Raw genomic sequence first — 114251 nt, forward strand, 5'->3', positions numbered from 1 at the left:
CAACTTACCAAGGTAATAGGACCTCTGTGCATGTCAACCATAGTTTTTCTTAATGTAATTCCAATAATCATATATCTGCCATGTAAGATTTATAGAAGAAATAGAAAAGCAATAGAGGAAGAAGCTATTTGGAACTGTTGGATCTTTCTACTGATCTTGGATTGTGTATGAGGGAACTCCCATGGATAATAAATGGTCAGCGTCCACAATGCTTTTGCACAGCTCTATCTCATTCTTCTCTCCACAAAACTCCATTTTTAATTCCTTCAAAGAGTGGACGAATTTCAGATTTCAAGACTCCCAATACTGTGCATTATAACATATCTCCTTCCCCTGTGATGATGTTGATGTTGATCAGGAAGTTAGAGAGAAAACCACATGACAGATAATGACAAATGTGCAGATTTAGCAACTATGAATATGGGTTGTATGTGTACCCATTCATTTGAAGGTAAATTTCAGCCAAGAATGAGTTGTTTAATGAAGCACCAAAATTTCTATATATATATATATATATATAATCTAACGTCGCTAGTCCAGCTTGATCTTCTGTACTACGATTCAACTGCCACTTCTTCTGCGTGTCAGATTTCAACTGAATCGCCTATTCTCTTCTATTCAAAATTTTAAGAATAACACAGAGAATTGGTTCTCGGATATACGGCGGCTTTGGACATGGAGTTGCCTGCTGCTCCGCTTGCCGCGAGGAAGAAGAAGAAGACGAAGAACGAGCCCAACCCCCCAAACCCCACTTCCTGAAAGCGATTCGTTTTGCAGCGTTGGGTTGGGCCGATTCGATCAATCGTGGCCTGGCCTATCGAAACTTCGGCCCACTTCGTTTTTGTATTTTTGATCTTGGGCTATCAGAAAGGAATGTGTGTGTGTGTGTGTGTGTGTTTTTTTAATAAAAATTTGTTGATGGCATGGAAATTATCATAGTTTGGACCCAAACTTTCTCTTTCTCATGTAAAATAATTAGAAAATAAAGGATATATTTAAAAAAATTAAAAATTGGAAGGGTAAACGTTTGTGTAATTTAAAGTATTATTGATAATCGATAATAGAGAATGTCATTCTTTTCTTGCTACTAATCTCCTTGTAAATATTGGAGTTATATATCTAGCTTGTATGTAAGTAACTGGTTTATGTTGGAAGCAAAAAAAGGAAAACCAAAAAAAAAAAAAAAAAAAAAAAAACAGTGATGGTTTATGTCATTTTCACCAACTAAAAAATTGTTTTCTTAGAAGAATATTTTTGTGAACACTTTGTTCACAGTTAATTGAGCTTGCCTCCATCGTTTGAAGTATATAATCAACCTAACACATCTTCTAATACTTGATATAAGTTGGATTCTTTCACACACACACACACACACTAACACATCTTCTAATACTTGATATAAGTTGGATTCTTTCACACACACACACACACACACGCGCGCACACTTTGTTGGTGTGGTTTTGTTTTTGTCAATGTTCTTTCATTTGCAGCTTACCTGCTTCATTGACTCTTAGGATAAAATGTCTTATATTCAAGGGGATTTAAGTCATGGTGGCAATCATATGAATGCAATGCCTGAAATTTCACTTGGTGTTATTTTATGTTACTAGAGATTGCAACGGTAGTCTAGTACCAGTGTGTGTGTGTGTGTGTGTATTAAATTCTACTGATAGTGTATAGGATCACATTATAACAGCATCAACTAAGGCCTATCATAAGATCAGTTTCCATTTGACTGAGCAATAACAGCTACCCAAATCTGGGGGCCAAAATTAACAAGATGCTGATAATATTGATGGGAACTCAATATTTACAAGGTTTTCTTTTCTTTCTTTTTTTAAAATTTTTTTTCAAACATTTGCCAAGGTATTGGACATACCAGGCCCACCAAAGAATCAAAAGCCATAGAAAGGAGACTTTGGGCTTGTTTGTTTCACCGGATTGGATGGGATTGTGTCCCAATCAGGTGTTTGGTAGCAAAAATAAACAAGTGGATAACTTAACCGCTACAGTGAAATAATCCCTCTAGAAGAGGATTAAACTGACCCGTCTCTCCCCCTGGGTCAGCTTTTTATCCGAAGCTCATCGAAGGCTGGTCTCTTTCGCTGGTCTCTTCCGCTGGTATCTCTGGCCAGATCAACCCCAACGAGGGTCATCCTCTTCCCGATTCCCACAAGCTCACACTCCGGGTATGCTTAAATTCTGAATTTTATTATTTTTTTATTTCGAAAAAAATTTTCCCATTTTTTTTTCAATGAAATTTCATCAACTGGGTGTTAGATAATTTGTTGGATAATTTGTTTGGTTGATTGAAATTTATAGGTAACTTCGCAATATGGGAATACCCTTCACTCTGCGGACCACCAGGATTCAGGGCAGTTCTCATTTGCCGCTGCGGAGGCCGGAAGTTACATGACTTGCTTCTTTGCCCCAGATCACAAGCCCGAGACCTTGTTGACTGTTGATTTTGATTGGAGGACTGGGGTTTCTGCTCAAGATTGGTCCAATGTTGCTAAGAAAGGCTCTGTTGAGGTAAAGTTTTTCTTTTCTGATTTTTCTTTTCCGCAATTGGGTTTGGTTTATTGATAGAATTTAAGTTTGCCAAAAGGTAAATGCTTTTTATATGTGGGAGCATAAGTTCAAGGCAAAAGAACGGGTTTCCTTGGCATTTTATATTTCCTAAAGTTATTGGTTTTGTTGTGGGGTTATCAAATTTATTCATGGTTAATAACTGAGGTTTTTGATAAACCCATTTTGTGGTATTCTCATATGATAATTGGGACTGAAAGAGAAAAAGAAAGGTAAAAAGAAAGATTGGAACTTGGCTGTTCTATGTGAAAAATCTTGATTCCGATGTTATTGTAAGCATTAAGAAATGGTGCAAGTTATCGACATCATGTTTGTCAGTTAGCTGAAGCACTCTACTATGCTTATTGGTAGAGTGGTAGGTTGGCGATCAACCTTATCCATCTTTCCAAATCAGAATGGACAAATACGACCATGGCAAATCACTGTACTAAACTAGATTTCTAAGGTCTAAAGACAAAAAACATAAGCTTTGCTACTTGGTCAGAGATAACTGTATATCTCCAGCTAAGGAAATGTGCTATTACCATACCTTTTAAGAGATATGTTTAGTGTCATTAGACAATCTTTACTGTGAAAATCTTCAGAGTACAAAAAGAGCATCCTGCAAATTTTTTTTTTCTTTTCTTTTTTTCAACTATGCTTTGGTTAGTGTTAAAACGGTTGAGTGTATGATAACTTGTGAGCTAAGAACAAACCATCCTTTCTGTTGCCTTTATTAAGAGTTGTTGTGACTGAGTATGATTTTTAACGTAGTTGATATGTGTATGATTAATCCTATATGCATTAAATCATTATGTTAGGTAAAGAATAAGGAAAATTAGTTCTCAACTTCCCTAAATTCAATAGCTTTGAGAGTTTGAGGTATATCATTTCTCCTCAAGTTGCGTCATTGAATTAAATACTTCACAAATTTTGCAACTGGCAAGAATGGGATGTTGAAACATTCTTATGATTTTATTTTATTTTTTTTGAATGTCAGCTAATGGAATTGGGGCTGAAGAAAATGTTGGATACTGTTACTACCATTCATGGGGAAATGTTCCATCTTCATTTAAAGTAAGCTATTATTTTTCTGCAGCAATTTTAAAAACAAAAAATGAGAATTCATTTGAAACTGTTCTTGATGCACAACATCTCTTTTCAGAGAGGAAGAAATGCAGGAGCTCAACAAATCAACTAGCACCAAAATGACCGTGTTTACTCTTCTCTCAATTGTTATTTGCTTGTTGGTGGCAGGAATGCAGTTATGGCACTTGAAGACCTTTTTTGAGAAAAAGAAGCTCATTTAAATTTGAGTGGGTTTCAAGTTTCATGTCATTTATCTTGTGCTCTTGTAAATTATTTGCATGTATATATAAATATATAAATTTACAAATTTAATTAGATGTAATAATCTTTTTTTAATATAAATATAACTTCTAAAATTTTCATTTTAAAAAAATAAAAAATATAATTACAAAATAGTTCAATCCAGTCCAATCATGCACCAAACATGGGATAATTAGTCCATCATTCAATTTGAAACTATGTCAAATATAGTACTGTACCATTCTATCCTATCCAATCCTGTCCGATCCTATCCGATTCGGATCTATCCGGCGTACCAAACGCCCCCTTTAGGGCCAGACTTAAGGACTCCCAAACCTCGATCCGCTCAGGCATTGTATGGACGTTTAAGACCAAACCAAACCCAGCATGGCAAAGCCTCAATCCATTAGACAATTTAGACATAGAACTCAGAAAACAACATAAAAATTCCATTATCTACGATTGAAAATTACTGGCTCTTCCAACTTCGTCTTACAACTATCTAAACACAGACCACGAACTTTATCAAAGATCAGAGGAGAAGACCAGAGACCAATTTCAGAGAGAGAAAAAAAAAAAAATACTTCTATCTTTCACAAAAAAGAAACCAATAAAAATTCAATCTTTTTGCAGTGCATTGATAATGGCTGTAGCTATATCTGAAAGATCATGCACTATACTGTTCATATCAGTGAGTGGCGACTTGGTTGATCCAGAAAATGCCTTCTCGCAAGCATCAGCTTCCTTGGCAGCATCAGAAATGCCAAAGTTTGCAAACCCAAAATGGCCTCGGATCAGTGCTTCAATGGCTTGCGGGAGGCTGTATTTCACTACTGGGATGTACAATTCCGCGCAGTTTGCCAAGGCTCTCTGCAACTGTGGCTCTGGGGCTTGCTTCAGTAGAGCTTGGATGTAATCCAATGTGCTTGTTGTGTTTGAGAGCACGATGTTGACCATTATCATGGCCAGTCCATTGAGATCAGCATTTGAGCTTTGTGGATTTGATTCTAGAGATGAGATGCAGAGATCATAATGGGGTGTTTTCTTGCATGTTTTCTTAATCAGATCGTTGGGCTCTTCCTGTGGTAAAATTGAGCTTTGGGCTAAGAATGGAAGTAGAATGAAAATGTGGAAGAGGAAAATATACGCTGTAGAGAATTTGTGGCTCATTTTTTGTGTAAAGTGAAAGATTGGGAAAGTAAAAATGCCCCTGCTCTGTAGTGGGTTTTGGTTTTCTTTTGGATTGTCAAATTTATACGCAAAGTAAGTACCGGTTTTTTGGTGCTTTGTATGGTAGAGCCTCTGGTTTTTGTAATTGGTCAAATCAAATATGCATCACATATTCCAATTTGATTATTCTGTATTCATTCATATAACTTTAGTACTGATTAGGGCCTTTTTGGTCTCGAAATTTGGCAGCAATTTTGGGTCTCAAGAGCCATGTGAAAGTAAAGGGGAAATATATGCTTAAATACCTTTGTTAGTTTTTGGCAATGGGAAAGAGACAACCAATGCAAAACAACAAACAGAAGAAGCCATCTTAAGAAGACAATGACAAAACTTTAAATACAAAAAAAATTAAGAAAGTGTGTGTAGACTGTGTAAGCCATGACGATGGATGTCAAGATATTTTTCTCTTTTTATTTTTAAATTTTTTGAACTTTGTCTTCTTGCTTTCACCTCCCTCCTTTTTCCTTTTGTTTTTGGTGAGATCCAATCGATACCTAACAGCTATACTCTGTCAATGTATAAAATGTTGGTGAATGAGTTGTATCTTGTGATTTAGCCTTCTTTTTATCTGTTTTCTCTTTGACATCCATGGAACTTCTAATTAGCCTCCTGATATATATATATATATATATTATATAATATACACACACATACATATGTGTATATATTTAGATATATAAATATATATGGTCATTGACTTCTCTATTTCTAATGCGATAACACCATACCCCACCATACCCAGTTTCACTCACGAGTCCACGACTGTTTAAAATCTAATTCTTTACAGATTTGTTTGTTTAATTCTTCTTGACCAGGATTAAGTTGGGCTTCATATAAGTCCTTAACTAAGCATTGGTTATATAGCACACACTTAGAATTTGGTTACACCCAAATTTTTGTAGATTGAAATGGTATCCTTGGCAAATTACCCCAGCTTCTGAGATTTGCACAGCATAAGTTAAAAGTGGTTCATTTTGATAAATCCTACCCGTTTATAATTTGTCATTATATATGTAACATTGATTATCTCAGTGTATTTGTAAATAATCAAGTTTTTATATGTTGGTTAGGCAAAATGAGATCAAGACCAAATCACTGGATGCAAAGTTGAAAACCATTTTAACATACAAATATAGAGAGAACAATACCCTTGTCTGCAGTGTTTTATGTCATAAACTTAATGCTGTTTATTGATTATTAAGGAAACATCACTACCACAAGGCAAAGATGATCGAAAAACGCAAGATTATTCAATGTATCATACATTAAATTAGTAGCCTCACTATGGCCCTAGCATCATCGGATGCGTCATGAACATATTTGTTCATATCAGTCAGAGGAGAACTCCCTGATGAGAAACCATCTTCACAAAAATTAGCTTGAAGTACAGCATCGAAGAAGCCATCTTCTGCAATATCATAGGCACCATTGGTTAAAGCTTTAATGGCTTGAGGGAGATCAACCACTAAAATGGCCTTGTAGTTTTCAACACAAGAAATCAATGCATCCCTGTCACCTGAACTTTCCTGGAGCAAATCTTTGATGCGGTTTAGAGTATTCGCCGCCTTGATGTTTATTACATTGGCCATTATGAGGGCCAATTCAGGATTATCTGCACTGGAGCTTTTAGGATCTGAGTTAAGGGAAGAGACACAGATATCAAAATTGGGTGTTTGTTCGCATATGTCTTGTATGAGTTTTTCGTCCATTGTTCGGTCCCTGCATTGGGTTATTGGTAGAGAAATGATTAGGAGAAAAGTAGGAACAAGAAATGTGGCTGCAATAACGCTCTTCATATTAGCAGGGTATTTGAGAAAAGTGATAATTTGGTTGATGCTTCTATGAAAGATGAGAAACCAGAGAAAGGGAAGTTGGTGCAACTTATGCTTGAGTTGCACTGGATTTATAGGATCGAAGTTTGAAAAGGCCTTGTCACAAAGGAAGAAATAAATATTCATGGAAAGATGACATTTGTTCCACTACATTTTCGTGTTGTAGCTTCTTTTTCCTTTCCTTCCTTTCCTTTCATTTCCTTTCCCTTCCTTTTTATTAAAAAACATTTAGTCCTATATATACAGATTAGCTAAAGGATATCTGAATTTTTAGCTACACCGTAGATGGTTATCACTTTTCATGGCATGTACGAGATATAGATATACTGACTGTTAATGTGTTATGGTCAAGTTTTGGATAAATCGTATAGAAACGTTTATAGACTATCCCCCACTTCAGCAATAAACCATCAGATTGGTTCATGTCCAAGTTTATTCAGCTTGCATATCCAAGGAATTAACATCCTATAAAGCTCATAAATAACTGAGATAAGAGAGAACAATCTACAAAGTTTCACGACAGAAAAGCTGATAGTGTTATTCCATTTTATATAAATCAGAGACTGATTAAAAACAAAATTAGTATCATCCATCAAAGCAGTGTCCTCAAAATGGCTCTAGCAACAGCAGACACATCATGCATATCCTTGTTCAGATCAGTCAGAGTAGAGCTGCCTGATGAAAAACTTTCTCCGGAACTATCAGCCACAATAGCAGCGTCGTTGAAGCTATCTTCTGCAAATATATAGGCACCTTTAGTTAAAGCTTCAGTGGCTTCAGGGACATCATAATCTAGAATGAAAATATGGTAGTCACCAAAAGAACTCAATCCCAGCGATTTCCCTGGCTTCTCGACCTTCCTTAAGCATATCGTTGATGTGATTCAGAGTTTTTGTTGCCTTGTCCTTTACTATATCAACCATTATGAGGGCCAAAGCAGAAACATCTGCATTAGAACTTCTATGATCTGATATGAGAGACAAAACACAAAGATTAATTGGGTGTCATTTTGCAGGTGCTTTTAATGAGTTTTCCATCCATTGGAAAAACCATGCATTTGTTTTAAGGTAGAGAAACAATTTGGAGAAAAGCATGAACTAGAATTTTTCTGCTATCAAACTCTTCATCTTTGTATGATCTAAGAAAGTTGATAATTTGGTTGATCTTTAATTGACTTAGCTTATTATGGGAAGATAAGAAATTTGACAAATAGATATGGTGCATATACTTGAGTTCTAGTACCTTTATTAGGTAGCTTAAGAGATCAGCCACAAAGAAGAAGCATTTATTACAAGGTGACGTTTGTAAGTTTTGATTTATTATATTTCTAGGCACAAATCCTCCCTGGTTTTGTCCTTTCATATGGAGGACATTAATTTCTGCCTTTTCTTTTTTTTCACAGGGAAATCCCTAAAAAGAGTTATAATTTATGCATTATCTTCTGTATTTTTTGCTATCTGCAGAGATGAAGAGCATTCATATGTCTTTTTGGTAATTCCAGAGCATTCATTTTCAGTACCATTGAAAAAAGAAACTTTACTATTACACTAGCATTGTATCCAAACAAAGTAATCAGAAAAAGTGGATTGCCTTTTTCTGATTCTTTAAACTATTAATTACAATTTGTTTACTTTCCCTCTTTTCAATTTTCCTTTTCTAATATATTTGGAATCTAAATTATGTTAGAATAATAGCCACAAGAAAAAGTTCATGAACAAATTTGTTGTTTTTCTCAGGTTTGAGAATTTCTTTTCTTCTCACAACTTATAAATTGTAGATGTTTTGGATATCAAAGCATTCATTTTTACAATAAATTGAATATTAATGGTGTTTAAAGTTTCTTCCATGCAAATTTTGAGAAGGGAAAGAAGTTTATTCGGTTTTTTTGTGTTAAGTCATAACATGGATGGAAAGTATGGAATTTTTGGAAAGAAGACAAAAAAAAAAAAACAAAAAAAAAAAGATAAAAAAAAAAAAGGGAAATCAGTTTCAAATGAGGTCACTTATATTTGTTACCATTCAAAAATTAAAAGAACCAGAACCATCGGTATTCTGCTACACCTACAATAAATCATGGAAGGTGAAGCCAGCTGCCAACAACCTATTACCTTGTATTTGCCCTTATTCTATTTGACTGTTTAGATAAATTAGGCAAACTTACTTGGAAAAAAAGAAAAAAAAAAAAATTCCCCTTTAGAATTGAGTATGAAGAAGAAATAAAAAAAAGAAAAAAAGAAAAAGAAAAAACAATAGGATTGAATAATAAGAGGAATAAAGAGATATTAGAATTTAAGGAAAGTATTGGATATTGAGAAAAACCATGTTTGGTAACTAAAAAGTAAATAACACTAAGCAAATGCCATAGATTGCCAGTTTTATATTGATGAATAATCTCCATAGGTCTTTATTTCTTCAAAAAAAAGGAAAAAAACAAAAATGAAAGACAGAACTCATCTTTAGAAAACTTTCATAAAACGGTCCGCAAAGACCAGAATTGCAATCCAATTTCTAAATAAGAACATTATAATGTTTCAAATTTGAACAAAAGCATATATCTGTATTTTACAGGGATATATTCCATTAATTTCTTCTCAAAATATACTACAAACTAAAACAGTGTACAATGCATATTATCAATCAAGGAAACATCTATAACCTGTAAGAAAAGACACTAAGTATCATCATCCATTAAAGCAGTGTCCTAACAAGGGCAGCAGCAATAGCAGACACATCGTGGATGTATTTGTTCATAGCAGTCAGAGGTGAACTTCCTGATGAGAAACCTCGTTCACAACTATTAGCCTCATTGGCTGCATCATTAGCACCATCTTCTGCAAATTTATAGTCTCCTTTGGTTAAAGCTTCAATGGCTTCAGGAACATCACCTTTCAATATGGCATCATACTTGCTATAACAAGAATCCAGTGCCCGCCTTTTGCCGGCTCCTGGACTTCTCTTAAGCAAGCTATTGATGTGGTTTAGAGTTTTGGTTGCCTGGGATTTTATTTTATTAACCAATATGAGGGCTAAGCCAGGAACATCTGCAGTGGAGCTTTTTGGATCTGATTTGAGAGAAGAGACACAAAGATCATAGTTGGGTGTCTGTTTGCAGGTGCTTTCAATGAATTTTTCATCCATTGGAAATATTCTGCATCGGCTTATTGGTAAAGAAAGTAGGAAGAAAGCATGAACAAGAAATATGGATACTGTAAACTTCTTCATCTCCTGCAGGGTTTTGAGAAAGTGTGAAACTTTATTGATATATGAGTAAATCTGTGAAAGGGAAATGGGTGTAACTAGCTTTTATAGGCAGCTTAAAAGACCTTTAATAATTGAGAAACAAAAGTTTTTTTTGCTTTTTAAAAAGGAGACCTCATGATTAGATGTATATACGTTATCTATAAAAATAAAAAAATAAAAAAAGGAGAGAGATTTTGGATTTATTAACTTTCCTCACAATTCAACTTGCAGAAGAGGCAAATATCCTCCCTGGTTTTTCCTTTTCATATGGGGGCAATGATTTCTTCAATTTTTTCTTTTTTTTCCATAAGCATTTATATTTCTAATACCAAACGGAGAGGTTATTGCAAATTCCAATATTTGATTAAATTTATATAAAAACAAGGTAGTCTGCTGATTCTAAGTTTTAATTGCATTACCTTTCTAGTTCTTTATCCATATTGTTCACAATTTGTTTACTCGCCCTCTAATCTACCATTTCTACATATTTCAACATTTGGAACCCAAATAATATTGGAATAACAGCACCATTTAATTCCATGTGACATAAAATATGTTTTCCACCACAATGAATATTTATTTGCAAGCATTCCATGCCATATTTACAAGTGACTATCAAAGTATGCAGGGAATATCATATTACTAACCACAAATGAGCTACTTATAAATTTGTAAGAAATAATCATAAAAGACTAACAATATACAAAAATAGTTCCATATATACGGAAAATATACAGTAAGGAGTGTATAAAAAAAAGAGCAAAATCGCAATACTTTAATTTTCACTTGGTGTTATTTGATGCTACCAGGGATTGGAACAATAGATTCTAGTATTAGTGTATGTATATATATATATATTTATTTATTTATTTATTTTCTAAATTCTACTGTTAGTTTATAGGAGCATATTATTACCAAAACATATAACAGCATAAACTAAGGCCTATTATAAGATCAGGGTTTGTAATTTTTAATTTATTATATTTCTAGGCACATATCCTCCCTGGTTTTGTCCTTTCCATATGGAGGACATTATTTCTGCCCTTTCTTTTTGTCAATAAAGAAATCCCTCAAAAGAATTATAATTTATGCATCATCTTTTGTATTTTCTGCTATCTGCAGAGATGTAGAGCACTCATACATCTTTCAATAATTCTAGAGTATTTATATTTCAGTACCAATGAAAAAAGAAAATTTACCATTTACCTTAACGTTGTATCCAAACAAAGTACTCAGAAAAAGTGGAGTGCTTTTTTCAGGGGATATATTGCATTAATTTCTTGTCAAAGTACACTGCATATTATTAATTAAGGAAACATCTACATAACTTGTTAGAAAAGAAACAAAGTTATCATCATCTATCAAAGCAGTGTACTAACAACAGTTGCAGCAATAGCAGACACATCATGGACGTATTTGTTCATATCAGTCAGAGGTGAACTTCCTGATGGGAAATCACTTTCACAACTATTAGCCTCATTGGCTGCATCATTAGCACCATCTTCTGCAAATTTATAGTTTCCTTTGGTTAAAGCTTCAATGGCTTGAGGAACATCACCTTCCAATATGGCATGATACTTGCTATGACAAGAATCCAGGGCCTGCTTTTCACCAGCTCCTGGACCTCTCTTAAGCAAACTATCGATTTGGTTCAGAGTTTCAGTTGCCTTGGATTTTATTAAATTAACCAATATGAGGGCTAAACCAGGAACATCTGCAGTGGAGCTTTTTGGATCTGATTTGAGAGAAGAGACACAGAGATCATAGTTGGGTGTCTGTCTGCAGGTGCTTTCAATGAGTTTTTCATCCATTGGAAGTACCCTGCACTGGCTTGTTGGTAAAGAAAGCAGGAAGAAAGCATGGACAAGAAATATGGACGCTGTAAACCTCTTCATCTCCTACAGGATTTTGAGAAGGTGAGAAATTTTGTTGATATATGAGTAAATCTGTGAAAGCGAAACGAGTGTAACTAGCTTTTATTGGCAGCTGAAAAGACCTTTCATAATGGAGAAAGAAAGTTTTTTTTCTTTCTAAAGAGGACACCTTAAGATTAGATGTGTATACATGATCCAAACACAAAAAGAAAGGAAAGGAAAACGAAAGAGATTTTGGATTTATTAGTTTTCCTCACAATTCAACTTGAAGAGAAGGCAAATATCTTCCCTGGTTTTTCCTTTGCATATGGGGGCATTGATTTCTTCCATTTTTCATTTTTTCCATAAAGAAAGCCCACAAAGAATGTCAGAGCATTTATATTTCAACACCAAATGGAGAGGTTATTGCAAAATCCAAAATTTCATTAAATTTATATCCAAACAAGGTAATCTGCTCATTCCAAGTTTTAATTGCATTGCGTTTCTAATTCTTTATCTAAATTGTTTTCAATTTTGTTTACTTGCCGTTAATCTAGTCTACGCTCGGACCCAGCAATTAATAATTGAAAAACGATGTTTCCTTGTCAATATAAAACTTGTCGTAAAAAACAGAAAAAGATAAAAGGCAATCAATCAAAATCAAAAAAAACAAAAAACAAAAAATGGAAATAGTGAATCAAGATCTAGATAGATCCATATCTTTATCTCTATCCACGGAGCTGATAATATTGGAATAACAGCACCATTTAATTCCATTTGGCATAAAATATGTTTTCCACCACAATGAAGACTTTATTTGCACGCATTCCATGCCAAATTTACAAGTAAATATGAAAGTATGCAGGGAATATCATATTGCTAACTACAGATGAGCTACTTATAAATTTGTAAGAAATAATCATAAAAGACTAAAAATATAAAAAAACAGTTCAATATACATTGAAAATATACAGTAAGGTGTGTATAAAAAAGACTAAAAATGCAGTTTCATATATTTCAATAATGAAAAGCTTCTCTTTTTTGCTTTCCTGTTTGTCCAAAATGTGGTCAGTCATCGATCAAAACTAGCTAAAGAACAACTGAAATTGAACTAGCTAGTAAGTAGTTATATCATGAAACACCTATGAGATCAACCTAGCTCAAGAGTGTTTGAATAATGGACAAAACCACCTCAGAAAGTTCATTAACATATTTGTTGCTTTCACTTAATGTTGAGCTTCTGAGGTTTTTCGAAATAGTTTTCACATTTCTGGGCCTCCCTACCTGTATTTGTAATACCATCAGTAGCAAATTTATAATTTCCTTTGGTTAATTCTTCATTGGCTTCTGGTATGAGAATATTCACAACAGTATTGTACACTTCATTGCAACCATGTAAGGCGGTTTTCACTGCCAAATCTCTGGTTTCTATGTACACAGCCTTGATGTAATGCAGAATAGAAGTTGCATTTTCGCTAATCTTATTAACAGCTATAAGGGCTAGCCCTGGAGCATCTGCTTTGGAGCTATGAGGGTCAGAAGATAGTGAATTATAGCAGACTTGGAAGTATGGTGTATTTTTGCATGTTTGCTTTATCAAATTTCCATCGTTTATAGCAGATAATTGCATTGATGGAAGGAGGATGAGGCAGAAGAAAGCAATATGGAGAAGAATTGAAGATGATAGAGAGATCAAAGTATTCATCTTGGCCAATAATTGAGGATGAAAAATGGGGTGGAGGGAAGATTAGTTTCAATATTGTGAAGGGGAGGGAAATTTAAATGGTGCCTAAAACAAGGTAAGGGCATTTGTAGCCCCATGGAAACAAAAAAAAAAAATCAGAGAAAACAAAGTAGAATTCTCTAGACTTTCTTCATATTTGTGTAGGAAATCCTTTCATGTAAACAATAGTAAGTTTAGCATGAAAAATTGACACTTTTCTTCTTTTATTTATTTTTATTTTTTATATATAATTAAATGGGAGCCTTGTTCTAGTGACTAATTTGGCATTGAAAATTCAGCAGGAGGCTTTAATAGTTGCCATTCAAAAAATGTCAATTGAAGTGCATTGCATCCATGAGTTTAGAGAAAGTGCTATATCTAGTACTGTTAGTTTGCTCTCCATGTTCTCTCTTTTTTTGGCTACAAATTGCTCTCCTCTCAGTACTTTGGCTAAATATAGTGACAAACGCCTCTCAAATGTCTGTTCCCCACACCATTGACATAATGTGAAAGCAATGACCAATCATCACAAAATACATTTATTTTTTCCCCTTTCTTTCTTTTTGCACTTTTGATGGTGGGTTATTATGTTAAGAAAAGCTAGGCAAAATAGTAAAGCTTTTCTTGGAACAGAAACAAATATAATACTCTAATCTAACAAACTTACAGAAACTGGAATCCTCAAAAAACAAAACCAACATATATCCAAGGTTTTAGAGAACTGAAAGGCCGGAAAATTGGATTGTACAAACGGTGTTATGAATTAATATCAACAACACATGCAGATTAGTTCTTAGAAAATGATAATGATCTGATATTTGATAAAAAAAGACAATCTAAAAGCAGATTTTTAGCAGGACAAAAAACAAGAAAATGCCTCACCTTTTGTTAGACAACCAAAATTAAAAAAATAATAATAATAATAATAAAAAATGAATGTAGAAACAAATAAAACTAGCTCTCTGTAACATTAACATAAAATTAATTAAACCCATTGCCCTTTCAAAGGTAAAACAACTACTATCCGATATGGCAGTATCTACGCAAGGAGTTTCTTCTGGGAAAGTAGTTCTCCAGTCTTGATGAACAATTTCTGTTCTTTTCAGTCCAAAAGACAAGCAAAAGAGTTGAATAATGTTGATGCCTGGACACCAAAATACAGAACTGCTATAATTCATAGATAGAAGAAGAGGAATTTATGTATAGGACTTCGAATCCAATCAAGTTAGTGTCTTTTGCAATTGGATTTGAAGTAGACAACTCAATTACAAATGTTTGAATCACAGATTATGGACAAGAAAGAATTCATGGATTCTGCAATGAACCATGGATTTTTTATTTTTTTTAACTGTGTGAATGTGATGAACCATGCTATATATCCTTAACTAATCCAACAAGATGATAAAATAAAATAAAATAAAAAATTGTCATATTTCCAACAAATTATGCAAACAGCAGATAAAATCTGTAGTCTACCCCAATAATAATAATAATAATAACAACAACGATTCCAAGTGAAGAGTGCAAATAAAAAAGAATCAGATTGTACAACCACAGAATAGAAAGAAGAAGCAAAGCATGGCTAACAAAGCTAAGGACTCCACAACTGTCACAAAAGTCCAGAAAACACTCTCAATTATTGAGAGCCCAAAGAAGCTGAAGCTCTGGAAGTTCCACCAAGCTGTGAAGTTTGTGAGGTCGAATTCCGGCCACCGGAATATTGATGCTGGAAGAGAAAAATCGAATTCCAGCCACCGGAAAGCTGAGGTGTACCACCTGGTTGGGCACATATCTTAGTCTAATTAATATCTGATCCTCTGCTGCTGATTTTTTGTTATGTAATTTTGCTCTCTTTTGGGTCGGGAACTAGAGGGTACTGTGGCAGACCAAAGGGTTGGATTTTGAGGCATTATTAGTGGGATATTTTGGTAGATATCGTCGTTTTGTGTGGGTTTCTTTATCAACTACACGTGTTTTATAAAGGATTGACCAACTCATTCATTGGATAGTTATCTAATCTAAACGCTTCTAAAGATGACGATGATTAGGAATGCAATTTGTCCTGTACGACATGAGCTTCCACCGTGCATCCTCTTTAATGGGATAGTTTTTTTCTAAAAAATTGGGATTATGGGAGGAATTTAGAGTAAAGGTTTAAAACTCGAATGGGGATGGAGAATAAACATTCCGTTTCAAATTCGGTCAAGTATATGTATTTATTTTTTAAATTTTTTTTTTTACTTTCATTTATATAAAATATTAATTTTTTCTTTTCTTATAAGTTCCAACATTAAATTTTTAATTTTAACTGCCGATATTGATGTATTTTATTATATTTTTATTGTATTTTGATCAATTTATTTATATTTTATTCATAAAAAAAATGATATAAATTTTTCAAAAAAAATTATATAAATGAAAAAAAAAAACAAAGGGGAAAATCGACCCGTCCTATCTCCGATTGGTGAATCTCTATTTCCACCCTGCCTAACATGAAAAACCACGATGACAGAATAGAAAATTCTCCTCGAAGATGGAGATGAAATTTTAAAAACCGATCTCATCCCATCTTGATGACATTCCTAACGATGATGTATGGCATTCTGCGTGGCTAAACACTCATATCTTATATACAACTACTGTATGTACATATATTATACTATATTTTTGTACCAAAAAAAAAAATACATATATATATAGATATTAGATTATATTATTGTATTTGCTTAAGGTTTAAGCATTTTCCATTCATAGGAGAAAAAAATAAAATAAGAGGAAAAATAAAAGGCCCCTAAATTATTGCATATTTTGCACACTAATAAAATGCCTTTTTGTTACCAAATATAACATATGAAAAAAGTGCAAAATTAAGTCTGTGGTGATTGGAAAAGAAGAGTGAATAGTGGTTGAGATTTCTTGGAAGATGATAGCATTAGATAGCAGCGGTCAGAGTATAACTGGTTACTGTATGTGAATTGCTATGATAATTTACACAGCAATTGGTTGAAGGGTTGGCGAAGGTTTTTTGAGTTAATTTGGTGAAAAACTGGGTTTGGTATATGAAATTTTCAACGATTATTGGATATACACCTTCCAAGAGTTGACTTTTAGGTGAGTCTTCCTCCATATTCCATATATATATATATATATATATAGAATGCTAAAATACACAAAAAAAATATAAAAAAAAAATGGAAATTTACATGATGAAGTTGGTGTCGTGTTGGACTGTATTTATTTTATATATATTTTTATTTTTTTAATAATATCTAATAATCTAAACCTTGCAGGCTAAGTTTTGAACCATTGAGAGTGTCAAAACCCTGTTGTTTTCCACGTGTTTAAGACATTCCATGGTCTCTTACGCACAGAGAGATAGAGAGTTGAAAGAGATTGAAATTCATAATAAATAATTTTGATGGATAAATGCGTTTCAACCTTGTGCTTTTATTATGTTTCCAGTGTTTATTTGTGAGACAAAAGGGTTAGGATATGTGACGCACATTTAACCACCGTAGAGATAGATGTGGTAGATAAAGTATTGTACATGATTTTGTAAAAGATTTTTATTTTTTTGTTTTATTATTTATTTTGCCAAGAGCATGGAAAAGGACATGACCATGCATTTACCTCCTTATGCCATTATACATGAATAATATTACAAGACTCGATGCTGACGTGTTTTGGCATGAGCATGCGTCTCCTACATGCACAATAACTCATTTAAAAAAAAAAAAATTGATTTTAAATCAGAGAGTATTCAAATTCACTATTATTTATGAACGGAAATTATTATGAGTGTCTTTTCAAATTGTATTATTTTATATTGTTACATTTTAATTAACTTTTAAGAAAAGATTAATAAAACAAAACCGAAGGTAAAAAAAAAATCCAAAAAAACGAAAGAAAAAAAAAACTTAAAATAATATTGGGCCATCAATGAAAATAAATATCATGTAAGTAAGGCCCAACTTACGAAAAAACCCAAAAAAAAAAAAAAAAAAAACTTGAAAGGTGAATGGGCTGGCTTACGAATACCAGCCCAGAGAAATGAAGAGGAGACAGAACCCTAACCCTAGATCGGAGTACTTCACTGCACGTGAGAAGCAGCTGACGAGGAAATGCAGAATAGGGCGCCGCAATGACTCTTTTAGCACGAAAATACAATTTCTCTTACCAGGACCGTCCGATCTCATGACACGTCATCAATCCGCGTGAACCAGCGTTTCAACGGTTCAGATCAATGGTTGCAGAGCTACTGGTAGAGGGAACGAAGAAGCTCCTCTCTTCTCTCTCTCTCTCTCCCAATCTCTCCCTCTCTCTCTCCTTGCTTGGTATTCCAATTTCTTCTAGTTTGTTTTCCCTGTAAAATCCAATTTTCTTTGGAAACTTTAGCTGAGTTGTGAAGATGAAGGTTATGGATGAAGTAGTGGAGGAAAACGAAGTAAAGAAATTGAATGAAGAAGAAAACGATGAGACAGAGGACAGCCTTGAATATGAGGAGGAAGAGGACGGTGATGATGATGAAGAAGAGGACGATGATGATGGGGATGAAGATGATGATGATGACGACGACGACGATGAGGACCAAGAGGATGATGATGTGCAGGAGGTTGTACAGTCCTCCGGTGGTCCCCCTGTTCAGTCGGTAGACGACGACGACGATGAGGACGACAACGAGGATGAAGATGACGAAGAAGGCGATGGTGATGACGATGACGACGACGACGATGGAGACGACGACGATGACGAAGACGGAGAAGCTGAAGAGGTAAAATAGCCACAACCTATTTTTCCTTTTTCAATTTTACGGTTATTTTCTACTTAGGAGATTTTCTTACAAGTTTTCTTTACCTTGTTAAAAAGATTTCAGATCTGGAGCATGGTAACCGGTTCTTAAAATTTAAGGTTTACAGAAATAATAGTAGATTTGCTTTGTAATAAATTCATTTATTTTTCTCCATATGTTATTTTTGTGCGTATGATTTAGATTCTATGTATTCTCAGATCTGTTTCACAAATTTTTATTTTTATTTATTTTTTAAAAAATTCCCCTCAAGCGGTATCAATTTCTTTATAGATTCGTTGACTGAGGTTATGTGTTTTTGCTGTTTTACATTCTTAATATGTAGAATGGTGGTAGGTTTTACAGATCTGGAGCTCTCTATCATGGTTCAGTGAATTTTAATTTAGTTTGAAATTTGTCTTGTGCATATGGTCTTACTGTTATCTTACCCCATGTGATTCATTTAGTAGAATTATGAGTCAATTTTTAGGTGTAGTTTATGGATAATTATGGTTAAATGTTTTAAGATTGTTCCCCTTGTTGTTATAGAATGATGTTAGTCGTGATGTGGAAATATTTCGCCCTTCATGATGTCCCTAAGTTTATAGTTGACTTGTCTAAAGGATACTGTATTGGTTGTAGGTATTCTATCTGTGTGTATTCAACTAAGTTTTTAATTCGAGTATAGGCTAAGTTTTCATAGTTTGTGAGTTTTTAGTTCGAGTATAGGCTATCTCTAAGTTTTCATACTTTGCCCTTCATTTTTCTTTTAAACTAATCAATACTAAAAATATTGATTGAACGAGAAAGACATGAATATATCGGCAATATTGAGGCTTCTCTACTATGGTGTTTCCATACAAGTCCCCCATTTTAATTGGTACGTACCATGAAATATTTTTTATTCTTACTTCTCCACTGTAGGCCTTATTTATATATGACCCCTTTCGATAAAGTAAATCAGACTTTTACTTTGCTTCTGGTTGCTCATGGCGCCAGTGTTACTCTTATTTAATGCATGCTGGATTCCATGGTCTAATTTGTTCTTTTTTTGATGATGATTCATATCATCAGAAAGTTCACCGATCATGTGCAGAGGGTACAAAATTTAGTTGAGTTGAATATGTATCTTTTAAGTTTTCATTATTGAGAAATCAAGATAATTTTGGAGCTTCTGTAGCTGTTTTGATTTAATTAACATATTTGAATAACTAGAACAGTTTATTAGTTGTTTCTTTCCAGTTTTTCTCTTTGAATTACATCTTTTGTTCTATACTCGCTATGATGGATATTCATGCAGTGAGATTGTAAATCATCTTCTCAGTTGATATAGATCTTACTCTGTTTTGAGTCTGCCAGTCTAAGCTGATGTTGATAATTTCTTTTTACAAAATTATAGGAGGATATGGGTACCGAGTACCTTGTCCGGCCGGTGGGCCGTGCTGAGGACGAGGAAGATGCCAGTGATTTTGAACCAGAAGAGAATGGAGAGGATGAAGAAATTGACGAGGAGGATGAAGATGAAGGTGATGATGGTGGGAAGATTGAGGCACCACCAAAGAGAAAGAGGTCAGATAAAGATGATTCTGATGGCGATGATGGTGGAGAGGATGATGAGAGACCATCCAAAAGATAGGGCTTGACCCCTTTTTGGTATGAGGAGTGACCATTGATAAAATAGGTCAATCTTTCTTGCTCTCTTTTAATCTCATCTCCTCTATGTAGAAAAAGAAGGGTAGGATGCTTCCTGAATTCTATTTTTTTTTTAATTCCTGTTGCTGTATTATCATGGTGCAGTATAATTAGGGCTATAAGTTACAAATTTTATCTGCTAATGCTTTAGTAATTTGGGGGTATGGAAAAGCTATTGAAAAAAAGCTGGTTTAGGGTTTATTGTAAGTTTCAGAACTCTTAGATAAGTCTTTATGTAGACTTTTGATGTTCTCATTTAATAGGTTGGTTGCAGGCTTTGTAGGTAGATTCCTTTGTGCTTCTAATATTTGGTTGGTTGGATGTTTGGTGGTTGTTATGGTTCCATATAATGAGTCATGGTAATTATTATTATTATTATTAATAACTCTCTTATTATGTCTGTCTGTATGAACTGAATGAGATCATTATCTTTGGAGGATTGGTTGGTGGAAAATTGAAAATCTTGTCTGCCTTATCCTTTGTTGTGTTGTGGGTGTGGATCGAATTATTTTTTTATTGTTCCTTTAGAACGATAGCAATGCTTGTTTTCATGTTTGTGGGGAATCTGTCCCAAATATGATTACAGAAATGCCCATCATATAAGTATCGATGATTTCTTTCATTATATATAAATATATATATATATATATATATATATATTTTTTTTTTTAACTTTATTATTTTTAGGTGATAAGAGGGTCGTGGGGATGGGGTGGAGAGGTGAGAGACCTGGGCCCTGATTTGTGGTTGTGTTTTTTGAATAGGGTGGGATGGCAAATTTTGGAACCGAACCGGACTCAATAGACTATTCTAACAATGACGGTGTCTGTGGCCTAGGGGGACTCGAGCCGTTGGTGGCTTTTGCAACACCCAAAACAAAAGGAAAAAAATAAAAAATAAAATAAAAAATAAAAAAAGTAGGGATTTAAAGAACTGAAAATGAGATATGTCCAATGAGCCGAGAGAGATGCGTTAATAAAATTATTAATTAACAGAGGGGGCATATTTTGTAATACCCTTTTGGGTAAATTTTAAAAGTAGCCTGGCCATCTAATGCTATTCCATACAAGTTTGCCTACTTGCAAAGGAGTGGAGGAGTGGGGTCCTTTATATTCACATGCCTTGTCTCTTTCTTGTCGACGTGTGCCTTACCAATTTGCCATCGACACTCTTTAGCCTTTCGAAAGACCCACAACAACACTCCCCAAACTTAAAAGGGGTCTTCTGGTCGATAAATATTGCTCCGGTCCTCCGGATAGATACTCTTTATTTTTTTTTTTCTCTATATATTCATATTTTTTGTTGTCTTTTTTTTTTTTTTTTAAATTTAATAAATTGTTATGAATGGAATAATCGCTTGCTGACAAAGATATTATTTGTTTATTGTGCGTGGAAGCAGATATGAGTGGGGGTGGGCGACAGTCATGGCCTGAGATCTGTCCAGTATGATGAAGAAGCGAAGATGATGCGGGACGTTGCGCAGAAGACGACGACGAAGATAAAAAGAAAGAAGAAAATGATGCACCACGTCAGCTGGTGATAGAGCGTGTAATGCAGATGAGCGCGTGGCTACCACTACTCCACCGTCTGCTGAGCTGCTACCTAACCTCAACCCCACACTATCGAAATCCTTTATTTAGCAAAAGAACAGGCTTATATTAAGAACCACAAAGATAATACAACAATAATAAAAACTACCACATAACAACCTATAAATTCACCCCCGTGCCCCTCCAAAATAATAATAATAATAATAATAATACAAACTCAAATGTCAAAGTTTGGAAACTATGAATTCAAAGGACACAAACTCAAATGTCAAGGTTTGGAAACTATGAATTCAAAGGACGGAACAAACAAAATAAAGTTTAAAGATGGCAAATAATTTGGCAAAAAGTCCATAGATAAGAAACGAAACCAATGTGATTGTCATTAAAGAAGAATGGGAAGCAATAACATGGTAACATGTAGTGGTAGTGTTAGAAATATTATAGGAGACCCAGCAATCGTCCGTTATAAGTACTTCTTCATCCGTCGAGTATACAAGTTTCTTAAGGACTTAAAAACGAGGGCTTAACCTGAAGAAAGTGTAGGCCCGCGACACTTAATACAACATAATTATCGTCTTCAACATAACTATTTTTCCTGTATGAACTTGAGGAAGATAATTATGTTGTAAAAGTATAGTTGGCCTTTCCTCGTCTTCAGGTTAAGACTCCGTCAACAGTCCTTGAGAAACTTAATAAGGTAAAAGATAATCAATAAATGAAGCTGCTGGTTAATATTTCCTCTACCATCTTTTCCATCCTCTTTCTATGTCTTATTCACCGTGCAGTGACATTCAATCGTTTTGCCGGAACGGCAAGTCGTTTGTTTATAATGGGTAAACCCATATTTTATAGTAGGGCATTCGGCCCACATTTGATGTTGGACTTGTATGGACCTAATTGTGTTGGGCTTAAACCCACACCTATAAAGACCTTGGGCTTGGGAAAACTGTTAAATGGAGGATGAGTAATGTCAAAAGTTATGGTCGGGCTGCTAAATTTCATTGCTAATGAAATGGATTTGCGGCACAATCTACATCATGTCAACGTTTTTCTTTTTTTGAAAAATTGATAATAATTTGTGGATAGAAACTTCCATGCTTAATTTCGTAGGGTCTTGCTTCCGTTCTATAAATGGTGATCATCAATATTATTAATTAACAAATGTGGATATATGAAAATATTTTCAAATTTTGCCGACACAAAATTGATTATGATATTTGAACAACATAACATTTAGCCAATGGAAAGTTAACAGATCAACCATATCATATTCAAACACCCTTTTGATAGATATAAACAAATGCTTGCGTTACATATTGTTTGTTTTTGCTTTGGCCCATTTTATTTATCGAACAAATTATATATTGGTTGGATTTTTTTATATATAATATATGTTTATATATAGTTTCATTATAATTACAAAATTTCGTATTTGGTAGATGATTTTAAGTAAGATAATTAACCATTTTCTGCGTCAAATAATTAATCTGTTCTTTTACAATACTTTGTATATGAAGTGTCATTTTCAAACTAGTTTTTTTTTTAATTATTTTTTTATATATAAATAAAAAAAAAAAATTTGTGGGTGCTCAAGCACAAGTTTAGAAAGTGACACATAAGGTGTTTTACCTTCATTTGACCTTCACTCCAAGCAAATCAGATAGGAAAATTTATAGATAGGACTTTGAATCTAGTCTTTTTATGAATAGTCTTGTTAGACAATAGTTTTTTGTTGTGTAAATTGTTTTCAAAATCTTCAAGCTTAGCTCTAACCTTAAAAATTGCGGATAGAAATGTTTCCTAACAATAAACCAAGAAAACACAAGTAAAAATAGAGTCAAACAGAAAAAAAGAAAAAAAGAAAAAAAAAAGAAGGTTGGTGAGTCATTATCCAGAGCCTTTTGATATTTATCAAATTTAAATAAATAAAAAGCTCATCCATAAAACCGTACGATCAAGATCAAAACGCAAAACAAGGCATGGGACCACCTCCATCCTCAAAATAGCAGAATAAGTTAATATATATATATATATATATATAATTATTTAAATAATAATTTTTTTTTTGAAAAGTATTTAAATAATAGTTAGAACGGATGTCAGCATCACCGAAATTTAAGTAAATAAAAATAAAAAATAAAAACACGGAAATTCTCTCTCTCAACCAACCGTTCTCACAAACCATGAAGAGTTCACGGTTGGCCTGGAACCATTAAGCTTCTGCCACATGGCGTTTAAGGGTTCGTGCTGACATGTGGCAGATGTTAAAGCGTGCCAGCCCAACGGGGAAATAAACGAATGCACGAGTTGGGCAGAGTAGCATATTTTTTCCTTTTTGTGCAATTGAACCGTCAGTCATTACTCTTTTGCGTCAGCGTCATTCTCTGCTTCGCACTCGTTTTTCATCTTCTTTCTTCCGACACTTTCTCGTATATACGAACACTTCCAGAATTTTTTCTCATTCTCAGCAAATCTAGGTTCCGAGATCTTTGTCCTCGAAAACAAAAAGTCCAGAATTTTCTCGGATCCGAGGAATGCTCGTTGATCTTTGTGTCTCTGCTTGGTGTCAGACTGAGTGACGGCTTTTGCCTTTTTCCATCTCTCTCTCTCTCTCTCTCTATATATATATATATATTTTTTTTTTTCTGAAAATGGTGATATTTGGACCGATAACTCCTGGCCAGGTACTTTGGCTTTTGAATTTTTAGGCGCTTTGGTTCAGATCCCACCGCTGGCTGGTATTGAATTGGATTGTTTTTTTTTTTTTTGCCATTGCAGGTTTCGTTTCTGCTTGGGATTGTTCCTGTGATTGTGTGTTGGATTTACTCAGAGTTTTTGGAGTACAAGAGGAATTCAGTTGCTTCAAAAGTGTGAGTTGGACTATATGGTTTTGGAACTCAATGGTTCATGATGCTTCTATATATTTTGAAAAAAAAAAAAAATTGTTGTTTAATTTGGTCCTAATCGAGGTTGTTTGTACTCTCTAGTAGGCATTCAGATGTCAATTTGGTTGAGTTAGTAAATGAGACTGTTAAAGAAGATGATAAAGCTGTTCTGCTTGAAGGTGGAGGCCTTCAATCCGCCTCTCCTAATGCTCGAACATCATCATCCTATGCATCTTCATCCCCTGTTATCAGGTTTCTAATCAACACCTCTTGAAATGCTTTTTAAGTTTCGAAAGTTTTTATTTTTAGCTGATAGATGTTTCAAAGTTTCAAATTTTTAATATATTATATACATTAATCGATGGAATGTATCCTTGTTAGGTTCCTATTAATGGATGAGGCTTTCTTGGTTGAAAACCGGCTGACCCTTCGAGCTATGTAAGCATTTTGCTTGTATGGTAAAGTTGGGAATTGGGTCTTTTTACGAGTTTATTAGAATTTAGAATGTGATCTTCACATATCTTATTGGTTAACAGATCAGAATTTGGCATCCTTTTAGCATACTTCTACTTATGTGATCGAACAGATTTCTTCGACTCTTCAAAAAAGGTGATTTGTAAATTTTAATCATGTTATGTTTGGATGTTTCTTTCATTGTTTTCGGTGTTTCAATGAAGTGTGTTTCTAAATAAATTATAGTAGTTTCTGGTACGTAAACTTTTTCTCCTAAATATGGGGAGCTCAACTCTTATATATATATATATGCTGTCATCAATTTTAACTTCAACGTTTTGCAGTGAACTTCTGTTTAGTAGAAGCTTTTTTTATTTTATTTGCTCATGCTGCTTACATTGATTGTCATCTGTTTATGCAGAATTACAATCGAGATCTTTTCTTGTTTCTCTATTTCCTTCTCATCATAGTTTCAGCAATGACTTCTTTCAAAATCCATAATGAGAAGTCATCGTTAACTGGAAAATCTATACAGTATTTGAATAGGCATCAGACTGAGGAGTGGAAAGGCTGGATGCAGGTTAGTTGCTCCTTTATCTTTTCTCTCTTTCTTTCCATCCTTTTCTTTTAAAAGATTTGCTTTTTTTTTTTTTTTTTTTTTTTTTTTTTAAAAGTATGCTTATTTATTTAATGCATAAGGGTTCTGCCTGCAAGACTTTGCAAGTATAATTGGGTTAGTGCACCTTAATCAATCACAAGGCATCAAACTTTCTGTGTCTGATCTTCTCATTCTTAAATCAATAGATGATATGTTATTTCGTTTTATTAATATGCTGTTTCGGCATTGTATAATACAAACTCTGGCTTGTCAAAACTTAATTGCAGTCTCACCTGTTTTTATGTTTTCCTGCCCTTACAGGTGTTATTTTTGATGTACCACTATTTTGCTGCAGCTGAAATTTATAATGCAATCCGAATATTCATCGCTGCATATGTGTGGATGACTGGATTTGGAAACTTTTCATATTACTATGTCCGCAAGGATTTTAGCCTAGCTAGATTTGCACAAGTATGCAGTTCCTAGATGTCTAAGATTGTTCTTTGATTTTTCTCCTCTTTTGTACTTCCAGCTAATATTTTATGCTTTGTGTTGGGCAGATGATGTGGCGGCTTAATTTCCTGGTCCTATTTTGTTGTGTTGTACTTGATAACAGTTACATGCTTTACTATATTTGCCCCATGCACACTCTGTTCACTCTTATGGTTTATGGGGCTCTTGGTATTTTGAACAAGTATAACGAGATTGGTTTGGTCATGGCTGTAAAAATCATTTCCTGCTTCTTGGTGGTTATCCTAATATGGGAAATACCTGGAGTATTTGAGCTGCTCTGGAGCCCATTTACTTTCCTTGTTGGTTAGTACCTTGCTGATCTCTCTTTCATTTCAGTATATTTCAAGGAACTAACCCCATTACCTCAAACTTCAGGCTACACAGATCCAGATCCAAGAAAATCACATTTACCACTCTTGCATGAATGGCATTTTCGATCCGGTCTTGATAGATACATATGGATAATTGGAATGATATATGCATACTATCATCCAACTGTAAGACTTGGTCACTTCTGTGTTTTATTTTCAAATTTTGCAATTAGGATTATTTTTGTTTTTGTTTCTATTTGGTAACTTCTGTGGGTCTGTTTGCAAACATCTCTGTTGGTTTTAGTTTTGTTGTTTTGTTGAATTCACATATTGCTAATTATTACTGGTTATTTTAGGTTGAAAGGTGGATGGAGAAACTGGAGGAAGCCGAACCAAAGCGAAGAATATCAATCAAAACAGCTGTTACACTTGTATCTTTAACGGTATTACATTTTCAGATTTGGCAATTTTACTTATTAGAAATTTGTTTCTGATGTCATTGGTTTGTGAAATTGTAGGTTGGGTATTTGTGGTTTGAGCATATCTACAAGCTAGACAAAATTTCTTACAATAAATATCATCCATATACGTCATGGATTCCAATAACGTATGTTTTCTATCTTAAATGGTTTAACAATTTGAATTTAAAAACTTATCTTGCTATTTATGTATCTTACCTATTATGATCAGGGTCTACATATCTTTGCGAAATGTCACCCAACAGTTCCGGAGCTGCTCTTTAGCCCTTTTTGCGTGAGTATCATTTAATGTAATCCATCTGTTTGTTACTGCATTCTTTCTCATATATCAGTCATATCGTATGCTGTTCAAAGTGTCAGATGTAGTTTTCCTAGAGTTCTGGCTCCTATATATTTTTTAAGTTCAAATTATCTATCATTACTCTTTTTTATTTTAACGTCATATATGATTTTATCAGATGGCTTGGAAAGATAACACTCGAGACCTACATTTCACAAATTCATATTTGGTTAAGGTAAGCTGACACTCATAATTCATAAATGCCAGAAAAATGTTTAAAGGTTGAGAAATATCACAGGATCATCTTGTGCTGCAATCATTTGCTGCTAAAGATAGTTCATTCATAAAGAGGCTAGACAAATAAATTTTTTTGAGGCTCTGTTTTGAGTCTTTAAAATTGATTAATAGCAGGTTTATTTTTTGACAATGGAATATAACATTGGGATTCATGTGTACATAATGAATTTACATACATCTTACATGTACTTGCAGATCAGGTGTCCCTGATGGTCAGCCTAAATTGTTGCTTTCACTGATCCCAGAATTCCCATTATTGAACTTCATGCTTACTACTTCTATATACATTGCAGTAAGTAACAAATATTAATACTGTGAATTCTTGAAATTTCTAGTGGTGAGCTGTGCTTTAAATGTTTCCTTTCCTGCAGATTTCTTACAGGCTTTTTGAGCTGACAAATACATTGAAAATAGCATTTGTGCCTAGTAAAGATGACAAGCGGCTCGTCAACAACATCGTTACGGCTATAGCTATTTCATGTGTCTTGTACTCCTTGTCTTTTGTATTTTTAAATATACCACGGTTGCTGGTAAGATTTTATTTCCATTAATTGAGACATGTGTTAATGGTTATTTCTTTGCCTTAAAAATGAAGACAAAAGTTGAAGGCACAAATCACCAATGGTAAGCATGACCCTCTTTCTATTTAATGGCTTTAACATCCTTCAAATTTCTTTGAGGTAAGAAAAGTGGATGGTGAGTGACAAACTCTAAATTTTTGCTGCCAAAAAGTTCAATGGCCAAAGAATGAGTTATCCTAATTGAATAACATCCACCATGCATTACTATTAACGGTGGTTTGTGCCTTTTAAGTCAGTAAAGCTTGAACTAAATTTAAAGTTTTCGTTTTTAAATACACACTATACTGTAAAAGTTGCAAGTACTATTACATGGTTCGTGAAATATTTGTTCCAAAATCCACAGGTTTGAGAATTGAAGGTGAAACGTAAAGTTTGTAGAGAATTGCCACTTGCTTTATCCAACATCAGTTAAAGACACTTGATTCAACATCTGTTAAAGACACTTATCCAACTCTGTTAAGGCACGCAAGGAATACCATTCATCAGTTAAAGAGTTGCCTTCTTGACCAGAGCCGGCACAGGCCAGTAAAGGCCCTAAAGAGTTGTCTCCATGACCGCTTAACATATATATGTTTATATTTCTAATTTTACAATGAGTTTTGCAAATGAATTTTAGTTACTTTAGTATTTTTTTTTTTTAAATTATAATTTTGTATTCATTTTAGAGTTGATATCATTTTTCTATAAAATAATAACCTCAGTTTGGCTCTATTATTATTATTATTATTATTTTTTTATTATTTTTTTTTTGGCTAGGAAATTTGGCTCTATTACTCTATGCCATATAAATACAATAAATTACAATTGTTAATCTATAATATATATACAAAAACATGGACTTTAAATTTGAAAATATTTTAATAACATTAAATTGGTGCCAATTTGCTTTTAAGTAAACTAAGTTGTGCCTTATATATATATATATATATATATTATGATATTGAAAGGTTAAATTATGGGCAACGAATTCTTTAACCTTTAGAATTTTGTAATTTAATTTTTCTAGCCATTTATTATATAATAATTTAGAGAATATTCTTCAAGTAAATCTATCATCTATTAATCAAATTTAGAGTTTAAGTATCATAATAATAAAATGAAATTCTTGTGTAGTTTTGGTTTTTGTTTGTGGCTTTAGCTCCCCATTTCACCAAAGATGAAAATGTACTTCGACTAAAAATCTATTTAGAAAATGTACTTCAACTAAAATTAATTTATTAATCAAATTTGTAGTTTAAATATAATAATAATAATAATAATAATAATGAAAAATGTCATCTGAAAAAATAAATTTTAGGACGAATTTTACTATCTATCTATTACCATCATTGAATTTCGGTTGACACGGAAATGAAGCACCTCGCTTGCCAAACGTTTGAACCCCTTGTAGATATTAGCATCCTAATTCAACTTAGATTAATAGTTCTGATATAGAATATTAGAATCCTAGTTTCCTAATCCAGTTTAGATTAATATTTGGTTATAAGCTACTCTGCTTTCATTACTTGGTACAGAAACTCAAGCTTTTGACAATGGGAAAGAGGTGCATACCAAAAGCAAAAGCTTTACAATTGTAATCGCCTATGGACACGGTGGATCACTTGCATTCTACATGCATGGAAATAATAATAATTCATGGACTCTCCTTAGCAAGGGATTTCACTCTGATGTAGTATATACCACAATAATATGCTCTATGTGTTGCTGCATTTCAATTTCTTTAGAATTCCCGTAGAAGGCTTAGTTGAAGTTTGGGATTATAATTATCACCATGATTTTCCTGAGAAAGTTACAACAATTAAAGGGCCTATGACTTGGCCAAAGGTAGCCAGATTGTACTTGGTGGAATCATTGGGCGACATTTTCTGTGTTTTGGATTTCTAGTGTTCATCAATACAATGATGATCATGCAGATTACAAAGATGAATTTGATGTGTACGAGCTATAGATTATTCTGCCAACAGATGATAAAAAGTGGAAACTTTTGAGGGGTCAAACTTTATTTTTGGGTAGCAAAGCACCAATCCGTATCGGGGTCAAAAGCTCTATTTTTAGGTAGCAAAACACCAATCCATATCACTTTATGTGCTCGAGATTATATTCCAGAATGGAAACAAAAGTCATTGTACATAAAAAGTCATTGGTATCCAGTTGATTTTTGAATGAAACTCGATATCTTCGTCATGTTGGTGAAGTAGGAGTTTATTTACGACTTGGAAGAAAAATCTCTAAAGCCTTACATTGAACTCAATATTGACCATTTAAGCCACAGATATGGTTGCAGACCTAACTGGGTTCTTCCTAATGCACCTTTGGTCCTCGCATCAGAATCAATGGGCAACTATTCCACGAATCGAATTCAATTTGGTTTATTTTATTTATTCTTTTTTGGTTGGTAATTGTGTCATGCTTGTAACTTATAGCTTTAACCTCTTTTAATTGAATTAATTCTTTTATAAATCTTTTTATTAGAGATACACGAATTGGCATCTGAGATTACATATCAAACGGGCTGTTTTCTATTATGTCATTTTTATTAATTATTTTCTCCAGATATTTGGCAAGAAGTTAATTTTTTTGTTTAATTATTAACAGTGCATAAAGTAAGGGAAAGTCTTATCCATAAATATAGGTATGTATGTATGTGTGTTCATTAAGCATGTAAAACACATATTATGTTGTATTTATGCGGGTGAGATATAAAAATCTTTGGCTTAATTATTTTGATTTTTGTGAAGTAAAATGCTATTTTCCAGTGATCATCAATCATCAATCAATTCTACATGCTAACGCTATAAGATTTTTTTTCCTTTTTCCATAAAGGAAATTAACCAAATATATAATTCCAACATTTACCAAATATGTGTATATGTAAATTATATATATAATTCCAGCATAATAAAAATGGATTTTTTTTGCTAGAAAAAGAGAAAGAAATTAGTCTTATCTATATTTTCCCAACCTAGCCAAGTGGCAATAAATCTCACATTCTACTTACATATCTCTTCATGAAACGAATGCTAACATTAAGAGGAAATATAAAGTATTGTAAAGAACACTCATCGAAACAGTATTAATTAATGGAAAATAGTTTGTCAAGTGGAATTAGCTCAGTTGGTAAGCTATTCACTTTTATGATTGAAAATTCATGAATTCACGAATTCGGATGAAAGGGGCAATTACTGTAAAAAATAATAACAATAATAATTTTCATATATTTTTCTTTGGGATATTGACAGATATCCGTAAACTATATCAAAATTGCAATTCGACCCCTTCTAATCATCTCATATCCACTACACACGACAAATTAACGTGGAACAAATCAACAAATTTTCAGAGAATGTGTAAAATAACAAGTTGCATTCGCAGTTCATGTAAAGGGCTATAGTAGAAGGAAGTTCTTATATAAGTTGATAGTGTTACTCTCAACTCTGCCTCAAAGGAGGTAAACAAGATTCAAAAAAGATTCTCATAAATTTTTAACCTGATTGATAAAATACTTCGTCAATGGAGGGAAAAGCAAAACATCAAACCAACTTCATGAAAATTCAACTAAATGAAAGTTCCCTAAGAGTGTTAATAAGCATAAAGTTTCCTCCAAACAAACTTGTATCTATGGATCCGTAATGGTACAAAAGCAATTCCCAGAGTCTGGTTAAAAAGACAAAACACTTACATTCCAGCAAGCAGTGTGACAGATTTGATTCCATTCCTGATACACCAGATCGCCACTTGATCTTTCCTTCCATCCATAAGCAGATAACATCTCAGAATATATGTACGATGTCGTAAGCAAATCTATTTTTATGTTAAAGAACATCGAACCAAAATGTAAGATAAAATATATATCTCAATTTAGAAAGGATCAGTTGAGCATGCTTTCAGTAAATAACTGAGGAGAAAATTATAGACAAAACAGAGTAAAGGCTCCTAAGGAAGATACTGAGAAGAAAATCAGAAATTCTATACTCTATATCAGACTAAATAATCTGTTATAACTGCTGTGAATACAAATTAATGAAAAGGATACGTCCAGAACAGCACGAATGACTGCAAAAAGGAAAATACTTTATTAGTCCATATAAAAAAAATTTAAAAAAAAAAATGAAAGAAAAATTAAGCAAAAGGGATATCAAGAAAGAGAAGTATTGATAGTGTTATGATGAGCAAGTACTTTAGAGGTTTTGATCTCTTCAACCATAAATGAAACTGACGAGAAAGAACCATTGAATAACATAACATACCATAAGCCCACCCAGAAAACCATCAAGCACGATCTGGTTCCAGGAACTGAAGTATGAATGGATGGAAAACCCTGCCTTGGCTGTGAGTCCAACCGAAGTAATCGCCATAACAAGAAAATAAAAGATGAATCCAGTCAAGCTTGTGAATCCCAAAATCCCAGCAATGACCCCACCAATAATGGACATGAATGTTCGGCTGCACAAGAAAAAGAAAATCCTCATGTTTAATATTTCCTCTTTATGAGGACATGACCAAAAGCACCTCAAAATCAATTTTTGTTATGGGTTTAGAGGTAAGTCGCTCTAGGTTCGTATCACATCTAACCTCAAAAATGATTAGTAGTGTAGTTCAAGGCATATAAGGGTGTCAAAAACAAACCTGTAATATATGATCTTCATGTTACTTTGCATATTCTCAGCATTGAAGGTGGGTAAATCATTTGTAGCTTCATTTGATTTCTTCTCAGATGCATTTGAGTCATTATGTCCAGCCATACTTTCAGTGTTTCTTTGCTGGAAGGAAGACATAACAAATGAATGACCCATTTGGATTTTTGTACAGTCAATTCTTTATAGGAAAATTCTAAACTATATTATAAACTAAAAGTTCAACAGGGCACATGATCCGATACCTTGACAAAATAAAAGGAAAAAGTAAAGTCAAATGAACGAATGCATTGATCAACAAATTTACAGAAAACTTCAACAACACAATGCATGGAACTCCTAGTCCTAGTTATCCTAAATCCCGTACTGTTTCTGGACCTGAAAGTTCTACCAGAGGATAATTCTACTAATCTTGAATAATCCCAACTCCGAAAAGAAGCTCGTTTTGAACATTATTATTCTCATATAACTGAACCCCCAAGATTTTACTACCAAAGCAGCAATTATCAACTAAATTACGTATGCCTAAGACAAGCTATTTGAATGGAGCATATGAAAACTTCAATGCCCATCCATGGCCACTAATGAAGTGGGAAGGCCAATTGGGGAACAAAGCGCCTTTAAGTGGGTCATTCATCAATTAAGCATTGAAGTAATCGCCAAAGCCACATCCAAAAAGAAAGAAATTAACCGGGATTTATACTAAACTAATCTTAATGTTTCTATAACATCAATAAAAAAGCCAAACTAGCTTCAAAATCCAAGCTTCAAAACGAGCCGGCAAAACCAAAGTCATCAAATTTAGAATCCCACATCGGGAAAAAACCATACAACACATAAACAGAAACTCTGAAAAACGAAGATATAAATTCTTAATTCAATGTCAAATTCGAACTGGGACTGGTCGTTTAGATCTATAAGCGGGTACCGATCCAACACAAAAGTGACAAAATTCATGGGAAAAAAACATACACAACGAACAACGAAAAGGCATAATTCATGGTGCTATGGAAACGAAAAACCTACAGAGAACAGGTTCCGTACGATGAATAACGAGCCGGAGACGAAGAACCGCGACTCTGCTCTCCCACTGAAATTGGCTGTCTTTGTTTCGGTTTGTAGAAGCCTACAAACTACAAAGCCTTTCTTCTCTGCATTTATTTCCAAATTCCTCCCACAAGGTTTCACATATTTTCATAATTATCCCCAATTTCTTGAAAATAACAATAATCACCAGAATTTACGAAAAGACAATTATGCCCTCAGTCGAATATGAGTGCCCATGTATGTCGCCTTCTTCTTCGTTCCTTGTCACAAATTTGAAATTTCTTGAATATAAAGATCGAATTTTTAATGCCGTTTTAGCTGGAAAAAAATAGGGTTTTAGCTCTTTATGTTCTGAACTTTGAGCTTTGGAATGCATAATGTATTTGAAAGAAGGATGTTCGTTGCTGCTCAAAGTACAAAAACCTTCAGTTCCCTTCGTGCTCAGCACAAACCCAATTCCCAATTTCACTGATAAACCATCAAAATCAGAACCCCATCAAGCCCTCTTTAAAGAATCCGACGTTGTCAGGAGATTAAAGCAAGAGCGCAATATCACTTCCGCATTGGAATTCTTCAAGTCCATTGCCAATTCCAAAGCTTTCAAGCACACCCCTTTAACGTACAAAACCATGATCGAGAAGCTTGGTTGGGAATGTGAAATCGATGGAATGCAATATCTAATGCAGCAAATGAAGTTGGAAGGAATCAGCTGCTCCGAAGATTTGTTTATCAGCTTGATCAATTCCTATAGGCGATTTGGGTCGGCCGAGCAAGCGCTGAAAATGTTTTATAGAATTGGAGAATTTGGTTGCAATCCAACGGTGAAGATTTACAATCACCTCCTGGATGCTTTACTTAGTGAGTACAAATTTCAGATGATTAATCCGTTGTATGTTAATATGAAGAAAGATGGGTTGGAACCGAATTTGTTCACCTATAATATTCTTCTGAATGCGCTATGTAAGAATAACAGAGTAGATGGTGCCCACAAATTGCTTCAGGAAATGTCTAAGAAGGGTTGCTCGCCTGATGAGGTGAGCTACACGACTATTATATCTTCTATGTGCAAGCTTGGTAGAGTAGAGGAAGCTAGAGAGCTTGCTATTAGATTTGAACCCATCGTGCCAGTTTATAACGCTTTGATAAATGGGTTGTGTAAAGAATATAAGGTTAAGGAGGCTTTTGAATTGTGCGTTGCAATGATGGATAAGGGAATTGATCCTAATGTTATTACTTATTCGGCGATTATAAGTTCTCTTTCTGATATGGGCTATGTCAACATGTCTCTTGCAGTTTTGGCACAAATGTTTAAGAGAGGATGCAGTCCTAATGTTCACACCTTTAGTTCATTGATAAAGGGTTGTTTTCGTGAAGGGAGTTTGCATGAAGCTGTTTATTTGTGGAACCAAATGGTTCATGAAGGAATCAAGCCGAATATAGTTGTGTATAGCACTCTAATACACGGTCTTTGCTCTAATGGGAATATGGATGAAGCTTTATCTGTTTACTATCAAATGGAGAAAAATGGATGCTCTCCAAATGTAGCTATTTACAGCACTCTAATTGATGGCTTTGCAAAAGCTGGTAACCTTTTTGGTGCATCTGAGACATGGAACAATATGATGACCAATGGTTGTCGTCCTAATGTTGTCGCATATACTTGCATGGTGGATGTTCTTTGTAGGAATACCCTGTTTAACCAAGCTTACCGTCTAATCGAGAAAATGTCCACCGAAGGCTGTCCTCCAAATACAGTTACATTCAACACCTTTATCAAAGGATTATGCAGCAATGGAAAAGTAGACTCAGCACTAAAGGTACTTGATGAGATGGGGAGATTTGGGTGTTTGCCTAACACCACATCATATAACGAGTTATTGTATGGTCTCTTTAAGGTGAACAGGTACAGAGAAGCTTTTGGGCTTGTTAGGGAGATAAATAATAAAGAGATGGAATTAAATTTGGTGACTTATAATACAATTTTACATGGACTCTGTCATGCTGGTTTACCTGAGAAGGCTATGCAGCTAGTTGGGAAAATGCTTATAGGAGGAGCAAATCCTGATGCCATCACATATAACTTGGTTATTTATGCCTACTGTAAACTGGGAAGGATAGAAACTGCAATTGAATTTTCAGAAAGAATTGGGGCATCAAAGAACTGGCATCCAGATATAATAACTTATACCAGTCTTTTGTGGGGACTCTGTAATTGGAAAGGTTTAGATGAAGCCGTTGTTTATCTACATAAGATGATTAGTGAAGGAATCTGGCCCAACACTGCCACGTGGAATGTGTTAGTCCGGTGTTTCTTTAACACTTTAGGTCATATGGGGCCAATCTATATTGTGGATGATATCATTGGCAACGGATAATTTTCATATTTGGTTGTTCTTGTGGAAGATCAACTTGTTGCTTGATGCTCACTTGACCAAATATGTTTGCTGAGATGTCCTTCTTGCTTCTTAGTTAGGAGAGGGAGGCAGGCAGGAACTGCTTTCACTTTCTTTCTCCAGATGCATGGCTAGGAATTTATATACCTGTTTACATACAAATATATATATATATATATCTGGATTCCGTCAATTTTTAATTTGAAACAGAGCTGCTGTATTGGCACATATTCTTGGGATAAATAATAGGAGATGCTACAGCATTACAGTCCTGTCATCTGTTGTGACCTTACAATTTTTCAGACGGGAACTTGGGACCCCTGAAGATGGTAATTCTTTTTATGGTCAACCTGAAGATGGTATTTTGCTTGACCCAAAAACAATGATTATACCCTCTTTAGTAGTGCTTGGTTTTCCTTGGATGTTGGTTAAGATCATGAATCAGATCAGAGCTGATATGAAATGATTTCCAGAGATGCTGTCTGAGATAATACACGACATTGCAACTAAAGGGATCCTTGTATTTTTGTTGTTGTAATATTTCTCCTATAACTAGCTTTTTGGCATGTTCATTGGTTGTATGATAACATTTTTTGAAATGAATACAATGACAATATTATACTGCTTCATTCCATTTTTGTGTTCCTTGTCATTTTATTTGAAAAGTTAATACTTCTACCATAGTGCAATTTTTACTTTATATTTGACGTACTTATTTCATGATACTGGTTGAGCCTTTTTTATTCGAGCAATAACTTTTATACTTGTTAACTATTCATTTAGACACGACCACAAAATCAATCTGTCATTTAGAGATTTCTTATTAATACATATAGGCTAGGACATGCAGTTTAAACATGCATGGTACACTGAAATGCCACAACACCCAAAGAGCCATACAAAAAGAATTCAGCTTCAAGATACTCTAAATTGAGAGGGAATTCTAAAAGAACAATATCAGATTTTGAGACTTGAGAATAAGATTAAGGAGGATGATCAGTAAAGCAACAATGGTTGTGGTGCTAGTGGTAAAACAATTCAACTTTATTTCGGTTTTCTTTGATGGTGATGCAGTTCCCTTTGGCCTTTAATGATTAACCGCTTAAATACATATACTGTCTGACTCATTAAATTGTAGATAAGTATTATTTAATGACTAAAAATTAAAAAAAAATCATCCAACAACATTCTGTTGGAATGTATACATGAAGGAAATCCAGAAGGGAGAATCCTCATCCAAACTGTTGGTTTGAACCAAGACAGTATTTGGGTGGCAGAGAAATAAGAGAATTGGTAAGTTAATCATCAATGTTATGTGGCATTTTATGTGGCATTCTTATTCCATCATAAATAGATGCAAAATGGGATATTGAAATATGAAATTCATCTACGAACATACCTAATTAATAGAGATGTCAAATTGAGAATACAGATAAAGTAGAATTATACGTTTCTACTTTGGAAACTTATAATTCTTATGATGTTCTAAGAATTTCATAATCATAACTCTATTTTTGGAATAAGGTGCCTAATCCACCTCTCCCATCCTAGCCATTAAAACACGACACTAAGTATTACAGTAAGTTTACAGTAAACAAAGAGTCTCAATTCAATGTATCATGATGGGTAGAGATAGGCTACAACTCAGGAAAGCTGGATTTGGTTGGATTTCAATACCTCTAATTCTTATACTCTAATACAAAGACAATCAAATCCATGTTTCAAGGCACATTTTCCAAGTGCAACTTCTCAATTTTATGATCTTATATTGGTTTAAGCCGGTAGCTAACTTTCCTAAGTCTGTTATTATTTGGAAAGTCCTAATGTTGGGGTAAATGGACAAATGAAATGCCCGAAAATGTGTGTTACAACTAATCTTAAGCCGGAGCATATTACAAACTATAATTGATTTCAAAGTTTTCTATTTAGAATATCAAAATATTTAACATGTAAAACCTACAGGAAATATAATTCAAGTGTAATTTTTTCTTTTTTATATATAAAAACGTAAAAGTTAAATACAAACGCATGTAATATTGCATTATAAGGTGTTACGTCTGATAAGGAAATCAAATTCTACAATTTTGAACTTAAACAAAACATCCATATATACTTACATACATACATATATATATAAAATATATTATGAAAATGAGGAAGTCCTTGGTTAAGGAATCCATTGGTATAAGGTATAAAGTCTAATAAGGACATCAAACTTTATTATTTTAAACTTAAAACACAGAATATACGTCCAATTAGCTCATGTAAGAGAAGGTTTTAACTGTCATACAATAAAATTTTCGTCACAGAATTTTGGTCCAACATCATTTACAATGACCACAATGACCTTGTCACAAATTTTTGTAACCAAAGCTTATTGGAGCTATAGCTTGGATGTTTCATGACTGGTTTGTTTGTTTTATCCGTTATCCACCTTCTAGTCTTTAATTTGTTTTGCTGGAACAACAGCTTGTTTATATATATATATATATATATATATCTAGATAAACTCACAATTAAGATACGTTCAATCTCATTTGGACTCAGATAATCAACATTGCCACTTGGGATAACACATACCAGTGTTTCTTTTAACACTGAAGACCAGTTTACATTTTGAATCTGTGATAATATCTTTGAAAATGAGACTCATGGAGAACTTGGTTGTTCTTGGAGAATATCAACTAGTTGGCTGATGCTCATATTTGACAGAATATGTTCAACTTTTTACAGGGATAGTAATTTATAGAGGGGTTTTACATTTAAATAAATTCAAACTAAATTCTTTTTGTTTTTCAATTTATATGTGTTGGAGATTGGGCATTTAGTCCAAGAAGATGGAGATTTTCTTAATCACAAATCAGCAGATATTATGCCCTCTCTACTACAATAGTACTGCTTGCATTGCATGTAGCTTAAGAGCTTGAGTTGGATTGTATTTGGTATACTTGGATTTATTTTCTTTCATGCCACAATATTGCTCAGACCTTTTGATAATTAATGAGAATATACTTCTTAGAAATTCATTTAGCCATAACCAAGAAAATAAAAATATCGTTTAGAGAATTCTTATTGATAAGTATAGGCTAGGAGATACACTCTTAAACATGCATGGTATAATATAAAACCGCAACAGCTCAAGTACTCAATTGGAGCACTCATTTATGCAGATAAGATTTAGCAATATTGCCATCACCTCCATTAGGATGAAAACCTCCAGGGACTTTTTCACTTCCACTTCCATATACAATTCTAAGTATCTCCTCTGGGGTCCTTTCATAAGCAACTGAGTTCGGATCTCCGGCGAGCACATTGCCTGTGATACTTCCCTCAGCACCTTCAGCAGGAGGAATCAAAAGGCCTTCATCTTTCACACCTTCACCTCCAAGCTTATTTCTTAGAGCTGAAATCTTATTTGTGAACTCAAACACTGCAGTTCCATATGGCTCTACTATCTGGTGAGCACGCTCATACAGCAAAGCTCGAATGACTGCATCTTGGCCTGATTCAACTCCCAGAAGACCTGCAACGAGCTATAAACATAGCAAAGACATAATGGAAAAGTTGAATAGCAGATTTTATAGAGTTGTTCAATTCAATACTGAAATAGTTGGTTTTCAAAAATTTGAAGCTTACCCGCCTGGAAGTGGCACCTTCGAGTTTCGCATTTGCTCCTACGTAGCCAGTGAGTCCAACATAAGGAACCAGGTAAGATGCAATAAGGTAGTTGATAGTACTGGAATAAGGATTAAAAGGTGGATCCAACTTTATCCCAAATGCAGAATCTATGACACTTGCAAATGTTGCTGCACTGAGATTCAACAATGGCCTTGGGAATCCTTCAACCACACTTTGAATAGCCCTGCATGTATTTAATAATAAACATACTAGTTAGGATAAAAAAATTTATATGAACCAATATATATTTGAAAGAAAATTATTAATAAAAGACAAAGACCTTAAATGTCCAACTTCCTGCAATGCAAATTGCAAGATAACATCCCTGGTAACGGAGTCGAGAGTGGCCAATTGACCACCAATGGGTGTTGGACCTCCTTTGGTTAGATTTGGTGCAACGTGATCCAAGCCAACACCCAAAGAGCCATACAGAAAGAATTCAGCTTCAAGATACTCTAAATTCAAAGGGAATTCTAAAAGATCATGATCAGATTTTGCAATTTGAGAATAAGATTTTGGAAGAAGGATAATTAGTAAAGCAACAATGGTGGTGCTAGTGGTAAAATAACTCGACTTTGCCATGGTACTGATGAAGTTCTCCTCGATGGTTGTCCAATTATATACACAGTGTTTGAGTCATGAAAATGTGTACTGGGTATTATTTAATGACAAAAAATAAAAGGTCAACCAACGATTTTATTTTGAATTTGTCTATATTAAAGGAAAGCCAGAAAGGAAGATCCGTATCCACAATGAGGAATTAGCAATGGCATTGAATTTTCTGTTAAACCAAGACGGTAATTGGATGGCAAAAAATGAGAATTAGTAATGGCATTAAATTTGCTAAATAAGGAATTTTAATCCACCATGTTTCCTAATATTGCTTACAGCAGCAAGCTCAAATCTTAATCATAGGTGGCATTCTTATTCCTAAGAAATGCAAAATAGGATATAAAAATATTGGAATTTATGTAACACCATACCTAAATAGAGATCTAAAATGAAGAATTAAAATAAAATACAATTATAATTTCTATTTTGACCTTGTGCATGCTTAATAAGTCTTAATAATCTGTAATATTGATTTCTTGCATTCTAGTCATAAACATTACAGTGTAAAAACTCGTGAATTTTATCATTAAAACTCTTCTTTTTGGAGTAAGATACAAATCATCTAAAATGAAGAATTAAAATAAAGTACAATTATAAGTTTCTATTTTGACCTTGTGCTTAATAAGCCTTAATAATCTGTAATATTGATTTCTTGCATTCTAGTCATAAAAAATTACAGTGTAAAAACTCGGGAATTTTATCATTAAAACTCTTCTCTTTGGAGTAAAATACAAATCCCAATCTTTCATTCTAGTCACAGAGTTTCCATATCTAAGTGGAAATTCTACTTATTTTGACCTTGTATTGGTTCAAGCCAGTGGTTAATTTCATATATTTTAAGTTTGATAGTACTAATATTAAGTCAAAACATATATCAATATTTCAGTTATTATTAGTTTTCTATTTATCAAATCATATATCATAAAAAAAAGGAATAAATCCTCCAAAAAAGATAATTCAAGCATAAAATCAAAGACAGACAAAAACTTATATAACTTATAAAAGCTATTAAGGAAATCAAAGTTAAGCAATTTATGCTTAAACCAGATAATCCACATTCAATTACCATTAGAAAATGTCCTGATGAGTCAGTGCATGATGTGATAAAAAGAGCCCAATTCAGAGTATGAATAGAGGAAGGACATAAAGTCATGGCAGCTTTATTATTATTCAGGATTTTGCGCAAAATTTGAATTAGAATTGTTACGTATATTTTGCTTTAAATTCAGAGTAGCAACATGAATATGCCACGACATAGGTTTTCCAACTAAAAAATGCATATATCATGAGGAAGAATCCTTGTCCAATGGATCATTCATTTATTAATACATTACTCTCACTTTCCTCAAATGACTAACACAACCAATAATTTTCCAATATTATAGATCTTAATTTCTTTTTTTCCCATATTAATGATTTTAAGATTTAACAATGGCACAGATATTGCATTTATAGGTAAGCAGGATTACAAATTTATCAATGGGGATATTTCAGAAATTACAAGGAAAGGAAGGGAAAGGAAAGGTAGTGATTTAAAAAGAAAGTGAGAGCAATTTGGAGAAAAAAAAAAAGAAAGGAATATCTATAACCTTAGACCAGTTTATAAAAATATTTAGTAATTAGTTTGCTGTAACTGAGACAGAAATTAAGGTTATTTTTCTTTTATTTTCAATTTATTTTGGTTAACTCCTAACAAAACCAAAATATTTTCTTTTGTCTTAAGGAGCTTTAAATAATTTGTAATGAATTTGTTGCGAATACAAAATCATATTTGCTAATGTATTAAAATCATAATTTTCTCCATTTTTTTTTTAATCAATGTTGTATGTGATTTATGAGAGTAAAAGATGAAAGTGAATTGTAAGGGAAAAAATGGTATATGTATAACTATGCTTAAATGATTGGTATTGATAAATTTTAATTAGTTAATTTTTTTCTTATGTGTCAAGTTGCTAAATGAATAAATTTGTTTTGAGTATCATTTTAAATTAAATATCATTTTAAATTTGTTAAGATATTTAAAAGATATAATGAATGAAAAAAAGATCTAAAAGATTTTAAAAGCCTCTATAAATACTATACATTTTTTTTTTTTTTTGGGAAAACGTAAAAACCTAACCATGTATATTGAGCATTTAATGTTAAAAAATAAAAAATAAAAAATAAAAAACCACAAGAGACCGTTCCTTTCTTTAAGAATTTTTATTAGCGGCATTGGTCAGTTTCTAACATAATTTATATGAGAGTTTAATAACATTGTCACATTTTCAGTCTCTATTTTCATGTTCTTTTGTCATCTTTGGGTATCATAAACTTGGAATTTAGATCATGATAATTATTTGGATTGAAATACAGAAACTTTTTGGCATATATCTACTACTAGGATATATAAGCTTTTAGGCATTGTGTAAATGGGATCTGGCAATGCGACCATTAGCTCCCTTTGGATAGAAACCTCCAGGAATATGTTCATTACCACTTCCATACACAATTCTAAGTATCTGCTCAGGAGTCCTATCAAAAGCTAATGAGTTCTTGTCTCCTGCAAGCACATTTCCAGAGATTTTCCCCTCAGCTCCTCTTACAGGTGGAACCACAAGCCCTTCATCTTTGACACCATCACGTCCAAGCTTATCTCTCAGCTTTGAAATTTGATCTGTAAACTCAGCCACTGTTATTCCATAAGGCTCTACTCTCTCCAATGCATGCTCATATAGCAGTGCTCTGATAACAGCATCTTGGCCTGATTCTACTCCTAAAAGTCCTGCTACCAGCTGAAGTTTGCAAAGAAGAATAAATGCAAAACATCAGACTTATTTTGTCCATGATCCTTTTTTTTTTTTTTTTTTTTTTTTAACAAACGGGTGAAATTGTAAAAATAGTAAAGTTTAGAAGTGTTTCTGTAATTTCCACAAAAGTTTTGGGGTTTATATGAAAAAACATATAAAACAAAGAGATGTTATATTATATTTTTCCTATCTTTTTTTGTTCATTAATAATGCGTGATTTTTGAAGCTGATATGATTTACCCTTTTGGAAGCAGAACCTCGGAGTTTAGGATTTGCTCCAACATAGCCGGTGAGTCCTACGTATGGAACTAAATAGGAAGCAAGGAGGTAGTTGAGGCTATTAGAGTAAGGATCAAAAGGAGGATTCAGTTTTCTTCCTAATGCAGAATCTATCACTTTTGCAAATGATGTTGCACTTATATCCAACAGTGGCCTTGGGAATCCTTTCACTGTGCTTTGAATAGCCCTGTATTATACATACATACATCCATATGAAAAATCTCAGACTGTGTCATAAAAATTCAAATAAATGAAAAGTAGAAGATAGAATTAGAAAACCTCAAGTGCCCAACTTCTTGCAAAGCAAATTGAAGGATGATATCCCTGGTGAAATGATCAAGATTGGCAAATTTTCCACCAATGGGTGGTGGACCTCCTTTGGTTAGATTTGGAGCAACTTTGTCCAAACCATAACCCAAAGAGCCATACAAGAAGAATTCAGCTTCCAGGAACTCCAAATTCAGAGGGAATTCTAGAAGATCAACATCTGATTCTGGAACTTTTATGGCGAAATCTCTGAGTATATTGAAGGAATAAGAGTTTGGAAGGAAGAGGAGGATAATTAGGAGAGCAAAAATGGCGGTGGTGCCTGTGGACTTGACCATCATTTTCTATGCTGCTGAGGTAATTAAGGTGTTTCTCATAGGATGCTTAGTAGTGCTTGTCTCTTTATATGATATTTGGATCCTGCTATTTTGCATGAGCAGTTCCACGTGGCAAATGGGAAGGTGCTCTGTCAAACTCAGACTGCCACTTGTGTCTTCACCAACTCAATACTTCCCTATTCAAGAGGTGAATTAGGAGGGCAGCTACACATAATTAAAGAGGACGTTTTCCTTTTTTATGTTGCAAAAAAATTATATGCATATATATATATATATATATATATATATAGACTGATAGACATATATTTGTCTGTTATGATCTGAAAGACTTTGAGCTGCAAACGTAAACTAGAAACCGTAAGCCATAAGTAATCAAGAAATAAAGCACAATTAAGGTGCTACAACTTTTTTATTTTAACATAATTTGTGTACCAAGCTCACTTCAATGTGAAGTGGTTATCTGTCACACTTCAATGCATATAACGTTCTTTATCAAAGCCAGTTCTGAAAAACTGAAAAACCTTTTTAATCTGTAAGCAGGCCTGGCTCCAAATCATTAAGCCCCCTAATTATATATATATATATATATATATATATATATATATATATATATATATATATATGTATCAAACCAATGCCCCTAATTGAAAGGTTCATAAATGACCATCAGAATTATTTTAAAATAAAAAAATTAAAAATATAATATTTATGTGAGTTTGCCTAATATCAATTTATTTTGATATTTTTTAATATTTATTGATAGGATCAATATTTATATGAATTGAAATAGATTTATAGGTGATAAATCGGCAAATCCATTTCAACAAGTCTTGAAAAAATAAAATCGCAACAAATGCATTAATGGTTTGACCAACCTAATTTAGGCAAATAGTTGTTAATTACCTTTAATGAATTTTTCAATTTTTCCTTCCATAATTAAGAATATATATTTTCTTCTAAAAAAAAAAAATTGGCGTCTCTTTCACTTTTGATGTAACACTCACAAATACTCAAAAATCCAAAAAACTTCATTATACTCAAAAGTTTTTTTTTTTTCTTTTCTTTTAAAAAACATTATATTCAAAGTAAATTTAGAAATTTAGTGTATTACATTAAAGTCTTTTATTTCTTCACTCAACTTTTGAAATGGGATTTTCATTTTTACTTACATATTTTATAATATCTTGAGTGTATGATTGTTTTTATAAATATTAGTGTTAAACATTGAAACATCATTGAGTATAAAAATAAACTTTATAAAAAAATTTAAAAAAAATTCCTGTAAGGTCCTATCTTCCTTTCTTGCCTAAGGCCTCATGTAACCTTGAGCCAGCCATGTCTATAAGCTTCGAGTATAATTGTGTAAGTCATAAATATTCAAGAAACGAATCAAAATTCGAAAAAGCATCGTTTTTTGTTTTCTATTACTTCTATTACAATCTTTCTGTCACACTTTTTTGGTTTGGGCAAATCAGGAATCACTTTGGGATGATCATGAGCCAAGGGGTTAAATAAATAGCCTGAAAGAGACTATCTTTCGATTCTTTTGATAATTTGTGTATGCAAAACAGAAAGTTTTAGTGGATTGGCGTTTTCAAAAATTCCAATCTCCTTTTTAAAAGGTATGGATCTCTTCACGTTTTGTTCTTTTCCCCTACCTAGAGTTGCTGATAAAGCTATTACCAAAAATTTTTCTGAATGAATCCATTTCATAATTCTGTCTACTTTGAGCGACTCCTAGTTTTATATGCCGTTTATCACCCAAAACTCGTGGGCCCCAAGAAACCTTACTTCTAAGCTTATAAGCTTTTAAGATTTCCACATAAAACAACTCCTCTCAACTTTGGCCCCTTTAAGAAACCATGGCTCTCTCATCAATTTTCCTATGAAAGTTTCTCACCTCCATTTTCCTAGTGCAATCTCTGAAATAACCACAGGCAAAATAACATTACCATGGATTCTCAGATAGGACATCATATTTGATGGTTTATAGGAATAGTCCATTTCCCTTTTGGCTTAGGATGATATTGGGAGCTAGACTATGCAATAATATTACTTTAAACAACTAAAACAAACTTCTATAAGCTATTACATACCTATTGACCCAAAAAAATTTTAAAAAAAAATAGAAAAGAAAAGAAAAGCTATTACATACCAGTTTTCAATATCTTGTAAGACCAACAAAAAACTATCTACCTACTTTCTCAACTCTCAATTTTCTGTCTCCTGTCTTACTTAGCTTCGTTATGTTATTATTCTTATCTTCATCTTCCTCACTTTTGAGAATAATACTATCATCTTCAGTACCATCTTCATAGCCATCCAAATCACCATCGCCATCTTCATCTTCATCCCAATCTTCAATATCATATTCATCATCATAATCGTCTTCCTCTTCATCATCATCATCATCATCCATACCTGAGCGCAGGGTGTGAAACTCAGGAGGAGGAGGGCAATCCTCTGTAATAGCCTCATCCCTCTTTATTACAAGATGCCGGATTACTCTTTCATCTTTATCCAACATGCTTTTAAAATCATTAATCCATTTTGCTTCTATCTCAAAGTTCATCAATATATAGTGCGCATTCTTTGCTTTCTGTATCTTGTATGCTAGTCTACGCATGCCCCAGTCACTCATTCTCCATATCTTGCCCCGTTTCTCCCTTAGAAAATCTGCAACACATAATAATTATCAGCAAAAATTATATGTATTAATTAAAAGTAATAAGCATATATTCATCAACACTATCTGGAAATCCAACGTAAACCACAGAACTTTTCTAACACCACTTCAGATTCAGATTTGACTAAGAACTCAGTTTAATGAATATTCATAACATTCTTCAATGTGGAATACACAGTCCATTGATAATAGTAAAAGATAGTATCATTGATCAAAAAAGATACAAAGTGAGGATTTTAAGCAACGCCAAAATTCTGGCATACTTTATACCATAATATGGTACCAAGATACAACAAATAGAATTGGAAAGAATGGTAACCTTGAACTTTCTCATTCACACTCCCAACTTCCTCTGCGTGCTTCTCGTGAATTAAATACACCACCTCATAATGACGCACTGTAGCAAGATGGAAATTAACAAATCAAAAGATGAATGACCAAGCTTCTACCTAAGAAAAGGTTAAGAACTTATAACTTTTTTACTACAAACTTTCACATTTTCTGCAAATCACAAAAGACAATTGCTTTACCATTTAAAACAAAGGAGGCTAGTTTGCATAAGTTTAATCCAAACTATTAATAAGTAATAACGAGTATGAAGCATATACTTACTTCGTTCCACGTTCAAATCGCTTTGCAGCTGAAGCTTCAGAAATTCATAGACATTTTCTGTACAATTACAAACACCAATGATTTAGCACAGCTCCTATATCAAAACAATAAAAACTAGAACAAATTTGAACCACAATCACTGACCTTCTTCTGCATCAGCAAACTCAGGAAGAAGCTTACCATCTTCCTGAACTTTCTTCTGGAAAAAGCAATACAAAATCACATTTTAAGTCGACCTCAATTAGATTCCTCAAAGTAACATATTATATATGAAAAAAACAAGCATCCCAAATCTTAGTTTGCCCAACTTTGTTTTATTTTTCAAATTAAAAAAAAAAAAAAAACATAATAACATGATAATTACAGCCAAAACATAACAGAATCAAAGAGTAAACAACTAAGAAGAAAGCAAAGAGAGAGACGATTCCAATCCTCAAAACCCAAAATTTCCACATATACGAAGCTCCAATTTCCTAACTTTCAATCATGGTTAATCTGAAACACTAAAAGATAGTAATTTCTTGTCTTTAAGAAGCTAAAAAGTAACGCAGAAATAGACAAAAAAAAAAAAAAATCCATAATAATAATAAAAAAAAAAAAGTGAGAAAAGCCATTGAAGCAGAAAATAAAGAAGATGGGACATTCATATAAAAAGCTTATAAATCACCTCTTTCAGCAGCACAGCTTCAGGAAAAGGCCCAGTAGCTTCATCTGGCTTTGCAACGAAACTATGAGTGTCTTCCTTCTTATTGTTCTTCTTTGCCCCCACAATCACCGACTTTCTGCTTCCAACAGAGAGCTTCTGAGTGGTCAACGGCCATGTAGAAGAATACCCATTTGCTAATACCAAGCATGGGTTTCGATTTCCAGAAGAACTATTGCTACTCTCCAATTTTGAGGCTTTTGCAGTTAAATGAGCTGCAGAGCAAGAGTGTAGGAGTGCCTCCATTTTCACAAAGCTTTCGAAGACAGCAAGATATGATATCTAATATCTGCTGACGAGGTGTTGGAATTGTAATATTTTGGTATATTGGGGTAATATTTTAATAAGAGGTAACAATTGGGTGCATTGCCGCTGTTTGAGTGAGATAATTTTGGACCAATCAGATGTTCCCTTTTGGGTTTGTCGTACATCAAATATAGGATCTTGATGGCTCTTCATTTATTTTATTTTATCTTGGGGGTTTCTTGTTACTCTATTTATTTATTTATTTTTTGATGGAGGGTTTCTTGTTATTTGCTGTGTTATTTTTTATTTGTTCATCGAGTATTTTGGGTGGGGATGCAGAATGCTTGTCGATCCACCTGCATTAGGAAGACAAAAATTGCAAATGCCAATTTCTATGTCCTTTTTTTTTTGGGCCTTTAAGGGAGGGAAAGTCATCAAATCTCATCAATCGTTTTAAGAACCGGCCTGATTAAAATTTATACAATCCATCTATCAAATGATTTGAACAAATGTTTGTAATACCATCTTGGACATTATATTTTTATTTTTTCTTTGCCCATTTTCTTGGATATTATAGGAGAGGATTTTCGTTGGATATTCCAACCAACCAAGAAAAATGCGTGCCATAACTTGCCTTCAATCTATATTAAGTCGGTATATAATGGTCTAACTTTAAACTTGAATGAGAAACAAAATCTAAAGAGAAGCAGAAGAAGATGATGATTATGATGGTTAAGGATGACGAAATGCTATACAAACTCTGTAGAATGCAGGCTGAAGGGGATTATACCATTCATTCCAGCAAACAATCTTGATGTGGTCAAACTAACTTTCCTCGGGCCTTACTTTTGGAAAGAAACCAGGCCACTATAGAAGTTTATCGACTCCCACTAACACTTTAAATGTTCACCATGCTTTCTTTCCCTTCTTCTTTCTTTTGCTGCCACTGTTATTATTGCTGCTTCCTCCGCTCTTTGTAGTGTTTCCGGGTTTTGCAGATGGGCTTGCAGTGGAGGCGCCACTATTGTCAAACATGCCTGCTTGCACCGCATTCTGTAACCACTCAAAGAATTCTTCCTCTGTCATGCACTCTTCCATATTGGATGCTGGCATCCGACTCCCTCTTTGTCCTGAACTTGACCCCTTTCCAGTGTTATGCTTTGATGTCATACTCGTATTCACATGAAAACTTGGCTTGTGAGTGTTGGGTGGACATCTCATTCCCTGCAACAAGAATTCAGCATTACAACACTCGATTCCTAGAACCAGACGTTACCTCTGATAAATGGAACTCTTTAATCTCATGATCAACAGGCAAAAAAGATTCCTTATCATCTTACAGAGGAAGAAGTAGATAAAGAAATTAGGAGGACTATACAATACTGAGTTACCTGACATATATACCATTCAGTAGCATCATATATCTTGCTATCTGCACAAACAAACACACGGGGAGCTTCCACCTGCATGTAAAATATTACAAGAAAGAAGCATAATCATATCTTGCTCGTAAAAAAAAAAAAAAAAAAAAAAAACTTTTGCACAGTATAGTCATAATGGATCATTGTCTTTCTGACAATTTTGCTCTTTTACCCCCCTCATATAGAAAAAGAATATTAGCTCAAGCCTGAAGAGAACAAACTAATGGGAGCAGATGACTACCAATAAAGTAAATAAACAGGCTCTTTAACTTTTTATCATCCTATATACCTTCTGCAATAATCCAAATAAGAAGGGTTGAGAAGATTGTTCGACCCATCCATCACCATCTTTTGCTTGATGAAAATCTTTGCAATCCTTAAGAAAGGGAAATTCCAAAAACAAACTATGAATGCAGGCTAAATAATCTTCTCTTTACAAAAAGCAGAGAAATAATTATAGAAAGCTGAAAATAAATTATAATAACTTCTGCCAACTTCCATATAATGCAACCAAAGTGAAAACTTGGAAAAAATGCATAGGTGTAGGGTTGAAATGGAAAACCTGGCACCATCTCGCTCGAGATTTTGATTTCCTGGTGAGTACCCACATATGAAAATTGCCGCACTTCTTGCAAGCTATTCTCCTTGAATCCCCAAATGGATCCTCACCATCAGCCTCTGAGCGTGCAAATCCAGAGGCAAAGATTCCATGTGCTCCATTCTAGATTATTTACATATAAAGCTTAAGAGGGCATCCAATACTGAAGGAGAATTGCTAGAAGTAAGCATCTTGATTTCTACGTAGGAGAAGACATCAGTTATAGAAGATTTTGTAGGCTTAGGTGGAATGTGTATCAGTTTTACTGTTTGAACATACTAGCTCCTTTTTCTGTCCATCAATTACATACTCATTTCAGAAGCATCGCCTCTAATTTTGTGGCATGTGCATCAGTGTTGTACCATGCAAAGTAAGGACAAGTTCATTCATTTACTTATTTGCAAGCATAAGAACCATATATTAACTTGGAACCAAGATTCATTTTCAATGGTAATAATTTCCTGTAATTAATTTCTCCTAAATATTAGCAAGATTCTCATAAGTTCCAAGTTCCAATGTTCTGTGCTCAATTCAATACATCAAAGGTGCCTCAAAAGAAGGGGTATAAAATCACAATCATACCTGTTGTGAAGAACTTTGGAACCTACGGAATATATTAAGTAGTTCCTCTCTCCTCAATTCATCATCATATGCTTTCCGCTTCAATGAATCAAGTAAAACCTAGAATGAATAAAACAAAAGGTTAACAAACATTCAGAATGGAAGCAGTTAAAAGGAAAGATATGTATCCAAAAGGAAATTAAAGAATTACCTCATATGCATTTTGAAGTTTCTTAAAAGCTTCTGCAGCCTTTTCATTTCCCATATTTTTATCAGGATGAACCAACATTGCCTGAAACAAACTAAATAGTTTAGCACTTCATAAACTGTAAGTTATCAAATAAAATACCTTATTGTAAATTTGTAAAGCAATCTCTTAGAAGCTCCAGGAAATCACTAGACATTACATATATAAATTTCAAAATAGATCACACCACATAAAGGCAGTTTGAGATTAACAGTTAAACTTCAAAGTGAGTAACATAACATATTAGAGAAATTCACACCTTTTTCCTATATTCCCGCTTCAGTAAAGTAACATCCACATCCTCATACCGAGACAATCCCAACACCGAATAGTGATCAGTACAGTTTAACAAACGAACAACTTCATCTTCAGAAGTTATCTCAGAATCAACCCCAGTGGTTGAAGGTATTCCAGGGCTACGATCAACAGAAATGCCAGAGCCAGTTTCAGTGGATGAAGCATGCACCTGCTCACTGTAGAAGAACCCTTGTTGACCTTGCATTCCAGTTGCTTGCTGAGGAGATCCGTTGGGTCTTCTGTTCTGATTTATGTTATTCTTTAGGAAGTATATCAGAATATCACTTGAGATAAACGATAGATTGAAACCAACGAGCAAACCAAGCCATCCAACATATGTCCAAGCACAGTAGACAGAGTATATGGTAGTGATAAAAAGTGCAACACGTTCGTGACTGGATGCAAATGCCGACCCTGAAATAACGAATGTTAAGCCTCAGTAAGCGCTGATGAAGAACTATGCATAAACAAACTGTTGATTAGCATTCGTAAAAGGTAAAACTAACACCTCCAAGGAAGATGACAAGCAATGTTGTCCAAAAACTTCCATAAAGCCACAAGAAAAGACTTCCAGAAATGGCAACTACCAGAATTGCAAGAGTGAACCCAACAAAAGCTCCAATTATAGCAGCTAAGGCCTGGTCATTAAAACTGGTATGAGAACATATAATTGACAATATTTGGAATCAGCAATTTCACACTAAACGCAAACTCCTCATGAATAAAGAGACCTACAAAATTGTGTATCTGATTTTCAAAAATTATACGAAAACATAGGTGTAATAATAGTAAATGTGTTCACAGTTCAAGTATCAAAGCGTTCTGATATGTATAATTTACAGGCAATATGAAATGGAAAAGCAAGGCATACCAAAACAATAAGAAGTTTGAACACCCCAACCATTGCAATTACAGAAAGAGTGCTGCACCATATAACTGAGAAGAATGACGTTGTCCCCATGCGTAGAAAGGAATCAATGCCCCTAACACTACAGTCTAACCAAACCATCAATAGAAGAAGCACAAGACTGCCAAACTGCATAAGCCATTTCAAAACAACGGGATATGCCTGCTCAATCTTTGTTTTAAAATAAACATGAGCATTCTGCACATTTGTTCTTATAGAAATGAAAAAGGGTCTATGCCTCTCCAGCCATTCATTAGCTGCTTTCAAGATGGATAGCGTCGATGTCTTCAGATTTCTCACAACTACATTATCTGAGAACTCCAATCTTTCCATCATATTTTGAATATCCAGTTTATTCAATGAGCGATGTACTCTGCTTTTACTATTCTTCCGGCTTTGATCACTCTGAGGTGATGTTCCAGTATCTTCTCTTACACTTGAAGCTTCAGAAATGCCATTGAGATCTCCTGAATCACTTTCTAAAGGCATTGGCTGCTCTGGTTCTTCTATTCCATCCATCCCTTGCTTTTCTTTCTTCACAAACTTTGCAGAGTCTTGCTTGCTTTTGTTGTCATCTCCTGCATAATTTGTTTTACTTGCACTCCTTGCAAGAGGACTGCTTGGCTGGTTACCATTGGGAAGTTCCTCTCCAGGAAAAACCTTCACCTCACTATCTTTTTCATGCTGCCTTACATTGGGCTGTGCACATCCTGAATCTGAGCTCCTCTTTTTGTGGTTTGATGTATGGCGGTCTATTCCATTCTTTTGTTGACTACCCTTCCGGGCCATTAATTTTATAAATATAGAGCTAAAGGTTGGAGGGGAAATCAAATTAAATTATCTCCAAGTTAAACAAGGCAGTCATACCATCTGCAGACAAAAAATATAGATGGTCACATGCTTTGGTATCACTAAACAATCATCAACATGCAAGACCATTTTTTTTGTAAGACCCCGGGCACAACTTCACAGCTCCATATAATTGAGTGGTATAAATGCAATAGAAGTACCTAGAACTAGTTATAGAAGTGAAAACTACCGTTAGGAAGGATCATGTTGTTATGGCAGTGAAACTCTTATCAATATTGGGTAATCTATAGAACCCAAACCCGATAATCCCAAGACAACAAAAACTGAAAAACCCATGTTCATGAAATCCATAAACCATCATTTAATCTTTACATTGTCATTTCTAACACAAAACAAACATCACAGAGCAATATGTCTTACAGTGTGTTACGAAGACCATATTATAAAAACCCCAAATTTCGTAACGGGGAGAAAAAAAATAAAAATAAAAAAATCCAACAATCGAAAGCAATGGCATAAAAATATGAAATGTGTTGAACAAGAAAGCGAAACTAGTTGACCCCAAAAAGAAAGTCAATAAATTGAATAAGACCCACATAACAGAATCTACCATGGATGAAGATTTCAGCACAAGCAGAGGCATACCAGGAGTTCTGCGGCTAGTGAAGGAGGAAAACCCTAAAACCAGAAGCGAAAAATGAACATCAAAGTAACATTTAGTTTGCCATGGACATTCGGACATGCGGATTAATATTATATAAGAAGGGGGTGGCCGGTGAGCATACTATCTATCATCCATGTCAGAATTTTGGGTCTGCAAAAAGACGGTGAACACGAAGCTCTAAACCAATGAGTTTGTTTCTCTTCTCGTCAGTCTCATCCAGGATTTTTGATTAGGGGGTGTGTTTGGCTGACTGGAATTTCTTGCTCCAAACACTATGTGGGTTTGCGGAGTCCATCCACGGCATCTCTGGGTCCCTCCTCTTGAATAATTTCTAGGCTACAAAATGAGAATTTTAATCAAATATGATATCAGAATTCACAATTTACATTATTACTAAGATACATATTTACTTGGTCTAAGTCAGAGTTATAACACCAACCCTCTTTGGTCATGATGGTTAAGTGTGGTTAGTTCCACATCATCAAGATCAAAGGTTCAAGTGTTGGTAGAGAAGGAGAATAATTGAGAGAACAGTTATAACTTGGACTTAAAATATACGCTAATATAATAATATACTGACAATCGTGTTTTTGGAGGTGTCTTAGCAAAAAATTAATAACAATAAAAGGTATGTTTTTGGAGGCCAAGTAACAAAATTTTCGTTTTTTTTTTTTTTTTTTTTTTTTGGTATATTATGTATATAGATAGGGAAAGAACTTCTAAATTTCAAACAACCATAGGCATTAATTTCATTACTATGTGGATATAATTGATGAGGTTACTTTTCTTTGTTTTTTGGCCGAATAACTGATAATGGATTTGTTACAATTTGTTTAATGAAATTTCCTTATTTGATTCCAAAAAAAAAAAAAAAAAAAAAAACTGATAAGGTTACACCTTTGAGGTTGTGGTGGTTCTTTCTCCTCCATATTATTGGTTTTTTACTTTTTTTTTTTTTTTGTTTATGTGTTATGCTTTATTATCTTATGGACATTTAATAATCAATACACAGTCATGTAAGTTGATAAGATATGAATTAGTCCTTGTGAATTTTTTTTTTTTTTTTTTTAAATAACGGACCGTCATGTTAATTTATACGAATAGAAATTATTATAATATTTTAAAAAAGAATCAACATTAACATAGGTTGTTTTTTTCCATTATTTATTTATTTATTTATTCCTAACGAAAGGGAATTTGCTATAAAATGACGTGTTGATTGTCACAACAATAATTTTGGCTTGAAATTCAGAATGTGACCCATTCATTTTGGCATAATTACATTTTATGGTGAACATTTTGACATTCACATTTCACAAAATCACAAAATATGCCCATCGTGAAACTCAACTCTCTATATCCCCTTTGCCCACCTTATCTAAGCGTGCCCTTTTTTCGTTACTCTGAGAGTGTGAGGGCAACAAAGATAGATAGCAGCTAGCCATGGCGTCTTTGGCTCAGCAATTCATAGGCCTGAGATGCCCACCTCTCTCAACCTCGCGTCTCTCAAAGCCTTCCTCAACAAAGCATACCCACAAGCCCACTCTGCTGCCTATTGTCTCAGCTGTAGCCATCTCAAACGCACAGACCAGAGAACGCCTTAAGCTCAAGGAACTCTTTGAAGAAGCCTACGAACGCTGTCGTACTGCCCCCACGGAAGGTGTTGCTTTTACCCTTGAAGATTTCCATGCTGCTCTTGATAACTACGACTTCAATTTTGAAATTGGAACAAAGGTATGCTTTCTTTCTTTTTTCTCTTACTCTAAGTGGGTATTCTTTATGTTGTTTATGGTGTTCAATTTTAAGTAAGAATCGCGAAAATAAAGTTTCATTTCTTCTTTTTTTCTGGGTAAACAATAAACTTGAAAATAAAGTTGCATTTTTTTTGCTGGGTAAGCAATGAACTTGAAAATAAAGTTGCATTTTTAGCTGGCAGTACTCAAGGAACTACTTCTTTTTTTTTTTTTTTTTTTTTTTTTCCTTTTTTCCATAACTATTTGTTGAATAGGAGCTTGCATAAGTTGCATATACTTCTGGGTTTACAATGGAGCGAAGAAGGGATTTTTATGGGCACTTAGTTGGTGGTGGGTTTAGAATTACAAGGTTGAATGGGAATTTATTTATTTTTTTTTTTTTCTGGAGATATATGTTTATGTGCGTTTCCCTGAGAACCAAACTCACACTATTAGAACAAGAATTGAATCAATTACATAATTTTTCGGTTTGAGCTGAATAAATTTGGTTTGCATATTTTACTTTTACTCGTGATTACCATAATTTTTTCCTCCTTCTTTGATTCTTAGTTAGATATTGCTGACCTCTAGATTCACATGGAAAACTATTTTGATGATCTTTTGTGCATGTATATCAGATCAAGGGAACTGTTTTCTATACAGATAACAATGGAGCACTAATTGATATTAATGCAAAGTCTTCAGCATACTTGCCTTTGCATGAGGCATCAATACACAAGATAAAACATGTAGAAGAAGCAGGCATAGTTGCTGGTTTGAAAGAGGAGTTTGTGATTACTCGTGAAAATGAAGCTGATGATAGCTTGGAGTTGAGTTTAAAGTACATCCAATATGAACTTGCGTGGGAACGATGTAGACAGTTGCAAGCAGAGGATGTCGTTGTCAAGGGTAAGGTGGGTATTTGTTTATTTTGGTTCTCTTGTCTAGAATGAAGCTAGAGCTCCTTATCTAGCAATTTCAGCAAAGTTGATATTTACTAAACATTAGGAGGAGTATTATTCTTGTTGGTCTTAAGTCTTAACAAAAGTTGCATTTCTCTTTCGTTGGGTTGCGGTTTGGGTGGAGTTGGGGCAGGCTAGTTAATCTTTTAGTGGAATCCCTCTTTTGGATTCTTTTTTCTCTGATTGCTTACCCTTGAATACTTAAAACTTGGTTTTTTTTGCATTGCATATTTGCCCATGTTATTCAATTATTTTCCTTTGTAAATTCTTGAGTATTTGTATATATTTTTATGCAGGTTGTTGATGCAAACAAAGGTGGAGTGGTGGCTGTGGTGGAAGGCCTTAGAGGTTTTGTTCCTTTCTCTCAGATATCGTCGGTTAGTTCTCTGATCTGGCATCTGCAATTTTGATGTTATTTTTAGCTTGAGTCTTTAAATATCTTTTCAAGAGTTTTGACGTTAACAGTGCATGCATAATACAGTCATAACTTATACTCAAAATAGTGAAAAAGATGAACTATCTGAGATATTGATGGCCAAGCATCTTTAGGCTGCAAAAGCATAAGTATCAAATGGGGAAGTGATAAACATTATTTGTTTCTCATAATTGACAACTTTCTTGTGACATCTTTTTATTGTTCATACTAGAAATCAACAGCAGAGGAGCTTCTTGAAAAGGAGATTCCTCTAAAGTTTGTGGAGGTGGATGAGGAAACCTCTAGGCTTGTTCTCAGTAACCGCAAGGCCATGGCTGACAGCCAGGCACAGTTAGGAATTGGATCAGTGGTCGTTGGTACTGTTCAGAGCCTGAAGCCATATGGTGCCTTCATCGATATTGGTGGAATCAATGGCCTTCTTCATGTCAGTCAGATCAGTCATGACCGTGTCTCTGATATTGGAACAGTTCTTCAACCTGGTGATACTCTTAAGGTATAAATACAGTTTCTGTGTTAGTTATCAGCTGAGAGTTTCTGCTACTGTAAAATTTAGAATTCTGAAACTAACTCTCATGGTTTAGGTCATGATACTGAGCCATGACCGAGAGAGAGGCCGTGTAAGTCTATCAACCAAGAAGTTAGAACCTACTCCTGGTGACATGATTCGCAATCCAAAGCTTGTTTTCGAGAAGGTATTTTCTGGATAAGAAACCCCATAATTTACTTTCATGATGGCTTATTTTAGTTATTGAAACCCTTATAGTAACTAATACTTTAATAGCTTTGGAGGACTATATAGATGAAACTATAATCTCCTTATATAGCCAGAAATTGGACCGTTATTGTATTTTGTGAATGTGTTCCAACAGGCAGAGGAGATGGCTCAGACATTCAGGCAAAGAATAGCTCAAGCAGAAGCTATGGCTCGTGCAGATATGCTTCGGTTTCAGCCCGAGGTATATTTCCATTTATTAGACATTTTAGATATGGAAAAAAGACGAAGGACTTGCCATGTGGAAGCTAACCATTCTTATTTTGTTGTTTGGAAATTGCAGAGTGGATTAACTCTGAGCTCTGATGGTATATTGGGTCCTCTTACTTCAGACTTGCCAGCAGAGGGTCTTGATCTGAGTGATATCCCCTCAGCCGAACAGTCTGATTAAGACTGGATAGTTATTGTTTTTTAGAGCTTTCCTGTATCAATTTCATTGTAAAAATGGCACCAAAAAATCCGTAACTTTGCCTCTAAGCTAATTTTTTAAAAAAAAGAAAAGAAAAAAAAACATTTTTTAATTGATCTCAAATCATCATTTACACTGATTCATGCAATTCTATTTGTCATTTATATCATATGAAGGTATAGTATACATATTTATGCGTTTATCAATTAGAAAAACTGCCAAAGTTTGGAATGCTATTTTTTCACCAAAAAAGTTTGAAATGTTATTTGCTAAGCCTGGACAACATTATGAACAATTGAGATATGATATGCAATGTCACAAGCACCATGTTGATCGTCAATTCGATACCAGAAAGTATTAAGATTACGATGATGAAGCCCACAAATCGTGGAAAGCAATAATACTATTACAACAAAACAAAATTTAGAAATGTCAACCTTTACTTACTACCCCAACAAATGGTTTTTCCTACAGCTGCTCAAGTGATGGCAAAAGAAAAAGAAAAAATAAATAATAATAATAAAATAATAATTTTTGTTATTTACTTCGACAGAAATCAAATCGGTGACGTGCGCGGTTAGCTTTTACTTTTGCTGCTCTTGTTGCCTTTCTTTTGCTTCTGCTTCAACTGAGTAAGGCCTGCAGCTGTTATCTTCACATTGCCAATAATGGAAGCGACCAATTCAGGATCTGTACATGCTTTCATCAGTTCCTTCTCTCTGTTTGTGGCTTCCGGCATGTGGCTGAACAAATTCATTGCAGTTTTTGCAGCTACAACAAGATGGGAAAAATCATAAAAACCAAGAATGAATGAGAAACGAAGAACAACTGAAAAATGATAGATTGTTAAATACCTTTCCCTTTCTTTGCAGTGCCAGGAATTATCTTCACATGGTATTTGTAAGATTGCACTGCACTATAAGGACCACACACAGGCACAGCATATAAGAGAATATCAGTCGGCAGTGGATTCCCAGTCAAGTAATCCACATCATTTAGTTTCCCTTTCTCTTCTTCACCAATCTCATGGATGTCCTCCTCCTCCATGACAACCTTGTCCATCTCAGTAGTTTTTTTATCCAAACCCACATGAGGATCATCTTCAAACGCAGCAGTCCCATGATCATGTGACTTATCATCTGGATGCTCTTGACAATCCCGGGATAAATGACCTGCCTTTTTACATTTATAACATATTTTAGGAGCATCTTCAGGACCTGCCAGATAAAAAGGACAAGATAGTATGACTAATCTCTCATTATAAACGGCACCATACATACTTATAAATCATGAACATTTACCCAGAAAATGGGATTCCCTTGGAACAAGTAATGGCTTTGATGGGTTGAAAAATAATAAGGTTTACAACATTTACAGAGAACTTTACAAGACATACCTCCACCGGGTTTCTTCCCTTTGGCTTGAGCTGCATTTCCATTTTCTAATTCTCTTTCCTTCTTTTGTACCTTTCCAGCAGACTGAAAATTCATAGGTTTTCATTAAGAGTGATTAATTGGCTACTATGACTCAAGAAATGGAACTTCAACTAAAAAATAATGGCCAGAATCCCAGATACCATTCCCTATGATATACTTGACCATTCACATCCAACAAGGGCATAAACATATTTTGATTTCGGAGGTAAATATGGTTGTGAACTTGCAATGAAACCATAAACATATTTAATAAAGCTTCAAAAGTGTGTTGCAGAAGTTATGCCCACAGAGAAAGAGGAAACTCTTAATAAAAGTTGGCAAGAGAAATAGCATAAATGCATAAGAAAACTCTGAATAAAAATGAAATAAATGGGGTGAAAGAGTGTTTGCTTTGATGCTAACAATCAACACAAGATAAATCAAGTTGTTATACTCACAGCCAGTAAAGCCATGCGGATGCTTCTTTCTTCCTCATCTTGATCAGCATACTTCTCTTTCATCTTCTTGAGTTTACCCCTTTGTCCACGACTTATTTTTCCACTGCCTGGCTTTGCATCTTGAACATTCTTTTCACATTGACTCAAAGAACTATCAGCATCCTTTGAACTTATTTTTCCACTGCCTTGCTTTGCATCTTGAACATTCTTTTCACGTTGACTCAAAGAACTATCAGCATCCTTTGATCTTTGATCTCCCTGCTCAGCATTTGCTTCCGCATCATTCCGGCCCTTCTTGAGCTTTCTTCTTTCAGCTTTAGAGATGTACGGTTTGTCACTTATTGCTCCTCTTTCATGATTGTGTTCCTCTACCAAATCAACTTGAGAAGTTTCCACCTTATAATGTTTACCAGATGTAGTAGCAGATCCAAGCCCAAGAGCTCTATCAATAAGATCCTCAAGTTGTGGGGTAACTGATGCAACATCATATACATTCTCCGTATCAACAGTGGTCATGGCATTTCTGTCTTTGGTAGACACTTCTAGTGAATCCCTTGCCTCAGCGTTGGAAATAGTTGAGACATTCTGCCCAGAATTAATCTCAGATTGGCTCTCAAGCACTGAATTAGGTATAGTTGTAGATGTATAAGGAATGCTTCTGGAATCTTCTGTAAGTTTTTCATCAGTCTCTAACTCAGAATCAGATTCTTCTTCCAAAGACCCACTTTTATCAACGTCATTTATCCCTTCTTCCTCTCCCCTTACCTTCCTTTCATTTAAATGTGATCCTAAGGAGCTTTCATCCAAGCGAAATAACAAGCCAAAACCCATGATAAGAGGATGTGGAGGAAGAAAGTTCTTCTTCCCACGGATCATAAAACTCCCAACAGTAAGATACTCCCCTGTTGGAGCAGTTTTACTGACTTGGTGAGGATAAACCCACCAAGCACTAGTGACAATCTTTGAATCCCATGCCCGGCTGTGGCAAACCTATCATAGTATCAAAAACTAAGTTGAATCAAATGTATCCTTATTATAAAACACTCTTAAATACACAAATATAGTCAACACTCAGAAAAAAAGGATACCTTATAACAGCACAGGACAATAAAAGAGAACTATGGGAGATTCAACTTACTGTGAAACATCCTGCTTGGTTTAAAGTGAGAGGAGGTACTGGCAGCTCAGGCCTATGGTTCTTTATGATGGTACTGGAAGCTCCATGCAACTCTGCATGCACGTACCTGTTAAACAACGATGGCAAATTCAAAAACAAATTTTAATCCATAATTCATAGAAACCTGATGGATAGAAAAGTACAAGCACATTTGTAAAAAGCTGAAATTATTGAGGCATTGAAACTCAACTTTCATTCATTTGGATTTCTTAAAAAACGTGATACTGCTCAAAGATGTATATAAGAATAACATTTGCTCAAAGATGTATATAAGAATAACATTTACTTACAGATCCCCTTTTGACATATAGCGCTTCACTACCATCTCATTTTGTTGAGCATCACGTCCGCTGATAACCAAATAGTTCTCACTGCTGATAAACCAGTTAAATTTCTCAAACCAGTGAACTTTGCGCATATGTGAAATAGAGGCAACTGTTTTCTCCTGCATACATATTGAGAAAATAAACTCAGTTTAGTCTGTTCATCTTATAGTGATATATGTCTAAAAGCTAGCAACGTAGATAGTGGTAAAATAATGCTTCAAATGGTCAGCTTCAATCTTCTTGCAAGTATTCAGTGATGACAGCTTAAATCCAAGTCTTTACTTTATCTGAGTCTTCACTTCCCTCTTGGCACTTACATGAGCATATGCAATTTGTAGACTTCTTATAATAATCAACTTTGACGTAATTAAAGAAGACACCCATATCTAAAAATCTCTTTTAATCAGAAATATTGATAAGTATCACCTTCATCTTTCCTGAATAATGAGACACAAACATCTTTTTACTCATATTTTCATTTTCAATACTGAAATCGTATCGTCCAGCAGAGGATTACCATGCAATTTCATGATCAAAATAGCAGTAGGTTGAATAAGCCCACCATAATTCAGGCAAATACATTTGCTAGATGAAGCTACCTGTGCCAGCTGGAGACGAGTCTTTCTCTCTGCAGCTTTAAACGCTTTATCATGTGCTGTAACGGTCTTTTCCTGTTTGTTCTCCTGCTTTTTCTTTAGTTCATACCACCGTCGTGCATTGGCATGCGCAGAAAGTGCCAAATCAACTTCTACCTAAAATAGTGAAAAGATGTCGATATAAATCCAAATGATGACGGTGGGTAAATAGGATAGATTATCTACTATACTTATTTAAATATGAAATAAGCAGAAACCCTCCTACAGGACATCTAAGCAATATAAAGATAGGTTCTGTATGACATATCATTCTCAAATACAGAAAATATGATGGTAAGAAGATCGTGACTATAACAGAGAGAATAAAGAATAGATTAATTCAAACATATAAGATTTACAAGTTAAAAAGCAGGTTTATCACCTATTCTAGAGTCATCAGTTATCTAATAGTTTTCCAAATTGTAAACGAAGGCATATAACACATGTTTAATTACCTTATATGCTCACAAAAGCGGTAAAAACACTTATATAAATAGTGAAGAGAAGAACAAGATATAAACATGTAGAGCTTTATTGTTTCGACAAAGAAAATACTGAAGAAAGAGAAGCCTGAACAGCACCTTATCCGCTGGAAGTGTCTTTTCATCATCATCCATTTCATCAAGATTGTTGCTCAAAAGCAATGTCATGCAATTCCTTTCTAGATGAAGCTTGTCAATTAGGCCAGCAACAGGATTTCCAGACTTCTTCTCCTCCTTCACCATACGAGCAAGATCCTCCCAACTCATGCCCTTTGCAAGAGCTACACGAACAGCTAAAATAGCAGCCTCCACATCTTCTAAGTTATATTCTATCAATTCTGCCATTTTAACACATCGATCTACTTCTTTCCTTAATGTTTGCACACGATTTTCCTACACCATAGCATTGAAATGCACTAAGGTGCAAACACCAAGCACAACATGATAGATATTACTCGACGAAAACTGAATTCAAAATTAAAGATTGAGGAAGCTGGAAAGACTAAAAAATCTCTAATAAACAATGTGCAGGAACAGTTCTGATCCATAACACAACAGCTACCTATTATGCAAGGAGATAGTAACATACACGAAAAGAAATTTAACTTTTGATTCAAATCCATGATAACTTAATCAATCACACAAATCAGTTAATGGCAAAGTACATAAGCTCATTCTTATATTTTATATTCTATGTCGAAATATGTCTAATTTTTATTTTTATTTTTAGAAGAAGAAAAAAGAATATATATCTCAATATTCTAACATATTAAATGTACAAATCATGACCAAAATATATGATAAAAAAACTCATCTTCCCATCTTTCTTGAGAAACAAAGTTCATAAACTTGAAGGTTCTCAAGCACTTAAAATATAAAGGTCCAGGAATTCAATCCACACATTAAACACAAATCATCGCTTCACATGTGAAGATAGAATTAGCATCACATATTAGATTCAAGAATCGTAGGCATGGCATAACTGCAAGATTCATGTTAAATAGATCTTTGATGGCCAAAACAAAATCAGGAACTCCACCCAAGCCGCCCTTCAATTGACACTCTCATGTTGTAACACATAGATGTGTATCTAAATCTATCTTTTAAAGTCATGTTAAGATAAAAATGCCAACCTGATCCACATGTATTTTATTAAGTTTTTGTATGGCAGAGTTCTCTTTTGCTTTTTGCTGTTGTTCTGCCCTTTGACTCTCTATTTTGCTGTAAAATTCATCTAAAGCTGCATCAAATGTCTCAAACTTCATGTACTCCCGCGACTTGAACTGGTTCAATAATAAGGGGCAAAATTCATCATATATCTGCAAAGGAGATTCAGAAAACGATTATTAAGAATACCACATACAAAAATCTAGCTAAAAGTATCCTTGCAGCCAAATGGAAAAGGAAAATTACGCTTTGGTATGTAACACCTAAAGGTAACTTGAATACAGAGAACTAATATATTAACCTGGCCAACAGTTCCTTGTCCAGATAGGGATCCATCCTTCTCCACATTTCTCTTCTGCATCAAAATGTATCCTTCAGGAATTATATCACCTGATATTACATCATGCAGCCAGTCCTCAAACCTCACAACAGCTTGGGCCAAAACCTGAATTTTACCCTCATCCAACTTGTTATCTTTAGAAACTTTTGTATTTGGAATCAGACCCGCATCCAATATAATATGCTCAGAAAGTGCAGGCCCATAGCCCAGTGCCTCCCCCAAAACAGATTTCAAAACAGCTTGCTTGGCACGAGTGCCATCACCAGTACTTTTGCTTGAGTCAGAAGACTTTTCTCCCTTACGGCTACCTTGCTTTCCTTTTGCTGTACCGTTCGCATTACTTCCACCATCATCAACTTTAGTAGATTCATCGTTAGCAGGTTCCAAAGAAGATGTAAGAGCTGCCCGCAGCTTTTCAGCATTTGTTCGCTCGAAAACTCGACAAATTTCAGTCGGATAACGATGGCGCGACATGATTGCAACCCCTTTATCGTCATCCCTGTTAAAATGAGACTTTATAAATTATAACCTAACTACCTAGTAATTCGCCTTAAAGACAGGAAGACCACAATCCGCAGCAATGATTCCTCTTGCAAATTCACTAGCATATTTTTGCCTCGTGTATAAATGGAGGTAACATCTAGCAAAGAGAAAACTAATTCGATATTAATTACGGAACCTGTGTGAGCGAAGTAGTGTCATGACCATAAAATCAGAATCTGCAAGAAGGATATTTCCTTGGGCATATAGCTCCAGTATAACATAGTATGCATTAGCACCCAATCCAAATTGAAATAGAATGATCTGCAAATAGTTTAGAAAAGTTTAAAGTTTCAAAAACAAAAATCCCATAGTAATTATAACATAATGTTGTGCTTTATAAAAATATAGAGATCGTCTAATGAAATACCCTGTCATATCCAAGTTGGCGCACATCCTCAAGCCTTCTTGTGCGTATATGTTTACGCAGTTTGAGAGTAAATCCAGATGGGGTGTTACTTTTGTCCCTTTATAGTACGAAGGTAAGAAAAAAAAAAAAAAAAAAACAGTAAATAAATTCGGTAAAACTAATGGAAGATGAAGTTGATAGTTTTGGTGTGCTGAAATGTAACTCGCTTATAAAACATCAGGGAACCAAAAATATGAGAGTGAGAGAGAGAGTGTTTAGTTTACCGAACATAAGCAGTCGTGTGCAATCTGACACCACTTTCCATCAAAAGGAACACCTTTTCGCTCTCTCCGGACTCCGTTACTCCACTGCTATTCATCAATTTGAACATATACGTCTTCCACACAAAATCATCGTAATCAACAACTCAGTATTATAATTATTATTATTTTTACTCCAATTCAAAAAGAAAAATTGCAATTGCTTTCTTCACAAGATTATATTCCAAGATTGAGGAATTGGAACAAAACAACCATAGTGATATTTAATAATTGGTATAAAATTGAAACTAAAAGAAACCTTAGGAGAAAGATCATAGACGTTGGAACAGCGCATGCCGATCAACCTCCGCAAACACTTGACCTCCGCCGCCACATCGGCGGTGTTCATCCGCACCTTCACCATTTTTCACTCTCTCTCTCTCTCTCTCTCTCTCTCTCTCTCTCTGTGGTGGTATTTGATCAAAGAGATTGTGAGAGAGTTTGAGGATTTTGGACGCCACCACTTTCAGGCTCAGAGCTCAGGCAAGCTTGCTTTGCTTCTTTACAGTTCACGCACCGTGATTATGCATTCCGGAACGCGGACATAGAAACCAGCAGAACCCTCCGCCGCCTTCCACCTCTACTTCCCACCAACTAATTTGGGCGGTCTGGTCATTTCCTCTTTTCATTCTTATTTTGTATTCTTTTTTTTTTTTTCTTTTTTTCTTTTTCTATTTTCTCTCTCGCTTACTTATTTTATTAATTTCTCTCCTCCTCATTATTATTATTATTATTATTATTATTATTTTCTTTTTGGGTTTTTGTACCGCTACCCCTTTAATTTCAGTATATTTGCACTTTACACCTATAGTTTTAAATTAACATCAAGGTCTGAAATTTGTAATCAATGCATACTTTTAAATTGTTAAATATTTAACTCTTAACAGAATTTTCATTCTGATTATATTGCTTAAAAAAAGAGAATCGGATAATCTCCTCGTGCGCAACGCAAATGCACTTGAAAAGTTATGGTATGAAAGTTTTGGACTCGTCTTGCACGATTTACAAATTTCAAAATATTGTTGCTAATTCTATACTAAACAAAATAAATTTACAAAAAGTATAACGGTTATGCTGCTATTCTTATCAAACTTTTTTATTAAAATTTTGATAAATAATAATATAATAATATATAAATAGTTAATAAATTATTTATGCGTTTCAATTATTGGAAAAAAAAATCAATAATATAATATTACTAAAATTTTGATTAAAAAAAAATTAATAGATGTAGAATTATCCAAAAGTAAAATATAAAAATGCTGAAGCTATAAGAGAGATGGGTGCTAAATACTCTATTTTGCGTTTCTTTTTAAGCAAAAAAGACTCAAACCAGATGTCGGAATTCAGATTTTCTAAATAATGCCAATTGACCAGTGCCAGGTTATATGGCAAAACTAGTTCTCTCTAATCACTTTTCTATTCTTACATAGTCAGTACTTTTTGTTCTTTCATTTACCTCACAAGCGACCATTTAACATAGACAATTATTATTCTCGCGAACACACGGCATTATCCTTTCATTGGTAAACTTAATTTTCTTTCGTTTAGTCGAAAAGTGTTTGATATTGTTTTCATCTACGTGTAAAACGTTTATAATTAAGCTATTTTGAAACAATCACTGTTCTAAAAAAATGTAAAGACACTAGAAGTTCAGTAACTGTTTAATCTCATCCATTGTTAATTTCCATTTACAAATGAACATTTAAGAATCGAATAGAACCCCAAACCAAAAAAAAAAAAAAAAAACGTTAACAAAAACACAATTGTAGGTGCTAACCGAAATTTTGTTTGACCTTATTTACAAGAAGACTGTTTTACAAAATATTACAGTAACCAAAATGACAACCTATTCCTTGCTGGCAAAAACTACTTTGCTATAGGGTCCCATATCGGTAAATCTCAGAACCCCAAATTCCGTATATACATGTTGAAACGAAGAGGCTTGTATATCTACGCAACATACTACTTGGGGCTTCAGCTTTTACAATCTTTATGGTGTCCCTGTTCTCATGGTGATGCTTCTGAGCATTTGGAAATACAATTTACCGAAATTTATAAGGGGTTGTGTATTCTCTCGGGTGAGGGAATAATCTGCTGCCCTGTTTGAAGTCGGTCGGAGCAGAAAGTTTGGCATACCTGGAATGTTACAAAGAATGCTCAACTCAAATCAAAGCCAGCATCTGCATTAATAGCATACAGCAATTTCTTTTCCAGTTGCTCCTTGCTGCATCACAAACATGTCCATAAGGTGGTGAAAATAAAAATATAAAATTAAAATATAAAAATAAGAGAGAGAGAGAGAGAGAGAGTAAAATAAAGCATGTCATGCTTGGTTATGTTTTAAAACTCTTCCAAACTGCATGATAAAATAAAATACACGATGCAAAGATAATTTCATAAAGCATGAATATATGATGCGATGTTGGACTGCCAAATGATACCGTTAATCTATGATAGATATCAACTATCACTCTCAAGTCAACCGCCAGCAGCTTTTACTTTTTATTTTTTTTAAGAAGTTTCTGTAATCCGCCAGCAATGAGGCAAACATAACTTAAAATCTTAAGCCTTGTATGAAAAGGATTCTGTGAAAGGACAAACCTTCTGTATGGTGGAAGCTTTAGAAGATTCATACAAGTAGCTGATGTAGGTAGCCGGTCCAGAGCTTCTTCAGAAGCACTACCAGCAGCCCTACAGCAGTGGGGAACAGAAATTGAACGTTAAGAAACAGGCATGGGGAAAGAAGGAAACCGGGTAAAATAAATTTTCCATTTAGCCAAGTCCACTCCATTTGTAAAATGATTAATTCACAAAAAAACTACCTCTGTATGCAAAACAAGGGCTCAAGGTATCTGAAACCAAGCAGTGGTCCTCGAGAGCACCCAGTCACAAACCTAAATAAAATCCATTATTATTATTATCCTTTCCAATCTTCATTATTTTCAAAGCCAACCGCACACAGATAATTGAGATAGCAAAAAGATATAAACTGTGAGGTGTGTATATATTATATATCAATTAATATTATAACTCACTTGAGAAAATTTTTCTGATTTTCCAATGAAAAGTTCTTCACGACTTCCCAGAACATCTCAATAACATAATGCTCCTGTCAAAATAAATATGAATAATGACTTGGCTCACAACAATCTAAAAGATGGGATAGGATATAATTAATGATCAATATGCAAATTTATTAGATGATATATCAACTTAAAACAAGAAAATACACTATTTATCCTCTGCGTTAAATTAAATAAACCACAAAAGGGAAAGAAAAGGAAAATCAAAGTATAAAGCTAAATGAATATAAACGAACTTACACTGTGATAGCCACCAGCATAATTGGTATGTGATCGCAGATCGTCAACATCCAAGCTTTCAAGTGAACCTGATATCAGAAGCTGTAAAACAGAGATGACAAAAGAAGAAGTGGAGGAATAAGTCTAAATGAAATAAATTCCAAAAACAGACTTTTACAGGTCATAAACTATCAACAATGTCATACTCTCAGTGTTAAAATTATAGTTATAGAAATGAACAAATCATCAATAAAATATGTAGCCAAGGATAATTGATCAAAATGCATATCGGTATCTAGGCAGCCTTTCAACTCAAGCGCATAGGAACATGTCCTGCTATCAATGGGAAAGGCTAAGCTTACAGAACAATTGAAATTGATAACAATTCCCGAAAAGGGAAGGTGCAGAAAGTTATAGCATTAAAACAACATATCAACTACACAGTGGGAAATGACAAGACTATTTAAAGATCTATGGTCATGCAAGAGGCTGCCAACGAAGATGTGAACGATAAGATTAATTTTTTTGTAACTAGGCCTTATCCACAAAGACTATAAGTTGACCACTATACCTGTAGCTCATGCTCATTAAACATATCAATCCAATCTTTCTGAATAAGCTGCTGAAAACCCCTTAAAAAATGAGAACTTTGTTGACGTATCTGAAAGTGATCATTTCAACGAGTCACAACAATAAAGACACAGCATAGGATCTGAGCTGAAATGAACTTGAAAAAAGAAGGTTGTAGGACCTGAAAATTCAAACGGTGATTGGCAACAAGATGAATAAAGGGAATGACATTCTCATTTGTAACACGTTGGTTTTTTCCCCCAGGAAGCAGCTCTTCTTCCGTTTGCTCCCCGTATTCATTATTTACAATGACAAAATACAGTTCTAACGCTGAGATGTCACCTTTATAATGCTGTAGACAACAAAAAAAAGGGGAAAAAAATGTTTGTGTCAGGATTAAGAAAACCACAAAGGCTTGAAAGAATGTCTACTGGTACTTTTCAATTAGACAGCATAAACATAGAAATTACCTTCAAAAAAATAAGGTGTCGATACAACTCTGGGTCCAAGGAAGGCAAATCATTCAAATAGTTGTACCTAATCAACAAAGAAGATATGCCAAAATTAATAGCCCTGTCCTGATTACATATAATAAACATGGTAAATTCTCTGAAATCACCACAGGGCACTGTGCTCTTCAAATCAATTCACATATCACTCAGTTAGAGACTCTAGCAGGATACTCAAAAAAAATCAAATAAATATTTCATCAAAAACAGGAAATAAAGGGCTCTGAAAAGTGAGTTGCCATAAATCAATAGAAGATAAACAAACTAATAGTAGCTGATGGATAAATAGATTTTTCAAATTAGAACTACAGAAAAGCATATCACGCACTATATTCTAGATGAGCTATATCAATCAACAATGCACTATATCCATATCCCATTCCAGAAAATAGCTCTTTTAACTGGTTATTACACTACAGAAATCCTCATGTAAATTAACAATTGCATCCACATATTGTTAGGTGTAAATTCCAACAATATAGACATTTTTTTTTTTTTAGTAGAAAAGACTGGTTTCTAGTAACTATAACATTGTGTGTTATATTACTTTCTTTTATTGGATCATAATCTCTCCAATACAATATATCACACAACTCTATGAATTCTACAAATTCTATGATAGTATTAACACACCAACTTTTCAAATGCCAACTTTGTTAGGACCAGGACCGTGATACAACATGACAGACACTAGTCCAGAACTACAGCTTTTAGCATTCAACAATCAAATAAGTAAATAAATATTGCTGGCAGAAAGTGGGAAGCTTTACAACAACTTACTTCTGTTTTAATTTGCTTAAAAAGAATGTTGCAAATGGTATATCGACAAGAATCCCCTCAAACATGGCCTGCAGGAAAAAAGGACTCATGAAGTTCATGTCATATAAATTCATTTCAGCGGGGAACCCCAAAAAAAAAAAAAAGAAAAAAAAAAGAAAAAAGTCATATAAATTCAAAAGAATTTTCAGATGGATGAATTAATTGAAATTGACTGAGAAACCATTGGTAAATACATGGACACACACTCCTGCTTTCATACAGCAAGTGTAGCTACCCTATTAAACATTGGTGCTTGAAATTATATCATTTTTACAACCAAAAAAAAAATAAAAAATAGTTACTCTAAAATACATGATATGGCTTTAATTCACATGACGCATAAAATATTATAAAGACACTACCAGCAGGTTCTTCTAAGATTTAATCAATTACTTGCTAGGTTCTTCTACATGACAAAACAGAGGGGAAAGTAGAAAAACAAAACCTCATACCTTTGCCAGAAGAGTACCAAGAAAATGGAAAAATTGGAGATGTTGTTCATGTATCATTCCTGATCCAGGATTAGGGTAGAGCAGGTGATCCGCTGTTTCCTGAATAGAAGAAGCCCAATTAAAAGTTAATACAGCTTTAGGTAAAGAATGAGGCAACATCAGCAGACATGATTAAGCATAAACTGATTGTTATCTTCAGAGTAGCCATAAACAGATCCAAAATTTAAAGTCAAATGAAGATTATCAGAAGATTCAGGGGCAAATATTACAACTATAGGATGAAAGTTTTAATCTTCATCTTGACTGACTGAAAATGAAAGTTTCCTTAGATTATGTTGCAATCATGATGATGATAGGAGTCAGTAAATTTAGCTTCTTCATTGACAGCCCTAAAAGCAGAAATTTAAGAAAATGCATAAACATATCACCTTAAATAGTCCATATTGCACATCAAAGGCTGCTCGAGTAATATTCTCCATGAAATCTTTAAATATACCACCACCATCGATGCCAGCCTCCTCAACTCCAAATTCATTCACAAACGTTACACGAATCTGCAAGTAAGCATCTTAAGGTATTATTATGATACCTGAGGAACCAGTTACTATTCTATATTTAGTATTGTATGGACAGATGACATTCTGAACAAAAATTACCGGTCCTCGAAGATCTTCCTCAGACAATGCACTCATCTGATTATAAGCATCTTCCAGAATACGATCCCGCCTTATTCTGAATCTGTTTCTTGTATAAACAGCATGTGAACCATGTCTCTGCCTAACTGCTGCTAATTGTGACTGGTAAGCACATTTTCAGATATATTGTTAGGAATACAGTAATCCAGGTAAAAAAATTAGTCCTAAAGATAGAAAACTAATATTGAACAAAAGTGAGGCTTACAACTCGATAGACCTCAAGGTGTCAGCCTCTAAGGCTATAAATCAATGCCTCACCTTGAGGTGCACACACAATTTTTAAAAAACTTAAAATGTGACATTATTACTTACAGTGAATATTTTAACTCTGCTTGTAAATGGTACAAGGAAAGGAGCTTGCTTCAGTATGTCATTGGCTCGGGTATTCTCCATTGCAGCCTGGACGTAATAATAGATAAGTAATAGAAAGCCATATCATGGAACATTTGATCCAGTGAATTAAAATGCTGAAAGAGAATATATTACCTGAGAACTAAAAAAATCATTAACACCATCAGCATGGAAGTCACTTGGTGGTGTGAATTGCCGTCTATTGTTCCAATCTTGTAACTGCATTATCAATTTCATATAACCAAGAAAGAAAGAATATCGAACTTGATTAGAATATATTTTATGCATTATAGCATGGACATATTTCTTTATTGTATAAGTAATACAACCTTCTACGTGTAAAGTAGAATTTACCAAAGAAAAACCAAAAAAGTCAAAAACTTTAAGCTTGCACTACCTGAGAGAGAAGCTCAGAGGCTACAAAGCTAACCCTTTGTTGAATGAATTCCACAGGGTTTTTCTTACTAGCATAAGTATTCATGACATGTTTCACAGAATTTGAGGAGGTTGTAGGATTCACCCAAAGGAGCTGCCAAAGCGCCTGCATAGAATAGTTTACCAGTGAGCCATAAAATATATAGTAATTATCAAGTAGTTATCATACACTTCTGTAGCACATGCTTGTCATACATACACAGAACAAAAATTTTTAGTTCTGTGACAGTATGACAGCTAAATTCAGTAAAGGTTGCACTTGACACATTTTTGTTCATACATTTGCAAAAAACTTTCAGCAAGATTACCTGTCTAAGTATAATAATTAGGTATCTGATATCTTTCAGAGACAGAGGCTTCTCTTGTTCATAGAACTCCTCATTATCTACTATTGTAAGCATATGCCTGACCCACCAAAACAAAATGTAAAAGGTGTCCATATTAAATTCTATTATCTCAAACTGCCACATCTAGATTTATCATTAAAAATAGATTGCATGTGCAAGAAACAAATGAATAGATATTTGTAGGCCAATAATAATACAGTATGAACTGAAACTCCAGAATTAAACTAATATTACTTGTACACAGGGCAGAAAACAGCCAGAGGTAACAGCCAACCAGGTGCATCTCCAGACAAAAAATATGATAACCGCTCAGACAAGGACGACCATTTCTGGTTCTCATGGCATCGCTTCATAAAATTCCAAAGCACTGGAACAAGTTCAGTTCGATAAGCAAGAACCGTCATGATTCTTTCAAGAGGCAAAGTGTTGAAAGTGACATGCAGAAAAGCACAGGATGCACCAACAGCAGCCACCTCTTTGTCATCTGGTCCATCGAGCAAACCACTGACAGGCGAGATCCCTCCAAATAAGACATTTGTCTATCAAAGTCCCCCCCCCCCCCCCCCCCCACAAAAAAAAAAGAAAAAGAAAAAGAAAAAGTCAATGAAGAAGGAAAAACAAAAATGCTGTTCAGAACTCTGAGGTAAAGAGTGATTTACTGATACAAAATCTAGCTTCAAAGAAGAATAACAAGTCAATAGGGCATACTAATTGCAGAAGGAAGCGTGAATCAATAGCATCGCATATTTGTCTTTCCAAATCTTTATTCAAAACTATTTCCATTGGTTCAACACCCGCAGTCATATCATCGTCAACCAGCATTGAACCTAAAGCCAAACATATTATTCCCGTGAAATTTGAGGAAAAAAGAAACCCATCATTTAGCAGATAGCAAGCAGAAAAGCGAAGGTTAAAGTAAGTCATACTTTCTTTTTCTTTAATTTCTCCATTTGAAGATTTCATAGGAGGAAGCGCCTCCAACAAGAATGTTGAAACAGCAGCAAGATCTACAGCCTTATCACATAAAAGAAAAGCCAAAATTAGCATCATGACAAAAAAGACTAGTTACTAAAAGAGGAAGAAGAGAGAGAGAGAGAGAGAGAGAGAGAGAGAGAGAGAACCAAAAAACGCATTACAGATTATCAACATAGCAAAGAAATAATAATTGAACCATTACATTCTAACTCTAGCCGCTACCTACTTAAAATAACCTTCCCAATGAAGTTAGAGAATAATAACAGGCGCAGTCCAGAAATGATATGCATCAGTTCCTCACCATTTCAAAAGAGCAGTCTGGCCGAGATAAAGCAACTCCTGCAGATTCCAACATATTTCCAAGAAGGCAGGCATAACCAGGAAACTCATTCGATATATCATCAGGAAGCACATTAGCATGGTTTTGCAAACAGAGTGCCATCTGATGAATGTAATCTTCGCACAGCCCCCTTGTTGCAAAAACCTAAATAGCAACAGATTAGTCCAAGTTTAAGATAAAACAAGTATTGATAGCAATTTTTTTTAAAAATAACTCTGAAGGAAAATAACATGTTTAGCTATTCTACAGCATGCATAAAGACATAACAGCAAAATTTACTGATTCACAACAAGCAAACACAATAGGACTGGAGTCACAGAACTTCACAAATGGTAGCTTTAGAGAACTTCAAGCCACCGCCATGTAGGTGCTTATGTTAATTACAAAAAATATATATGAAGTCTTCAAATCCACCTCTTTTAAATATGGGAAAAGCTGCCAGACAAAAGGAACAGTAAGAATCTGAGAAGAGAAACTCCATCGCGGGTCAATATATGAGCATATACAGGGCTTTTGACCAGTGTGGAAAATTATTAGTGCAAGCACATGTTCCAATGGAGATACTTTGGCACTGCAATTATGGGTCTTCATGATTTCCTGCACCACATCATGACAAGAATTTCAGAAAATATCCCTCAGTAGTTTTGCATGACCAACTAGAAATGTATAAATCGCTGGCAATGAGATAACTAGAGAAAGTAACAAAAGACCATATGAAGAGACAAAGAAAGCCAAAAAGGAGTGCTGTTGCATACTGCAAAAATCAATATGACCCAACTAAAAAATTAGATGAAAATGAAACCTATTTATAAACATATGGAAGATGCATACCTTCCCTGTTAGAACTATCTCTCTAAAAAGGGTAAATGCTTTCCTTTGCAATAGATAGCCAACTATCTTACAAGCCCATGGAAGTTTGGGATCTATCAACAAAGCTACTGCTTCTAATAACAAAGTTGTTGATGTGCTGGATTCTTCAGGTAAGATAAAAAGTTGATTTTTTATTTGATTTCTGTTTCAACATATTGCAACATCAGACGTTAGAAAAATTCACATCAAGAAGACTATTATGATGCATGACTCAACATTGCAACGTCTAAAAGGCTGTTTAGCTCAAACCGAATCTAGGTGAATTTAAAAAAGTGTTCATCCAACCAACCTATTTTGATGTACAGCCTTTAGACAAACATAAGCAAGCTGCTTCGCTCTGTAATCTACCAAAGCATGCCTGCATGAATAATCCAAGCCTGCAAAGATACTCATAACATCCCCTGTGTCATGCACACATAGAAAGTAAATAGCTCAGGCAACAAATTTGGACAACAGATATTTTTGACAAAAAAGGGGAATGTAAAATCAGCGTGTCCATTTTGAAGTTATCATTATTATTCTGCTAATTCATTAGTCCTTGAAAAGAAATATAATTATAACCAAACAAGAAAGCCAGAACCACATACAGGCTCCATCAAACAACAACACATCTACTAAAATTAAATGTCAACGGAATAAAAAAGTGAAATTATTGTTATATATATACATATATATATACACACACATATATGTATAATGCAAATTAACATCTACTTCTCTATAGAGAAATAGTGAATAAAATTACCACTATCTTGGACAAATCGCTGAAGTAATCGACATGTCTCCACAAGAACAGAAAAATCAGCAACATTTTGAGCATCAAAGAAGTATATTAACTGACGCAGAAACTCTGAATCCGGACCAAAACAATCCCTAAGAACCATAAGTATTACACAAACGATCATCAGATATAAGAATCCTTTCAGACATAAAAATGTGTATGTATGATCCAGGGAAGAAGCAAAAATTATGGAGTTTGCAGAGTTGAAAAGTAGAAGCGAATACGTTGGAGTTTGAGTTGAAAAGTATCTGTTTGTCTCAAAACCTAAAATAAGGATCCAACAGATTTACCTGTTCACATTTTGGCACAGCTTCCCATAAGTTCTGAAGAACTGCTCTCGAACCTTGGATCGTTCAGCTGCCACTTCTTTTCTCCCCCTGAAGCATTTCTGCAAAATACGTATGTCACAAAATATACATACCAAAAACCAAATCACTTATCAGCAAAACAATTCAATTAGTTCCAAAAAAAAAAAAGGCGATCATGTTAGAATATGCAGCTGAGCAAATTCAACTTCAACATTTCATATAGCCATCGGGAACAACTATCTACCCCATAGAAAAATCACCAAATTTGTACATTCATTAAAATTGTCAAGATAGTTCCAATCATCAATCGCATTGATATGCACTAATACATAGAAAGCAGCGATTTACCCAATAAACTCAGCTCCCAAATTCATGCAAATATACCAAATGCCATAGCTATTTCATAGCCTCCACATAAACTTACAGTTCCACACACTAAATAGCCCGAACAAAACTGACAAAAACACTAACAAATTCAAACACATTCGATATAACGAATAAGGCAAAAACCTGAATTTTAATTGCAGCAGAGTTCTGCTGGCGCAACCATAAACGGCGGTTCCTTTCTAGCCTTGTCTGCTCCAGAAGCTTTTGTCTATCCCTTTCCTTGGTACTCCGTCCTCCTAAATCCACACGCTTACGTGTCGATGGATCGCCCGAGAAGAACATCCCTCCCAGCAGACCGAACCAATTCTAAACCCTATTAATTATATATTATATTACTCGAAACGAGTTTCAAAATGAGAGCTTTTTACTTTGTGAATGTTCGATGAAGAAAAGTGTAAAATAAGAAAGAACTGCCCTAGAATCGGAAACTGAATTAAAAAAAATAAAAAATAAAAAAGTTACGGGGGAGATTTCAGTATATAAACGTCAGGTTTTGTTTGGCTAGCGAGAAAAAAGATAATTAGGTAGGAAAACTATCAAGAAAAAGGTAGGAGAATTTTCTCTTTGCTTTCTCTCGCTGCCTTGGCCGGACTGTGCTAATCGTAAGTTCGACTCGGAAAAAAAGGTATATATCAGAGAAAAGGTTTCATGATGTATTATTATTAGTTTTTTGATCAATGACTTTTTAATTACCCAAACCAAAAATAAATAAATAAATAACAATTAAAAATTTGGGGTTTCGGGGAAAAGGCGGTGAAACGTTTCGTCTATCTATTTTCTCATACTCATTTAGGTAGTGTGCATTACACGCTCTGCGCTTTTTCTATTCAACTTTTACTCTGTTCAATTTGGTATCACATCCATATACATGAATGGCAAACAATTCAGCATTTACACTTGGGTATTACAACTTTCATAGTAAATGTTAAAAAATAATATTATCAAATTTTAAAATTTATTTAAGAGTGAGAGAGCATCAAGGCTAAAAGGTATGAAATCCGCATTTAAATAAATAATATTTTAACCAATTCAAAAAATAAATTTTTAGTTCAATGTATATATATATATATATATATCAATTCTATTAACTTTTTGACAATAAAACCCAATCGTAAATTTTACCTATTGCATTCTTTTTTATCAATTTCAACATTAAAAATGTCATTTAACAAAATATATCATTTCCAATTGAAATAGCAAGATAAAGGATTTGTGATATTTTTAAGCAATTGGCATGCCATTGGATGTAAAATTATAATGATAAAAAGAAAAAAAAAATCTACACTTATATTCCTTGTAAAATAAATAAAATGTACCTCTATTTACCAGAAAAACTTCAATATAAAATATATTTATTTGATGCATCATAATTAAACTATCAAATTTAAGTTAGATTGAATTTTACCCAAAAAAAATAATAATAAAAATTGATGATGTCTATAATGATATATAATAAATTAATTATAACGGAACAGTGATCTTTTTTTTTATTAACCATGAAAATACTATTTTTTTTTTTTTTGAGAGAATGAAAATACTAGTTTAAGTGTACATTTTTAAGCCATATTTAAGTTTTCTTCCCCCCCCCCCCCCCCCCCCCTTCTTTTAAATTGAGAATGGGGGATTCAAATTCTGTACTTTCCTAAAATAATAGAAACTAAAGTTTTTTTTTTTTAAATAAATTTATAGAAACTAAAGTTGAGTACGGAAAGTTCAAAAATAATTTTCAATCAATTAAGTTAAAAATGTTAAGATTGTATACTGGCATCAGATGACCCATTTTCAGGTTTGAAATGTATTGGGCTGTGCTGGTTTTAAATTTGGGCCAAGTAAGTTAAAACCCAGGTTAAAAATCAAACTGATTATTATAGTTTACATTTCTTTCTTTCTTTCTTTCTTTCGTTTTTTAAATTTTGAGATAGTTGTCACTCCCATAGTCAACAAAAAGGACAAAATAATAGTAATAATAATATTATTATTATTATTATGATTTTGTCTTGTTAACACATATTTCTGTATAAAATTATGTAACACTATGTTTAACACTAATATACTAAAAAGAAAAAAAATAAAATAGAAGAACACTGTGTATAGCACCATGAAATAATATGGACTCTCCCTCCTCTTATTTGTTTTTCTTTATTTTTATGAACTAAGTTTGGTTTGTTGGATTTTGGTCCAAATATTACAACAGTGCTAATGTGATATCCAAATACCAAAACCAGAAACCAAATAACTCGCCATAAGCACCTACGTTGAATCTCTATATCCAATATGTGTTTGTTTTCCTTTTGCCTTCTCCGTCAAACACTTTATAACCAACCTGTACAAAATAAACAGCTTCATCAATAGACTGAAAGTGGGAAGACGTATAAAATGGTTGAGGATATTGAAAATTTAGTAAGTCATGCGCAATCTATGTATGTGGAATAATGTCACAGTACATATTTCAATATTTGTTTGCAAGGAACCAAGCTGTACATATATATATATATACACACATACTTTGCAACTTAATTATATTATATGCATCAACATTTTCTATGTTGTGGTTTTTAACCTTTTAATTTACAGGAAGAGAAAACTCGGAGAAATGAGAAATTAAAATACAAATGTTAAGTGCTCTTTCATAGAGATATATGATGGTAAGATTTTTTTTATCTCTTTCATCCTTCATCTACTAATGTGTTTAGCATCTGGAAGTACTTTTTATTATGTTATTATCTTACAAATTAGAATTCTGTCTTTTCCAGCTATGTAATGATGCTAATTAAGAAGGGTATGTAGGTAGAAAATCTCTATGAAAATGAAGTTTATAACTGCGAGCCATATCATAAAACTTCTATCAAATGTTACAAATAATTTGTGATTATCTTTCCTGGTTTTAGGCCTTGTGTGCATGTTTTTAATTGTGGAAATGTTTTCCAAATTGTGAAAATTGCTATGACAATTGCAAATAGAGAGGAGTCGCCATTCCATTGTCTTTAGTTGTTTGATTGAGAGTAGATAAGAAAAGGATTCCAAAACTAATATAAATCTAGCCGGTGTGGAAAGGCAAGACATTAATTATTCCCTAGCTTGTTGAATTATATACACTTTTATTTGCTTCACTACTGTCCTAATATAGTTTATATGCTAAATCCAAGAGAATTAAGTCTTTTAATTTTTGATAACTCAACTTCCCAATGATATTAAAGGAAGCTTCACACATTAATCAATCATTGTCTACTCTATGGCACTTTATTTTTTTGATTATCTGCTTAATTTTCTATTATTAATTTGTTTTAATGTTATTACATTGAGATTGGATTATTGGCAGTCATGTGATAATAGCTTTAGACGATATAGCACATGAGAAGCCACAACATGTTCCTTATAGAGAGTCAATTTTACTTCTAAAGGTTACCCGCAATTCCTCCTCCTTTATCAAAGGCTTGCATTTTTTCATTTTATCAAATTAGTTTGTATTTTATAAAAGCCGAAGGGATTGGATGAACATTCAAATGTCCATGGATCAAATCTAGCTCAAAGGAAGTCAACCGGTTGACAATTTAGCGTGATGAAGGAATTGGAGCTTGGAGCTGGGAATTTCGAATTGGCTAATGAAATGCAACACTATAAGCTAGTTGATTTATATTTCTGGACCCATCATCATATGTAGGTGTATTTATGGAGTGATTTTTGCATGCTAATTTCAAATTCATCCCCAACGTTATGATCATAATCATGTCCGTGTTTATTGCATTTACGGCCATTAAAGTCGTTCGTGTTTACAACTAATAGCTAATAAGTTGCAATGAGTTAATAAATAATAAGATCCTTCTTGGCCAAAATCGTAAATTGCAATGAGTTTATAAATTTCAAGAAAAAGTAATAGCTAATAAGTTGCAAGTAAAAATCATCATTTTTTTCTAACGGTTAATATTGTACTTTTCTTTTTTTGCCCCATTGCTAGCCCAATAAATACCAAGAAGCAAATTTCCTAATGGGCTTTTTTTTTTTTTTTTTTTTTTGTACACCATCTCTGATGGGCCTTGGAAGGTGTCTCCCCAAAACTTGGTATATTTTATTACTTTAATAATTTATGTATATAAGTGATCAAATCTATATTAGTAGTCTGATAGTTCCATAACACTTCTCTCATCAATCTTAGCATGGGAAAGAAAAAATGGATTTTTTCAATAATACCTGCTATATATCAGAGCATATATAGGATGGAATTAATAAATTGGTAATAGGTCCATTCTTATCAGTGTCAAAATCGAATCTGTTAGGTGTTACAGCAATTTGAACAGAAGCAAATTAATTTATTTCCAAAGTGCTTCATTCTAAACACTGCGCAAGATAAAAAAATCAAACCCGTATAACAAAACAGCAATACAAAACATAATTTTTGACTGCAAAAATGCTTCCTCATCCGAACCATATATATTGCCTTTGACTCGTTTAAAATTGAAACTTCTCATTGACTTTATGGTTTTGACTTTGCTTCTACCATTTTTCTTATTCTCCTCCTATATATTTTGGCAGGTAAAACATTGTTTCTGACCTGATAACTGAGAAGAAAAAAAAGTGTAAACAAAAAAGGGACAGTTGGGGAAGGAGATGAGAGGCTAATGTTCACTTGGAACAAATTAAAATATTATAATATAGACCACAGAATATTTTGATAAACGAGCCTAGCTATTTTTCTCTTCCTACTTGATATATGTAGGAACTTGTAGGGTAATACTTTTTTAAAGAGTAAAAAAAAACTCATAATGGAGCTAGATATCTTTGATAAGCATTGTAATATTTTATTTGGGAAGTTTCCTTTGTTGACAAGGCAAAAAAAATTAAGCAGATCCCCACGAATGTTGAAACTTTGGTGTTGAAACTTTAGCTCACTAGCAAGAAAAAAAAAGAGAAGAAAAATGATGATGGGGTTTCTCTATAAATGCTTACAATATTATATAATATATATATATATATATATATAATTGGATAGTGTTGAGATTAATCAACGGGGGTTTCACTAAAAAACTGTATAAAATGCTTTTTGAAAATGCGCATTTACACTGTTAAGGGAAAACGGTTTGAAGACATTCACACTTAAATGGCATTAATTAATTAGCTGATCCGAATGAATGTTATTATTTTAAGGGGTTTTTCTATGTTGCATGCATGATCAATATTTAAAATATATATATTATCTATGATACAAGTTAATATATCCAATATAGGAATTTGATTCAGATGTACATAAAATTATGTTGTTGGGCTTTAACCAAACCAGATGTTCCTGATGCCAAGGGTACAACAATAAAGTATGAAACAAAGTGTCTAGCTTTTTGCACTTTGGAGGGGGCTTCTCAGTTCATGCCCCAAAAACATGTTTTCAGAAAGTATTTATTTTTTGTTTACAGAAAAACAAATACCATGCTCATGACACGCACTTAATAATTAGCCTAATCAGCTAGTCAATCATCAAGGCAGGTTCATGTCTATGCCCAAGTTTCATGATAACTTTTTTTTTATTTTTTTATTTTAAACAATTACTAATTGTTGGAGAAACAAAATTTCAATGAAAAATGGCATCTCGGAGAAACATAACGCAATCAACGCCAAAATTTGCAGTTGGAACTTGGAAAAGAAGAAAGAAGACAAAATTTCATGCCCACACGCTTATAGTGATGGGACTAAATTAAAACTATTATTTTAATCTTATTTTGTTTCCCAAACAATTTAATTTCAATAGAAGAATCATTTTCTTTCAAAAAATTTAAATGTATATATAAATGGTATGATCCTACTATTAACTGATAAACTTGAGTGTTGTGCACCTATAATAAGTTATTAAGTCATATTATAGGGTTATTTTTAATTTTTTTTGGTAACAATAAACTCATTACAAACGACGGAGGAAAAATTCCATCCAAGTCAAGGTTTAAACTTTAAATTAAAGTTATATTCTGAATTGTTTTACTATTGAACCATTGGATCAAGCTTATAAATAGAGAAATTGTATTCTAATATATCGTATTTTAGTATATTGAATATTGAGCCATCAAATTTAAAACGTTCCAGATTAGATTTTCAATTTACAAATTATTTCACATTAGTCTAATTATTAGTCTAATTTTTAATTGATTCCTAATTTATTAATAGAAGAAGTTTAAAATTAAAAAAATTGATTAGTTTTATTACTAATCAATTAATTATTATTTTTTTCCTATCTAGTTTGTAAATTAACAAAATTAGTCAATTTCCTTGATTATTAATTTTTTTATTAGTCAACTTGAAAATTAGATTAATATAAAATAAATTATAAATTGAAGGCATGATATCTTAAATTCGAAAATGCATTGACATTTTAACCAAAGTATAAGATATTAAAATGCAATTAAACCTATATTATTAAAGTTCATAATTAATTGTTAATATATAATCTTATTACATGAGCACAAATTATGTGGCAATCTATCTATTACTGGATCAAGTAATCATTAAATCATAACCATTAGATATTATCACTAATAATTTACCAGTTTATATGGCAGTTGGTTATTGATTTATATATAAAAATTATAAATTAAAAATGTATTTGTAGTTTGGTTTTGTGATAAAATTATTGAGAATACATCTTCAAATTTAAAATTTAGTGTTTAAATTTTGATTGAAGTGAAAATGTCTCTCTTTTCCAACTTGTAATTGAAAAAAATTAAAACTAAAAATCAATCCAATACAAAAAATGTAATCTACATGGTGATGAATAGCATTTTTGCATGGTATACATAGGTCCCACACCTCCACACCATGAATTCTTATCCAATACAATGGTAAAATTTTTAGCGATAAGTATTTTCGTCTAACATATATATTAGCAAAAGAAAAAAAGATACTAGATATATCAACAAAGAAAGACAGTCGCATAAGTCACAAAAAAGTCATTGTTGCACTGTTAAATGCAATGATTTGTTTTTACTGTTTAATTGACAATATTCTTGTAGTTATATGATGGCAATACATAGTTTCACTTTCAAACTGGGTTTAAACCATAAATAAACCAAAGTAGACCACTTTGGTCCAAACTGTCATGGAGTTCACTCTCTGGAATAATCTAATTTTTCTAACTTCATTTTCGTCTAATTTTTCTAACTTCATTGAAAATGACGTTTAGTTAGGGGTTTAATTATTTTTATTAAGTATGAATTACTAGTAATTAAAGTAATATAGGGAACGCGACAAATGGCACTCCATTACCACGGACAAAAAGTTAAGTTGATTCCTGAATTTGTAATTGAATTGGAGAATAATTGGCAGATATGAGTCTAAAGTTGAGCAAAAAAGGAGATTAATAATGGAACTATGGTGGATTAAATAACATTACGGGAAGTAACTTATGTTATTAAAATAATCCAAAGTAGAGGAAAAAAATAAAAAAACAAAAATCCAAAATGACAAGTCATTTTACAAACGTGGACTTAATCTAAGAGGTGCCATTGAATCTAGACAGAAGATTTCTAAATATATTTTCATCGATTTCTTTTTCATATTTCTCACCTATAAAATTCATGTTTATATCTATTTTATAGTACATATATCGCATCCTAAACCATTCCTTTCATTACCACTATACGTAGTTACAAAACCATTTCCATCAAAATTTGGTCATCACCATCGTCATTTTCATCGTCATTTATGCGGTCATCATACTGATCTCCAATATAATACATACATATATAAAATGGATATCCTATTTTTGTCTACCAAATTGAATGGTCTTTCTCTTGGCAAAGACCACAAATATGTGAAAATGATTGAACACCGAGGGCAAAAGGGGGCATTTCAAAAAATAAAATAAAATAAATAAAATTTGAATTGGCTAGCAAAGCTTACTACTAAGGTGGCGTAGAGAATTTCTTTTGGGACCCCCACTTTCTCCTCCTCACTCCCTTTCCATGTGTCTTTCCACCACTTGGTCATTGATATGATCATTAAAAAATCAAAAAAAGAATGACAATTTGATAATAATAACATATATTTATCGGTTGGTCAATTTTCCACATTAAAACGTAACTTTGGGCGGTTAACTAATTCGATTGTTTCCTCGTATATATCCTACAAAATTGTGATTCTCCCTCTACCTTTGATGGAAAAACTAACATTTATACTTCAAAAACATGGAAATGTATCTATATTAAAGATGAAGACAAACCCTCCTTAAAAATAGATTCTATAAAAACAATGAAATGCACGTGGACCAATCATATATTAACACCAAAACATAATTGGGAGCATGCGGGTATTAGAAAATGGTTTTGCCATAGTTTGGTGTATCTAAGTAAAAGATATGAGGAATTATGAAGAATTTCGATTTCATTGAATTAGCCAATGAAAAAACAACTTCAAATTCTTCATACATAAATAGTCACCAACCACCCTTTCTTCCTCATGAAAGGTCACCTACCCCAAAAGTGGGCTTTTAATAATGATAAAAACAAAAGACGAATTTTACAAGATGGTCCCCTTCTTGACCCTGGCAAAAAAGCCATGTGTCTAATTAAGGACACCAAGCTTGCTAGCAAGCAACAAATTAGCAAATCATCCACCCAAACTAGCAATTAAATTAGCACATCTGCACGTCTATATGTTTATCTGATTCTGATATCTCTCTCCCTTTTGTCACCACCAGGTGTGAACTGCGACCAAGAAAAAGATTGCAAAAAGTTGCACCACATTAAGAACATCTCCATTGAACAATCAGAACAAATCATGATTAAACTAAGCAAACCTCATCATGGATCTCTTTCTTGCCTAGTGCTGCAACAAGGCTCGCTAGCTTTGTCATATATATATATATATATATATATCTGCTCACACATTTCTAATAGACTTAATAGTTACGCCTTTAGTTATATATATATATATATATATACACAGTTCATCTATGGTGCGGATGGTCTTCATGCGGACCATAGTATTGGTGTCGTTAATACTATGAAAAACCGTCACTAATACTACGATCCTCATACGGACCGTCTTTACCATAGAATTTCCATATATATATATATATATATATATACAATTTTAAATCATTAAGAATATGTTTCTATTTTATATTCGAAACCATATCATGTGATAAATATTAATATTTGTCATTTGCCCAATTTAATATTTAAATTTAAATTACCAATTCTTTTGCAATTGCCATATCGGCACAGTTTAATTTTAACATAAAATGAAATGTATTGCTTCATTTATATATAAAATATAATATTTATATACGTAAAATGACAATGATGAAGAGTAACGGAGATGCATATTTATGTATATATATATATATATATATATATATGATTAATTAATTATAAGGAATGCTTTGAATGTAGAGTTAGAAACCAACATAATTACGCATACTTAAAAGAGAAATGGATGGCGCCAAAGACACTTTGTCTTAGGGGACATAGCAGGGAACATTTAACTTTCTTAAAACCTTAAACTTTTGCTTTTAATCCAAGGCGTGCATCTTTGAGATGAGACATTCTTCTTTGTCTTTTTCTTTCTTGGTTGTGGCGGCTTCTGGATCGTTCATTCTTAGCAACCCGTGTTTCTATAGGATATCGAACATATGGGATTTAATAATTAGTATTATCTTAATGTGTTTGTTACACCGTTTTATATATATATAATGAGCATACACACGCAAACACTCTGAAATGGTATTTGATTATGCAATGAATTTTCACACAGAAAATGTATGCGAATTAGTATATTATTTATTATATATCTAATATATATGTAAAATTTTGCAGCATGCAGAAATTGAGTTTAATTAATTAATTAAATTTATAATATTTGTTTAGATATTTTTATTATCGCAAAGGGAAGCCTAGCTAGATAAGCCAGCATTGCAAACATGTATGCATCTCGAATTGTAATTAGATATATGAAATATACGTACCAACCCAAATATACTCACGTGACGTTGTCCACTCGAATTTGAAATAATTAAGCATGCATCTTATTCTTAATTATATGATAATTAACGCAGGTGTATTTATTGATTTAGTTCGCTAAATTATCCAATAAACGATTTATATTTTTATTGATCACAAAATATATATAATATTTTGTTTTCTACAATTTGTCAAAATAAATCATTTAAGTCTAGCATGAAATATTCTTCTATAAAGACAAATTAATGACATTTCCTACAAACATCAAAAAGCTTGGCCAATCTGCATTTTCTTGCTGGAAGTTTATGTGATCAACTTGACATTGAAATACTTTATCAAAAAAACAAACAAACTTGACATTGAAATATGTACAATTAGTCTATATAGAGCGTCACGAATTGTAAGAAATTAGATATCTGGGCATGCCATCAGGTCCCTAAATATCACGTTTTTTTTCCCAATTCAGTATCGATCGCTTCCCACTTCCACACACCTCTCCGAACTCCAAATTAATCTCTAAATTAATTAAAACTGATTCTATATATTTGAAGTGGGTCGACTGATCCATGCAAGTGATTTGTCAGCTCTACATCCTCGCTCTCATTCATTGACTACTCAAGCATATACTCAAAATTATTCAATTTGAATTTTATATATATATTTCTCAAAGTTTTTTGACTTTTTAATTAGCTTTAGATATCAAATTCAAACTTAGATAAACATCTTATATATATATATATATATATGAGACAAATTTATCCAAATACATAGTTTGAAACTTTGAACATGACCAAGGCAATATTCAAGATTGATATACATAAATGATTAATTAGAATTACTTGGTAATTATGATAATATGTACATATAGATCTAGATATATTATACTTTTTGAAGAGGAGTTATTGAGTGGCTTTGTGAGATACAATGGATTGGTTCAAGTTTCATGGCACACCTTTTTAACCCCTTGTAAGGATAATATTAAGCGTGTTATCAAATAATAAATTCTTTACATATACCTAACATTACATGTATATTTCCTGTGAATGAAAATACGCATGCCTAGCCTCATCAAAAAGAGGTCAACATTAGGGTGAGAAGAAAATTTGGGGTGACGGAGAAAATACATGTTCAGGTCAAAGACGCTTCAGATGGATAAGAAAAACAATACACACAAACACATACATATATATATACACATACACACACACATCTATATATATAGTAAAAACGAGGAGAGAGAAAGGAACACCACCGGCCAATGAAATTGTCAACTCCATAAGGCCTGAAAACCCGGCCTAGCTTTTGAAAATAGACCAGGAAAAACTATGGATTGGTGTCACTCTCATGGATCCCAATATAATGATTCCATTTTCATCTTCACAAATATTCTTGCTTTGCATGGTTTCCTGGTGACCAAATTTCAATGACAAATTATTTAATTTTTACTTCCTAACATAATTTTTTATTATTACTTTTGCCTTTCTTTTCAACTGCACCGTGACTTTTTACCACGATCGAATATATATATGGTATATGAAAATGAATGGCATGATGATTTTACTTTCATAACCTCTTGCTTGTTAAAAAAAAAAACTGTTTGTTCAAGCAATTGTTTGTTCTAAAAATTACGAAGCAAGCCCAATAATATCAAATATTTTTTCCAACACACATCCTCGCATATAAATTCATTAATAAAGAAAAAGAAAATTGAGTCTAACATGTGTCAAATTATGCAAGCAATTTGAACAATAATTTAACTAAAATATAATGAATAAAAAATCAAATGTAAAACTTATTGGTCAATAAAATTCTAATATCATGTTAAATCAATGTTTATTCCCAAAATTATATATATATTTTTTCTTATTCTGAAAAAAAGATACCTCATAGTAGTATCATACGTATCAGATTATAGTTTTATGTCATGCGGCATTACGGTATGAGATCATCCAAAACAATAAAAAAGATTTGTCACAACTCAAACTTCAATTTCTAAATTCTCATATATGAAGGCTAAAATACTTTTTCCCGCTAAGCTACTACCTTCACTTAGCTACTACCTTCACTGGTAATCCTACATTTGTTTTCTGTCAATCGTTCCTCTATTCTTTTCTTCTTTTTACTCTTTGATAAAGCATTGATTAATTCCTCTATTCTTGATCCCTTGTTTTATGCAAATCTGATATCAAACTGGTTTTTGAAATATAAACTTATACTAGTGCAGTTTTAAAATTTTGTGCGTTTAATTCTGTTATCCTATATATTTACATAGGCTTTGGGTTAACCTTTGTTAGATTTCCAGAAAAGGGAGAAAACTGAAAATCAAATTTAAAAGCACAGACAAAAGCAGTTGTCGTACTGAAATAACTGATATATGCAGAAGATCAACCATGTGTAGTAATTAATTTTCCAATTCATCTACCATATGTCTCAGTGCTGTGTTCTAATTTTAAACTGAAAGAGAATAAGTCAACAAAGTAAAAAGGTTAGAATTTGATATGAATTTGATTTTGCCAAATTGGATCATTGATGGGTCGCAATCATATTTAATGCTGCTCTGGAACTTGCTGGAAAAAGGAATTCCAATCAAGTTTAAAAGGGGGGAAAAAAAAAAAAAAGAAGAAAATTCAAATCTATATAATTATAAATGATATTATATAAATACTTTATGAAATACAGATAAACTAAAACTAGGTAGCCACTTGAGATTGGTGCCTACCTTCAAAAATGAACCTATAATTATTGATGCTGGGATGGTGGGTTGAGACAGCATATGAGAAATGAGAATGGTGTTCAAGTCCCAGAAGAAAAGGATTCAGGGAATTTTAATTAGGATATGGTGGAACACGTGTCAAACAGGTAATGTGTCAGAGTTTGTGTGGCTTTTCTTCTGCTTTAAACCTTGTAGTTCCCTTTTAGGAGGTAAGGAATTATTTATAAATAACATCTATATATTTAGCTAGAATTATATAGAATCCCTCTAGAACCCCTTCCTTTGTCAAGTAATTAAAGTCCTTTTCACACCACACTACATACACTACCCTACCCCTTTTTAATACCCATGGGAATGATACTCCAGAATTATTAATTAATTACTTAATTAATTATTATTGCAGCATCCCAGTAGGAATGTAGGAATGTGTTATCATCCAATTACTCTCTTTTTTATTATTTTTTGGGACTAAAAATATCATTAGTTATCCATCTCAGGAATAAATATATGATCAACCTAACTTCAACAAACATTTAAGTTATCTTTAGAAATTTTAAACAAAAAGATGGATCCTCCTTGCAATTATATGGGAAAAGAATTAAATATGACATATTTTCTCATGATCTGAATAAAATAACCCGCATATATATCTATATATATATATATATATATATATATGTATATATACTAGTGATATGTTTACCAGTGTAATTCATAATGGTCCTAAAGATCATCATCGTACAGAAATGTTCTTTTAGAAATTATTTTTCAATTTATGTTAAGAGATGTTTTAAGAGATATGTTATGTATACTAAAAATTAAATCCACATGATTTCATAAAAAAAATAAATGCTTATCCATCAAGAGTTTATTTTCATATATTAGATTTATGTTGATTATAACATCTTTTAGGATAAACTGAGAGATCGTTTACAAAAAATTGGCTCTGTATATATATATATATATATATCTTCAACAATAATTAAAAAGAAATTAACTACAAAACACATCTATATCGTAGAACATTGGAGGGGGATATACATATCTGTTTATATATATGTGTGTGTTATATATATCTTCAATAATAATTAAAAGGAAATTCACTAAAAAACACATCTATATCGTAGAACATTGGAGGGGGATATACATATCTGCTTATATATATGTGTGTGTGTGTGTGTGGAGAGTTTTGATATTCTAAACAAGTGGTAATATCAGAATGTTAACTTGCTAATATATATATATATATATATATATAAATTTGTTGTGTTAGGAACATTTTTTCAATATGAGGTGAGAACATATTAATTTGTGCATGAAGTAAGAATATATTAATGTGTCAAATGCTGAGAATATTACCTTAATTAATGAGTACTAAAATATTAACTATTTAAGTAACAACCTTTAACACTTATCAAGTATGCAATATAAGGTAGGAATTATACTCTCAATAAATCAAAATTTTATATAAGTAATTTCATTCTACTGGATGCATGTTGCACGCCATCGAATTGCTTATATGTAATTCATGGTTTTTTTATTGATAAAAAATCCAGTACCCAGTGAAATGTTACTATCTATATTTAATATAATAGGTGACCATGGTCAAAATTATGGTTATTATTTTTATGTTAAAGGCAAAAATTCAAATACTCTTGACAAATGAAACATAAAGAATACACTTTAATTTGATAATAAACTTAATTAATTAAGTAGTTTTTGGTAATTCATTTTCGGTTTATCCATATGGGTTGGAATATGAATGGACTAGCTAATTAGTGGGTAGAATAACACCTGTAAATAAATTCTCTGATTACTTTATATGCAACAATTCTATTTCAGGGCAACATGCATGAATGTGGAGATCTGAAGCTAATTTAAATATACAACTTTATGCATAAATAATGCTCAACATTATCTTAAACGTTTGCCCTTTATATTTCTTGAGCATATTATTGCTTAAACACTTATCAATCATAGTACGTACTGGCCCCCTTGAATGTTAAATATATAGAAATATATACCAATTAACAAATTAAGGGATAATCCCACTTATTAAAGCTTCACAGATGGATTCAATTAAGCGTGTGATTATGATCATGTGGGTCCAATTACTTTTTTGTTTTGTTTTGTTTTTATTTCTCTTTTGCTTTTGTAGATGCAAAACTCTTATAGTGGCTGCATTTGATACTCGTTGGAGTATATGTAGCACATGACACACCGTCCAAATAAAAAACTTGAACGCATCCCATCCGACCAAAACATGACAATAAAGATTTGGAAAACAGAGAGATGTTGCCCCTTAAATTCCATACTATATACAACAGACAAACAACGTATTCGACACTGATCACGAAAGGAATACAAAATTAACCTCAGTTTAGTAAAAGGACGGACATGAATGAATATGCGTGTATATATATATGTTGTGTGTGTGTATATATATATATATACACAACCATAAAAGCACTCTTTATGTTTTTGTTTTGCCAAAAGTTTTTTATCTCTTTTTTTTTCTTGTCACAATGCACGTGATCATAGTGTCTAGATAAATTTCTTCTGGCTCTCATTGATGCTTAACTACCCGAGTAGAAATTAAAAAGTTACCACTTTCATTTTAATATGTATTGCACAAGCAAATTAGTGCATGACATATACATATATATATATATATATATATATGGGGTTCTTAATGAATGAAATTTTGAACATTTTCTTTTATTTTTAATATTAATCATCACTTTGTTAATCTAATGATCATGCTTTGTTTTTGTTTTCTTTTCTAGCTATAGCTAGATCCCTACTTGATGGTTTAATTGGAGAATATGGAACATAGAGGGCCCAGGTCTTAAAATCAAGCTCTCTAGTAATTAATTTGAATTATATGTGGAAAAGGAATATTAGAAAAAATTAATTGTTTTTGGCTTTCAAATTAATTGGAATTATACACACCAAAAATGAATATTAGAAAAACAATTTATTTAATGATTAAAATGGAATAAATATGTGGAAATACCTCTTGATACCCATGACTAATAATTAATTCCTAGCTTTTAGTTGAGAAAAGATAAGAGTAAGTCCAAAAAAAGAAAAAAAACAAAGAATCTACTGAACAACATATATGCGACAATACAAGTACATGTATATACTGACAAAAATATTATTTATTTATTTATACAATCGTTTGTAAGAAACAATATCAGTGATATGACTGTCTGTTTATTTGATTTTTAATTAAATTCAGCATAAATTGGCAGAAAAAGAACAACTTAAAAAAAGGGAAAAAACAAGAATGCTAGTCTGATAAAGTAAATCATGACTAAATGCTGATTCAGTTTTCTTTATAATTAATTGCAAGTTGATGGCACAGACTGTCAACTTGCATTCATCTTCAACGCAAATTACTTGGAATGGTTTAGCCGTAGATGGGTATGATCTAGTTTTGGACCATTAGGTAGCCCACTTTTCTTATAATTTCTCTCAGAAAATAATTAAAACCGAACGAATAATTAATCTAACATCGCAGTACCTCTCTAGATTTCTAGCTAATTAAAGCATTTAATTGGCCCTTTAATTAATTAATGGTATTTGTGAATTGACTTTCTCTTCCTATATAAATATTTATAGTCTAAATCATCCAGCTCCTTGCTCTAGCTAAAACCAAATAAATTGGAAATTAAAATCTGTTTAGAAATTAATTCAACACTTAAAATGGAGGCCGATTAATTAATTATAAACCAATCAAATAAAATCCTGAATACAATGGTGCGGTTGTAAGTTCATTGGTGGGGATAGATCTAACTAGGTTAATTTATATTAGTTTTGATGTCAACAAAATTAAGATATAAAAAACATTGACAAAACTAGCAGTTTTCGTTTTGTTTCGCTTTGTTTCTTTTTTTTTTTTTTTTTAATATTAAAAGTGTGGATATTCATACTAAATAAGTCTTGTTTGAGAAAACAATAATTAAGAGTTGCTTCCAAAAATCGATTGTGAAATTTTGAAAGGAAAATCATGACATAGCTTTTGTCCTTTGACCCAACGTCATATATATATATATATATATATCATATATATATCAACATATTTCAGAATTACATATTAATTCATGAAAAATTGTTAATTATGTCAATTATTTACCATAATAACTTTTTGTGTATGCCAGAAGTGTTATGATCATGCATGTAATAAAAAAAGGTTCCATAAAATCAATTGGAACTTTTTATATATAAAAACAGTAAATTATCTAATTAAATATTTGTACCATTTAATTTATAAATAAAAATTAGAATATTTTGAATTTGAAATTGCTTTGATGACCAACATTAAAAGGGTATATTCAATTAAGTTTAATGAATTTAAAATGAGTTATAAACTTTAAAAAATTTAATGGATTGTTATGGAATTACATAGTCTCCATTAAAATTTATAAGAATCCAATAAAATTTTTAAGATCATGGTTAAATTTCATATTAACAATTTTCTTTATAATTTTATTTTTCAAATTTTTTCAAATCTATCATTTTTTAAAATCAATAACTTTTTAAGTACATGTAGATTTTAAAAAAAATTTACAAAATTCTAGTTGAATATAACTGGATTTTAATGAACTTTTCTTAATTCCATTAAAATTTGAATTAAATATCATTGGATTTGTATAGACTATTTTAAAATCTAAATCGAACACATCAAAACTTCTAACTATTTTTAAAATACTCTAAATCTAAATTGAATACACCTCAAAATATTTATATACACTTAATAATTAATGATGATGTGATAAATAAATTGTAGAATAAATATGTATTATCTTTCTAAAAAAAAAAGAAAAGTTGAAAACTTATGCAAGAAGAATAATCCTGTTTCGAGCAATATTCAAAAATGATATTGATATATTATCATTATGTAAGTTAGTTTCACTTCACATGAATTTCATGTAGACAAAATCAATACTACTAATTACATCATGTAAGCATATGTAGCACGAACAAATATTAATTGATTTGTAGAACCCTTAATCTATATAATAAGAATAATATATGTAGACTCAAATTATTAAATGGGTTAATATTGAAATGGTAGTAAACATGTGGAATTGATCATATGTATAAACCACCATTATATATTTAATTAATAAATAAAACTCATTCCGCGGCCTCGCACGCACACACGGAGTGAGAGAGAGAGAGAAAAAAGAGAGAGGGTGTGGAAAGTCAAAGTGTCAAAGTTGAAAGCCCTCTCTTTAACTTATTAACTACAATAATAATTACTAAACAGGCTTTAAGTGTTGGTTTAAAAGTATTAATTAAATCTACAACAAGTCCCAATTGCGGCTTTTGCTTTTCTCGCTCACATGCTCATTTTTTTCAAACCCCTTTCTCTCCTATCTAGTATCGTCTATATATATAAGCCAAACCCTTCTCTATCTTGCCCTGTACTAATCCAATATATTCTCTCTCTTCTATTCTCTCTCTTCTCTCTATCTCTCTTTATTCCCTCTCTCTCTCTAAAAAAAAATCTATTGAATCAGATCAATCAAAGCCTTTTTGGTTGAATCAATCAGTCTGTCCAATTAAGGGAATATGGATGTTAAAGGGAGATCATCAATATCAGTCTGCAACGACACCGATATTCTTCAAAACGACGAAGATTTGGACCTTCGAAGAGGTCCATGGACCGTTGAAGAAGACCTCACTCTCATCAATTACATTGCCAATCACGGTGAAGGTCGATGGAACTCTCTCGCTCGCTGCGCTGGTAATTTTAATCTTGATCTATTTATATGGTTTTCTACTCTCTATGCTCTACTTTTTTTTTCTTTTTTCATCTTTTTTCTGATGTTGCAAAAAATAGAAATTTAACTAGTTTAAACAAGCAACAATCAAAGTTCTCTATATATGCTACTTTTTTTCTTTTCCAACAAGCCTTCAAAAAAAAAAAAAAAAAAAAAAAGAAAAATCTAAGTTGCGTGAAAGAAATTAAAACCCATTTCATGTTCATCAAAAAGTGCCCCAGTTTTTTTTTTTTTTGGGATTTCTGTTCTCCAACAGTGATTCTTGGGTTGTATTTTCTTTCTTACTTTGTGGTCCTATAGAAAGAAAAATTGAAAAAAGAAAAGATAACAAGTTGAAAAAGTGAAAGCGCTAGCTAGCTAGTTAGCTTCACATTTCTTGGAAAAGAAAAGTTGAATGAATTTGTGGAGGGATATGCAAACAGATTGATGATGATGATGATGACGACGATGGATGTATATATATATGAGTTTTATTTTTATTTTTATTTTCTCCTTAAACGGAATGATATGTAGCATATAGCAAACTATGATTATTCTTCTCCCTGTTATATCCCATAAATTACAAAAAGCCTATGTTATATGAAAATGACCCCCTTTTTATTTTTATCGTTCCATCCATCTCTATTATTAGTCAATTAATCGTTTGTGTGTTTCAAGAAACCAACTTTACCAAAATCTCTATCCGTAAAAATCTTCGAAATTAATCTGAAAATCAAATCCAGGTCTGAAACGAACCGGAAAGAGCTGCAGATTAAGGTGGCTGAACTACCTCCGTCCGGATGTTCGACGTGGAAATATCACCCTCGAAGAACAACTTCTGATTCTAGAGCTCCATTCCCGCTGGGGGAACAGGTAAATATATAGCTTTCCATTACAATTATAAAAACTGGGTGGTTTCGTTTGTTGTTCGATTTGATTAGTAATAATCCGAATTTATATATATACATATATATTTGGTTATCAGATGGTCGAAGATTGCTCAGCATCTGCCAGGACGTACTGATAATGAGATCAAGAACTATTGGAGGACCCGAGTTCAAAAGCACGCAAAGCAGCTCAAATGCGATGTCAACAGCAAGCAATTCAAGGACACCATGAGGTATCTCTGGATGCCAAGGTTGGTTGAGAGAATCCAAGCTGCTTCTGCTTCTGCTTCTGTTTCTGTTTCTTCGTCCGTCACCGGTACCGGACCATCTCCGGTACCGTCCACCACCGGTATCACAGCCTCTTCTCACCACCACCACCTATTCAATAATCACAACAACAACAACAACAGTGGATTTCGGTCGTCGGGACAATTCGTGTTGCCAAAGACCTCCATTGGCAATGACTTTGGAGGATCCCAAGTGACTCCATCTTACACACCAGATAACTCAAGTACTGCTGCTTCGTCTGACTCGTTTGGGACTCCGGTTTCGGATTTGACGGACTATTACAGTGCTATCCCGATTAATAATAACCACCCTAATCCGGATAATTACTTCCAAGCTGGTTATGGTGGTGGTGGTCAAGTTGGTAATTACTCGGAGTCTATGACTAGCCCTGCTGCTGCTGGATATTACAATCCGGGGTTAGATTTCCAAGCTATGGATCAGATTAACATCAACAACTGGATGGACAGCGACGATGCATCCGACAGTTTATGGAATGTTGAGGATATTTGGTTCTTGCAACCGCACCACCTCAACACCACCAACATTTAAAACGTGAAATAAATAAAATTCTATAAAGACGAGGAGGAAAAGTGATATATATTCATTTTAGAGATGCCCAAAAAAAAAAAATGGCCAACAACAATATATATATATATATAATTTAGCCTAAATACTTGAGAAATAGAAAAAAAGAATCACCAGAAAAGATCATTGATCTAGTTAGCTAGGAAAATATAGAATTTGTGAAGCACAAATGTGGATTATTCTGTTTGTATTTTGTTCTTCTCGTTTTTGTTTTTCCTTTTTTATTTGGTTTTCTATTTTGGGGTGGGAAGATTTGTAATTCTAAGGTTTTTTTTCTTCTTTATTTTTAATCTCATTCTTTGAAAATTGACTTTTACAATAGTAATTGTTTTTTGTTTGTTTCTTTCTTTTAACATGTAGTGATTGCATAATAGAAGCATGTTTTAAAGGTAATTGTTTAATGTAAAAGTTGTGCATATATAATTGGTTCCACAATTCCAACTTTATTAACATATATTTTAAAAAAAAAGCTTCTTAAATAAAATGCTTTTTATAACATATAAATAATATTCCAATACGTAATGCTACTTTTTAAAGCCAAATGTCCATGGGGCCTGAACCACATTAAAGTCCTTGTTTTTCTAGAAATCTAAAAAGGTAATTTTGCAATGATTTGGGCTACGTGTTGCAACTCCATTCATGGACTTGTTTCCAAAGTTAGCCACTGAGAGACAACTTTCCAAATTTTTCTGTTTTTAATATTTAGCATTTTGCTTAAACAAATTATCTTTGTCGTGTTTAAAACGATTAAGGCCACTTAAACCTGAGTACGATCCCAGACTTTTGTATTTCCCATCTAATTTTTTTTTTTTTTCTGTTTTTGCTTGCCGTCGTACGGACAAAGTGCTGAGTGAGAACCCATTGAGGAAGACAAAAAGGATTAATGCAATTGTCTTTGTTTAATTTGTTTCATAAGCACTATTTATTTATTTATTTGGTTTTTCCCTTTTTAACCGGTTGTGAAAAATACTTTTTTTTTTTTTTTAATTTTTTAACCATGAGGTGAATATGTAAGAAAAAGTGAAAAAGCATGGTCGGCACGTGCAAACATGGTAAAAAGAGCTGGGACAAAATGTGATGGAATAGTATATAGCGGGGGTGGAGACAGAGAGTGTATGGCGGCGGGGAATCTTTGTAGGCCGCGTGCCTATAAGAGAAGCCACCGAAGTGGTCCCCAGAAAGTGAGGTGTTAAGAGGTAGCCACGTGTCAAAGATACTAAAAAGTGAGTAAAAAAATTGGGCTTCGTCTTTTTTAAGGCTTCCTCCTGGACAGAAGCACTGACAGCCGCAACCCTTGAAACACCTCCCTAGTTAGTATACCATAACTCCACGTATGACCTATCCTATACTCACAACCCAAACCCCAATACACATTATATAAATATATAATATGTATATATCGATTTATACATTTCATCTACGGAATTCTGAAAAGTGAATCATGTTCCTCTACAACTGGACTCCACCATTAGTTACTCCACACTTATCTTCCTGCCACGTTGATTTTCATCGCCTTCCTCTTAGATTCAATGTAATTAATCTCCTCTCTCTCTCTCTCTCTCTCAGCTCCGTGGGGCCCCTTAATTGCTTTTGGCCTTTGGAGTGATTAAGGTGGACCATCCACAGCTCCTTCAACAGTCAACTTGTGGGACCATTCTCAGTTATACGTGGATTTCCACATGGCATCTGTACTACACAACCACAGAGGAAAGTGTGTCCCTCCTAGATTGTGCCTATGAGGCTATTTTGATTATGATCATCTCTTTCTTTCTTGGGGGCTAAACTAAAAAGGACTTGTCTTTGTGGACTGTCATCTCAGCAGATATCAGGGATTGGTGTTAGAAAATTAGGCTACATATGTTTACAGGCCCCTACTTACCAAATTCCTATTTTTGGGTTGGAAATAATAAATATTTAACCTTTTATTGAGTTTTGAACTGGCTCTGTATTAACCTAGAATCTGACCAATTCTTTGATACAATTAAGTTGAAAACTGTTTGATTTTCAGAATCTCAATCCAAGGCACTGCTACTTGTCAGTGCAACTGTGCAAGTTAATTTCCAAGTTTTTGAACGTATATGTGGGCATATTATATACAATTTCTAAGGCCAGAAAATAATTCTAAGTAACAATAATATATTATATTATATGATTTTAAAAGAACATATTTAAGATTTCAAATAATGTGGTAGGTTTTTTCATTTGATGTCCCCTATATCTATCTACATATATATATATATATGTGCTAGAAAATTAGTATAAATTAATTAAATTACAGCCAGCCACATGCTGGTGGGGTCACAGGGCATCACATGGTGAGCCTTCAGCTAGCATAGACAAATTGACAGATTATTATTTCAGGAGAGGAAACTGATATTCTCATATATAACATGATGAACATCAATTTCATGAATAAATGGGGATACATATGTCATACAGCACATGCTATATATATTGGGGGTTCTGTGTACTTTTTATGCACTCCCTTTATTAAGTACCATCTCGAATTGATTGATGATGTATCCACGCAAGTTGCTATTTTTCGTTGTTGTATATATTTATCAATTGCGTGAAGATTTGTATTGGAAAGAGAGGTCCCTATGGTGCAACTTTTAGGTTTTCAAAGCCTTCACAACCACTAGTTCTATAACTTGATCAATAAGAGGTTTATTAACAGATGCTATAATTGTGTACCCATCATCTCTTTCAATTCTTTGGTCATTGTGCCTTTAAATGTATAGAAGATTTGCCCAACCCGTAACATTTTAAGTAAGTGCTTGTGTTAGTATTCCACTATAAGTATATCAACATGTTTCTATTTCTCAGCCTTTATATATATTTGCTTTTGTCAATGTGTATAGATTTTAACGATATATATCGATCCAGTGAATCATATTCACGTCTAGAATTAAGTTTTCGGTTTAAGGATAGGGTTTGAACTAAATGAAAAGGAGGTTATTAACAATTTTAATCGCATATTTTTTTAAAGGAATTTAAAGAACATATATCAACCATAAAAAATACATAAGGTTGATTATAATTGAAAGAATCGTGCTATTTTGTACAATCTAATTAGTTGGATTCCTAAGTTCCACGAGCAACATAAAATCTATATGTGAGAGAATCAGTGACCATGAATAAATTTGACCCAAAACTAAACAAGTCCTAAAGCAAAATTTTTGAGAAATAATTTTGAATTAAATCTTTATATATTTATTGATTGTTAATATCCTGACCATCCAAACTGAAATTAAGATTGATTAATTAAAAACTTAAGGTGCACATATATATATATATATATATATATATAATGCTATTCGCCTTCGCCTTCAAAACTGAAATTAAGATTGATTAATTAAAAACTTAAGGTGCATATATATATATATATATATATATATAATGCTATCCGTCACCACTGGTGAATAATCACCAATAAAATCTATATGCCAAATAACAATTTAAATGGTTAATATTAAAAAAGTTCATTTTTAGAATTTTAAAATATAACATAATAAAATTAAATAGTTCAATTAAAATTTATTACATAAGCTGATGATCGTCACTATTAGTAAAAAATAGCAAGATACTATACATATATATATATATATATTAATTGTAATAAGTAAAAAATGATTATATGGCAGATGCTAAAGTTTACTAAAACCAATCAAAAGCTTTAGATTTTTAATTTAAATATTAATTATTACTTTATTTAATAGTTAAATCTTTGCTATATAAGCATTATGATTTAAAAAAATAATTTCTCGATAAGAAACTTACTCTATGTATATATATATATACACATTAATGAAATGTTTAAGATGAGTTTGAACTACTGAAAGTGCAAAATAAATTAGGCTTATGATTAGATATGTAATAACTTGGAAATACATATGAAAAATACTATATGTCACTACTGATGAATAGTCACCAGTGGAATCTACATAGTAAATGACAATTTAAATTGTTATAATTAAATAATTTATTTTTAAGATTTCAAAATAAAAAAAATAATAAAATTAAATGTTCCGATTGATATTTGCAACATATTAAACTGTCACAAGTAATAATAAATAGCAAGACTCTAATATATATACATTAACAAAATATTTAAGATAAGTTAATTAGGATGAAGTATCTAATTAAAATAGATGGATATAACATGACCCATGCATGTTCTTGCCATCACATATTTAATTTAGGATAAGGCCATGTAAGAATAAACTTAAATTTAATTGTTAGATATACGTAGCTGGTGAACCAAAACCAGGTTTTTCTTCATTTTAGTTATTAATGCTATAGTTTACTCCATTACGATATGATGCATATTGCCTTAAATATCAATTCATCATTACCTAAACTTTATTATATATCTAAACTTTGGTGATTTGCTGGATGATGTTTTCTGGTTCCTAATTATCTGAATGGTCTTAAGAGTTGAGAAGTTCTATTCGAAAACCTTGCATGTCAGTGTCACTACTCTTTGCCCCGTTTTGGTTCATAATTCAAGCAAAGTCAAATGTGATCCAGATAATATCACCTTGCAACCTCATGGTTACGCTTGTAATGGATTACTAAGAGAAAATGATATGATGTGCATGAAAAACAATCCTTATATACATATATATAGGCAATATATATGAACTTGATTTTCTTTCTTGCATTCACTTTTAATTTTCCTTTTAAAGTTTTCTATAACCTATTTACCTTTTAAGGTTTTCTATAACCTATTTAAAATGAGTGCAAAAAGAAATTTGGCCCCCTCATTAATAACGTACCAAATAAATTTTCCTACAATCAATTGCTACTTTAAAAGTTATAAATTTGAATATCCACTGTTTATATTAAAAATTAGAAGAATTTAGTTTACATCTTAAATATATAATAAGCTCGATTAATAATTTTATGTTTTTTTTAATAATAAAGTCATAAAACCAAGGTAAATATATTTTATCCTTTAAGTTTTAGAATTAATTTTGTAGTTAATGTTTTATTTTGATTTTTTAATTAATATGCTTTTTCTTTAATTTGGTTTTACATACATTCATAGATTTTTTTATTTTTTATTTTTTGAAAAAATACTTTTATAAATGATACTAGTTAAGAATATAGCTAGAGATACTAGATAAATGTTCAAAGATGTATATCAAAAGCCACATGTTAATATTCTATTAGTTAATATTTAGTTACATTTATTTTTCAAAAGTTTACTCATTTATAATTAAGTTATAGTAATATATTAACCAATAAAATATTAATACATAAGTTATGATACATTTTAGTTGGTATCCCTAAATGTATTATGGTCTTTTCTTATAATACTTCGGGTGTTAATGAAACTATTTTAATGAAATTTAACTGTCTTAATTCCTGGGAGATTGTGCCAAAAATTCGAGCTTCTTTTGGATTTCCTTCTTGATCGATAACAACCACAGCATTGTCATCATATCGTATGATCAAAAGGAATACAAATGGTAGGAAATTGAGTCCAACTGTATTCTTCATAACTCTTATATTTCGATGATCCGAATCTTACCAAAGCTATATATGGGCAATGGGAGAGAACAAAATCTTTTTTTTTTTTTTTAATTAACTATAAGAGCAATATTTTTTTTTTATCGACTATAAGAACAAAACATTTTTTTTTATCGACTATAGGAGAAAAACAACTTCAATTTATCTAGTATTACTATTGATCGGATCAAACCATTAAAGAATATAAACTATTCCTTTTATTAGTTTAATTATTTTAACTTTGATAACTTATCAAATTCTTTTATAACTTATAAAATATAAACTAAAAATCAAACTAAAAAAAAATTAAACAATTTAAAAAAAAAACTGAAAATAGATTACTTTTCAAGCCATATCAATTCAGATTTTTTCCAATCTTGGATTATTTATTTGTTGCATAAAAAAAGCTTTTTGAATTCCTCGTAAAAAAATATTTTGCTAACGAAAAAGCTTTTAATGCTGCTAAATATCCCTTTTTTTTCCAAATATTTTTCTAAATGCATTTTTTTTATATAGAGGTGCACTTTTTTAGAACTGCCATTGAAAAGTTCTAATAGGTTATTCATTGCCAGGTTAGTCTAAAAATTAAATTTACTCAAACAATTTTTCTTTAATGATTTCATAAAAATTTTGTTTAAGATATTAAAATAGAAATAATTTGGGTAGAAGTAATTTTTTTTTTTTTTTACCCATTCTCTTTATATCATTTTTTTTCTTGATATTTATATGGTTTCTTTTAGCTTTTATCCATTTAAATGTGATATATTATTATTTATTTTACATGTTGAATTATTGTATATTACAAATTAAAAAAAAAACATATATCTATATATTTTTTTCTTCTATATATTTTTTTCTTTATATTGTGGCCCTCCAAATTGATTATCCCAGTTCCATCACGGATAAGACCTGTGAAAATGTCCTAACCCAAGTTACTCATTAGCAAGTAAATGTTAATTAACACATTTGAAAAATGATTTAAAGAAAAATAAATAAATAAATAAAAAGAGAAAGAGAAAGAGAAAGTAGAACGACATGGAATCCATGGCAGCTCGCACAAGATGATCATCTAGAAATCAGGGTTGAGACATAAGACCGATTGGATTTAATAATAATTTAATTAATTAGTAATTATAAAAAAATGTTAATTTATTGTGTTGCTAAATTAAACAAATGATTAGGAGTGTGGTTAGCAACCTAGTGGATTGACTGGAAATTTTTTTTTTTTTTTTTTGGTAAATAGTGGATTGACTGGAATTGATGTGTTAATTAAAAATATCTGTATATAAAAAACCACGAAAAACACGGGTCAAGCAGCTGAATTTGATCTGTTTTTCGTTTTTTTATTTTTTATTTATTTTTTAATGGAAAATGATGGATAATAGTGGTGCATGCATCGTGTTAAGTGCAAAACTGCAAAGGATAGACTCGAGTAAGTGCTCACGCCATTGGAAGACGATGGTGTTCTTCGTTCAACGTCAAAATTTCTTTAAACAATTCTGAGTTGAGTCGTTCAATACGCTACCTTGTATCCCAATTCCTAATTGTCAAGTCGTTGAAGGTTCAATTAGAATTTAAATTTCAATATATTATTAAAAAGAAAAAAGAAAAAAAAAAATCGCTTTTTCTTCATGCTTTCTAAACTGGGCCGTTTGTGTGTGATGGAGACCCAAAATAAGGTATGCTCCAAGCTTCAATTCTAGGCCTACCTAGCTTAGGGGTCCTCTACGTCATAAACTACAGGCTGTAATTCATATTGGGCTACACATAGGATACGAGATCAATATGTTTTGAGATAATGTATTTGCTATGGCATATGCACTCTATACACACTCTTCTCCAATATAAAATTTCTAAAAATCCAAAACCATCTTCCATACAAATGTACCATAAAGTATTGACATTAAAGCTCCACTTTGTAGTGTTGTGTGGTGTAGAATAAAAGAAACACAGAAGCAAAATTTCTACCGATATGTACTTTTCATGTCATATTTGTAGCCAAAATCTCAAACATCCAAGATTGAATTTCCCAATACTTTCGTACTCCCTGGTAGTACGAGATCATCCTCAAACACATACAAATGGTCCATGGAGCTAAAATTATTAATTCACATGAACATTTGGACAAAACTTTATCATACTAGTCTACTTCTTGCCATTCTCAAACATATGCAAATCTTAAACATATTGGGCTGAAGGCCTTATTCAAATACTAAAACACAAACATATTTTTTGGACTATCAGCTAATTACCTAAAAAAACACACTATTAGTTAATAACCAAAAATTATGTAATTAAAGCATAAAATATACTTATTTTTAAGGTTGAATTTGCCATAGTTTCCTACTGATACGAGATGATCCTCAAACATGTAGACCGTATAGCAAAAATTTACACCAACAGTTGGACAGAACTTTTTGATATTCTGAAACATATTGGGCTGAAGGCCTTTTTAAAACATTAAAACCCAAACATATTTTTGAACCAAGCCCAACTCTAAATCCATTCCCTAAACTAACAGCAGGCTCAAATTTAGAATGTTGGGCTTTTATTTTATTCTTCATGGACAAGGATAGACTCATCATGATCAGATATGTGCTGACGTGGGGAGATTAGTGTGTAGAAATGTCATTGGAGCGTGTTGAATACTCTCTCTCCCACCTTACCGTGCAAAACTTGTCACGACGAGGAGTTGGTCAAGATTGCACGCGTTCGTTTCTCCACTGTGACAAAACGCAGCGCACCGTTGGAATTGATCCCACACCCCACCAAACTCATCTCCTACACAAATTTAAAATATCATAATCTTTAATGTCTTAAGATTTCGCGATATTTTTGGAACCTAGATTTTCATTTCACGTACTTTTCGGAGCTTTGATGAGATATTTTTATTGCAAACTGTACGAGTCTATCTGCCAATCCACCCTAATCACAATTCTCCACGTGTGCCATTTCCAATAATATATCTGGGAAAACCTGACAGCAACTATTACTTTTTCTTTATTGTAAACGGAAAAAAAAAACAAAAAAAACAAAAAAAAAGGAAAATCTCGGGATTTAATTTATGTTATATAGATTTCCGCACATTTTTTGTAAACGACTGAAAGTAGGGACCACAGCCGACAGTGCCTTATCCTGTCCGAATTCAAAGTGCTAAAGTCCATTATACCCACCATCAGAGGAACACTTGTTCAACTTGAGCACGCGTTCTCTTCATCGAACAACCGAAACTGCCCTTCGATCTGCTGTCTCTAATGGGAAGAGACAGCGTCATAAGCGGAAAGAATTGAGGCTATTTCTGTAACTTTGGTAAGCAACGTGACATTAAACGCGAACCATGTGCAGGGGCAAGAAAGTGAAGGTACAGAATTGAAATGCCATTTAATTTTATATTTCCAGCACCTTTCACTGTGTCCACGAACTTTCCCTTTTGGCTTGTGCTGGTGGGGTTTGGTTTGGCCTATAAAAATGCCGCGTTGGGCAGCCTGACAAAGCTTACCAATCTTCAGACACTTTTTTTTTTTTTTTTTTTTCTCTCTCTGTCTCTCGTTCAAGCTCTGTAGCTCAGATCAACGTCTCTCTTAAACTGTAAGTAAATTCAAACTCAAAATTCCATTTCAGATTTCTTCTTTTCCTTTCTTAGATATTATTATTTATACATATTCATATATAAGTTTTTCATAAAAAATTTCTCTGTTCTCTAATTTTTCCAAGATTAACAGAGCTTTGTATATATATATATATATATTATTTTATTTTTTTTCAACTTAAATTGGCCAAATTTTGTTTTGGCAAGTTTAAGAGTTTAATTTTTTGAACTTTTGAGAATGAGTGGTAGCTGTTGTATTGGAATTTCCAACATGAAACCTTGTTGTAGAATATTGATTGGTTCAAAAAGTTGTTCATTTTTTGGGGTTTCCTCTCGGAAATTGAACAACCATTCGGTGGTCGATAATTTGTCGAAATTACAATTCAAGTCGACCCGTAAGCGTCGATACCGTAGCTGTAGTTCTCGAATTGTAGGGCACATACGGGTAATTGATCAGGATCGGAGAGCTTTTAGTGTTTCCGATCCCAATTGGGGTCAATCTAAGGTTTTTAGTGGTGTTTATATCAATAACGGTGGTCGTGGTGGTAGTAGTAGAAGGGGGGTTTTAGTGGTACCAAAAGTAGCTTCGGACTTTAGGAACCATTCAACTTCGGTAGAAGCTAATAATATCAATGACAAGAACTTCGAGAGGATTTACGTTCAAGGTGGGTTCAATGTGAAGCCGTTGGTGATAGAAAGAATTGAAACGGGTCCTAATGATGTGGTCAAAGAAGATGATCCTATTGTAGGGGTTACCGGTTCAAATGTAAATATAGATGATTTAAAAGGTTTGAATGAGCCTAAGGTTTTTGAGAGAGAGGTGTCTGAGATTGAAAAGGAGGCGTGGAGGTTGCTTCAGGATTCCGTTGTTACTTATTGTGGGAATCCAGTTGGAACACTCGCCGCCAAAGATCCCGCCGACAAGCAACCGCTCAACTATGATCAGGTTTTCATTCGCGATTTCGTTCCATCCGCTCTTGCTTTCTTGCTCAAGGGTGAAACTGAGATTGTGAAGAATTTTCTGCTTCACACTTTGCAATTACAGGTGTGTAACATATCTTTCTCGATCCTGACATTGCTTTATGTATGTTTCTTAGTCCTCTTCAATTTTTATATGCTATGTAAATCATTATTCGCTGCTACTTATTTTGGGATTGTTTTCTGTAAGTAATGTTTCTTGCATGATTGAAGATTAATATGATGGTTGTAGCTTGTAGGTACCAGTTTAAACAATCATGTTTGTACGCTTCCATCAAACAGCACTAATTTAAGTGGTCATTGAACATTGTTGGCAACTGAAACTGTGCTAGTTCAATTATTCGTCTATTAGATGCAGTAGAAGCGCTGGTCATTTTTTGCCATGATATGCATTAAATGTGCTTTCATAATTTTTATGATTTACTTCCACGAGGGCATAAAAAATGTATTGTTATATTCCCCTTGAATTTGTTTCCTAAATTTTGGTTTCTGTTTCTTAAGTGGGCGTTGGATCTTTTTAAGATTGCATTTCGAATTGAGTGTTATTTTGTGCTTTGTCGTTTTTTAGAGTTGGGAGAAGACTGTAGACTGCCACAGCCCTGGGCAAGGGTTGATGCCGGCTAGCTTTAAAGTTAGAACTGTGCCTCTTGATGGAAGCGATGGGTCATTTGAAGAAGTTCTAGATCCTGATTTTGGTGAATCAGCCATTGGCCGAGTTGCACCTGTTGATTCTGGTAATTTTGTTAATACTTCCTGCGAATGTGGTGGTTATTGACTGTAGGTGCTAAATGCTGCACTTTGTTTCACATAACACACACCATTTGCATTATAAGTCTTTTGGAAATTTAAAGTTTATCTGGACTAATTGGACAGGATTGTGGTGGATTATTTTGCTGAGAGCTTATGGAAAGATCACAGGGGACTATGGTTTGCAAGAAAGGGTGGATGTTCAAACAGGCATAAGACTGATCCTTAATCTGTGTTTATCTGATGGATTTGACATGTTTCCAACTCTGCTAGTTACTGATGGTTCCTGCATGATTGATAGACGGATGGGGATTCATGGTCACCCTCTTGAAATCCAAGTAAGTGGAAAATCACACTTAAGTTGCCTCTATATATGAAATATCCCATCCCTGTCCAGATTTTTTTTTCCCCAGTTAGTTGTTTCTGATCATATTTAATCAGAATGTGGCTTAAAAAAATATTGCTTTGCAGGCATTGTTTTACTCGGCTTTACGCTGTTCCCGTGAGATGCTTATTGTCAATGATAACACCAAAAATTTGGTTGCTGCAATTAACAACCGACTTAGTGCACTTTCATTTCACATCAGAGAGTACTATTGGGTGGATATGAAGAAGATCAATGAGATTTACCGTTACAAAACAGAGGAATACTCTACAGATGCCATCAACAAGTTCAATATCTACCCAGACCAAATTCCTTCATGGCTAGTCGATTGGATTCCAGAGGAAGGTGGATACCTTATCGGCAATCTGCAACCTGCTCATATGGATTTTAGGTTTTTCACCCTTGGTAACCTTTGGGCCATTGTTTCATCGTTGGGCACCTCAAATCAAAACGAGGGCATTTTGAATCTGATCGAGTCCAAATGGGATGACCTCATGGGACAGATGCCTCTTAAGATTTGTTACCCTGCTTTGGAGTATGAAGAGTGGCGTATAATCACTGGTGGTGACCCAAAGAACACGTGAGATTCTCAGTTTATGCTGCAATTCTGTTTACCAGGAGAATAGCTTCGTTTCATTTTCATTCTTCATTTCTCTTAACCTCTCATCTTTTGCTTGCAGTCCATGGTCATATCACAACGGTGGGTCGTGGCCCACACTCTTATGGCAGGTACGGATGATAATTCATTTCTGATTTTTGGGAAAATTTGGCATGGTTTTAAAATGCTTGACGGAGTAATACTATGTAAGCATGAGCAGCATCTAGAATCAATCTGATTTGTCTAATTGGTTGTTGCCTTTTTGGTTATCAGTTCACATTGGCATGCATCAAGATGGGGAAGCCAGAATTAGCGCAAAAGGCAGTTGCTTTGGCAGAGAAGAGACTTGCTGCGGATCAATGGCCCGAATATTATGACACAAGAAATGGGAGGTTTATTGGGAAGCAATCCCGGCTTTTCCAAACTTGGACGATAGCAGGTTTTCTAGCCTCAAAGATGCTTTTGGAGAACCCACAAAGGGCATCATTGTTGTTCTGGGAGGAAGATTATGAGCTGCTTCAGACTTGTGTTTGTGCGCTAGGCAAAACTGGTGGTCGAAGGAAGTGTTCGCGCTTCAACTCAAGATCTCAGATTCTAGTCTAATGAGGTGGTTATCTTTCAAAGGCTTCAATTCTTTCAGCAGTGTTTGCTATCATTGTAGCCACTGTGACAAAAACACTGAAGCCGTGGAAGAGCACACTCAGCTCCAAAACACAGGTTTTTTATGGTGTGATATCTTACTGCCAATGAGTAGTGTAAAATAGGTACACTCAGTATTTTTAACTGAGGTACAGACTGATTCTAATCAAAGGGCATGTTTTAGGAAAGCCCTTTAACCCATTTTTATGGTGCTGAATAATTGTTTGGATAATTATCAAAACTGTATAATATTTTACACGTGGATATGCTTCTTATAATATATATATATATATATATATATTCTTTATGTACTTTCTATGTGTCTTCTTATATATATATATATATATATATATATTTTCTTATGTACTATTTATTTGATAAAAATTGGGGATCGAAGCCCAAAACAGAGTGGTAATCATTTTGTAACAGCTTTCACTTAATTTTGTCATGTTCTATTTTATTTATGCACAAGGAAAATATGAATTAAACTGGAATGTAATATATCAAATCTGTTGGAGAATTTGTTCTTGCGAAGCTAACGGAGGGGTAGTAAAAGAAAAGCTTTCCACTAACGATTTGCATAAATACACTCGTACAAACATTTTTTTCATTTTCCCAACCTAAAATACAGTCTATAACAAGATTTCTTAGCGTAAGCAAAAACCTCTGGGAAAGATTGTAAGCAAAATCCACTTCAGAGGGGACCACACTCAGAAAAACAAAACCCAAAAAAGAAAAGATTAAAAAACTAAGAAATATTGATATATATAGGAAATATTCCCTCCAAATTTTTTGCCACACTTCTTTTTATCCATCAAGCCTGAAGAGGTTAAGACGGGTGTCTCCAAGCCTTAAAGAGTAGGTAGTTTTCTTGTATTCAGCCCAAGTGAAGGGCCTGTATAGAATAGGACTCTCTGGCTTGACCATTTCTGGAGGAGCAGTGATCTTCGCGTTCAGAGGAGGAGCTGCAAAATAGGCTATTGACATTCTTGACTCGAATGAGCCTGTTATTGCTCTGTGCCTCACGCTCTTAAACCTTCCATTTGTCATGGCCTGAAAATATGTCCAAAAACTTTTCTGTTAAAAACTACTGAAAATCTCCATCAGAAAATAAATAATGCCTAGGACAAGCCCGCCCCCCCAAAAACAAAAACAAAATTTACCCAGTGTGAAACTTTTACTCTTAACACTTTCTGGACACAATTCATATGGTATACTGTCCACAACTAACCAAAGGACTTTCCAGTTCCATTTGTTCTCAAACATAGCTAGTCCTCAATTTCCCAAATCCCGACCAAAAAGTTACTCTGATTGGTTAGGAACTCGTAGGGTGGGTCCCCAGTTACTACCAATCAAAGCTGCAGTCAATTTGAAGTAATTAACCCACTTCACATTTCAGTCAGTTCCAGTTAAGCCAACTCAACTTTTAGTATTTTGTTATGGTTATCATGAAGATAATGAAATATGAGAGAGAGAGAGAGAGAGAGAGAGAGAGAGAGAGAGAGAGAGAGAGAGAGCCTGGGCCTGGGCCTACCTGTAACACGTCACCCACATTAACCCAGAAGGCAGTGGGGTCAGGAGGGACCGGAGTCCACACTCCAGCGTCTAGAGAAATCTGAAGGCCACCCACATCGTTGGATGTTAAGAGGGTGAGGATCTGAGGGTCAGTATGCTCTCCAAAACCAACCTTGGTGCCGCTGCAGCTGTTGGTGTTGTTGTTGTTGTTGTAAGAGGGTGACGTGTCGCTATCCTTGGAGAGAGGTGGGTAGTGATTGAGCCTGAACATTGAATCATTATCAACGTCCCTGATCAGCCTACTGAAAACTGATGTGTCTGTGACCCACAACCCATCAGCAATCAGATCCAAAATCTCACATGCCAAACGCCTAGCTGCTTCAATGTATCCACTCACAGCAGAGCTGTCACCACAGAGAGAGTCACAGTCACCCATCACAGTAAACAGATCAAGTACTAACAGTAGCAGAATATAGCTAGCTACAGACCTGGTTTCCCACTTAGAACTGCTTCTGACTCTGACCACAACTTTGCTTCCTTTTTCCCATAACATTAATTCCTCGTTTTTAATCTCAACCATATTATTTCACTGATGCACTCACTTCTTTTATCCGTATACATCATAGTGAGGTAAAGGGGGAGGTGTGTGTGTGTGTGTGTGTGTGTGTGTGTGTGTTTTTTAATAAAAAAAATTTTAATGTATTGTTTTTGATTTGATTGGACCTTGTTGATGTATCTCTGACTCGTCATTCTGATTCCTAATCTTTTTTGTGTGATAGTACGGTGTACTGTCTCACTCCATCAGGATTTCTCTACTTTGATTCAATAATCAAAGGAAACCAAATGGGCCCCTCACGCGCGAGTGGGTACGCGTGTGGACTGGATTGAGATTTTTGAGCCTCCCTCCCTACCTCCCTCTAGTCTAGAAATCTAAATAACAGAGGAAAGTGTTCCCCTGACACCTTATCCCACCCTTTAGGAGGAGAACTATTTCATATGCGTTTGAATATATATATAAAATAATCATTCTACATATCGTATCTAATTTCTTCCTTAGTCCTCCCATGTGAGTTGGAAGGCTTTTTCTCTGTTTTTAAAATTACAAGTCACGTGTGTACTCATTGCCTTTTTCTTTTCTTCCAGATTTTCTTCACTTCAATCTTTTCACACTACAATGTGTACGCTTGTAATTCGCCAAAAAAAAAATGTGTATGTTTGTGTCTTATAATATTATATATATAAAGCTTTTTTGTGTCGTAATTCCATGACCTCAACTTTGAACCGTTTAAAAGAAAAAGGAAAAAAAAAAAAAAAGTTTCCAAGAAAATTGAATTTGAGACTCATACGTATTTGTGATGTGTACAACATCTATTTTCTTCCTTTCTTTTATCATTATTAATACACTGAATCTGATCTTTCTTTCGACAAAATTCAATTTTAAGTCCTCCATACATAACAAATTTCCATACAGCTTTTTATTTTTATCATTTATTTTTATTATTTTGAAATGGGTTTCGTACGTAGGAGATACATAATTGTGGATAATAATAATTGATGAAGAAGGGGAATGGATGCTTTATATATATATATATATATATATGTAGGATGTACAGTTTAAATGGATGGTAGAAGGTGATTGATGAATGGCAATATAAGGAAGCAAAGTATGGATACAGCTCATTCAAACATGTATATATACATATATATATATATATATATATGTATATGATGTATATATTATATAGTCCCCAACAGGTCATTATGTATATATGCTGGCAAGAACTTGGGTGTATATCCAAAAAAAGAAAAAAACCAACAAGGTTAAAAAGATCCACTCCCTACTTTTTCACCATTTTCTTTAACTAGTCCTTCTCTCAATCTGCACTTGTCCATGCACCCACCGCCATTCATAAACTACATTCTACCTACCTAGCCACTTTTAAACTCCATCCATCTTATATATTCTTATGTATACATATACATATATATAGATAACATAAATTAATAAAAATCAGTATATATACATACATAAAAAGAAACGAACATGCAAAATTTGATATGTAGATTTTGCAATGGTAAAAGTTGAAGTACACGTACCTGAACCTTGAAGGGTCATTGGAGAAAGTCTTGGAGCATTGAGAAATAGAGAGAGGATTAGTGTGGAGGAGAATATATTCAACCTCTCCCATATCACCATTGAAGCCAATGTTCTTGAAGCCATAACCAAAAGGGTTTGGAGGTCCAGCCATTTGTTTCTCAGGAATGGGTTTGGAGAAGAAAGTGAGAGACTCTTGCTCGACTTTTGAGATAATGTCGAATGGGACACCATGGTTGATGACCTTGAAAAAACCAAACTCCTCACAAGCTCTGACGATGAGCTTAGAAACCTCTGATCTCTCGCCTGATAGGTCAATAATGGGGAGATCAATGGCCTCGATCTTGTCACTGCGAATTGGGGTCGGGGTGGCCACCACCATAGCTAGCTCTACTAAATCTAATCTGATATATCTCTATGTATATATAAATAGAAAAACACAAATTAGCGAGTTGGTGGCAAAAGGTGTTTGTGATATGTCTGTGAGAAAATAAAAGAAAGAGAAAGTCAGTATAGAGGAGAGGAAGAGGTGGAAAAGAGGAAGGCGAGCTTGGGTTTTGGTTTGGGCGGGGTTGGGGTTTGTGTAATGGTGGTGACTGGTGAGGGAGAGTTTTTAGAGCGGTGGTGATGAATGATGAATGATGAATGATGATGGGGTATTTATCTACGAGAGAGAGAGAGAGAGACAGAGAGAGAGAGAGAGAATCTGAGTGAGGTAATCGAAATTAAAATAAAATTGTTTTTTTATTTTACTTTTTTGCTCGGGGAAAAAAGTGTTTCTATTATTTTTATTTTTATTTTTATTTTCTTGGGGATTCTGGAATCGTAGACTTTTAGGTGAAGTACAACTAGCAATAAAAGTGGCAAACTCCTGTTTCACAAGAACGTTGACTTCTTTTTCCTCTTCACTTGATTTCCCTCCTATTTATTTATTTTTTTAATCTTCTTTATTGATATCTTTTTCTTAGTTTGACCATCACCTCCCATTAACCCACATCTCTCTCTCCATGCTTCATCTGCAAGCAAGAATTTATACCATTTTATGTATTATATAATTACTAATTTATAGAGTATATGTCCTGGTCTCCTTTTTATATATATTATATAATTACTAATTTATACTTTTTTTTTTTTAGTTTATTAAGATTGATTTTCGTTTTGTTTATGCAGGATATGTCTTTGATTTTTGGCTTAATTACCATCTCTAAGCTGGAGTCTTTGATTTTTGGCTTAGTCACCATCTCTAAGCTGGAAGGCTTTGCCTAGATTGATAATGGATTAAACTCATATACATATATATATGTATATCGTTCGAAGTCAAAGTTAGGCTTTGTTGGATACCTATTTATTCA

The 114251-nt window shown here is 33.3% G+C and overlaps 21 protein-coding genes across 26 annotated transcripts; 7 read left to right on the forward strand and 14 right to left on the reverse strand.

Moving 5' to 3' along the window:
- Nucleotides 1-2045: 2045 nt before the first annotated feature.
- Nucleotides 2046-3972, forward strand: LOC107430274 (transmembrane emp24 domain-containing protein p24delta9-like; the record flags this gene model as incomplete). The annotated part of the gene is made up of 4 exons (XM_060812953.1): nucleotides 2046-2189; nucleotides 2323-2532; nucleotides 3569-3645; nucleotides 3734-3972. Coding segments are annotated over 4 exons (576 nt in total), but the record flags the coding sequence as incomplete, so codon positions are not given.
- Nucleotides 3973-4325: 353 nt separating this feature from the next.
- LOC107404691 (cell wall / vacuolar inhibitor of fructosidase 1-like) lies at nucleotides 4326-5234 on the reverse strand. The gene has a single exon (XM_016011676.4). The coding sequence runs from the start codon at nucleotides 5065-5067 to the stop codon at nucleotides 4516-4518; it is 552 nt and encodes a 183-aa protein (XP_015867162.2). The 5' UTR covers nucleotides 5068-5234; the 3' UTR covers nucleotides 4326-4515.
- Nucleotides 5235-6392: 1158 nt separating this feature from the next.
- Nucleotides 6393-6836, reverse strand: LOC107404689 (cell wall / vacuolar inhibitor of fructosidase 1-like). Its single transcript, XM_016011673.4, has one exon. It carries the CDS (start codon nucleotides 6834-6836, stop codon nucleotides 6393-6395), a length of 444 nt encoding a protein of 147 aa, XP_015867159.4.
- Nucleotides 6837-7551: 715 nt separating this feature from the next.
- LOC132800055 (cell wall / vacuolar inhibitor of fructosidase 1-like) lies at nucleotides 7552-8086 on the reverse strand. Its single transcript, XM_060812954.1, has 3 exons — nucleotides 8080-8086; nucleotides 7816-7926; nucleotides 7552-7751 (listed from the first exon to the last, which is right to left on the reverse strand). The coding sequence occupies exons 1-3, from the start codon at nucleotides 8084-8086 to the stop codon at nucleotides 7552-7554; spliced, it is 318 nt and encodes a 105-aa protein (XP_060668937.1).
- Nucleotides 8087-9511: 1425 nt separating this feature from the next.
- LOC107405303 (cell wall / vacuolar inhibitor of fructosidase 1) lies at nucleotides 9512-10247 on the reverse strand. Its single transcript, XM_016012333.4, has one exon. The coding sequence runs from the start codon at nucleotides 10179-10181 to the stop codon at nucleotides 9648-9650; it is 534 nt and encodes a 177-aa protein (XP_015867819.2). The 5' UTR covers nucleotides 10182-10247; the 3' UTR covers nucleotides 9512-9647.
- Nucleotides 10248-11428: 1181 nt separating this feature from the next.
- LOC107405307 (cell wall / vacuolar inhibitor of fructosidase 1) lies at nucleotides 11429-15862 on the reverse strand. Its single transcript, XM_016012340.4, has one exon. It carries the CDS (start codon nucleotides 12092-12094, stop codon nucleotides 11561-11563), a length of 534 nt encoding a protein of 177 aa, XP_015867826.2. The 5' UTR covers nucleotides 12095-15862; the 3' UTR covers nucleotides 11429-11560.
- LOC107405298 (cell wall / vacuolar inhibitor of fructosidase 1) lies at nucleotides 13275-13757 on the reverse strand. Its single transcript, XM_016012327.1, has one exon. It carries the CDS (start codon nucleotides 13755-13757, stop codon nucleotides 13275-13277), a length of 483 nt encoding a protein of 160 aa, XP_015867813.1.
- A 2027-nt stretch (nucleotides 15863-17889) lies between the features above and the next one.
- LOC107405310 (uncharacterized) lies at nucleotides 17890-22019 on the forward strand. 3 transcript variants are annotated; one of them, XM_060812783.1, is made up of 3 exons: nucleotides 17890-18546; nucleotides 19961-20242; nucleotides 21653-22019. In XM_060812783.1, exons 1-2 carry the CDS (start codon nucleotides 18184-18186, stop codon nucleotides 20195-20197), a joined length of 600 nt encoding a protein of 199 aa, XP_060668766.1. In that variant the 5' UTR covers nucleotides 17890-18183; the 3' UTR covers nucleotides 20198-20242; nucleotides 21653-22019. The 3 variants fall into 3 exon arrangements, with proteins under 3 accessions (XP_060668766.1, XP_060668767.1, XP_015867828.1); XM_060812784.1 differs by lacking the exon at nucleotides 21653-22019 and adding an exon at nucleotides 21018-21173; XM_016012342.4 differs by lacking the exon at nucleotides 21653-22019 and having other exon boundaries at nucleotides 17891-18546; nucleotides 19961-20649.
- Nucleotides 22020-24145: 2126 nt separating this feature from the next.
- LOC107405302 (protein REDUCED WALL ACETYLATION 2) lies at nucleotides 24146-28914 on the forward strand. 2 transcript variants are annotated; one of them, XM_016012332.4, is made up of 16 exons: nucleotides 24146-24487; nucleotides 24582-24673; nucleotides 24794-24940; nucleotides 25070-25126; nucleotides 25225-25297; nucleotides 25563-25721; nucleotides 26061-26210; nucleotides 26300-26555; nucleotides 26628-26749; nucleotides 26920-27006; nucleotides 27082-27170; nucleotides 27254-27316; nucleotides 27501-27557; nucleotides 27815-27911; nucleotides 27991-28149; nucleotides 28544-28914. In XM_016012332.4, the coding sequence occupies exons 1-16, from the start codon at nucleotides 24455-24457 to the stop codon at nucleotides 28547-28549; spliced, it is 1647 nt and encodes a 548-aa protein (XP_015867818.3). In that variant the 5' UTR covers nucleotides 24146-24454; the 3' UTR covers nucleotides 28550-28914. The 2 variants fall into 2 exon arrangements, with proteins under 2 accessions (XP_015867818.3, XP_015867817.3); XM_016012331.4 differs by having other exon boundaries at nucleotides 24148-24487; nucleotides 24791-24940.
- A 2731-nt stretch (nucleotides 28915-31645) lies between these two features.
- Nucleotides 31646-34011, reverse strand: LOC107405306 (uncharacterized). 2 transcript variants are annotated; one of them, XM_016012336.4, is made up of 5 exons: nucleotides 33861-34011; nucleotides 32827-32960; nucleotides 32448-32643; nucleotides 32234-32253; nucleotides 31646-32001 (listed from the first exon to the last, which is right to left on the reverse strand). In XM_016012336.4, the coding sequence occupies exons 2-5, from the start codon at nucleotides 32940-32942 to the stop codon at nucleotides 31971-31973; spliced, it is 363 nt and encodes a 120-aa protein (XP_015867822.2). In that variant the 5' UTR covers nucleotides 32943-32960; nucleotides 33861-34011; the 3' UTR covers nucleotides 31646-31970. The 2 variants fall into 2 exon arrangements, with proteins under 2 accessions (XP_015867822.2, XP_015867823.2); XM_016012337.4 differs by having other exon boundaries at nucleotides 33879-34003.
- A 127-nt stretch (nucleotides 34012-34138) lies between these two features.
- LOC107405304 (pentatricopeptide repeat-containing protein At3g48810) lies at nucleotides 34139-36908 on the forward strand. Its single transcript, XM_016012334.4, has one exon. The coding sequence runs from the start codon at nucleotides 34259-34261 to the stop codon at nucleotides 36254-36256; it is 1998 nt and encodes a 665-aa protein (XP_015867820.3). The 5' UTR covers nucleotides 34139-34258; the 3' UTR covers nucleotides 36257-36908.
- A 2460-nt stretch (nucleotides 36909-39368) lies between these two features.
- On the reverse strand, nucleotides 39369-40546 carry LOC107404797 (desiccation-related protein PCC13-62). Its single transcript, XM_016011793.3, has 3 exons — nucleotides 40233-40546; nucleotides 39911-40136; nucleotides 39369-39807 (listed from the first exon to the last, which is right to left on the reverse strand). Exons 1-3 carry the CDS (start codon nucleotides 40532-40534, stop codon nucleotides 39433-39435), a joined length of 903 nt encoding a protein of 300 aa, XP_015867279.3. The 5' UTR covers nucleotides 40535-40546; the 3' UTR covers nucleotides 39369-39432.
- A 2329-nt stretch (nucleotides 40547-42875) lies between these two features.
- LOC107405312 (desiccation-related protein PCC13-62) lies at nucleotides 42876-44291 on the reverse strand. The gene is made up of 3 exons (XM_016012347.4): nucleotides 43912-44291; nucleotides 43594-43819; nucleotides 42876-43338 (listed from the first exon to the last, which is right to left on the reverse strand). The coding sequence occupies exons 1-3, from the start codon at nucleotides 44238-44240 to the stop codon at nucleotides 42961-42963; spliced, it is 933 nt and encodes a 310-aa protein (XP_015867833.3). The 5' UTR covers nucleotides 44241-44291; the 3' UTR covers nucleotides 42876-42960.
- A 1986-nt stretch (nucleotides 44292-46277) lies between these two features.
- Nucleotides 46278-48546, reverse strand: LOC107405296 (protein REGULATOR OF FATTY ACID COMPOSITION 3, chloroplastic). The gene is made up of 5 exons (XM_016012326.4): nucleotides 48203-48546; nucleotides 47680-47734; nucleotides 47536-47592; nucleotides 47243-47320; nucleotides 46278-46913 (listed from the first exon to the last, which is right to left on the reverse strand). Exons 1-5 carry the CDS (start codon nucleotides 48482-48484, stop codon nucleotides 46426-46428), a joined length of 960 nt encoding a protein of 319 aa, XP_015867812.3. The 5' UTR covers nucleotides 48485-48546; the 3' UTR covers nucleotides 46278-46425.
- Nucleotides 48547-49105: 559 nt separating this feature from the next.
- LOC107405311 (uncharacterized) lies at nucleotides 49106-54317 on the reverse strand. 2 transcript variants are annotated; one of them, XM_016012345.4, is made up of 10 exons: nucleotides 53971-54317; nucleotides 52480-53385; nucleotides 52117-52246; nucleotides 51571-52022; nucleotides 51276-51356; nucleotides 51086-51184; nucleotides 50468-50626; nucleotides 50195-50281; nucleotides 49876-49947; nucleotides 49106-49708 (listed from the first exon to the last, which is right to left on the reverse strand). In XM_016012345.4, the coding sequence occupies exons 2-10, from the start codon at nucleotides 53302-53304 to the stop codon at nucleotides 49391-49393; spliced, it is 2223 nt and encodes a 740-aa protein (XP_015867831.3). In that variant the 5' UTR covers nucleotides 53305-53385; nucleotides 53971-54317; the 3' UTR covers nucleotides 49106-49390. The 2 variants fall into 2 exon arrangements, with proteins under 2 accessions (XP_015867831.3, XP_015867832.3); XM_016012346.4 differs by having other exon boundaries at nucleotides 53936-54316.
- A 1009-nt stretch (nucleotides 54318-55326) lies between these two features.
- Nucleotides 55327-58424, forward strand: LOC107404795 (small ribosomal subunit protein bS1c). Its single transcript, XM_048464743.2, has 7 exons — nucleotides 55327-55723; nucleotides 56361-56636; nucleotides 56981-57061; nucleotides 57332-57613; nucleotides 57702-57812; nucleotides 57990-58076; nucleotides 58176-58424. Exons 1-7 carry the CDS (start codon nucleotides 55433-55435, stop codon nucleotides 58281-58283), a joined length of 1236 nt encoding a protein of 411 aa, XP_048320700.1. The 5' UTR covers nucleotides 55327-55432; the 3' UTR covers nucleotides 58284-58424.
- A 206-nt stretch (nucleotides 58425-58630) lies between these two features.
- Nucleotides 58631-66178, reverse strand: LOC107404800 (uncharacterized). The gene is made up of 14 exons (XM_016011798.3): nucleotides 65770-66178; nucleotides 65475-65587; nucleotides 65212-65308; nucleotides 64981-65105; nucleotides 64263-64800; nucleotides 63928-64113; nucleotides 62894-63187; nucleotides 62277-62429; nucleotides 61642-61796; nucleotides 61313-61418; nucleotides 60175-61164; nucleotides 59698-59779; nucleotides 59156-59518; nucleotides 58631-59072 (listed from the first exon to the last, which is right to left on the reverse strand). The coding sequence occupies exons 1-14, from the start codon at nucleotides 65872-65874 to the stop codon at nucleotides 58879-58881; spliced, it is 3501 nt and encodes a 1166-aa protein (XP_015867284.1). The 5' UTR covers nucleotides 65875-66178; the 3' UTR covers nucleotides 58631-58878.
- A 1098-nt stretch (nucleotides 66179-67276) lies between these two features.
- On the reverse strand, nucleotides 67277-77331 carry LOC107404804 (E3 ubiquitin-protein ligase UPL6). The gene is made up of 26 exons (XM_048465256.2): nucleotides 76778-77331; nucleotides 76250-76347; nucleotides 75924-76051; nucleotides 75468-75579; nucleotides 75140-75320; nucleotides 74723-74905; nucleotides 74270-74452; nucleotides 73920-74007; nucleotides 73702-73820; nucleotides 73228-73532; nucleotides 72955-73051; nucleotides 72609-72752; nucleotides 72347-72430; nucleotides 72173-72259; nucleotides 71822-71962; nucleotides 71594-71719; nucleotides 71166-71264; nucleotides 70675-70742; nucleotides 69856-69922; nucleotides 69567-69737; nucleotides 69387-69476; nucleotides 68837-68917; nucleotides 68549-68622; nucleotides 68336-68407; nucleotides 68115-68204; nucleotides 67277-67737 (listed from the first exon to the last, which is right to left on the reverse strand). Exons 1-26 carry the CDS (start codon nucleotides 76934-76936, stop codon nucleotides 67671-67673), a joined length of 3114 nt encoding a protein of 1037 aa, XP_048321213.2. The 5' UTR covers nucleotides 76937-77331; the 3' UTR covers nucleotides 67277-67670.
- Nucleotides 77332-94734: 17403 nt separating this feature from the next.
- On the forward strand, nucleotides 94735-97186 carry LOC107404799 (transcription factor MYB108). Its single transcript, XM_016011795.4, has 3 exons — nucleotides 94735-95063; nucleotides 95823-95952; nucleotides 96065-97186. The coding sequence occupies exons 1-3, from the start codon at nucleotides 94889-94891 to the stop codon at nucleotides 96801-96803; spliced, it is 1044 nt and encodes a 347-aa protein (XP_015867281.3). The 5' UTR covers nucleotides 94735-94888; the 3' UTR covers nucleotides 96804-97186.
- Nucleotides 97187-105883: 8697 nt separating this feature from the next.
- On the forward strand, nucleotides 105884-109600 carry LOC107404805 (alkaline/neutral invertase A, mitochondrial). The gene is made up of 6 exons (XM_016011805.4): nucleotides 105884-106987; nucleotides 107489-107654; nucleotides 107794-108005; nucleotides 108139-108632; nucleotides 108733-108781; nucleotides 108924-109600. Exons 1-6 carry the CDS (start codon nucleotides 106181-106183, stop codon nucleotides 109251-109253), a joined length of 2058 nt encoding a protein of 685 aa, XP_015867291.1. The 5' UTR covers nucleotides 105884-106180; the 3' UTR covers nucleotides 109254-109600.
- A 239-nt stretch (nucleotides 109601-109839) lies between these two features.
- Nucleotides 109840-114008, reverse strand: LOC107433345 (gibberellin 2-beta-dioxygenase 2). The gene is made up of 3 exons (XM_016044628.4): nucleotides 112902-114008; nucleotides 110824-111208; nucleotides 109840-110342 (listed from the first exon to the last, which is right to left on the reverse strand). Exons 1-3 carry the CDS (start codon nucleotides 113279-113281, stop codon nucleotides 110097-110099), a joined length of 1011 nt encoding a protein of 336 aa, XP_015900114.3. The 5' UTR covers nucleotides 113282-114008; the 3' UTR covers nucleotides 109840-110096.
- Between the last annotated feature and the right edge of the window lie 243 nt (nucleotides 114009-114251).

The sequence above is a fragment of the Ziziphus jujuba genome, chromosome 11 (assembly GCF_031755915.1).
Source record: "Ziziphus jujuba cultivar Dongzao chromosome 11, ASM3175591v1".
NCBI lineage: Eukaryota > Viridiplantae > Streptophyta > Magnoliopsida > Rosales > Rhamnaceae > Ziziphus > Ziziphus jujuba.

Excerpts from the sequence above, each read along its gene's own strand:
- LOC107404691 (XM_016011676.4), bottom strand. The coding sequence starts at position 5,067 with ATGAGCCACAAATTCTCTACAGCGTATATTTTCCTCTTCCACATTTTC.
- LOC107404689 (XM_016011673.4), bottom strand. The coding sequence starts at position 6,836 with ATGGACGAAAAACTCATACAAGACATATGCGAACAAACACCCAATTTT.
- LOC132800055 (XM_060812954.1), bottom strand. Across the intron at positions 7,752-7,815 it reads CAACGATATGCTTAAGGAAG|ATTATGATGTCCCTGAAGCC; the intron begins GTCGAGAAGCCA and ends TTTTCATTCTAG.
- LOC107405303 (XM_016012333.4), bottom strand. The coding sequence starts at position 10,181 with ATGAAGAAGTTTACAGTATCCATATTTCTTGTTCATGCTTTCTTCCTA.
- LOC107405307 (XM_016012340.4), bottom strand. The coding sequence starts at position 12,094 with ATGAAGAGGTTTACAGCGTCCATATTTCTTGTCCATGCTTTCTTCCTG.
- LOC107405298 (XM_016012327.1), bottom strand. The coding sequence starts at position 13,757 with ATGAATACTTTGATCTCTCTATCATCTTCAATTCTTCTCCATATTGCT.
- LOC107405310 (XM_060812783.1), top strand. The coding sequence starts at position 18,184 with ATGAAGGTTATGGATGAAGTAGTGGAGGAAAACGAAGTAAAGAAATTG. Across the intron at positions 18,547-19,960 it reads AAGACGGAGAAGCTGAAGAG|GAGGATATGGGTACCGAGTA; the intron begins GTAAAATAGCCA and ends ACAAAATTATAG.
- LOC107405302 (XM_016012331.4), top strand. The coding sequence starts at position 24,455 with ATGGTGATATTTGGACCGATAACTCCTGGCCAG. Across the intron at positions 27,171-27,253 it reads ACGTCATGGATTCCAATAAC|GGTCTACATATCTTTGCGAA; the intron begins GTATGTTTTCTA and ends TATTATGATCAG. Across the intron at positions 27,317-27,500 it reads TGCTCTTTAGCCCTTTTTGC|ATGGCTTGGAAAGATAACAC; the intron begins GTGAGTATCATT and ends TGATTTTATCAG.
- LOC107405306 (XM_016012336.4), bottom strand. The coding sequence starts at position 32,942 with ATGGCTGGACATAATGACTCAAATGCATCTGAGAAGAAATCAAATGAA. Across the intron at positions 32,644-32,826 it reads ATGAAGATCATATATTACAG|CCGAACATTCATGTCCATTA; the intron begins GTTTGTTTTTGA and ends TTTCTTGTGCAG. Across the intron at positions 32,254-32,447 it reads GTTTTCTGGGTGGGCTTATG|TCATTCGTGCTGTTCTGGAC; the intron begins GTATGTTATGTT and ends TCCTTTTTGCAG.
- LOC107405304 (XM_016012334.4), top strand. The coding sequence starts at position 34,259 with ATGTATTTGAAAGAAGGATGTTCGTTGCTGCTCAAAGTACAAAAACCT.
- LOC107404797 (XM_016011793.3), bottom strand. The coding sequence starts at position 40,534 with ATGGCAAAGTCGAGTTATTTTACCACTAGCACCACCATTGTTGCTTTA. Across the intron at positions 40,137-40,232 it reads CAGGAAGTTGGACATTTAAG|GGCTATTCAAAGTGTGGTTG; the intron begins GTCTTTGTCTTT and ends AAATACATGCAG. Across the intron at positions 39,808-39,910 it reads AAGGTGCCACTTCCAGGCGG|CTCGTTGCAGGTCTTCTGGG; the intron begins GTAAGCTTCAAA and ends CTATGTTTATAG.
- LOC107405312 (XM_016012347.4), bottom strand. The coding sequence starts at position 44,240 with ATGATGGTCAAGTCCACAGGCACCACCGCCATTTTTGCTCTCCTAATT. Across the intron at positions 43,820-43,911 it reads CAAGAAGTTGGGCACTTGAG|GGCTATTCAAAGCACAGTGA; the intron begins GTTTTCTAATTC and ends TGTATAATACAG. Across the intron at positions 43,339-43,593 it reads GAGGTTCTGCTTCCAAAAGG|CTGGTAGCAGGACTTTTAGG; the intron begins GTAAATCATATC and ends TGCAAACTTCAG.
- LOC107405296 (XM_016012326.4), bottom strand. The coding sequence starts at position 48,484 with ATGGAGGCACTCCTACACTCTTGCTCTGCAGCTCATTTAACTGCAAAA. Across the intron at positions 47,321-47,535 it reads CGATTTGAACGTGGAACGAA|TGCGTCATTATGAGGTGGTG; the intron begins GTAAGTATATGC and ends ATCTTGCTACAG. Across the intron at positions 46,914-47,242 it reads TGTGAATGAGAAAGTTCAAG|ATTTTCTAAGGGAGAAACGG; the intron begins GTTACCATTCTT and ends TATGTGTTGCAG.
- LOC107405311 (XM_016012345.4), bottom strand. The coding sequence starts at position 53,304 with ATGGCCCGGAAGGGTAGTCAACAAAAGAATGGAATAGACCGCCATACA. Across the intron at positions 52,247-52,479 it reads TCAAACTTCTTATTGTTTTG|GCCTTAGCTGCTATAATTGG; the intron begins GTATGCCTTGCT and ends TTTAATGACCAG. Across the intron at positions 50,282-50,467 it reads CTCGAGCGAGATGGTGCCAG|GATTGCAAAGATTTTCATCA; the intron begins GTTTTCCATTTC and ends CCCTTTCTTAAG.
- LOC107404795 (XM_048464743.2), top strand. The coding sequence starts at position 55,433 with ATGGCGTCTTTGGCTCAGCAATTCATAGGCCTGAGATGCCCACCTCTC. Across the intron at positions 55,724-56,360 it reads ATTTTGAAATTGGAACAAAG|ATCAAGGGAACTGTTTTCTA; the intron begins GTATGCTTTCTT and ends CATGTATATCAG. Across the intron at positions 56,637-56,980 it reads ATGTCGTTGTCAAGGGTAAG|GTTGTTGATGCAAACAAAGG; the intron begins GTGGGTATTTGT and ends ATTTTTATGCAG.
- LOC107404800 (XM_016011798.3), bottom strand. The coding sequence starts at position 65,874 with ATGGTGAAGGTGCGGATGAACACCGCCGATGTGGCGGCGGAGGTCAAG. Across the intron at positions 65,106-65,211 it reads GCCAACTTGGATATGACAGG|ATCATTCTATTTCAATTTGG; the intron begins GTATTTCATTAG and ends AACTATTTGCAG. Across the intron at positions 61,797-62,276 it reads CTCGTCTCCAGCTGGCACAG|GAGAAAACAGTTGCCTCTAT; the intron begins GTAGCTTCATCT and ends ATATGTATGCAG.
- LOC107404804 (XM_048465256.2), bottom strand. The coding sequence starts at position 76,936 with ATGTTCTTCTCGGGCGATCCATCGACACGTAAGCGTGTGGATTTAGGA. Across the intron at positions 73,821-73,919 it reads AGAAATTAAAGAAAAAGAAA|GTTCAATGCTGGTTGACGAT; the intron begins GTATGACTTACT and ends GTTTGGCTTTAG. Across the intron at positions 69,923-70,674 it reads TTAAGCAAATTAAAACAGAA|GTACAACTATTTGAATGATT; the intron begins GTAAGTTGTTGT and ends TTTGTTGATTAG.
- LOC107404799 (XM_016011795.4), top strand. The coding sequence starts at position 94,889 with ATGGATGTTAAAGGGAGATCATCAATATCAGTCTGCAACGACACCGAT. Across the intron at positions 95,064-95,822 it reads CTCTCTCGCTCGCTGCGCTG|GTCTGAAACGAACCGGAAAG; the intron begins GTAATTTTAATC and ends AATCAAATCCAG. Across the intron at positions 95,953-96,064 it reads CATTCCCGCTGGGGGAACAG|ATGGTCGAAGATTGCTCAGC; the intron begins GTAAATATATAG and ends TTTGGTTATCAG.
- LOC107404805 (XM_016011805.4), top strand. The coding sequence starts at position 106,181 with ATGAGTGGTAGCTGTTGTATTGGAATTTCCAACATGAAACCTTGTTGT. Across the intron at positions 107,655-107,793 it reads AGTTGCACCTGTTGATTCTG|GATTGTGGTGGATTATTTTG; the intron begins GTAATTTTGTTA and ends CTAATTGGACAG. Across the intron at positions 108,006-108,138 it reads GTCACCCTCTTGAAATCCAA|GCATTGTTTTACTCGGCTTT; the intron begins GTAAGTGGAAAA and ends ATTGCTTTGCAG.
- LOC107433345 (XM_016044628.4), bottom strand. The coding sequence starts at position 113,281 with ATGGTGGTGGCCACCCCGACCCCAATTCGCAGTGACAAGATCGAGGCC. Across the intron at positions 111,209-112,901 it reads AATGACCCTTCAAGGTTCAG|CTCTGCTGTGAGTGGATACA; the intron begins GTACGTGTACTT and ends CTGTGGTGACAG. Across the intron at positions 110,343-110,823 it reads ATGTGGGTGACGTGTTACAG|GCCATGACAAATGGAAGGTT; the intron begins GTAGGCCCAGGC and ends ACATATTTTCAG.